This window comes from Balaenoptera acutorostrata, unplaced genomic scaffold (assembly GCF_949987535.1).
Source record: "Balaenoptera acutorostrata unplaced genomic scaffold, mBalAcu1.1 scaffold_701, whole genome shotgun sequence".
Lineage (NCBI taxonomy): Eukaryota > Metazoa > Chordata > Mammalia > Artiodactyla > Balaenopteridae > Balaenoptera > Balaenoptera acutorostrata.
In genome coordinates, this window is record NW_026645568.1 from 51,436 (window position 1) to 157,173 (window position 105,738).

The following is a 105,738-nucleotide window of genomic DNA, read 5'->3' on the forward strand; positions in this document are numbered from 1 at the left end:
AGAGAATGGGAAAATATACAGAGAAGTCCTCACAACCAGGAATATTGACAAAGATGAGAAGGGGAATTTCATAAAAATAAAAGTGTCAATTCTGAATCCCTGTGAACCTAGTACCAGAGATTCATAAATCTATGAAGCAAAAACTGCAAAAAATCTGCAAACAAAATGAGACAAATCCACATTATAGTTGAAATTTCTGCAGAAAATTACTAAGGATATAAAAGATGTGAATAAAATATCAACCAGCAGGACATACCTGAAATTTATAGAATAATTCACTGAACAATGGAACATACAAAGTCTTTTTAAAGAGCACATTCAACAGGTGGAACAAAAAATAAAATTAATTAATGAATAACTGAAAAAAAAGAAACTGAACAGTTGTTTGGGACACCTTCCATCTGATTTCACATTAAATGGAGGCATATTGTGGAAATGAATCCTTAATGGCTATCCAGACTTTAAAAGTGCTCACATCAGTTATTAAAGCTAATAGGAACAATTTCAGTTTAAAAGCAGGACTTCCTGTCCACTTAATACTACAGTAGTATTGACTACATTACTTGGAAATGCCCTATGTCTAATTTTCCATACCTTAACTGGAGGAGAATATTGTCTCGAATGCAGATGCCTCAGATACCTTGTAATTTTATGTAACCAATTTCAATGGACTTTATGCCATTTTTAGCTTGTCACCTATGTGTGATTATCCCAGAAAACAATCTCTTTTCCCCCAAACTCACTATTTATGTACTTCTTATGTTTAATTACTGAACCTTAGTACTTCCCCATTGAAGAATGGGCTTATAAGTATACTTCCTCATGATTATATGATTTTTAGACTAGATGGTTTATTTGGTAGATTTCCTAGCATCATCTCCCTGGGCTCTAAGTTATTTAATACATTAATTTTGGGCAGTTCATCATGATGAACTGATGGTGTTAATTTTTTATTATAGCCTATTTAGTAGTTTCATCCTCTAAGATCACAAAGATTTTCTTTGATATTTTCTTAAACAAATTGTGGTATAGCCAAACAATAAAAAGAAACAAACTACTAGACACACAGCATTGACGAATCTCAAAAAATGTGCTGAGCTACCTAGGACACAAAAGAACACATACCATATGAACCCATGTATATACTATTACAGAAGAGGTAAACCTAATCTATAGTAATCTCTGGCCTAGGCAACAACGGATAACATATCAGTTGTTGCCTAGGCCAGAGGTGAGGGTGGGTAAAATGCAAATGGATACAAGGAAAATTTGGGGGGTGATGGAAATATTCTGTATCCTGATGGGGTTGATGATCATATGGGTGTATACATTTGACAAGCTCATCAAACTGCAAACTTAAAATAGGTGCTTTTTTATTGCATGTAAGTCACACTTCAATAAAGTTAATAAGGAAAAACAAACAGAAAACTATTGTGTAGGGAGAAGAATGGAAGCAGGGAGACTAGCTAAAGTGCTGTGAATAATCTGAGCAATGATGGTTGAAACAGTAGAAATGGAAAACAAGAAGATAAATTTAGGATATGTTTTGAAGGCAAATTTTACGTGATACGTGGATAATTTATATGTGTACATTTGGGAGTGGGGATTCTGATGGACAGTGAGAAATAAGGAAAAATCCCTGAAAGTTTGGCTTAAAAAATTGGATAGTGTTATTTATTCAGAACAGTTAATCTGAGAAAAGAGTTTGGTAATTGAGTTCTATGGAGAATCAAGAGTACTATTTTGGCTGTGTTAATTTTAAGATGCTTTTTAAAAAACCTGTGGACAAATATCCAGCAGGGTGTTGGGTATATGATTCTGGAGTTCTAGGGCATGTTTGAATCTTAAGGTACAGATGTGGAAGTGATAGCGGACAAGTTCTATTTAAAGCCATAGGCTTGAAAAAATGTCACCTAGAGAGCCCAGGACATTTAGTGGTGGAGGAGGAGAAAAGGACCAGCGAAGGAGACTGTGATGAAGCAGCTAACAATGCAGGCACTCAGTTACAAGCACATGGGGTCCTAGACATTAAGAGATGAGAGAGTTTTGTGAAGAAAAGTGAGCAGTTATGTTGAAAGCAATGGAAAGGTCTGGTTAAGGAAAGAACGGTGACCACTGGATAAATTTGTGTGTGTGTGACCCTGACAAGATCTTTTTCTGGAATAGAAGGGGTGGAAACTTGATTGGACTGGATGTAGAAGATCATATTGACATGACTCTATATTTGTCAAGAAAACGTACAATGAATTGGGAAGGAATGGAAGAGTGGTGGGAAGATGATTCAGGTCAAAGTCATGGGAGGTTTTATTTGATTTGATTTGAAAAAAACCAGTATTAGTGCTTGTTTGTATGCTGATGGTAATATTCCATCAAGAACTGAGAATTGGTTGAAGCAGGAGAGGGGGTGTTTGAGGAAAGTCTTTGAGAAAACATGGGATGCAAACCCCAAGTGGAGGAATTCGTATTTAATACCATGCTTCATTTTGGGATACATAGCATTATGCTAAGAGACTGTATTGATGTCATTGCGCTCTATGCTTTAATACTCAATTTAGAACTAAAAAAGAAGACTTAGCAAAATAAGATTTGGTTCAAGTTAAGATTTGGTTAACATTCTGTGATTTCTTTTTTGGTTTGGAACACACAATTTTCCCAGTTTTGCCTATCCTTCAGGAATATCTTGCCTTCATTAGATAACTACTCTAAAGTTAAAATGAAAAGAGAGCATTTTCTAAAGGTTATACTATTTAAGGTTGTATTTATTGAAGGAAAAAAACTTCTAAACAGTTTTATCCTGTTGGAAAAAATAGTTTCACCTGAGCCACAAATGAGACTGGAAACAAAAGACAGAATCTGAGAATTTGTTTGCAGGGTCTTCTGTTCAAAAGAATACCGTCCTTGAAAAACCTGCAGCCATAGTAACAGCCATTCCCAGTCCTGTGATCTACAGAGCATAGAACCCTGTTAGGTGTCACAAAATTATACACCATTGCACGCCAGTCACTAGTGAAAGGTTGAATTTTTTTTTTCTTTTTTGGTTGCTTTGGGTCTTGGTTGCTGTGTGCAGGCTTTTTCTAGTTGTGGCAAGCGGGGGCTACTCTTTGTTGCAGTGCGCGGGCTTCTCATTGTGGTGGCTTCTCTTGTTGCGGAGCACAGGTTCTAAGTGCACAGCCCTCAGTAGTTGCAGCACATGGGCTCAGGAGTTGTGGCTCGTGGGCTCTAGAGAGCAGGCTCAGTAGTTATGGCACATGGGCTTAGTTGCTCCGAGACATGGGGCATCTTCCCGGACCAGGGATTGAACCTGTGTCCCTTGCATTGGCAGGCGGACTCAACCACTGGGCCACCAGGGAAGTCCGAAATGTTGACTTTTTATTGTCAGTTCTTGAACAGCCACTAATAATCATTCGGAGCTAAAGACACTCTTCATCTAATGTGGTGAATGGAGCTAATGAAATACTTAAGGGCCAGAGCAAGAAGTGAGGAAAAAAGCTGTGACTTTAAAATCCCCAGAAACAAAGGATGTCTTACAAATGAGAAGAAAACTTGAGACTGTGAAAGCCTGAGGTCGGGTCTCAGGAAAAAAGAAAGTGAAAAAAGCAGATTATTTTCCCAAATACTGGCATTTAAGCTGCTAGTACTTCCACGGGGGTGACCACCAAGATCGTGAGAGGATCTCCTACTCTTGCTGGTAGATCTGCGGAGCTTGGGCTATCCCCTCACTCCTTCTCCTACCTCCTTCAAACATAGATAATAACACTAAAACAGGTGTATCAGCGAGGATCCTTTAGGTGCAAGTCACTGAATAAATGAAAAGTGGCTTCAACAGCGAGAATAATTCGCTACCTCCCATAACAGGAAGTCCCAAGGTCGGCGCTATCAGAGTTGGTTACCTCCTCAGCTCCATGATGTGAGGGCTCCTGGTCACTCTCTCTGGGAGTGTCTTGACTTTCCCCTTTTGGGCACAAAAAGAATACAAGTAGGTCCTAACATAGAGGCCTCACGTGGCAGTGTCAAAGGCAGGAACAAGCGAGTCCCTATTTTATTTCTCCTTTTTTAATTATGAGGAAAACAATCCCAGAGGCCTCTCACTAGACTTTCCTCTTTGTCTTGTTTTTCTAATACTTGACCATGTGTAACAAATCACTGATAAGGGAAATGAAATTATAATGGCTGGCATAGACTGATGAGCATCTACCCCTGGGGGTAGGGAAGCCCCTTAAAGATACACAAAAAACTAGTTCCTAAATAGAGCTGGCTTTCTGCCAGCAGAGCAGAAAGGATAACTGTGACCGCTGAGAAGAGAGGGCAATGCATGCGCAGTGATGAGCAGAGTGGCTGGTGCCCAAATGCATTTAGTAAATATTAGCTGCTATTGTTGTCCTATCAAGCCGCTCTTCTGGGAAACACAATAGAAGACCCCAGCCTCACACCCCAGACTATGTATTCTGACCTCCATCCAATCTGTCATCAAATAGTACAGTTAACCCCTTAGCTGTAGCTTTACTTTCTTTCCTTGACTGTAAATCCTTTTCCCTTGTCGTCCTGTTTGTCTCAAAAAGTGGTAGCTAATGAGTTGTCTGCCTCCAGCCTCATCGATTTTCAAAATTTTTGCATATTGTAGCCAAACTGATCTGTCTTTTTTAAACTTTTTTTTTAAATTTATTTATTTATTTTTATTTTTGACTGTGTTGGGTCTTCGTTTCTGTGCGAGGGCTTTCTCTAGTTGCGGCAAGTGGGGGCCACTCTTCATCGCGGTGCGCGGGCCTCTCACTATCGCAGCCTCTCTTGTTGCGGAGCACAGGCTCCAGACGCGCAGGCTCAGTAACTGTGGCTCACGGGCCCAGTTGCTCCGCGGCATGTGAGATCTTCCCAGACCAGGGCTCGAACCCGTGTCCCCTGCAGTGGCAGGCAGATTCTCAACCACTGCGCCACCAGGGAAGCCCCAAACTGATCTTTCTAAAGGCAGATCTAATCATGTCACCATCTTCCTTAAGAGCTTATCACAGTTCCTCATTGCATTACATCTGAAGGTTGAACTCTTCAGGATCATGTCCATGTAGTTGTTCTTCAGTGCAGGTGGAGGGAGGCTCTCTGTCCTTCAGCTCTGCCGTATGGAACATGCAGTCCCCTTGGTGCAGGAGGAGAGAAACAGAAGACTCCCAAGTAGGGTCTCCATTGTCCACAAAGAGTGGGGTGCCCAGCCCATCTGTAAGGGGCTGAGAAGCACCATCTGGCATTCACCCGGAAGGGGAGGAGGACATACTTTTAGGGAACACTATTGTAATAGATCCAGAGATGTGCCTCCCGGATCCCCCTTCAAGGAAGGGCTTGCTGCCCAATTTCAGAGAACTTGTCTGTCTCAGTGGCTGAGAGCTGCCTTGTATGAGGTCACGACTTTCCTGGGGTAGCGCACTTGTAACTGAGTGAGGCAGAGGGATAAAGACATGGCCGTTTTGGCCCATGCACATAACTCCGAGAGGCACTGCTCACTTGAGGACTCCCTGCTGGGGTGGCCAGGGCTTCCTTGTGCTTGCTTCACAGTTGACTTCTTCCTCTTCTCTATCCTGTTTCACCATTTCTTTCATAGGTTTTGATCCTTTATGAACATCTTGTACCGCATACTCTACATGGTATCTGCTTCTGGAAATTACAACCTGCAACAACTAGTAATTTCTAGCAGAAAGTCCTTTAACCCTCAACTCTCTTTTCTGCCTCAATGATCATTATCTAAGTTGATAATTTTTCACTCCAGATTTATAGAAATACAGTTACCTGAATGCATCACCAAAATTTTGCAGATAAAATACAATTTATTAAGTAATTACATGCTGCCAAGTGCTTTTTAAAAAATAAGTTTATTTATTTTATTTATTTACTTTTGTTTGTGTTGGGTCTTCGTTGCTGCGCGCGGGCTTTCTCTAGTTGCGGAGAGCGGGGGCTACTGTTCATTGTGGTGTGCGGGCTTTTCATTGTGGTGGCTTCTCTTGTTGCAGAGCACGGGTTGTAGGTGCGTAGGCTTCAGTAGTTGTGGTGCATGGGCTCAGCAGTTGTGGCACGTGGGCTCTAGAGTGCAGGCTCAGTAGTTGTGGCACACAGGCTTAGTTGCTCCGTGGCATGTGGTATCTTCCCAGACCAGGTATCGAACCCATGTCCCCTGCACTGGCAGGCAGATTCTTAACCATTGTGCCACAAGGGCAGTCCCCAAGTACTCTTTTTTGTTTTGTTTTTCTTTTTTACTCTCTCATTCTCTCTAAGGCTCCCTATGAGTAGATAGATGCGTAGAAGAAAAGTCATCTGCCCAGACCCAATAGTTATTAAACCAGGGAGTTCAGACTCTGATCCTCCTTTGCCCTTTATAACTTTACAGCCTGTTTCCTTTATAACTAGTTTAAACCACCACTGCCTGGAGCACCCTTTCCCTCTTCCCTTTGAGGGGCTCACTGCTACTCACTCAGCTCAGCATCAGTAAATCCAAAAAACTTCCAAAGTTGTCCCCTATCCCTGCATGCACTGTCATGCTGTGTTGCGCCGATAGCTAGTACCCAAACATTTATCCCCATCTTGGTACTTATCAATACTGTATGATAGTCGTCGTTGCCTGTCTAGCATCTCTAATGGCTGACTAGTGCCTGGTGCATCCTTCTTTACCTACTTCTCAAAAGGATTTTTAGTGATTTAGTGTCAGCACATCGTAGGTATTGAAAAGTGTTTACTGAGTGAATTTAATAATGCTCTTTTTTTTCTCTAGCTTTGCACTAACTCTATCATCCTAGGAGATTCAGTTAAAAGAGGAAAAAATACTGCCATTCTAGAATGTATGCAACAAACATCTGTGAGTCTAAAGGAATTTGGCTCATTAATGTTTCTTTTCCAGTTCTGATAGTTGACTATGCTCGTGGCTGACTACACAGTGTGACGTAGCGCCGATAACTTGGGAAGGGCAGAGGTGTCTAGTGAATGGAGAACTCTTCCTAGACAGAACTATTTTCTGTTCATTTTTTTTCCCCACAAATCCACGTTCAACATCTATGACATGCAAGACCCCTTCAGGGATGACTATCTCAGTCAGTTTAGATAATCACATTCAAGATGTATGTGTGTAACAGGAATTATGATATGAGTATTCACATTCTGGTTCTCTTCCCTGCCCCCCAATACTATCCCCATTAATTTTATTTGCAATTAAGCAAGATGAGGGGAGAAATATTCTGAGCAAAATGTTTTATTGTCTGATAACAAATGAAAATTATGCAAGTGGAAAAAAACTGAACCACTCTACAAAAGAACCATGTTGGGAGACTATAATATCCTTCATGGAACAGTACTTTATTAAAAGCCAGAAAAAATCTTTTATCAATGGTTGCATCCAAAAATCTGCCATTAATCTATGACAGTGATGCCAAGGAGAGTATCATCTTCCAGGTAGAAAGTTCATTTACTTAACTGAATAAAAAGAGAGTATTTTATAGCATTTTTATTTCACTCCTCATTGCTATGTGCTTTAGATAAGACAATTGCCCTTATTTTTCATAGAAAAATAAAAAAACACATGTACATTGTCTATGCAATTTAAAATAAAAATATGTACATATTTTATTGACTTCATTTTAATTATTATTAAATAGACAAATATAAAGACATAACATGAGAACCCACTTTGTCTTGCACAATATTTAATAACTATGTCCTATAAATGGGTGTGACCAAGAGAGTTCCACGTTGTGACAAGGTGGGCAAGGTGAAGATTACAAATAACATTTAGTCAATTGTGGGCCTGCAGAAACCAGTGCTCAGGTGAATGTCAAAGTCAGGCCACGTTTCCCAGCTGTGACGACAGCCTTTCTACTCCAGTTTTGGACACTCTTCACATTTTTAAAAGTACACCCACCAGGTCCCCCTCGCTCCCTCCTGAATTTTCTCCTTCCCTTTTTTCTTTGTGTCTTTCTACCTTTCCTTCCATCTGGCTTTCCCTCCAATTCTCTCTCCTTTCTTCAAACGAGTAGCCAGCACCTGCTCTGAGTTCAGCCACATTCTGACCCGGAGGGATACAAAGATGAATAAGTCAGCCGATTATTGTTTCCAGGGGCTTTTATTTTTGCCTCTCTTCTCATTTTAGACTTAACATTTGCTTTCCCATCTATCACAACAGGGCTTCAAACTACTGAAGTTTCTGTAACTGTCTCCTTCCAAATCAAAAAGTTACTCCTTTCTTCTTCCATTGGATCACGTCAGAATATGTCCCACTTATGTGCAAGGGATGCTCATGGAATAAGGATGTCCCTCACAGACAAATTTTCATATTTTTAGCATCCTGGGTTGTGTTTATCCTTAAAGGATATATCTACCTGTAAGAATTGTGGGCTCTAGGTAAGACATATTTTTGAGGATGTAGGTCTTGAGAAAAGGATTTGTGAATGTTGTTCAGAGTTGAGCTCATGGAGAGAGAGGGTTTGGGAAGCAGTTAGTCCTCTGGTCCATTCCCAGCTTGGCCATTTACTAGTTATGTGAAGCTGAGACCCTCGGTTTTCTCATCAGAATTCAGTAATGGGAATTAAATCAGCTGCAATTTGTAAGGCGTTATAAATTAATGTCTGTGTTATAATTCTTAAGCTATTCCTACCCTAAACGTCTTCTCTTTATGTACGTGTGTAAAACCTCATTAATGAGGAGTTGGATCCTTAGAATATATTATTATTATTTCCAGTTGCTTCTCGTTTTTTGCCAGTGTGTATGGCTAAAAAGCAGTGTGATGTGGTTGAGTTGGCTGATTCTACCTCTGAAGACCTGATTGTGAGCCTTTCTTCCCAAATTCACATTGCAGTGTCATTAAATTGATAGCTTGAAATAGGTCATCTTGGGAAAATTTATAGCGTGGAAATTAACAAACACTACAAAAAAAGGCTCTGTTTTCTTCTGGAGGGAGAAAAAAAATTGTTAACCCTTTACTAGCACACCACTGCCAAGAGTCCAGGCAGAGACAGAGAAAATCCTCTTTTTTCTTTTCCCAAATAACAGAATAGGACACTACAAGTCCCGAGTTCCCATTTCCCTATGACTGTGCTTCTGCTAGGAGGGGAACATATTTCCGAATTCTCTCCAAACTCAACTCTACCTTCTGATCAAGGTGGCCTTAATGTTCTCTCCTGCCTTTTGTTTCCGGAGTTGAGTTCAATTTCTCTCCGTGATTGCAGTAGTCTTGACCCCTAAGCAATAGTCTTTTTTTTTTTTTTAATTAATTTTTAGTTTTGGCTGCATTGGGTCTTCATTGCTGCACACGGGCTTTCTCTAGTTGTGGCGAGCGGGGGCTACTCTTCACTGTGGTGCGTGGGCTTCTCACTGTGGTGGCTTCTCTTGTTGCGGAGCACGGGCTCTAGGTGCTTGGGCTTCAGTAGTTGTGGCACGTGGGCTCACTAGTTGTGGCTCATGCGCTCTAGAGCATAGGCTCCGTAATTGTGGCGCACAGGCTTAGTTGCTCCGCGGCATGTGGGATCTTCCCGGACCAGGGCTCGAACCTGTGTCCCCTGCATTGGCAGGTGGATTCTTAACCACTGCACCACCAGGCAAGTCCCTAAGCAATAGTCTTGAATGAAGTCTTCCTTGCCTATTTAACCCCATCAATGCAGTTTTTCTTTGACACTGTCCCAGTTTTTTGACACTGACAATTCCATTTTTTTTTTTGCAATATCAATCTCTATTCACACCCCTCTTAAAGCATGTACAATATTTCATGCTCCTAACATGAAGTGCCTCTGAGCTGTCAAATTCTTTGACCATTTATTAGATAGTCTGGCTTATTTTGTCTCTATGATAAAAAAAAAAAAGGACAGGTTGTCTGATATTTACAGAGAATCCCAGGTAAATTTTATTGGCATCATTTGAAAAGTACTTAGTGGATTCTTTTTTAAATATAAAAACTATTTTCAAAGACCAGATTGAAAAATAGAAAGTTGTTCCCTTTTAGTTCCCCAAACTTCTATCTGGTTCTGCAGGGTATTTCACACAGCTGTGCTTTATGAGAGGCAATGAATTGTATTTATTCAGCAGCTTCTCTGGGGCAGTGAACTCTGAGCTCTTGCTCATAATTAGCATAAGTAAGCAACACATTCCTGGTTGTCAGGCTCTTTTGAGCCTCCAAGTCACCCTCAAGGGAGGCATAACACACACCAGCCTAGAGTGCTTCCACCTATTTCAGCTCTGTGCTTGCTGCCCTACCGATCACTTTCAAATGCAAATATCTCCTTTACTATTTGAGGATTCATGCCTGCTTCTCCCTTTCTCATTAAATTATCCCTCCACCCACCCCACACCAAGGTGGGTCTCTGTGGATTGCAGACCAGTTGCCAAGAACCTTAAGAAGAACTGAAAACCTTTCACTTTCTACCCTGTGTCCTCTCCTTTTTTATTTGCTGTGGTCTCTGTAGCTGAGAACTATTTCTGGAGCAGCGCAGGCTAACAGCCAAGCCTTAGTGTGCTTCTTTCTTCAGGTTTCACCTAAGTAGATCTCAATATCATGCTGGCCTCGGGAATAGAGGCTCCTTAGAATACTTTGCTGCCTTCCCACCTGCCTTTAATGGTAACTAGAAATAGATTTAATGATCTCCAGGTGCATCTATCACCATCCTCAAACAATCTGGTTTTCAATTATTCAGCTTACTGTGGCCAGGGAACAGGACTCACCTTTCTTAGGGAACTGTAAGTTCTACTTCCTATTTCCTCTCCATTTGGGCTCTTTACTGCCCTTCCTGTCCCCTGCCTGCCACCATCAAATCAGGAGAATCTTTGGCTGTCATGGTGTCATGGTAGGAAGTCTATCTCTAACTCTCTGTCTTCAAATCTATTCAGACTCAGGATTTTGCCTTTAGAATCCCAAATGGCTTCTTTTTGCTATAAAATTATTTTCTTTATGAATGTCTCACAGTTTAGGTGCGTGAATGGTGAAAAGGCCACGGTCTTACCAAAAAAAAAAAAAAAAAGACTAAAAGAGGAGAACTTCTGCTGATATTTCAAAATATTGTGCCACCACATAAATACCATGCTGACTGAAGAAGGCATTTTAGTGTAGATGCTGTCTTTTAGTATCTTTAAGCAGAAACCCACTTAAAAGATATAAAAGCCCAAGCTCTACTTTTTATGTTCCTTAACCTCAAATAAAAGGGAAGTTGATTTGGGCAGAGATTATACATAACAAATACAAAACTCACTTTCCTACCCATAGATGAGTTCCATTTAAAATAAATATTTTTTATCAAATCATCCCATTGTACACTTGAAATATCTTAGTTTTATTTCTCAATTATACCTCAGTAATGCTAAAAACTAGAATAATTTTTTTTCAGGAGCACTTTTGTATTGGTGACTGTAAATTATGATTTAAATCTGGTACAGTCACTGGTAAGTGTTGCTTGAAATGCAGGCAGGGGATAAGCAAGCACTTCATAGAGTTTACAAAATGCAAGTAGGATACTACCACAAAGTCACAGTTGTCTTTCACAATGTGTATTAATATTTGCCTGCTGAAAATTCCATGCATTTTGCCTGTTAATGAAGACCTTTTAAGTTAAAATTCCCTTTCTGAACAGGAATACTGTCCCTATATACTATATATATACACACACACACACTAATATTACACTACTATTATTATACTATTATATATAATTATATATACTATTATATTTATGTGGTTTTATAGACATAATAGATTTACTATTAAACTAGTTATTTACTATTAAGCTATTTAGCTATCACAATTAGGCAAGTTTTCAGAGATTCTTTCCAAATGTGTGCTTCTTTCCACAATACCCATTATAAATATTTCAACAAGGAAAAGAATATGAAATGTTTGCAGACTTCTTGTCCGCAACACATTTTTGTTCAGCAATAATGACTTCAAGGTGTTTCTATTCAAAAATAAAGCTTTGCAGGAAGTTGAAGAGGAAGCCCTTACTCCTTGCCCCTTCATTTCTTTGTGTCCTGAAATTTGTGACTCAGTGCAATGAAAATAATCAGAATGAAACCTTGCCCAGAGGGAAGTCCTCTCAAATGCTGGCGGGGTTCCACTGCCCTCCTCCAGCATCATCCCTCATTTTCTTTGGAATATTGTAAATTTTAAGACCTGCTAGTAGAATCTATATCAAATATGTTTTATTGGGAAAGAGATTTTGAGGTGGAATAAAAGCATATTTTCTTAACCCTTTCATATTCTGATCGATTTACTTTAATCTGGATTAACTAAAATCCCTGAAGACCCTAAGAAATTACATGAGATTTCACCTCAGAGAACATTCTCCTATGTTAAACTACATTGCAATTAGGAAGCCAGGAATGGAGTTTGAGCTCAGTACTCTTGAAGCTGAGAAAAGAAGTTTATTTGCCTTTACACAATTTTCATTCTTTTTGTGGCTTTTCTTAAGTCTCACTCAGGGCAAGATTCTCTATTGCTAATAAGCATTCCCAGTAATTTAGGGCACTGACCTCCTGTTTTCCCAAATAATATTTGTTGGTGCAAATCAAATCTGTTTTTCTCTTATGTTTTTCCCCCCACATTTGCAGGGGCCTATATTGATGTATTTAATTTTGAAAAGTGTTATGGGATACCTTAAAAGAGAGTCAGTCCTTCTCATGCCGAGAAGTTAAACCTAAGATACATATTGTTGAGTTTTAAAGGTATGTTGGGTGTAGTTTGAATCAAAATATAGGCCATGTGGCACATTTGAAATGCACCTTATGCCCTTGGGAGTGCCCCAGAGAGAGGGGTAGTCATCTTCCAGAGCAGATGGAATGTTGTGATTAGAGACCCCAGTGACTGTTAATGGTAGGTGGCATGGCATATATATCATGACATTTGGATAGTAAAAACAGATGTTTCTAATAAAATTCTCAGATCAAAGCTCTAAAAGCAGACACTCTAATTTGAATAACTTTGTAGCATGTTTCTGGGTGACGAGTAGCAGAAAGTCATTTTGCAATAGTTAACAGTTTTCCTGAGCTACAATCATCAGGCTCCCTACTGATCAATAAAAACATGCCAGGTTCTTTGAGGTTAAGTTACTTGGGTAAGTTACTTAAGTTCCCTCAGCATGAATTTGTTTATTCGTTACATGTACACAGGACCTGGCTCTGTAAGCACATGGTAATCACCTGATTTTCAACAAATGAGTGCACACCTACCTTATTAATAGGTAGGTATTTAAAAGATTAAATGAGATAAAATAATATCAAGTAAGCAAAAGTTTCATCACGCACTTGGCATGCATTAAACACTAACCACTTGAGCGTCTTTATCCCTTTTTCACAAAGTGTCTTCACATCGAATACCTTATTTAGACCAGACAATTTCTAGTTTTTATTTAGGGTACATGTTACCTTCATTTTCAAACAAAAGACTGAGATTCAGACAAACTAATTGGCTTTCCAATGTCCATGTGGCCAGTGCATATCTGAGCCTGGAGTAAATATTCAGATAGTCAAGGTTCTGTTTCAGGGCCTAACTTCCAGCCCTGCCACTACTATCCATCTGCTTCCACTTTGGGGTCTGGTGTTCTCCTCTATAAATTGAAGGAGTTGACGTTGTTGGGTGTGGCATCAACTAATATATGGCACGATCCACCACATAATCTCAGTATCCCACAGCAACATGCATTTACCTAGATCACAAATCCATAGGTCACCTGAGGGTCCCCTGTTCTAGGCTGGGTACATCCCTGGCTGGCTCAGCCCTGTAGGTCTCTAATCCTCCTCCTCAGCTAGCCCAGGCTTACTCTCCTGCTCTGACAGATGTGAAAGAGAGCAGGCACAATAGCACAAACAGTTTTCTGTTAACAGTCCATTAACCCAGGCAGATCATGTGGCAAACCCGAAAGCAAGGGGTAGGGAAGTATCTTCTGTCTCTTTCCTGGGAGAAGGTACTTCCAGGTGGTATGTGAAGGATGTGGATAAGGGCAGGGTAAAGAATTGAGGACATTAATGCCATGTATTTCAACTGCTAAGATTGCTTTTAGCTCCAGCACGTTGTGATTTTCTTCCAATTTACATTTGGTTGGCAGAGTCTCTTTTCCTTATTTCTTTTCTTAATGTTTTTCTTTTTTAAAAAAGTGTTATTTTTTAAAATGAATTCTTATTGGAGTATATTTGCTTTACAATGTTGTGTTAGTTTCTGCTGTACAGCAAAGTGAATCAGTTATGCGTATACATATATCCCCTCTTTTTAAGATTTCCTTCCTGTTTAGGTCACCACAGAGCACTGAGTAGAGTTCCCTAGTGCTATAGTGCTATACAGTAGGCTCTCATTAGTTATCTATTTTGTACACAGCAGTGTATATATGTCAGTCCTAATCTCCAGTTCATCCCACCCCCCCCAAACCCCTTGGTATCCATAAGTTTGTTCTCCACATCTCTGTCTCTATTTCTGCTTTGCAAATAAGTTCATCTGTACCACTTTTCTAGATTCTTCATATAAGAGATATTATACGATATTGTTCTCTTTCTGACTTACCCCACTCTGTATGACGGACTCTAGGTCTATCCACGTCTCTGCAAATGGCACTATTTCATTCCTTTTTATGGCTGAGTAATATTCCAATGTATATATGTACCACATCTTCTTTAACCCATTCCTCTGTTGATGGACATTTAGGTGGCTTCCATGACCTGGCTATTGTAAATAGTGCTGCAGTGAACATTGGGGTGCATGCGTCTTTTTGAATTATGGTTTTCCTTGGGTATATGTCCAGTAGTGGGATTGCTGGGTCATATGGTAATTCTGTTTTTAGTTTTTTGAGGAAACTCCATACTGTCCTCCATAGTGGCTGTACCAATTTACATTCCCACCAACAGTGCAAGAAGGTTCCCTTTTCTCCACATCCTCTCCAGCATTCGTTGTTTATAGATTTTTTGACGATGGCCATTCTGACCAGTGTGAGGTGATACCCCATAACTTCTTCACACTCTTTTCAGATCAAAATCCCTATATTCTGCATCTAGGAAGGACTAATTATTTCCTTCTTTTCTGTTTAAACAAAAAAACCTGCATGTGTGTGAACCCTGAAAGCATATTCACGATGAAGAAAATATAGTGCTCCAACCTCCTATGAGATTGTCCTTTAATATTGCCTTCTGGAACAATATGTTCAGGGAACAGCAAGATCACCATATAAAAAAAACACAGAATGGCAAACTGACATGAGTTTTCTGCCCTTCAGTGAATTCCTGTTTGCCCTAGGCAACTTGAAAAACATTGACACTAATTATTAGAGAAGTGCAAATTGTAATGTTTTTGTGTCTATGTCCATCATTGATATTGACCTATAATTTCCTTTTTTGGTGATATCTTTGTCTGGTTTTTGTATCAGGGTGATGATGGCCTCGTAGAATGAGTTTGGGAGTGTTCCTCCCTCTGCAATTTTTTGGAAGAGTTTGCGAAGGATAGGAGTTAGCTCTTCTCTAAATGTTTGATAGAATTCACCTGTGAAGCCATCTGGTCCTGAACTTTTGTTTGTTGGAAGATTTTTAATTACAGTTTCAATGTCATTACTTGTGATTTGTCTGTTTATATTTTCTAATTCTTCCTGGTTCAGTCTTGGAAAGTTGTACCTTTCCAAGAATTTGTCCATTTCTTCCAGGTTGTCAATTTTATTGGCATATAGTTGCTTGTGGTAGTCTCTTTTGATCCTTTGTATTTCTGTGGTGTCAGTTGTAATTTCTCCTTTTTCATTTCTAATTTTATTGATTTGAGTCCTCTCTCTTTTTTTCTTGATGAGTCTGGCTAAAGGTTTATCAATTTTGTTTATTTTCTCAAAGAACCAGCTCTTAGTTTTACTGACCTTATTTATTTATTGCTATTGTTTTCTTAATTTCTATTTAGTTTATTTCTGCTCTGATCTGTATGATTTCTTTCCTCCTACTAATTTTGGGGCTTTTTTTTTTTGTTCTTCTTTCTCTAGTTGCTTTAGGTGTAAGGTTAGATTGTTTATTTGAGATTTTTCTAGTTTCTTGAGGTGAGATTGAATTGCTATAAACTTCCCTTTTAGAACTGCTTTTGCTGAGTCCCATAGGTTTTTGGTCAATGTGTTTTTGTTGTCATTTGTTTCTAGGTATTTTTTGATTTCCTCTTTGATTTCTTCAGGGATCTCTTGGTTATTTAGTAACATGCTGTTCAGCTATCATGTGTTTGTGTTTTTTACAGTTTTTTTCCTGTAATTGATTTCTAATCTCATAGCGTTGTGGTCAGAAAAGATGCTTGATACGATTTCAATTTTCTTAAATTTACTGAGCCTTGATTTGTGACCCAAGATGTGATCTGTCCTGGAGAATGTTCCCTGTGCACTTGAGAAGAAAGTGTATTCTGCCCCTTCTGGGTGGAATGTCCTATAAATATCAATTAAATCTATCTGGTCTATTGTGTCATTTAAAGCTTGTGTTTCCTTATTTACTTTCTGTCTGGATGATCTGTCCATTGGTGTAAGTGGCGTGTTAATGTCCCCCACTATTATTATTATTATTTTTAAAATATTTATTTATTTATTTTTGGCCGCATTGGGTCTTAGTTGTGGCATGCGGGATCTTTGTTGCGGTGCACGGGCTTCTCTCTAGTTGTGGTGCAGGGCTCCAGAGCATGTGGGCTCAGTAGTTGCGGCACGCAGTCTCTCTAGCTGTGGCACATGGGCTCCAGAGTGTATGGGCTCTGTAGTTGCGGCACATGGGGTTAGTTGCCCCACAACATGTGGGATCTTAGTTCCCTGACCAGGGATCAAACCTGCGTCCCCTGCATTGGAAGGCAGATTCTTAACCACTGGACCACCAGGGAAGTTCCCCCCCAGCTATTATTGTGTTACTGTTGATTTCTGCCTTTACGGCTGTTAGCATTTGCCTTATGTATTGAGGTACTTCTATGTTGGCTGCATAAATATTTACAATTATTATTTCTTCCTCTTGGATTGATCCCTTGATCATTATGTAGTATCCTTCTTTGTCTCTTGTAATAGTCTTTATTTTAAAGTCTATTTTATCTGATATGAGCATTGCTACTCCAGCTTTCTTTTGATTTCCATTTGCATGGAATATCTTTTTCCATCCCCTCACTTTCAGTCTGTATGTGTCTCTGGGTCTGAAGTGGGTCTCTTGTAGACAGCGTATATACAGGTCTTGTTTTTGTATCCATTCAGCCAGTCTGTGTCTTTTGTTTGGAGCATTTAATCTATTTGCACTCAAGGTAATTATTGATATATGTGTTCCTATTACCATTTTCTTAATTGTTTTGGGTTTGTTTTTGTGGGTTTTTTTCTTCTCTTGTGTTTCCCACCTAGAGAAGTTCCTTTAGCATTTGTTGTAAAGCTAGTTTGGTTGTGTTGAATTCTCTTAGCTTTTGCGTGTCTGTAAAGCTTTGGATTTCTCCATTGAATCTGAATGAGATCCTTGCTGGGTAGAGTAATCTTGGTTGTTGGCTTTTCCTTTTCATCACCTTAAATGTATCATGCCACTGCCTTCTGGCCTGCAGAGTTTCTGCTGAAAAATCAACTGATAACCTTAGGGGGATTCCCTTGTAGGTTATTTGTTGCTTTTCCCTTGCTGCATGTAATATTTTTTCTTTGAATTTAATTTTTGTTATTTTGATTAATATGTGTCTTCGTGTGTTTCTCCTTGGGTTTATCCTGTATGGGACTCTCTGTGCTTCCTGGACTTGGGTGGATATTTCCTTTCCCATGTTAGGAAAGTTTTCAACTATAATCTCTTCAAATATTTTCTCAGGGGCTTCCCTGGTGGCGCAGTGGTTGAGAGTCTGCCTGCCAATGCAGGGGACACGGGTTCGAGCCCTGGTCTGGGAAGATCCCACATGCCGTGGAGCAACTGGGCCCGTGAGCCACAATTACTGAGCCTGCGCGTCTGGAGCCTGTGCTCCGCAACGAGAGAGGCCGCGATAGTGAGAGGCCCACGCACCGCGATGAGGAGGGGCCCCCGCTTGCCACAACTAGAGAAAGCCCTCGCACAGAAACAAAGACGCAACACAGCCATAAATAAATAAATAATTAATTAATTAAAAAAAAATTTTTCTCAGACCCTTTCTCTTTCTCTTCTTCTTCTGGGACCCCTATAATTTAAATGTTGGTTCATTTAATGTAGTCCCAGAGGTCTCTGAGACTGTCCTCATTTCTTTTCATTCTTTTTTCTTTATTTTGCCCCTCAGCAGTTATTTCCATCATTCTATCTTCCAGCTCACTTATTCATTCTTCTGTTTCAGTTATTCTGCTATTGATTCCTTCTAGTGTATTTTTCATTTCAGTTATTGTGTTGTTCATCACTGTTTGTTCTTTAGTTCTTCTAGGTCCTTGTTAAACATTTCTTATATTTTCTCAATCCATGCCTCCATTCTATTTCTGAGATTTTGGATCATCTTTACTACTATTACTCTGAATTCTTTTTCAGGTAGATTGCCTATTTCCTCTTCATTTATTTGGTCTTTTAGGTTTTTACCTTGCTTCTTCTTCTGTAACATATTTTTTTGTCATCTCACTTTTTTTGATGAGTGGGGCTGTGTTCCTGTCTTACTGGTTGTTTGGCCTGAGGCGTCCAACACTGGAGTTCGCAGTCCAACGCTGAAAGTTGTGTAGAGCCAGGACTTGGTGCCAGAATGAGGACCTCTGGGAGTCCTCACACCAATTAATATTCCCTGGGGTCTGAAGTTCTTTGTTAGTCCAGCTGTTTGGACTCAGCACTCCCACCACAGGATCTCAGGCCTGACCCTTGTCCTGGGAACCAAGATCCTGCAAGCTGCAGGGTGCAGCAAAAAAAAAAAAAAAAAAAAAAAAAAGAAGGCAACAAACTAAAAGGAGCAGAACAGTAGCAAAGAATAAAAAATAAAATAAAGTTAGAAAAATAAAAAATATATTAGAAAAAATAATAATATAAATGAAACAACAACAAGAAGGCAAAACAGAACCACAACAGCAAAAAAAAAAAAAAAGAAAAAATGCCAGAAAAGGCCTTTGGGGGTTAGATGGGGGTGCGGGGCTTAGGCAGGGGCAGCTGGGCCTAGGCTCAGTGTGGCTGGAGGGGGCCCTGGAGGGTGGAGGTTCAGGCCCGGGACCCAGCAGGCTTGCCGGGGCCCGAGCAGGTCGGGAAAATGCTGGCTGCATTCCCCTCTGATTCCCTGATCCCCCAAAGTTCTCTCCCCATCCCCACTGATCCCTTCACCATGAGTGGGCCCCTCCGAGCATGGGAACCCCTCCCCTCCCCCAGCTGCCCCTTGGGGTACTGGTTCTCTCTCGCATCTACTTCTGCTCCCCCCCCTCCCTCCCATGCCCCCAGGACATGCGTGACTGGAGGGGGCCCCAGAGGGTGGAGGTTCAGGCCTGGGACCCCAGCAGGCTTGCTGGGGCCCGAGCAAGTGGGGGAAATGCTGGCCACATTCCCCTCTGATCCCCCGAAGGTATCTCCCTGTCCCCGCTGATCCCTTAGTGGTGAGTGGGCCCCTCTGGGTGTTGGAACCCCTCCCCTCCCCCAGCCGCCCCTCAGGAGCACCAGTCCCATCCTGCCTCCACTTTTGCTTCCCTCTTCCCAACCCCCACGTCCTACCTGGTTGTGCAGGGGTTCCTCCCGTCCCCTTAGGTGTCCAAGGTCCCCCACCAGAGCCTGGTAGGTGCCCTAATTGTGAGAAGATGTGAACTCTGCATCCTCCTACTCTGCCATCTTGACTTCACCTCCCCCCCCATCCCTGGAATAAAGCTCCTTGACATGGGTCTTGGTAGTAATTTTTTGAATATGATACTTAAAGCACAAGCAACAAAATCAAAAATAAACAAGTGGGACTACATCAAACTAAAAAGCTTCTGCACAGCAAAAGAAACAATCAACGAAGTGAAAAGACAACCTATGGAATGGGAAAAATATATGAAACCCTATAACTGATTAGAGATTAATATCCAAAATATATAAAGAACTTACACAAATCAGCAGCAAAAAAACCAAACAATGAAAAAATGGGCAAAGAACCTGCGTAGACATTTCTTCAAAGAAGATATAAGAAAGACCAACAGGCACATGGAAAAAATGCTCAACATTACTAGTAACTAAGGAAATGCATTAAAACTGCAATGAGACATCACCTCGCACTTGTTAGAATGGCCGTTATAAAAAAGACAAGAGATAACAAATGCTGGTATGGATGAGGAGAATGGGTTTGGTGGGATTGTAAATTGGTACAGCCACTGCAAAACAATATGGAGGATCCTCAAAAAATTAAAAATGGATTACCATATTACCCAGCAATTCTAATACTTCTGGGAATATATACAAAGAAAATGAAAACTCTAACTCAAAAGATATCTGCCCTCCCATATTCATAGCAGCATTATTTACAATAGCCAAGAGATGGAAACAACCTAAGTGTACATTGATAGATAAAATGAGTAAAGAAGTTGTTGTATCTATACACAAAATGGAATATTATTCAGTCAGATAAATGAGGAAATTCTACTATTTCTGACAATGTATGGACCTTAAAGGCATTATGCTAAGTGAAATAAATCAGACAGAGAATGACAAATACTGTGTCATCTCACTTATATGTGGAATCTAAAAAAAAAAAGTCAAACTCATAGAAAAAGAGATCAGACTTGTGGTTACCAGAGGCTGAGGGTGGGGGGAAGGGCAATTGGAGGAAGGTGGTTAAAAGGTACAAACTTCTAGTTATTAGATAAATAAATATTAGGGATGTAATGTACAACTTGATGACTACAGCTAGCACTGCTGTGTGTTGTATAGGTAAGTTGTTAAGAGAGTAAACCCTGAGAGTTCTCGTAACAAGGAGAAACATTTTTTTCCTTTTTCCTTATTTTTTCTTTTTATTGTATCGATATGTGAGCTGAGCCTATTGTGGTAATTGCTTCACAGTATATGCAAATCAAAAAATCAAACCATCCTGCTGTAGACCATAAAGTTATATACTATGATGTTTGTCAATTATTTCTCAATAATTGGAAAACTGGAAAAAATAGAGAAATAAAAAACCAAACATAAATTAAACTTTTGTTCATTTGAACATTTTCTTTCTGGCTACCTAGAAGATTTCATCTTTTCGTCAATATTCTGTAATTTTACCATTATGTAGTCAGGTTTAGTTTTGTTTGTATTTATCTTACCTGAATATTCTAAAATTAGATGCTTTATATATTTTTCATCAGTTTTGGTTAATTGTCAGTCATTATTTACTCAAATATTGCTTTTTCTTCATGTTCTCTCTTCTCTACTTTGGAATTCTTACACATCTCTTTGACCTTTAAGTTTTTCCAGTATTTCATGTTTTTATTTTTTCCATGTGCTTATTTCACGTATTTTATCTGACCTATCTCAGGTCACTGATTCTATCATGTGTAATTTGATAGTAAATACATTTTTGAAATTCTTAATCTAGTCATTATATTTTTATTATTATTTTAAAAAATCCATTAGATCATTTAAAATTTTCCATTCATGGCTTAAATTTTCAATCATTTTTTATTACCTTGAACCAAATAAGAATAATTATTTTGAAATCTATTATCTGGAAGCCCTTGGTGTCTGTTTTATAACCTTTGATTTCTCCTGGATTTTGTTCACATTGTCTTGTTTCTTCAAATGCCTGGCCATTTAAAACTATATGCTGGAATATATATGTGTGTGTATATATATATATATATATATATATACACACACACACACATACACACACACATACACATGCACACATATATATTCATATGTATATTATTTTATATATAATATATTCTAGAGTATACTTAAATATGTATATTCAGCATATGTTAAATATATATGTATATGTGAAAGATAATTTAAAGTTTTTAATATAGTATAATATGCATAATATTCATATTATCTAGCATAATATATAATACGCTAGACTTTATATAACACCAGCTGACATTTTTTAAACAATTTTTAAAAATTGAAGTATAGTTAATTTACAATGTTGTGTTAGTTTCAGATGTACAGCAAAGTGATTCAGTTATACATATGTATATATATCTATTCTTTTTCAGATTCTTTTCCATTATAGGTTGTTACAAGATATTGAATATAGTTCCATGTGCTATACAGTAGGTCCTCATTGTGTATCTATTTTATATATAGTGTTGTGTATAGGTTAATCCCAACCTCCTAATTTATCTTCCCCCCATGCCCCCTGCTATCCCGTTTGGTAACCATAAGTTTGCTTTCTATGTCTGTGAGTCTATTTCTGTTTTGTAAGTAAGTTCATTTGTATCATTTTTTTAGATTCCACATATAAGTCATATCATATGATGATTGTCTTTCTCTGACTGACTTACTTCACTTAATATGATATTCTCTAGGTCCATCCATGTTGCTGCAAATGGCATTATTTCATTCCTCTTTTGGTTGAGTAATATTCCATTGTATATATATATATACCACACCTTCTTTATCCAGTTATCCATTGATGGACATTTGGGTTGTTTCCATGTCTTAGCTATTGTAAATAGTCCTGCTGTGAACATTGGGGTACATGTATATTTTTGAATTAGAGTTTTCTTCAGATATATGCCCAGGAGTAGGATTGCAGGATCATATGGTAACTCAACTTTTATTTTTTTAAGGAATCTCTCTACTGTTTTCCACAGTGGCTGCACCAGTTTACATTCCCACCAACAGTGTAGGAGGGTTCCTTTTTCTCCACACCCACTCCAGTATTTATTATTTGTAGACTTTTTAATGATGGCCATTCTGACCGGTGTAAGGTGATACCTCATTGTAGTTTTGATTTGCATTTCCCTAATAATTATCAATATTGAGCATCTTTTCATATGCCTGTTGGCCATCTGTATGTCGTCTTTGGAGAAATATCTATTTGGGTCTTCTTCCCATTTTTTGTTTGGGTTGTTTGTTTTTTTGATATTGAGCTGTATGAGCTGCTTATATATTTTGGAAATGAATCCTGTGTCAGTAGCATCCTTTGCAAATGTTTTCTCCCAGTCTGTAGGCTGTCTTTTCGTTTTGTTTATGGTTTCCTTTGTTGTGCAAAAACTTTTAAGTGTAATTTGTTTATTTCTGTTTTTGTTTCCATTACTCTAGGAGACAGATCCAAAAAAGTATTGCTGCGATTTATGTCAAAGAGTGTTCTGCCTATGTTTTCCTCTAGGAGTTTTATAGTATCCAGTCTTTCATTTAGGTCTTTGATCCATTTTGAGTTTATTTTTGTATATGGTGTCAGAGAATGTTCTAATTTCATTCTTTTACATGACCGGTTTTCCCAGTACCACTTACTGAAGAGACTGTCTTTTCTCCAATGTGTATTCTTGCCTCCTTTGTCATAGATTAATTGACCATAAATGCATGGGTTTATTTCTGGGCTTTCTATCCTGTTCCATTGATCTGTATGTCTGTTTTTGTGCCAGTACCTTATTGTTTTGATTACTGTAGCTTTGTAGTGTGGTCTGAGGTCAGGGAGGATGATTCCTCCAACTCCATTCTTTCTCAGGATTGTTTTGGCTATTCGGGGTCTTTTGTGTCTCCGTACAAATTGTGAAATGTTTTGTTCTAGTTCTGTGAAAAAATGCCATTGGTAATTTGATAGGGATTGCATTGAACCTATAGATTGTCTTGGGTAGTATGGTCATTTTAACAATATTGATTCTTCCAATTCAAGAACAGAGTATATCTTTCCATCTGTTTGTGGGGTCTTTAATTTCTTTCATCAGCATCTTATAGTTTTCAGAATACAGGTCTTTTGTCTCCTTAGGTTTATTCCTCTGTATTTCTTTTGGATGTGATGGTAAATGGGATTGTTTCCTTAATTTCTCTTTCTGATATTTTGTTGTCAGTGTATAGAAATGCAACAGATTTCAGTGTATTTGTTCTGTGTCCAGCAACTTTACCAAATTCATTGATGAGCTCTAGTAGTTTTCTGGCAGTGTCTTTAGGATGTTCTACATATAGCATCATCCCATCTGCAAACAGTGACAGTTTTACTTCTTCTTTTCCAATTTGGATTCCTTTTATTTCTTTTTCTTCTCTGATTGCTGTAGCTAGGACTCCCAAAACTATGTTCAATAAAAATGGTGAGAATGGTCATACTTGTCTTCTTCCTGATCTTAGAGGAAATGCTTTCAGCTTTTCACCATTGAGTATGATGTTAGCTGTGGGTTTGTCATATATGACCTTTATTATGTTGAGGTATGTTCCCTTTTTTCTCCCTTTGTGAAGTGTTTTTTATCATGATTGGATGTTGAATTTTATCAAAAGATTTTTCTGCTTTTCTGAGATGATCATATAGTTTTTATTCTCCAATTTGTTAATGTGTTGTATCACATTGATTGATTTGAGGATATTGAAAAATCCTTGCATCCCTGGAATAAATCCCACTTGATCATAGTTTATGAGTGACAGTTTTATATACAACTGAATTATCATTTAATACTGAGGGTGAAATGAAGATATTTTCAAGTAAAATAGGAAGAGTTTATCAACAGTAATCTCTGTTGGTGCTGCATTGTGTTCCCTCAAAATTCTTCTGTTGAAACCCTGACCCCTAGGACCAGAAAATGTGAGTGTATTTAGAGATAGGGCCTTTAAAATGAAGATTAAGTTAAAATGAGGCTGTTAGAGTGGGCCCTAATCCAATCTAACTGGTGTCATGTAAGAAGAGGAAATTTGGACGTACAAAGGGACACCAGGGTATCTGCTGCAAGAAAAGACCATGTGAAGACACAGTGAAAGGCAGCCATCTGCAGTCATTAGGAGAGGCCTCAAAAGAAACCAAACCAATCGACACCTTGATCTTTTTTTTTTTTTTTTTTTTTTAAATGTTAACTGTTTTTTTTTTTAAGAGCAGTTTATTTATTTATTTATTTATTTATTTATTTATTTATTCATGGCTGTGTTGGGTCTTCATTTCTGTGCTAGGGCTTTCTCTAGCTGTGGCAAGTGGGGGCCACTCTTCATCGCGGTGCGCGGGCCTCTCACTATCGCGGCCTCTTTTGTTGCAGAGCACAGGCTCCAGACGCACAGGCTCAGTAGTTGTGGCTCACGGGCCTAGTTGCTCCACGGCATGTGGGATCTTCCCAGACCAGGGCTCGAACCCGTGTCCCCTGCATTGGTAGGCAGATTCTCAACCACTGCGCCATCAGGGAAGCCCGACACCTTGATCTTAAACTTCCAACCTCTCCAACTGTGAGAAAATAAATTGCGGTTTTTTAAGCCAGTAGTCTGTGGTGTTTGTTATGGCAGCCCTAGCAAGCTAATGAAGATTCTTATAAGAAGTACTAATACTTTAACTCCTAAATATTTTCAAATCGCATCACACATATAAAATATTCCTGCAGTATTCTGACAGAAGTACACAGGGGTTGGGGCGCTGAACAACACAGGGGTTGAACAACCCCTTGAACAGCACAGGGGTTGGGGCGCTGACCCTCTGTGCAGTTGAAAGTCCTCATATAATTTATAGTTGGTCCTTCATATCCATGGTGCCACACCATGGATTCAACCAACCTCAGATCTTGTAGTACTGTAGCATTTACTATTGAAAAAAAATTCACCCATAAGTGGTCCTGCACAGTTCAAACTCATGTTGTTCAAGGGTCAACTCTAGATAAGAATGGTCCCAGGCCAGAGATCAGCCAGGGGGTTCTAGCCATTCTGTTCTCCACAGCCACACTAAGCGTTGAGGATATCAATATTTCATGCACATCTGTAACCCATTCATGACACCTCATCTGGGAAGCTCTTTTCTAAAGGATAAACTTCAGGAAGAAGTAAAATGATCTCATAAGGAATGTCTGACATTCATGGAGGAAGTTTCTTTCTGTATATCAACTGAACCCCAGGCAGAGTTTCAGGATGGCTATTAAAATTTTTTTTTTTTATAAACAGAAGGACACTAACTGATGACTTCTCAGAGAGCTGAGCCCCAATCTTCTTTATCACCTTTACCTTCCAGGTATATTTTCCTGCTTCTGCACTTCGATTCCAGTAAGTCGTGAGGATAGATCTGTGAGTATAGCCCCATTCTCTGCTTTGGGTTTCTCTCTGGAAATACAAAGATTTTTGTTTGATCCTAGCTTTATAATTCTCTTTTTGTATTTATCATCACTATGTCTTTTTTTAATTTATTATTTTTAAAAATTTATTTTATTTTTGGCTGCGTTGGGTCTTCATTGCTGCACGTGGGCTTTCTCTAGTTGTGGCGAGCGGGGGCTACTCTTTGTTGCAATGCACGGGCTTCTCATTGTGGTGTCTTCTCTTGTTGTGGAACACAGGCTGTAGGTGCCAGGGCTTCAGTAGTTGCGGCACGTGGGCTCAGTAGTTGTGGCTCGTGGGCTCTAGAGCGCAGGATCAGTAGTTGTGGCGCACGGGCCTAGTTACTCCACATCCTGTGGGATCTTCCCGGACCAGGGCTTGAACCCGTGTCCCCTGCATTGGCATGCAGATTCTTAACCACTGCGCCACTAGGGAAGCCCATATCATCACTATGTCTTTTGGACAGAGATAGTATATTGAGAGTGTGAACAAATGGAGACTTAATCGGAAACCAAGCATAGCCATTATTCAGAAAGTTTCAGATTCCTCTTTGCCTAAGATATTGACTTATGAGACACCACATGAGGATTCATATGTTCAACTCAGTTGTGTTAAAGTGCATGACAATACCCAAAATGAAACTTCACGCTTGAAAATTGGACACCACTGAAGCTATTTAGTAACTATTTAGAAAGCATTATTTTCACCTTGGAAAATAAACATTAAAGTTTATTTATTCTAGTAAAATTATGTTTCCAAAAATGTTACTTCTGAGGCTTAGTTTATCTTAGTATAAACTAGTTGTTCTCTTTCAGGGGTTATCCCCACCCCACCCCAACTGAGGACATTTGGCAATGTCTGGAGGCAATTTTGATTTTTGTGACTTTGGGGGGGGGTGCTACTGGCATCTAGTGGGTAGAGGTCAGGGATGTTTCTAGACATCTTAGAATGCACTGAACAACCCCACATAACAAAAAAATTATTGACCCCAAATTTCAATAGTGTCAAAATTGAGAAAACCTACATCATTTGACTGTACTCACCATACAAAAGCAAAAATCATTTAGGAGCACCTGTTGACACTTTTTTGTCCCCTGAGATTCTGTTACCAAGGCTGTTGCCCCAGGATCATACCCCTGCCCCTTCCTCGAATGGAAACCAGTTGTTCTTATCTAAGTTCAGGAGGAAGCTGCAAAGAGAAAAGCAAGGACTGGTTAGAACAACTAGACCCAAGATGACAGAAGATTTGACTTCCAGTAGACCTTGATCCTCATTATACGCTCATTGTAATACGTTAGCATGCTAAAGGGCCCATCCACCGGCACCATGACAGGTGACGATCGCCTTGACAACAACTGGAAAAGCCCATACAAGGACTGAAAAAGAGTGTTGCATCAGTTCTGTGTCCAAACCACAACCCTGTTCTCAGATAAGACGTGAGTATGCCTCCCACTCTTTCCAATTCCCTCCCTTTTACCTCGGCCCTCCTAAACATATGGTGTCTCTGTCCCAATTCGGTTGTGAAGTTGATTTGAGAACTAAATTTGCGCTTCTGCATTCTTTGGCCATTAATGAAAGCTTGTGCTGTTCCAGTCTCAGCATAGGTTTCATTATTGGCTGTGCGAATCTGAGCGGAAAAAGAACCTCCCTGGGTGTCGGCGCCTGGCTAGGACTTTAGTGAGGGTCCAGTTGACCAGTTTGGTAACAGTTCCATTTAGGAGGTCAGCCTGGGGTCCCAGGACTCTGCATTTTTCCAGGTGGTTTCCATCCAAGAGGTCCAACGATTACATTCTAGGAAATCTTTTTTACCCCTTGCTATTTCTGAAAGCTACTTAAGGATAGGGGCTGCATCCTCGCCTAAATCCAGAAAACGCTTGTTGAGTGAATGACAAAACGATGGATGAAAGTATGAATGAAGTTAGGGGAGTCAATCATTTTACTACACAGGTCCCAGCAGCTCCCGTTACTTCCGGCCGCAGAACTGGCCCTTTCAAGCCAAGCCTCTTGGGCAGGCTCTCGCCGCGACTGGAGGCATGCTGGACTACATTTCCCAGAGTTCCAAGGGATCGCTGCGCAGGCGCACTTGGAAAACGGCGGCGTCTTTCTCCTCCGCAGAAACTGGCAGGTCATTGCCGACCTGCCCCAGCCTGTCCTCCTGTCCTCCTTGTCCCGCAGTCTGAACTCCAGTAGTTCTGGTAGTGTATGTGTGTCGCTGCAGGCTGGACTTATGGCGTCGCCGTTGAGGTTCGACGGGCGGGTGGTACTGGTCACCGGCGCGGGGGGAGGTGAGTACGCGAAGGCTATAGGGCCGGCGTCCTCCAGCGGTCCGGGATCCGCACGCAGCTGTAGCTGCGATCTCAGCATCTGGGCTGCGGGCAGCGGTGGCGGGGCGGCTTGGGGAGCGAGCGACTGGACTCGGTGGGGTTGAGGGTGGGAGGACGGACAACGATTGTTCTCCGGGCGCCTAATCGGCTGAGGATGGTGAGGAGGGGCTGGCCAGCCTTGAGTGGGGAGCCAGAAACTCCTGGTGCAGCCCACTTCTCCACCCGCCCCCAACCCTGTGGGAGCTTCTCAAGGCTTCAGGTCTTGAGAGGAGAGAGGCCCGGCTCGGCTGCGGGTTGCAAAACTAGGTAAAATTCATCCCGACGCCCGTCTGTGCGTATGGATTGCGACTCTTCCTGTTAATAGACTCCCTAGGCCTCTGTCAAGTGTTTTAAACGTGGCGGAAAAGCCGTCTCGGGGCTGGAATCACCCCCGCAGTAGTAGAGATGTCAGCCCCTTGCCTTTGAAAAGTCAATCATCTTTCCCTCTGTCGGATGATTTTAAGTTCTTGAGAGGGCCTTCTTTAAAAAAAGGCATCTGATAAGAGTCCTCCTTTTTGGACTTTGTGTGTTTATCAAGCGGATTGCAAACTCCAATGCCTGCAGGACTCAGGCAGGCGATAGAGGAATAAAATGAGAGTGGGGTGGGGGCAGTAGGAACTGGAGAGCAGAGGCCTTTCTGAAGTGGGCCAGATCTTCCTGTATTTCAGAAGCCAAGTGGAGATTGGTTATGTGAAATAACCCTATTTTTATTTCTATTTATTTATTTATGGCTGCATCAGGTCTTTGTTGCGGTGCGCGGGCCTCTCATTGCGGTGGCTTCTCTTGTCGCAGAGCCGGGCTCTAGGCGCGCAGGTTTAGTTGCTCCAGGGCATGTGGGATCTTCCCGGACCAGGGCTCGAACCCGTGTCCCCTGCATTGGCAGGCGGATTCTTAACCACCGCACCACCAGGGAAGTCCCCAAATAACCCTATTTTTAAAGGACAAAATTTAAGACAAAGCACTCATACCCACACGGATGCTTTCCAGTGAGGTTTTACACTATTTCCCACCTGTCCATGATCTCTGTAATCTCCAAGTGCAGGGATCTTGACCTAATGGGCCTTTGATTACCCACTGGTAGTGCCTTATACCTAGAATGGACCTAATGCAGAATTAATTTGAATTATATATTAAAAGTCACAAACAGTGGAATTCTGACAGTTAATTCATACGTATTTTCACGTCTCCATTTATAAAATGGATTCACATGCTTCCTTTCAGAAAATATCTTTAGTATTAATTGGTGGCCAAATGTTTTCTATCCGTAGCTATATTTATTCTAAAATGATTATGTTTTTGGGAAAACATTTTGTTTACACTTTGCTTTTGATGGAAATAATTAAGTAAAGCACTCATGTTTTAAACCTCTTTTGACAGTGAGTGATTCACAGTATGAAATACATTTTATACCAGGACCTGGTATGCACACACACACACACACACACCATATTTGAAACAAGCTCATGACACGGTACATAGTAAATGCAGTGCACTTTGAACGTTTCTATTCTGTTTCATTAAGTAAATGCAGATTACAACCCACTAAATTGATTTTGTGAAGTATTAATGGGTTGTGACTAGACAGTTCTGAATTTAGCACCTCCTGTTCATGAACTGATCCGTATTTTAAAGAGCCTGGATTATGATACAATTACTAGCCATTAGATTTGAATACTGATCTGGGGCAGATATAATTTTGTGGTAAAGTTGAGACTGTCATTAGGTCTACACTGGGCCATCATTATGAAAGAGAGATTGAGATCTAATTCCAGTCCTCTCATGAAGACTGTTGTCCTTGAGGTCTTGGGGTTCTCATTTAAGGATACATATCTGTAGAATTGAGGCACTGCTAAACATCCCAGGAGGGTGTCCGTGAATGCCTGCCAGGCCTGTGTCTGGGAATTAGTCTGACTCCAACCCACGCATGTTCTAGAGATGAATAGAAATATCTTTGCACTATTCAGGTGCTGTTGTTTAGCTTGGAATATTGAATAGTTTAATGGGAGACCTGGAAGGAGAGGTTTAGAATTGTCTAGGATTAAGGGAAACAATTTTGCCGTGATGGGTGGTATAACGGGAATTCGTTATTTATTAGCTGATTGTAGTAGTTGCTGGGGATGTAGTTGTGAGAGTGGTGGAGGTGGGCCGTGGAAGAAGGGAGTCTGGCCATTGTGAATTTGAGATGGTTATAAAATAGCAAGCTGTAGCTCTGGAGATAGTGAGAAGTGTGTGAGTAGTTGGAGATTCTGGAGTCAGGAGAGGTTTCGAAGTCATTTGACTTCCTTTGATTGGTAAAGCTAGAAGGTGAAATAGTCCAGGAAGCTAATCTCAGAGGCTCTGTCAGCTTGAAGCAGAGAGAAGTCTAACCCACTGAAGAGAGCACTGAACAAGCACTGTGAGAAAAGAATCAACTGATATTTGACAGTGCTAAAGAAGTTAAGGTCAGAAGAGAAATGGGGGAGAGAGGACGGTTGACAATGAACTTAGGTGTGGGAGAAAGTTAAGACAGGATTTAAAAGAGGATTAAGAGAAAATAGAGGCTCTTGGCTTTAACTTTTTGTGCATTTTGACTGTAAAGATTTTCTGGGCATTGTGGGAAATGTAAAAGAACGACATAATCTCAACCTACAAGGACCTTCTAGTTTAGTTGGAGAGACAGACTAAGACACATAAAGTATTTAAATAATGTTTATGTAAGCACAGATATAAAAACGTTGGAGGACACTTAACGAACCTGTTAATGGACGAGTGGTATTACAGGGAAACAGGGAGGAGAATGTCACTTTTAACTTTATATACAGATTTGTGTACAGTTTGCATGGGCCTTTATGGTAAAAGTAGATTACTGACACATCTTTTCAGAGAATTGTATGCTTGGTTTTGAGATAATTCTCTGATTAACGTAGATCAATCTCTACGAGAGACATACCCCATTCCTTTCATCTGATGATTTTCTTTGTTACCATTTTTTTTTTTTTTTTGCGTTCTGGTTATGAGTATTTGATTTCTCTGAAAACCTCATGTTTCGAGCAAGTGCTTCAGCCTAGATCTGATAAAATATGAGGAGACTTGAGTTATTATATTGGGTGGGTTCTCTCTCATCCATTCAGAGTGGATTAAATTTTAAAATAAATTATTTGGTGATCTTTTAGTTTTGGAAAACTTTATAGTTTGGGTTCTTTTTAGAAGAGCCTGATAATTTAGCCATCTCAATATTTGTTTACATGTTTATCAATTAATTCAAATTAAATTTAAACTACCAATTAAATTTCTCAATTACATTTTAAAAAACGTGTGCACGGGGCGTCAGGGGCACGAGGCGGCGCCGGCCAGGCGCGGGGCTGCGGCGGCCGCGTGGACCGGCGCCCGGGGCGGCAGAGCGGGGGCGGGGCTGTGGTTCCGGAGCGCAGCCCCGCCGGCCGGGCCGAGGCGCTGGGGCGCCGGGGACGCGTGGTGGGCGCAGGGCAGGGGCGCCGGCCCGGGCAGAGGCTGCCGGAGCGCCTCAGGCCTGGAAGTCCGCGCGGGTCTCCTGGAGACGACGCCTCCGCCAGGCCCTGTTCGAGGCCGCCCCCGCACCGAGGCGCACTTGGCCGCCCGGTGCCCACGGCGCCCTGGGCCTCAAACCATGCCGGTGTCTGACCAGGCGTTTGTCACGCTGGCTACCAATGACGTCTACTGCCAGGGGGCCTTGGTGCTGGGGCAATCATTGCGGGACCACAGGGCCACCAGGAGGCTGGTGGTGCTGGTCACCCCTCAGGTGTCCAACCTGCTCAGGGAAATTCAGATGATCCACATTGACACCAGAAGAAGTGAAACCCTTCTGCTGACCAGTAACAACGGGAGACATGGAGAATGTTATCAAAGGCTTATCTGGGGGGAAGGACCTGGGCCTGGGCAATTGTAAGGGATGTTCTGTAAAACTGGGCACAGTAAATTTCCATGCAAAAAGAAAAAAAACAAAAAAACAAAAAAACGTGTGCATGTTAAAATAATTTAAACAATGCAGAAGTAAGCTTTCCACTCCTTGTTGCTAGTTACACAATTCTGTTCCCCAGAGGTAACCACTAATTGCCAGTCTCTTATATAGTCTTCCTGAGATATTCTCTGCCTATAAAATTTATATGGGCACGTATCCATTTTTGGATGTATAAATTTACACCTCATACCTTTGAGTCTGAATTAAATATTTCCTGTGTGTGGTGATTATGTAGTCAAGGTTCAGAGCAGGATATAGAAACCACTAGATATTTGAAACAGGAAAGGACTTAATTTAAGCAGTTGGGTTTTAGGCAGTTCCTCTTGGAATTCCTTATGGAACAGTATAAAACTGGTCCATTAGGGGAGCCACTACCTCTGAGGCTACCATTGGAACTGCCACAGCCCAAATAGCCACTGGCCCCAGGGATCTAGAGAATGGAAGCCGCCATCCAGAAATTAGGGAGCTGGATCTAGAAGCTGCCACTATACCTGCTTAATACCTAGAAAGCCTCAAGAAATCAGCTTCTTAACCAACAGTAACATCCAAAAGTCACAGTAAGGTGGCTTCTGCCTCATTCCCTCCTTCCACATTTCATGCAAATGTGTTTAATGGTGGAACCCAATTCACATCTAGCATCCATCCTAGAGCTAGGTAGAATGATAGGAAATGGTTGGTAGAATAGGTGGAAAATACAGTTTGAAGCTTTCCAACCCCTGAAAGTAGAAGTAGGTGAAGTAGAGGCTGAGAGTACCAATGAAAGCTCTACCCTTGTAATGTAATTAATTGTTCACCAGTTACTTTGCAATAGGGATTGAGTTGAGTGGACCAGAAAAATTATGCTAACATTTGCTCAACCTTCTGATTTTTTTCTTTTGTTTTCAATAGGATTGGGCCGAGCCTATGCCCTGGCTTTTGCAGAAAGAGGTGCATCAGTTGTTGGTAAGTTGATACATTTTTCTTTTCATTCAGTAGCTGGGAACTAAAATACAGTCTTCACAAGCCAGAGGCCTTTGTATTCACATCAAATAATTTGTCAAGGTCAAATTTCATCACTAATTTTTTCTTCTGCCAGCAAAATTTTTTTCCCCATTGAGGCTAACTTTGTAACTTACTTTTTAAAGTGAACTAGTTTCACAGAATTTGCAACTTAATAGAACTGAGAAAGATGAGCTGACATTCATTATATAAAAGGAAATTCTTGAATTTGGTCTATTGTGGGCTGTAATTTTTCGATGTAGAAGACTGGTGCAAGATGAATCCTTGTAAGTGTAAATATATTGATAAGGTAAGAAATAAGTGCATTTTCATAACTAAATGTTTGGAATCAGGGAATCCAAAGTGTTTTCTTTTTAATCTCTTTCATAAAAATTTTTCAAATGGAAGCTTTTATAACAGTTAAAAAGTTTTTAAATTAAAGGGGCACTTGCATGAGTTTTATTATGGGGGGATCAGTTGGAAGATGGTGTATTGAAGAATACACCAAAAGTGGGAGGTTTTAGTAATCTCAGTGGTTTGCCTGATGTACTTGGCAGTTGGTATGGACCTAGGAGTGGATTTGTCTACAGCCAAGTCTTTGTGGGGAATATCTAAATGAGTGCCAGGTAGGTACATAGGGCAGATGTATGGCCCAATATTTATTAATATCTTTCCTGGGCTAAAATTGTTGGCCCACATCATTGTCCTCCCAATCCCAGTTTTCCTACATCTTATCAGGGAATACAGAGAGCCAAATTTATCCCAATTTGTTTACGGAGATGTGTAATAAAAGACTGAAGAAGCAGCCATGTTTTCTAAACAAAGAAGACCTAAGCAGGATATTGAATATACTTTGCTTCCTCAGCATATATCTTTTTTTTTTTTTCATTCATGAGATATTTAATAAAATAACACATTTCGGGAAAAATATCAATACAGTTGTATACATCATTACTGAAAACTGTATACCATCATACAAAAAAGGATTTTATTTTGGGAAATCAATTCCTAATTTATGGCAAGTTTTACTTTCAGAAATAAAACCACAAAACAGCACAATCTAATTCAATCTTAAAGGCTGGCATGCTGAGCAAGGAATGTTCTTATTCTTTGTAGGAGCTCCTTCTTTACACTGTCAGGTACCAGGGCTCTGCCTTTTGGTGTGATTTCAGCCACCAAGTCATCAACAGTAACTGTTCTAGTCCTTTTTCTTTAATTACCTTTACAGTGTGCCTTCAACTGATCCTTCCAGCCACATTCAATTAATTTAGCTCTCAGCAACTCTTTGAGGCCTTCTCTTTCTCCAGTTTCTATCAACTTTTGGTTAATTGCTGCTCTTATCTGCGCATCTTTGTTCATCTTGCTAACCACACTCTTCGGCTGCCCGGACCTAGCATATATCTTTATGAAAGGGACACAGCGACTTTGGATGTTCCTTGTTTAAGGTCATAGCCACTGTCTGTTAATCCAGTCTACTTCTTGGGGCAAGGACAAATTTTGTATTGTGGTATTTGGTCAGGGCATGTATAGTTCAGGCCTTTTTTGCCAGATTTTCCCCAAAATATTTCATGTCAGGGCCTAAAGGCACATGTTGTTACTTTTTTTTTTTCTTTAAAAAAAATATATTGTTATTTATTTATTAATACTTAAAACTTTTTATTTATTTACATCTTTTCCACTCAATTCGGTAAGTGCCAGTATCTCATTTTATCTTTTGTATCTCTTAAAGTTCCGAGAATGTTGCCTTTTGTAAAGAAGGGACTTTGTTCATTCCTTCCTTTATTGTTTGCTGTAGCCCTTTTCTGGGGGTGGGGCGGGCTGGGGAGTGGTTGGTGTGTCTTTGAGATTGGTTGAATAAATTTCTGCTTTTTTTTTTGTGACTAAGTTATAATCTTAGTTTATAAACTTGTTTTGTAAAACCTTTTGCAGCAGTATGTGTTTATGTGGATCAGTTTTCCTATATTTATTTATTACCTTTGAATTTGTTGAACTCAGATTGGAGTTTTTCAGTTCTAAGAAAAAGGTAAACAGGGACAGTGTATCTGTTTATTTTGTCATTGCCTCAGGGATGGTATCGCAGCAAGTGCTTGTGAGTGTCCAAAAAGGCAGAAAATTAGTGTTTTGGGAAAAATATTTACCAAACTAGGCTGGAGAGCCAGATTTAGTTTAGTTTAGTTTCTGTGAAAATGTAGAACTTTTCACTGATATTTTCTACCACTTTTTAGCCTGTGACCTAGCTGTGAACTTTCTGGGCTACCAATGGGTTTTGTTCTTCCCTAACCACCACTACCCTCTGCTTTAACTTTTTTAAAACACAGATGCCCTGAGTCCAGGTTGTATCATGTGCGCTAACATTTCTCCTGTGTTAATTTTGTTCTGCTCAGAATATTTTTACCTGGGTAAGCAAAACATAGTAAAGAGGAGTAAGCAAACCTAGGATTTATGACATCAGAGTATCTTGTTTGTGGAAAAATTACTAATCAGTTAATCCTATGACTAGCTCAGAGGCCAGTAAGAAGTAAGACCTTAAGAAATGGAGTACCTTGTTTCTCATATAAGTCAACTTTTGCTAGGTTATGCTGAGTTAACAGACAAATCTCAATGGTTTATAATAATAAAGGATAATTTCAGGACTTCCCTGGTGGTGCAGAGGTTAAGAATCCACCTGCCAATGCAGGGGTTACAGGTTCGAGCCCTGGTCCGGGAAGATCCCACATGCCGCGGAGCGACTGAGCCCGTGCGCCACAACTACTGAGCCTATGCTCTAGAGCCCACGAGCCACAACTACTGAGCCCGTGTGCCGCAACTACTGAAGCCCACTTGCCTAGAGTCCGTGCTCCGCAACAAGAGAAGCCACTGCAATGAGAAGCCCACACACCTCAACAAAGAGTAGCCCCCGCTCGCCGCAACTAGAGGAAGCCAACGCATAGGAAGGAAGACCCAACACAGCCAAAAATAAAAATAAATAAATAAAATAAATAAATTTATTTTTTAAAAAAAGGGTAATTTCATACCTATCTGACCTTTCAGCTTCTGGTCAGCTGTGTCTCTGCTTTATGTCTCGTACTAATTTCAGGATCCCAGCTGAAGGAGCAACTTTCATCATGGCTGTTCTTCCAGCAGAGGGAAAATAAAAATGGATCCCCTTGGTGTCTCATAAAGCTTCTGTTTAGAAGTGGCATGTCATTTCTACTCACCTTTCATTGGCCAAAGGAAATCACCTGGCCAAGCCCAAAGTTAAGGGTATCACTTAAGATATTCTCTTCATGTAAATATGATTGCTATGTTTTATATTCCGTAATATAAAGCATTATGGGAGATTTAAATCTGGGTATCAGAACTGCTAAGCCTGTGGCTGATAATTACAACAAGGGACATTTGGTTTCGTACACGTTACATCTTTCAAGAAATGTTCGCACATATCTGAAGGAAATGTTGGGAATGGAATAGGTTTGAGATTTCCTCAGTAGGGGAGCTGTATCGAGTTCTCTGAATATTAAGTTTTGTCTTGAGGGCGTGAACACAAAGAAGATGGAAGTGTTCCAGCAAGGAGAACCTCTTTTTGGACAGTAAGAAAGGCAGAATGCTTTCTATTCTTGAACTGGAGGAGTAGCATTTTTGGGTAATTGAAACTGCAATCTTTTGAAGTAAGATCGACATGATTTCTTTTCTGTACTGCAGTTGCATAATCACTGGTAAAGATGAGTTACAAGTTCCTGTGGTCTGATGCCAGAGCCTGTGTTTTTAACCGCTGTGTGATCCTGATAGCCAGAAGGTGAACTGCAGTGGGGAAAGTGAATTGTCTTTGAAGTTAGGTCAGGCTATAAATCCTGTTTCTGCTGTCTAATTACATGACCTCTCTGAATGTTAGTAGCCACCTTACCTAATAACTTCCAGGATTATGATGGGGATTAAATGACATCAAGAATTAAAACCTTTTGTAAAGGGGGTAAAAAGCCAGTAATAGTGACTGCCTACCGGGCAGTGTGCTGGGCACTGTGCTCAAGATTATGTCAAAGTGAGCTTAGGGGGCATCCCAGGCTGGAGTGAAGTCATCTAGAGGAACAAAGTGAGAGATGAGAGATCACAGGAGGTCAGGTCATGTAGGACCATTTAGTTCAGAGTAAGGACTGGCTTTTACCCTGATTGAGATGGGAAGCCATTGGAGAGCGTGGAGGAGCAACATGACCTCATTTAAGGTTTAAGTGGATCATTCTGAGTGCTGTGTGAGGAATAGGTTCTAGGGGAGCAGGCATGGAAGTGGAGAAGTACGTTGGGCATATTGGGGTCTATTATCCTATTAACAATTCTTGTCCACACTTGTGATTTTTCGTTAAAAAAAAGAAGAGGAAGCAGAGAGATCTGTCAGGTTATTGCAGTAATCTACATAAGAGATGGGGGTGATTCAGACAGGTGGTAGGGATGGAGGTGGTGCAAAGAAGTTAAATTCTGGATATATTTTGAAGGTAGGTATGGCAGGATTTGCTTATTTGCTGATGTGGGTTGAAAGGGAGAGAGAAGGATAAAGTGGTGGTTTACCGAGATAGGAAAGACTGGAGGAGGGCCGGATTCGCAGAGAGGGGACATTCTCAGTAGACTTTCAGATGGGGATAGTAGGTAGGCAGTGGGACATAGGACTCTGTAGTTGGGGGGACAGGTTGAAGCTGTGTAAATCTATTTTCAGTTTCTAGGTGGTATTCAAAGCCAGGAGACTGGATTAGATTACCCAGGTGGTGAGTGCATATAAACAGGAGATAGGGTCCCAGATCTGAACTCTGGAGGGGACTCAGTCTCTCATTTTCAGTTTCTTCTCCCTTTAAGGAGACCTTTGATGCCTTCTTGTTGAGACAGATTAAGTCCCTTAAATTAAAGAGACCTAATTTAAGACGTTGCTTTCTAAACTGTCATAACATTTTGGAGGTCTTCAAATATTTAGATACATTTAGCGCCATTCTGGAAAAGACTCTGATGAACTAGGGCGATTCCATCTTTCTACCAAACGTGAAAATAGTATGGCAGCTCTGTGTTTTCCGCCTTTTCTTTGGCTGTCAAGAAGCTTGAGGGTAAACCTGACACTGTCCCCAAATAGAGTAACTACCATTAGCATATGCTTTGAGTAGGCTTCTCTTTCTCTGATGTAACGTTTTCTTAATTTTTCCGTTTTTTAATAGCCCTTGCACATTTAAGCCACCTTAAATACTTTTTGGTAGCAGTCAGGACATGAACAGAATACAGGAAGAAATCCCCATTGGGCCCACAGCTCTAAAATCAGTGAAATGATTCTTAATGCTATTGTTTGCTATCGGAAACTTTATCAAAATAGGAGGAAAGGCATCAAGCATAGAAAACAGAAATGTCTGGAAGAACATCCAAGAGATGGTTAATAGCAGTTACCTCTGGGGTAAGACAAGGATTAAAACGACTTTTTGAATCTGCAGGGTTTGAATTTCTTGAAAGCATTAAAAAAAAAAAAAAGTAAATAACCTCTCCAAAAAATAAGTACACTTGTAGTATAATATTGCCCATGTCATCTTTTTATATGCTTCTCAGATTACTCATTGTAAAGGATGTCACTCACAGAATCAATACATATGCAAGTTATTTTGATTTTGTAAATTTGGAAGCACCATTTTACTTTGGAAATAAAAGTCGTTTATAGATATGTCATTGGTAGTGGATATGACTCAGCTGGTGTCAAACCCTTGGATTGAATAAATATATGAACACGAATATGTGTAAGCACAGTGATAAAGCACTCTTCAAATACAAAGCATTATAACATTATTACTCTTGATAATTAAGGGGCAAGTTAGAAACTGCTATATAAGCAATTTCCCGCACTGAGCTACAGCAAAAAGGACGAACTACTTATAGTAAAGTGAAACAGTAAAGTGAGGGCAGACTTTAAGGGATCTTGAAAGTTAGGCAGTGAATAATTAGGGTTCCACTGCAGATTTTGAGCAAGGGGATGACGTAGTATAAAGGCTGCCTTTGGGCCATTACCCAGCAACAGTCTGCTGATTGCCTGGAAAGATTAAGATTGGAGGCAGAAGACCACCGGGAAGGCAACTGTAGTAATCTGGGCATGAAATTATAGAATAGGAAAGAAATGGCAGTAAACGATTCCTCGAAAGAACTGGAAACTCCTCAGTGCACAAACTGTCTACCTTGCGAGCTTAAAGCACCTAGCACAGTGCTGGATACAGAGTGGGAACAGAGTGAACATTTGAAGAATCATAATGAAATTGATGTCAAGCCTTGATGACTCAGTGACATGTGCTGTTCAGAAATGGGAGAAAGGAAAGAGTACCTGGGAAATAACTCACCCAGCAAACTGATGTTGAGAAGGTGGGACAGTTTGAGGAAGATGATAATCAATTTGATTTGCTTTTTTTTTTTTTCCTATCAAACTATAAGTGACGTATATTCCCTCAGCTGGTTTAGCAGCCCTGATATCAGGAGACCCAAAGCATGTTTCTTGCTCTAGTCTTTGGAGCCAATAGTCAGGGCTGAAGGATAGCAAGAAAGAACAAGAAAACCAACTTCTGAGAGCAAAGTCCTGTACACAAATAGGATTGCTAAAGACGAATCCAGATTTGTCAATCTGGTTTATGTAACAAAACACTGAAAAACAATGTATGTAATGCTCATCAAATAATATTAATGCTCCAATGTTACCTCTGTTTCTCTTTCAACATTTCAATAAAGGAACTTATGATCTGCAACACATATGATAAAGAATTAAAATCTTTTATAAGTAAGGGACACGTACACATCTGTAAGAAAGAAAAACACCCCAAATGAAACGTGATTTAAGCACGCAAAACAATAAGAAGTATAAATGACCAATAAGCCCATGAAAATAATGTTACCTTACTAGTGCTCAAAGAAATGTAAATTAAATAATGAGCTACATCTTGTAATCATTTAATTGTTATACTGAAAAGAATGATGATGTCCAGTGTTGGGAGGATATGGGAAAACAGGCATTGTCACAAACATGGTTCTGTTTTCAGCCTTGGATAGCTGATAACTTGATACTTTGTATTTAGGTATCTATTTACCTATTAATAGAGTACTTTTACAGGCTCCAAGTGTGTTTTAGAATTCTCTGGATTCTTATATCCCTGCTCTAGTGGTTAGCATATTGCAGGTATTTAGTAAAATCTTGGGGTGGATTTTTAGTAAAAAACCTTATGTAGTCTTTAGTAGACTATCCAAGTCATTGATTTATTTAAAATGACAGAAATAGGAAAAAGATTTTACATCTTAAAAAAAAAAACAACAAAACTCTTCAGAGCTATAAACTGGATTTTATATGGAGGATTTACAAATATATCACTTTGGGGGATATTTTGATGGTTTTAGCTGAAAAGACTCTGTCCTTAACTATCATAATCTTAACCATTTTTACTCCCTAATTTAAAGCTATTTGTTTGACTGGGGTGGCTGATTTACTGTTCCTTCTATATTCTCCCCAAGCACATGTGATTTTTTTTTTTTTTTTTTTAGTGGAAATAATTAGGATAAAAGAAACTTGTTTACAGCATTAGAGGAGCAGAGTGGTATTGTGGTAGGTCCAGGTTCTAGTCTGAATTTTGCCATTTCATACAGCCTTGGAGCCTGGACAAGCTTTGGAGCCTGGAACAAGTTACATAACCTTTCCTAAACTTTGCTCTTCTGTGAAAATAGGAACAACTGTTCCTGCCAGACTCCTAAAAAGCTGTATGGAGAGCAAATGCAGCAATGTACATAGATGGGTCTTTGAAAATGTAAAGTATATACATACCAGTATAAGGCGGTAATGGTATTTTAAAATATTATTGTGATTAGAATTTTAGTCATATATTTAAGCTGAACAGTGTCACATAGTGTGGATGCATTTCTCTTTCTATACAATCTGTTAAGATTGTTGCTATCCAAGCCCTTCAGCGTGTAACCAGTGCTTTTCTAGTTAAGCCTGAAATCCCTGTGATTTAGCTCTGGTGATAGTGGGATAACTGAGTGGGGTCAGTGTTAAGTTTGTACTCTCTAAGGTAGAGACTTGTCTTGAATAAATCTATTCTGAAACTGTTTCACTGCACATCATTGATCTCAATAATTATTTATACAGTCTTCAGTTCTCACCTTTGCTTGCACTTGGTTGCACTTTGAACAGTTTCCACTTGGGGGTAGTGTTTCATTTCACAATTGAACAATTCTTTCTTTACTTAAGTATGGCCTTTGCCAGTTTGCTCTTGAACTTTCCCTTGCTTAGTTAAAAAGGGTCTTAATAGACTGTTAGCCGCATGTTTTAAAATCTTGATTTTTAAAAACTGTTTCCTGTCATTTGAGTAATTGTACAGAAATGAATAATTAATAGGAATTTAGTCTTGAGAAGCTTAACACTTTTTTTTTTAATCTCTTGAGGGATAATGTAAGCCTTTTCCCCATTATTTTGTGTCTTTGTGGCATTTTTTATTTGCAGTAAGGCTGTTAAGACTATATTGTTAGAAAAAATATATCCCAGTCCACATTTTGAAAAACTCATTTCCTTTAAGAGTAAAAGCACATTAGGCTAGCTTTGCTCGGTATCATCCCTGTATCTCCCTTTACCACCCAACCCCACTTGCAGCCCTCACTCCAGCCCCCACCAAAAGAGAACCATTCTTGAAAAGAAAAAAAGATCTTGTGGGTTTTTCTTTTTTCCCCAGGTATGGTAATTATCCATTTGGTAATATTAAGAGACTTTAAATTTTAGTATATACCTCTATGCCATTTATTAATTAGTAATTTTTAAATTGTTATATTCTGCACAGTGTGCAATAACCCTACAAAAATGATCACTTTGCAATGCAAATTAATTCTTTGTCCCAGGTATTTGTTTGAAATTCTGTTTTTGCCAAGTTATTTGGCATTGATCTATATATCTTTTCATTTGTTTTTGCATGTTATTTTGTAAATAATTAAATTATTGTATAAATTACCTTCGTTATCATATTATTTAGTTATGTTGGCTTTTATAAACTTTATGATGCAATTAGTGCATTAGTGTAGTTACCACATACTTAACTTTCAGTAGATTATAAACTCTGAGGATAGGCACCATTCTTATACATCTGTAGATTTCTGTAGATTTCCTTGCAAATAGTAAATGTGCAATTAATGTTTGTATCTATATAATTGGATATAGGGAGATGTTATGTGGTAAGTGTGGTCAGTTGTTAAACATATAAATTACATATATGCTATAATTAGTGACTGAACACATATTAGTTGTGTATGTAATTTTTGACCTCTTTCAATAAATAGTTTTTATTTCTTTTTTTGGTAGACCATGACACACTATGTTTTATAAAAATTCACGTGTGCTTCTCCAAGAGTTTAATATTGTGCTTGTTCTTTTTTTTTTTTTTTTATATAAATTTATTTATTTATTTATTTTTGGCTGTGTTGGGTCTTCGTTTCTGTGCGAGGGCTTTCTCCAGTTGCGGCGAGTGGGGGCCACTCTTCATCGCGGTGCGCGGGCCTGTCACTGTCACGGCCTCTCGTTGCGGAGCACAGGCTCCAGACGCGCAGGCTCAGTAGCTGTGGCTCACGGGCCCAGTTGCTCCACGGCATGTGGGATCTTCCCGGACCAGGGTTCGAACCCGTGTCCCCTGCATTGGCAGGCAGGTTCTCAACCACTGTGCCACCAGGGAAGCCCCGTGCTTGTTCTTTATCACCATTCCTGTAAACAAAGACCTTCTTGACGTGGAGAAGATATTTCACATTGTGTATTTAACCTTTCTTTCTTTCTTTCTTTCTTTTTAATTATGGTAAGAACATTTAATATGAACATTTAACAAATTTTTAAGTGTACAATACAGTATTATGCACTGCAGGCACTATGTTGTATGGCAGATAAGATCTATAGAACTTATTCATCTTGCATTATTGAAACTTTATGCCCACCGATTAGCAACTCCCCATTTTCTCCTCCCCCTAATCTTTGCAACCACCATTCTACTCTCTGATTCTATGAGTTTGACTATTTTAGGTACTTTGATGTAAGTGGAATCATGCAGCATTTGGCCTTCTGTGACTGGGTTACCATATTATCTTCAAAGCTCATCCATGTCATTACATATTGCAAAATTTCCTTCTTTTTTTAAAGGCTGAATAAATACATTGTATTTATGTACCACATTTTCTTTATCCATTTTTATCTGTCAGTTGATATTTAGATTATTTCTACATCTTGGCTATTGTGAATAGTGCTGCATTGAACATTTGGACTGCTGTTGTCTCTTTGGTTCCTGATTTCAATTCTTTTGAATAAATACCTGGAAGTGGGATTGCTGGATCGTGTGGCACTTCTAGTTGTAATTTTTTGAAGAATGTCCATACTGTTTTCCTGTGTATTTAATCTTTAAAGTGATCTTTAGGTTTTTTTCTTTTCTTTCTTTTTGCTAAAAGTGGTTTGAATCATGGTCTTTTTCTTTCTAAAAAAGGAGAAGCATTGCACAGTTAAAAATTTCATGACATGAACCTGTGTTTAAATATTTTTCTGCTTCATATCTATATATATATATATTTTTTCATATCTATATTTAAAAACAAAGAGGCATGTTTTGAAAGTACGTATCTCATGGTGTGTTCAGTAAGATGGGAATATAGTAGTAGGGAATTAGGAAGTTGACTGAAGAAATACACTAATAATATAATTTCATTTCCAACTCATATTTCTAAGGTCTAGAACTGAATTCTTATTTGTTTATTTTTGCATTGCAGTGAATGATCTAGGAGGGGACTTCATGGGAGTTGGTAAAGGCTCCTTAGCTGCTGATAAGGTTGTTGAAGAAATAAGAAGGAAAGGCGGAAGAGCAGTGGCCAACTATGGTACAATATTTGAGAGAACTATACTGCTTGTTTTATATTTCCTCCACTGATGCTGTTTCTCATGTTAATAAGTATTGAGCAAATATCTTGGCATTCCAGTATAATTATGAAATTAGATTTTACCTAAGTCTGCCAAAGATGTTTAGTGACGTATTTTTTAAACTTTTGATGTAGATTATTTCATGAGTCTAACTTTTATTCAGTTGTCTATTTAATATTTTTAATAATGAGCGCATGATATAATCAGTACATTACTGTAGATGTGAATATGAATATGGTCTTTTCTTAAAAGACCTGCCTTAGCTAAAAGGTCTTATGTATTTCTACAGAGTAACATTAAATTCTTCGTTTTAAAATTGCTTTTAAAAAACATTTCTTAAAGTAATATAGTGTAAGAAGTGAAGTGCCCCCTTTCTGCACCCAGCCTTCATATTACATTCTGCACAGGTGATCATTGCTGTATGCAACTTTCTTATCTCTATGAAAACGTAAGAGTCAAAGTTAGGCATTAGAAATAAAGACAGCAAATACAACCTTTATGTTTGATGTATTGATTCTAATAGTATTTGTAAGGAATCCTCTTGAGTAGATTTACTTGAAAAAGCTAGTGCTTACTGACTTTTCTGCAAATTAGATTGTTTTTATGGACCAGGGAGAAAATTAGATTGCCAGTGACTTTATTCTGAAATTTTAGAGGAAAGGAAATAGGATATGATTTGTTTTGAGAGTTCAAGGGAATAATGAGACAGACATTTTAGTATCTTATTTCCACATTGAGAGTCTAGAAAAATGTTTTCAACTTAAAAAAATTTCTGGGGTTTTAAAACCTATTTTGTAAAGATAAAGATTTCAGACTCTCTTCCCTGCCCCTCAGTTTTGATATTCAACCTGTATCAATCAGGATTCAGTCAAGAAAACAGAAGCCCCTCTCGGTTTTCCAAGTGTGAAGGGTTTTATACGAAGAATTAGAGACTTACCATTGGAAGGTCTGGGCAGGTGCATGTCAGGGAAACTGTCGATGACCATCTCAGCCTGTGGCAGGTGGTTTTCAAGAGCTCACCTGGATGTGCTGTCAGTCTCACATCTGCAGCCTGCTCACAAGGTTGCCTGCGTTTACAGTCTCTTCCTACTTTTCCTCCCTTTAAGCGAGTATCTCCTTTTGGCAGATCTAACTCAGGAGCTTATGGGTCCCAGGGAAGGGACCTGGCTCCGCCTGTGATTGCAGAGGAAGTAGAAAGAGGCAATGGTGATGTTGAGTTGACAGCTGACCATTTGACACACAGCTCTGGGGATATGAGCCCTTCTCCTGGGCTGATTAGCAGAAAATAACAAATCCATAATATTTCATTGAGCTTTACTTTTTTAGTTAGTATTACAAAAACAGTAGGTTTGTTTTCCAAATGTAGTGATACAGAATTGAACATGCTTTTTTCAAATTAAACACGCTTCTCCTTCCCTCCCTCTCAAAGTCTCATTTGCATCCTTAAGGGGAAGTGCTTATGTGGCTATTTAAAATTCAACAGAAATGAAATAAAATAGATTATTCCATTTGTCGTACTAGCCACATTTCAGGAGCCACATGTGGTTTGTGGTTACCATGTTAGTGCAGAAATAGAGCATTTCCATCTTCACAGAATGTTCTGTTGGACCATGGTGTCTTGGATATTATTGGTCAAATACTTCTCATTTACCCCCTCTCTCTTTTTTTTTGGTAGGTTAAAGGATTGCCTTAGGGACTAAATTTCTTTTGTAACATGTTATCATTTATATTTTAGTTTGTTACGTGCCTGCAATATAAATGTATTTTCCTTGGAAATGAGTTCTGTTGAATGAATAGTATCTGTCATGTGCTCTGAGCCACAGAATTTAGAAGTCCTTTGTAAGGGATATTACTGAAGTTTTGTCCTAATTTCCCTTTCCCTCAGATTCAGTGGAAGCAGGAGAGAAGGTTGTGAAGACAGCACTGGATGCTTTTGGAAGAATAGGTAATATTTCTTTGCATTTATGGTACTAACAGAGCAGCTTCTACCTTTCTAATGAAATATTTTTTATTTCACTTTTGTTTATTAAAAACTCTTTTTTGGTAATCAAATTTTTAGATTTGTTTTAAATTTTAATTTTTTTACATACCCTAATCTTATTCCACAAAGGGCTTGAGGTGACAGTTTTTATGCATGTATGTGTTGAGTTTGTTTTATATTTTTTTGTACTTTAAGAGCCTTTAAAGAGGCTTGTAAGTATTCTCTAAGTTTCCTTTTTATAATAATTTAATCATACCCCAAATATATTTAGAAAATAAAAAATAAATCAGTATTTTGGCAATAGAGGACCCAGTGGAATATTTTAGATAATTATAATGATTCAGATGAAAATGATTCAGTATCTTGCAAATTAATTAAGATGAATTATATAAAATAAAAATCTTCATTTTTAAGAAGCATTTCAAGCATTTCAAATATATTGTTTAATTTTCCTGACTTAGTCCCATACATTGTTAGTAAAAGGTTATTGAATTACTAGAGGGAAACTACTGCAGATAAGCCCAACATGTTTATAATATGAAAAATGTTAATTTTTGTAGTTTGAATGTGTTTCCCCCCCCCCCCCTTTTTTTGGTCTAGCATATATATTTTTCTAGCTATATTTGGTTGAGCTTGTGAGAGACATGTTCACATAGTGTCTGACACAGGGATAGAGACCACAAAGTTCTGAAGTCATAAGGTGAAAATAGCCACAAGATGGTGGTTGAACCTTAAGAAACAATCCCTTCTATTTTATAGTGAGAATGCAATTATGTATGAAGACAGGCCATCAGTTTCTGACTCTAATGGTTTCCTTTCTGGGCTTTTGACTTTTGAGTGGCAAGGAAAAATCTTTTAAACTTTTAACTTTCCCAGTGAATTTTGAAGTTAATTGAGGGATGGTTTACGATTACCACTGAATTCTAAGAACCTAAGAGTTGTGTGACTGCTAATTCTGTAAATAAGCTCACAGAATTTTGGCAGGAGGTAGAGGTGGAAACATTTAGGTATGTAGACTTGAGAGGAAAGCACTGATATAATGGGGTACTTATTGTGCTTTTGTGAATCCGATTTTTTTTTACTATAGGTATAAAATTGTGTTCTGCTAGCACTTGTTACCTATTATATCTACTTTTCCATGGGTGGGGGGGAGGCAGGGAACACTTTTGAAAGAAATGTGTTGTAAGCAAAGGCAAATTAATATGCTTGCTTTTATATTTGTGACTTGAATATTTTTATATTGTAGATGTTGTGATCAACAATGCTGGGTGAGTATTTCTTTTTAAATTTCCAATAAAGTAATGTACATGCAAACTTTTTTTAAGTGTTGACTTTCTCTTCTCAACATACATAATATCAATTTTTTAGAATTTTGAGGGACCGTTCCTTTGGTAGAATAAGTGATGAAGACTGGGGTAAGTTATTTAAAATATACGTTCTCTGGAACATACTTATCCATTTAGCCTTCTAATATTTGATACATTTCCACACTTAAGGAAAAACTTGCTTCTACCTATTTTTGCTTCTGCTAATATAAGTGATGAGTAAGCTTTACAACTGAAAATGAACAGTTGGAAGAAAAGGCTTTTGTGACTTTCGTTCGTTTCCCTTTTTCTCTTTGAGAGATTGTCAGCGTTTTCTTGCAGTATTAGTTGTTTCTAACAGCCTTTTGCATGCTTGTCTGGCTGTGTGATTCTTATTTCAAGAGCAAGAGTAGGCTATGGAAGAGAGTCTGAGGCACTAAAAACGATGGAGATCTGAGAACTGGGTGGGAAAAACCTAGATATAATTTTGAAACTTCTAATAAGTAGGAAAAATTTCCATTAGGAATGTCATGTTGGAAAGATTGAGTTTAGATGATGAACAGTCACAGTTATAAAATTTTTTTATCCTGTTTGCTCTTTTTTGCCCTTACTTTCATTGGCTATCAGAACTAAAACAAGCATTGGTGGCTGAGACGGTGGCAGGCATGGTAACTGAGATGAATTACATCATTGTTTATAGAGTGTGTTTCTGGGAAATATTGCCAGAAGTTCTTTTGGAAGAAGCAAGATATCTTTCTGACTTAGAATTAAGCAAAGACGGCTTTTAGCTTCCAATTCCCTTGTAATAACTGGAGAAAAAAAGGAGCTGAGAAAGATAGAATTTGTTGGCAGAGGGGACTTAAGTCGGTGCTTTGCTTTGAGCTCTGATGGGGTTGGAGTGTGTCCTCTGGTTTCATCAGAGTAAGATTAAATCTGGAATTGTTTGTTTATCTGCATCATCCCCCAAGTTGTCTGTTCATTAGATTGACATTTCAGAAAGCAGGCTTCTCTGTCTCTCTTTTTCCCTCTTTCCCTCCCCCTCTTTCCTATACCTCCACGCCCTGACCCCCAGCTCTCTCTAACTCATTTGCAAATCCTGTTAAAAATAGGGATTTAGGGATATACTGAACATTTTATAAACATTTCTTGATGAAGAACTGAGTGGTTTTTGATTATGCTTTAACGTTTGTGTTGAGTCCCAATTATATATGTAAAATTCTTGGTTATTTGTATTAATGAATTTTTATATAAAATAGGCAAAAATTAAAGATGGCATTGCACTTAGATGTGCATAGGCATTGTATTTAGGTGGCATTATATTTATGATAAAGTTAGATATATTAGATAATCTAATCATAAATTATAGGCAAAATAGGTATGAATTATTGATTGGTTATGTAACTGGAACTAAAGCAAAAATGATTAGAGTGCAATGTGACAATAGCTGATTTTGAATGCTAGGTATAAAATGAACATCTTTGTATAAGTAAGTCTTTGCTTATGTTGATTCTGAGATAGGTCTGTCTAAATTTGACAATATTCCTGAAAAAAATTTCTTGTTTTAGATATCATCCAGAGAGTTCATTTGCGGGGCTCATTCCTGGTGACCCGGGCAGCGTGGGATCACATGAAGAAACAGAAATTTGGAAGGTAGAGTTGTATGTGGCTGTCAAGGGGGATTGGAGATGCCGTGTGTGGGTTCTTATGTACAGAGGAAAAGAATTGCTTTGACGTTGAAAAATACACCTTCTGATATGCACAGGCTTTTTAAATGTAGTTTTGGAAGATGCCTCCCCGTTACATTGGTGTCAGTCATAGATTAGCTAGCTGGACAACTTAGTATTTCTTTTCACCTCCTACTTTTCATTATTAATGATTCTCCTGCTATTCTCTGATATTTTAGCAGTACAAACATTGAGGATTCAGCAGTACTTTATTCTCTAACCAAAATATCATTTTTTGTGCCCAGTGACCAACTGGGGAGAGATGAGTGGCTGTTTTCTACTGGCTGACACTGGTCAGACATGAGTTAGTCTTTGTAAGCTAAGAACGGTAAGACTCTTATAGTTGCGTCTGTGTGACTCAGACGTGGCAGACCTAGTAAGTGGCCCCATGCTCTCTAACATAAAAGTTATTCCTGTTAACTCAGGGTTCACACACATCTACTAGAAGTAAATTGCGTGTGATATCTGTTCTTATTGGAGAGTTCTAGTATATCCTGATACTAGCAGTTTCTGAAAGTCAATGATAGGATTTACTTGTTCTACTAAGTAGAGTAAGTGAGATTAGGTCAGATTATGAGATGGTATTGTTTAATATGAGGCATTTAATATTATCCAGAAAGGGAAAGGAGCAAAGTTCTGAGGACTAAAGAATTAGAACTTCATGATCTAATATTTCTTACTAAAATTTTAACTTGTAAATTGGCAGTTTATTTTATGTTTATAAATACTTATTGTTTTCAGTACATAATGAATATACATTCTTACACTTGAATTCATTTGATCCTGACCAGGGATTCTTTCTAAAACAATAAAATCTCGCAGTTGAATTTTGAGAGATTACTTTTATTATTTATATTAATTTAGATATATGAATCATGACTTTAAGAACCTAATGGCAGTATACAGAGTTGCTTTTGACAGGTGTAATAGTAATGAAAAAGAAAAAAAAATGCTTAGAGTTGCAACATTATCAAAATATAGAAAAGATGATGTTGAGAGATTGATTTTCCTTTTAGGATCATCATGACTTCATCGGCTTCAGGAATATATGGCAACTTTGGCCAGGCAAATTATTGTGCTGCAAAGCTGGGTCTTCTGGGCCTTTCAAATTGTCTTGCAGTTGAAGGCGAGAAAAGCAACATTCATTGTAACACTATTGCCCCTACTGCTGGATCACGGTTGACCCAGAACATTTTGCCTGATGGTAAGTAGTTTAGATTTTTTTTAATGCTGTTCCTCACATACCTGTGTGGTGTGAGCTTTGTAAAAGTATTTAATTTTTTGAGTAGCTAAAAAAATTTCCTTACAATTTAAAAAAGCATTATGTGTAGTTTATGTTCATTATAGAAAATTTAGGAAAGCACAAACAAACAAAATATGACCCATAATTCTACCACACTGAGATAAACTTTCTCTTTGTGTAGGTAGACATACATACATTTTTTCTTTACAGAATGAGGTAATAGCATTCTTACTGGTTTATAATAATAATTATTTAAAACAATTAATAGATTATGTTTTTTAGGGCAGTTTTAGGTTTACAGAAGAATTGAGCAGGTAGTAAAGAGAGTGCCCATATACTCCTCCTCCCACACAGTTTTACATCAGTGTGCTACATTTATTACAGTTGATGAACCGGTATTGATCAATTTTTATTTATTTATTTATTTATTTATTTGGCTGCATCGGGTCGTTGAGGCATGTTTCTTTACAGAATGAGGTAATAGCATTCTTACTGGTTTAGAATAATAATTATTTAAAACAATTAATAGATTATGTTTTTTAGGGCAGTTTTAGGTTTATAGAAGAATTGAGCAGGTAGTAAAGAGAGTGCCCATATACTCCTCCTCCCACACAGTTTTACATCAGTGTGCTACATTTATTACAATTGATGAACCAGTATTGATCAATTTTTATTTATTTATTTATTTATTTATTTGGCTGCATCGGGTCGTTGAGGCATGTGGGATCTTTCGTTGTGGTGCGTGGGCTTTTCTCAAGTTGTGGCACGTGGGTGTTCTCTCTCTAGTTGCGGCGCCTGGGCTTCAGGGTGCGTGGGCTCTATATTTTGTGGCACGCTGGCTCTCTTGTTGAGGCACGTGAGCTCGGTAGTTGTGGCACCCGGGCTTAGTTGACCCTCGGCATGTGGAATCGTAGTTCCCTGACCAGGGATCGAACCCGCATCCCTGCATTGGAAGGCAGATTCTTTACCATTGGACCACCAGAGAAGTCCCTGATTGATTATCATTAACTATAGTTAATAGTTTACTTTAGGGCTCACTCTTTAGGTTGTATGATTTTATGCGTTTTCACAAATGCATGATGTTATGTACCCACGATTTTAGATCATACAGAATGGTTTCACTCTAAAAATCCCCTGTGTTCCATCTCTTCATCCTCTCCCTTTTTTCCCAAATGTCTGGGAGGATTGAAGCTCATTTCTTTTTATCACTACATAATATTACATGGTATGTAGGTGCCACAATTTGTTTTTTCATTCACCTATCGTGGAACATTTTGATTGTTTCCAGTTTTTGACAGTTGTGAGTGAAGCTGCTATAAACATTCATGTGCAGGTTTTTGTGTGGACGTAAGTTTTCAACTCATTTGGGTAAATATTAAAGAGGATAATTGCTGGATTGTATGGTAAGAGTGTCTTTAGCTTTGTAAAAATTTCCAAACTGTCTTCAAAAATGGCTGTATTGTTTTTCATTCCTACTAGCAGTGAGTGAGAGTTCTTGTTGCTCCACATCTTTGCCAGCATTTATTATTGTTAGTCTTTTGCATTTTAGTTCTTTTAATAGGTGTATAGGGTATTTCATTGTTTTAATTTGCAGTTCCCTAATGACTTATGATGTTGCGCATTTTTTTCCTGTGCTTATTTGCCATTTATTTGTCTTCCTTGGTGATGTGTCTGTTCTTATTTTTTGCTCATTTTTAAATTGGGTTCTTTGTTTTCTTCTTCTTTTTTGGGGGGGGTTCTTTGTTTTCTTGTTGTTGAGTTTTAAGAGTTCCATGAATATTTTGGAAACAAGTTCTTTTTCAGATATGTGTTTTGCAAATATTTTTTCCCAGTCTTTAGCTTGTTTTTTAATTCTCTTTAGTCTCTTTCACTTTTGAAGGATAATTTCACTGGGTACAGAATTCTGGGTTGGTAATTTTTTTCTTTCAACACCTGAAATCTTTCACTCCACTCTTCTTTTGCTTACATGGTTTCTGAAGGAAAGTCTGACATAATTCTTTCCTTGTTTCTTTATGCATAAGGTATTTTTTCCCCTCTGTGTTCCTCCAAGATTTTCTCCTTGTTTTTTCTGCAGTTTGAATATAGTATGCATAATAATAGGTGTAGATTTTTGGCAATATTCTACTTGATGTCTTCTGAGCTTCCTGGATCTGCGGTTGGTATCTGTGATTAACTTTGGAAAATTCTCAGCCATCACTGCTTAAAATATTTCTTCTGTTGTTTTCTTTTTTTCTTCTACTTCTGGTATTCCCATTATGTGCCTGTTCTATCTTTTTATTTTAATTAATTAATCGATTAATTTATTTGATTGGGCCGGGTCTTAGTTGCAGCAGGTGGGCCCCTTTAGTTGCAGCTTGCAGGCTCCTTAGTTGTGGCTTGCAAGCTCCTTAGTTGCAGCACGTGGGCTCCTTAGTTGTGGCATGCAAACTCTTAGTTGCGGGATGTAGTTCCCTGGCCAGGGATTGAACCCGGGCCTCCTGCATTGGGAGCGTGGAGTCTTAACCGCTGCGCCACCAGGGAAGTCTCAATGTATCTTTTGTAATTATACCACAGTTCTTGGATATTCTATTCCCTTTTATTTTTTTGTCCTTTTTTCTCTTTGCATTTCATTTCAGTTTGGGAAGTTTCTATTGACATATATTCAAATCAAGCTTACTGATTTTTCTTTTTTCATTTCAAAATGTTATATTGTTTTTGTTTTTTAGCATTTCCTTTTGAATTTTTTAGCATTTCCTTCTGTCTGCTTACAGTAGTCATCTGTTCATGTAAGTTGTCCATTTTTCTCCATTAGAGCCCTTAGCATGTTAATCACAGTTATTTTAAACTCCTAGTTTGAAAATTCCAAAATCTCTGCTATATTTCAAGCTGGTTCGGAGGCTTGCTTTGTCTCCTCAGCCTGTACTTTTCTTGTCTTTTAGCATGCCTTGAAATTTTTGTTGAAAACTGAACATGATGTATTGGGGTAGTAGAAAGTGTGGTATACAGAGCTTTATTGTGAGGTTTCATGTTTATCTGGCTAGGAGTTAGGTTGCGTTTATTGGTTCCTGTAGCTGTTGGTGTCAGAGGCTACATTTTCCTCTTTGTCGTTGTTTTTGTGTCCCCTGTTGTCTTTGGGTTTCCCTAGGTACTCTTTGTGTTTGCAGCTCTCTCAGTTGTAATCCACTGTTGTTATACTGGAGGCCTGTTGAAGTGGCTGTAAATTATGGCGAGGGGAAGTGTTCTATAATCTTATGATTAAATCCGCAAGTTTTTTAGCAGGTCAAAGTCTCTGGACTCTGAGCTTCAGTACAGTTTTTTAGCCTTTTTTTTTTTTCTCCCCTTATTTGAGACAGGAAGGCTAGAGGAGTTCCACTAGTCTAATTGCTCTTCCCTTAGGTCAAATAAGGCTCTGGTAGCTTCCCTTGAGGATAGGCCTTTGTTAAGGAGAACAGAATGCTCTGGGCATATTTCAAAATGATTTTGTCTTATTGATTTATTTATTTTGTTACCCTCTCCCTTTTTCTCTGTAACATTTCAAAGCAAATCTTAGATGTTGCATTTCACCTAATAAATACTTGGAAATGTGTCTCTAACAGATATGGACATTATAACCACAATGCCAATATCACACCAAATAAAATAATTCATTACCATTGTCTAATACCAAATTTATATGAAAACTTCCTCGTTATCTAAAAAATATCGTTTTAGAGTTAGTTTATTCCACAATGATCTAAACAAGGTTCACAGTCGTTTTGTTACTGTATCTCTTAAGTTTTATTTAACATATGATAGTTCATTCTCCTTTTTGAAAAAGTGCCAATTATTTGTTGAAGAAACCGCGAGTTCATTTGTCCTGAAGACTATTCCTCATTCTTGATTTGGATTGCCTTTGCACTTTTGTGGAAAATCAGTTGACCATGTATGTATGTGTGGGTCTGTTTCTGGATTGTTTGTTCTGTTGTATTGATCTATGGGCCTGTCCTTTTACCAATACCATGATGTTTTGATTACTATATTTTTATAGTAAGTCTTGAAATCAGGTAATGTGAGTCTTCCAACTTTGTTCTTTGAAAACATGAAATATAAAGTTTTAAATTTAAAAATTTAAATGTATGATTGAGAGCCAATGCTTATTTATTTAGTTATATAAGAAATAGAATACTTGACTGGTGGAAAACTGTATGGTTTTTGATACTCCTGGTTTTAACATATATCTAAAAAGAAAATATCTGTAATACTTTAAAAGTAGTTTCTGTGAAACAGTACAAAACAATTGATGAGTGAAATTACTTTAGAATTAGCTGCTTCATGGCATACAAATGCTTATTCACAGTACCATTTTACTTTCCACGTTTGAGCTAACATTCATTTTAGAACTTGGGATTTGTAATACCAAGTATGTACTTGCTAGCTTTTCCTAAGAGCTGTGCCTAACCAGTTTGCTTTAGTGTAGAATAGCTATTTGTACGTGAGATCTATTTTTTTTTTCCTTTTCTTTTGTCAACAGGGCCATTTAAAAAAGTCCCTTATTTTAAAAAAACTTGATACTCTCATATCTTATTGAAGGAATTCTTGTTAAAGAACTGGATTATTTAAGTATAATGCTACATATATATGCACAACAGTGTAGGTTACTGGCAAGAAGTAAAGTATCAAAATGTAATGCATAGTCATGAACTCACTGCTCAACCCAAGAATTGGAACATTACTTGCATCTAACTTTATACCTTCTATTCTGTTCCTCTGCTTCATGCCAAGAGATAACCACTATTTAGAATTTTATGCTTATCATTTCTGTGCTAGACTCCTACCTGAGTCACTTTTTGCCATTGGCTGTAGACTTTCTTGGGGAAGCAGCAAGTTTCCAAGAAAATATTGAAAACTTGAGCTTTTAAATTTGCTTTCCTTTGGGAATGTAGCTTCCATTAATTTTGACCTCTAGAGATGTTAGGTCACTGTTTAATGTAGTATCTTTTATGCCCACCAAACCCTAGTGAAAGATGTTTGGAGAATAAGATCTACTTTAGACAAATAATTTAAGTTTCTGGACCTGCTTTCTCTTCTGTAAAGGAAGAGAGTTGTTACAGATCATTTTTAAAAGCCCTTCAGATTCTGAATTCCTGTTATTTTAAATTTTGGTATTTATTACTTTTTTATAGTTTAGAAAAAGCCGAAAATTTATTTTGCCTCAGCGTTTTTCCTCTTTTCCTCTGAAATATTAACTTACAGGCTGTCAAAGGAATTATTTGTTAAAGAACCAGGTGCTATGAGTAATGTGCGGAGACATTTGCAATTTCATTTCCCCCTTTGAAATATATTTGAAAAATGGAAAGTCATGTATGTGACTTACATGTTTCTTACATGAAATGAAACATAATCTTAGGATGAATACCCATGAACTAACTTCCCAAGCTGTATTAGTTATTTACTGCTGTGTAATAGATTACATCAAATTTTGTGGATTAAAACAACAAGTATATATTATCTCACAGTTTCTGGGGTCAGGAATACTGTAAAGTGAAAGGTTCTTAGAGCTGCTCTTTAATTTACAGGGACTGTAAATGTCATCTTTGTCACTTTAAAATATAAAACTGTATTTTGTCCCTTCACAGTTAAAATTTACATTTATTTGATTCTTTAAAGATTATAAGATGTATTTACAAATCGTGTCTCCTTTGAGCCTTGCAACAACTTAGTAGAATAGGCAGGTAACGCATTTTAATCACCATCTTACAGATGCAGACACACGTCCAAGAGAGTTGAGCGCTGTGCTCAATGCCCTAAATTGCCTACATGGCAGGGCCAGCAGTAAAATCTAGGTGTTCATGCTCCTTGTGTAGTACCTTTCTGCTCTGTTAAGTTGCTCACAGAAGGTATGCAGCAGGAAAATATTTCTTACACTTTGTGACTCATCAGTAACGGTTGCAAGGTCCATTTTCCATCATCTTACTGCCATTACAGTTGTCAAGGCTGTTTTGTAGTTTTCTAGCTTCTGGGAGAGCAAAATAGTTTTGGGAATGAATGGTACCTAAGTTCATTATGCTATGTATGCCTTTGCTCACCAGTCTTTGCCAAGGCAGCTTTAACTTGTCTTCTAAACAGTATGTTACCCATCTTGGAAAGGTATATCTGATGCCTTCTATGTTAGAAGCCTGAATATATCCATTGGGATGAAAAGATTCTTCTAAAAGCCTTGGATGTTAATACTAATTATTTATGTATATCTAATTTTTTTCTTATTTATTTAAAAAGTCTCTGAACCTATAATTTTATGTGAGGAATTTTCAGAAAGTAAAATGATTGATTGAATATGTATATATTCTTATTGATAGTTTTTTTTTTCTTTTTTTGGCTATTTATTTCAGATCTTCTGGAAGCTCTGAAGCCAGATTACGTGGCACCCCTGGTCCTTTGGCTTTGCCATGAGAGTTGTGAGGAAAATGGTGGCTTGTTTGAGGTATTCTGCACCTTTGCACTTTCTCCCAAAGCAATATTTGTGTAATTAAATATAAAAAATGATTCAAAAATCAGTATTTTCCAGTTGTTCACATTTGTAAAAATCTGCATCAGTTGGTACCACTTGTATATTTTTTAATATTATGTATTTGTTATAATTAAGGAACAAGTATGACTAATGTCCTTTTTTGAGAAAGTAACAGCAACTTTGTAAATTGTTCTTCCCTAGTTCTTCATTTCTGATATTCTTGTCAAATGAAAATGTGACTGGCTGGTTTGATGTGTTTAGTCAGATATAGAAAGTCTCATTTGGTTAGAGATGCTGAGTAGTAAAGTGAAGGGACAGAGGTGATGGTTTAAAGTCAGCCAGGCCAGGTTTTGATTTCTTGCTCTGGTAATTGCTGGCTCGCTGGAATATTGTACAGATTAACCTCCCTGAGTTTTAGTTTTCTTGGGGTTTTGTTGTGAGAACTGGAGATCATATTTTTAAACTCTTACCATACCTAGCAGTCACCCCTCAATTTTAACTATTATATCAGTATAGCAGGAATTCAGTCTGGGTATGATAGATCAGTAAACACAAATTATTTGTATTAACTTTAAAAATAAACTTTGCTATGTTTCCCTATCGCAAAGCTTTACAAGTTTACTATAAAAATAAAAACCACACATAATCCTACTATCCAGTGAGGTTCAGTTTTCACTCTATAATCAAAGTCCCTTTAGATTTCCTTATGCTGATTTATATATTTTTTGGTCCTCATTTGAGTTTGATCTCTTTTTTGTTTTCTAGCATAAACTGTTATATTTTAGACCACCCCCCTTTATTTGATTCTCTGTGGTAATATAATAATAAACCTGTTGCATGCGGAATACATGACATCCAAAGATATTTCTTGGTAGCAAAATTACCTGGCTCAGTTTGAAGTGAATGATATATTAGCCTGATTTATTTGAATAAAAAGCTGTTTAGTAAATGAAAAACAGTCTACACCTGTCTATGCAGAGATAGGCACCTCTGCTTTCTTAATCACAGTCGTTGATTGTGAATTGTGGAAAATTAGAGGTGGAAAGAACTTTACAACTCTAGATTTACAGAAGAGAAATTTAATAATATCAAGCCATGTGGAGCTCCAAATTTGGTCTGCCTGTCTTTTATCTCATTAAGGAATTAAACAAAAATTCTTTGTCTTTTACATTTATATTTGTTATTAATTCTGTGAACAAAAATAATATATGCTTTTTGTAGAAAACTTCAAATATATAGGGGAGTTTATAGAGGAAAATAAAAATCACCCACATTACCACTATCGAGAGATAACTCCTATTAATATTTTTATGGATATTCTTTTCCAGTCTTTTATTAGGTGTGCATTTTACACGAGTAGTCTTTTTTTTTAAGTATACAATTTACACACATACCCAGACATGCACAGATAACTAGGATAATGCTGTAGATGAAGTTTTGTATGTTGTTCTTTTAGTTTACTATATTGTGAACAGTTTTAGTAAGGGACATTTGCTGTGTGAGATTGAGTGCAAAATACAGTAAGAGCGGTGTGTAATATCCTGACTTAAACCTTGAATGTAAATTGACACTTTGTTTGCCAAGTTTTGATAGATATCTAGAGTGGCAGATAGAGATTTTTTGGATCGACTGGAGCTGTCGTTTCTAGCACCTGCGAGGAGTTTGCAGCTTGTTGCTTCACTCCCCAAATATGATAAAAGATGATATTTTTCTTTCCTGTTATCAGTACCACTGCCACTTTAACTACTCTGACAGCATCAAGGCCGATTGTCCTGTTAATATATGTAAAGGAATGAGTGATTAAAAAGCCATACCCTTGAGCGTAGAGCCACTGAGAAGTGTGCTGTCTGCTGGTACAGTTTCTTCTGTTATATGCATGTGGAACACTGTAGTTGTGGTGTTTGAAGATATGACAAACAGATTTTCTTACATCAGACATTTTCTTCTGAGGATTTCCTTGAATGGCTTCTAGAAAAAATACCATCTTTCTGTACGGTGATTAATGTATTTGGTCATTTGCCATATTTCTATATAAAGGTGTTTCATTAAAATGAGTATATGTAGTTCATTAAGTCAAATCCTGGCTTTATTTTTCTTTGCTTTTTATTTTTTTTGATTCATTAAGTCTTTCTAGAAGGACATGTATTTCAAGTGATGTGCTGGGCAAATTTGGTATTTATATTGTTTAACCTTCATGGTTACTTCATGAAGAGTGTATTATTATCCTGATTTTATATAAGGGGAATCTTGAGTTTAGGGAAGTCAAATTATTTGACCAGGAATCAGACAGCTAGTCTGTAGAAGAACTGGTATCGCACCTTGGTTTCTGTGCAAAGTCATGCTTTTCTACTACATGCATTTCTGCTATATTGTGTTGCTTTATTTTTCTACTCTGATAACATGAATAGTGCAAAGTCATGCCGGCCAACGGAGTTTTGTAGAGCTGCATTATTTTCATCCGTTGTCATCTAGCATTCTGATACTCTTAAAAAGATAGCTGCCTGTTTTGTTAATTTCATGAAAATTCTATTAGTAATTTCACATTAGATGGTATAACTTCTTCCTCCTCTTTTTGGTAGGTTGGAGCAGGATGGATTGGAAAATGTAAGTCTCTTTTGGTTTTTGGTTTGCCATACATTATTTCCATATCTTTAAACCTGCATATCCAGGTAGAGCTGGGTAAAGACCTTGTCAAATGCCGAACCATTGGATTTAGTGCACGCATAATCAAACTCAAACATTGTAATAGCAACAGGTCTTCTAAAACATGGAAGTTGTCCTGCAGGCCTGTGGTATTTTCAAGGATCTTTTCAGTTTTTTTCCTATTAGCAGTGCTTATTCAATATTTGTCCTGTCCTATTCAGAACTGGCTGTTTTTTCAGACAGCACAGTCTCTCTTTATATTGATGTTTGTCTTCCCATGTCTCCGGCACCCCACATGCTTGTTCAGCAGAGTAGTGAGTGGGAGGGAGGGCGTTTTTTGAAGATGGGAAGAGCTCTGTCCTGGGCAAGTTCTCCAATTCTCTCAGTGATTCTTTTCTTCCTTGGAGCATGAGACATCAGAAGGAGACAGTGGGGAATCACACTGGACAGCTTTCTAGAAGAGAAATTGCAGCTGATCTATAGAAATTATTCTCCTTCAGCCCAACAGTAAATTCATCTGGCTTAAGTCCTCTTTTCCCCCAGTTCTTAAACCTTGTGAGCTCCAGATTGGATAATTACTTTATGGTGTTTAAAAAAAATTGTGAACATTCCAATATCCCAATTCAAGTTTTCAGTTGGATGCTGGTATCAAAATTAATTGAATTATTTAAAAGGCTGCCATTGCTGGATGACATTGTTACAACATATTGTAGACTATTGTTAATGACTGTTCTCTAAGTTATGAAGTAACTTATTCAAACATTTTTAAGTGTCTTATGACATCTTTTAAGAAAGGAAGATCAGTTGTTGCAATAAAAGCTGTATATGGGACTTTATCAATAAGAAATCTCTAGAAGCTTCTGTCATTCCCCAGGACAAATCTTCAATTTAGTAATCATCAAAGTCTGACCATTCTGTTTAAATAAGGTTCTGTTTATTCCTCAGGCTTTTTAAAAAAGACACAGTGTTAAAAATTATCTTCATGGAACTTATGCAGCAATGATGATTTTTGTGAATCTGGGCAATCTAGTTGACTTCCCATGGACAAGGAGGAAGAGCAAAGGGAGGAAACGGGAGAATTATGTGGGGTTGTCTGATATATTAATTTGATTATCTGGAGTCTTTGGCCTGTTATCACCACTAGTTTTCAGTTTGCTATTCAACAAAGCTCTACTCTGTTCTGTTACCTTAAAGTGTATTATCTAAGTGATCTGTGGTGATGAAGACAGTCTTTTGGTGTGATTATATATAATTTAACTTTCTGATTCAGCATTTCATCCTACCTTTAGTAGTATCTGGCATAGTCAGAGGAGGGAGAGGTTTTCCCTTCAGCTTCAAATATTAGAAAAAGAAATTTGACATCCTAATGGGTTTGTTATTCTTTTAAAAAAAATTTGTAGTAAAAATCTTTAGAAGTTAGAATCTTTTTTCCAAATTCCATTTTTCTTGAAGTTAAAAAAAAAAAATTCAGGGGACTCATGAATTCTGCTTTCTGTCTCGCTCTTAAACTGTGTGTTCAGTATCTTAGTTTTGTTTCTATAACCAGTACGATGGGAGCGGACCCTTGGAGCCATTGTAAGACAGAGGACTCAGCCAATGACTCCTGAGGCGGTGAAGGCTAACTGGACGAAGATCTGTGACTTTGATAATGCCACCAAGCCTCAGAGAATTCAAGGTAAAGAGTCCCAAGTCAGTTCAGTCCTGGTTGGGGAATCAGAGGCAACAAAGCATTCTCTTCTCTTATGGAATTGTCTTCTTAATTGTGATAACTTAGATGCTCAAATCATCTAGAGCACATTTTCTGCTCCAGTAGGTATTAGAACTCTCCAATTTAAGGTATGTATGTTACTCCCACTGTCGGTTTTTCAGTTTTCTTATGATCCTGATTTTTTGGTATATGTGTGATTGAGAGGACGGTAGGAGGTGTTTACCCATTTGTGCTCAATGCATCTATTCCCCATCTGGTGGTTGGTTTCAAAGTCTTGCCTTATCTAATCACATGCTCCTTGTCTGACCTGATTTTTCTTTATTTCCCCAAAAGTTTATTTAAGTCTTATATTATTTAGGCTTAGGTCTTTTCTCTCTAGTGAATAGATTTTGCTTTGTTTTAGCACTTTGTCTTTGCTACTGTTTCTCTGCCTTTCTAAGATGCCTCTTATTCCTTTTATCACCTCTGCTAATCTCGGTGCTTCTTTAGAAAAACTCAAGCCCCAGATGTTCAACAAAACCTCCCCAGATATTCTGGGCTTCATTGATGTGTTTCTTAGCTGAACTCTTACAACTTGAGCGTCTAATCATGACTGCTTTCCACTGCTTTTGTTTCATAACTGTGTGGTTTCTTAGCTGCATAGTAAGTTCCTTTGGAGGCAGAGAATGTATCTTGTATGTCCTTTTGTATTTGGTGCTAGTATAGTGCTGAACTCATAGAAAGGATTTAGTAAATGCTTGTTACCTTGAATTATTGAATCATCTATGATATGCCACAGGAAGAGATGGCCAATAAAAGTCACATTATTTTTTCTAGTATAACTCACATATGTATATAATATATGAAATTTAAAGGACCTTTCTGGGAAGGATCATGAATTAGGATTATTTTATAGAAAAATCTTTTTTTCCCTTCCTAGTATTATATTTAATGTTTGATAGAAGAATATATCTGAAAAATGACTGTTCTTTTTTTTTTTTTTAATCCCAATGTTACTTTCCTGTCTGCTGGTACACTCACTGAAATATTCATTGTACTTTTCTCAATCAGAGGATAACATGATTGTTATGTCATTAGCGGTAGCATTTTCTGTATTCTTTTTTTTTGATATTTGAGATAAATTTAGTCTCTGAATAGCAGTCACCTATCAATGAAAATTAGGAAAAGGAAAAAGAAGAAGTGTCTTAAAAACTCTTCTCTGAGGTCAGAATTCCATTTTATTGCCTTAGAAGTATTAGACTAATATAAAGAAAAAGCTAACAATGAATTATATAGTTATAAATGAAAAGATACCCCTAGTATTTGAAGTACAGTTAGAAAAAAAATCTTACACTTTCTGTAGAATCACGACTTTCCAAGCACCCATTTCATCATTCTCATTTTACAGATGATGGAACTAAATCCCAGAAAAGCTGAGTAAGTGGCCCAAGCTTTCTCAGTGTTTGAGCCAAGAGTTAACTCAGGTGGTCTGTCTTTGAGTGCAGTACCGCCAGCCTGTACCGAGGTTACTTTCAGTTAAATAGCCTCCCATCTAGGCAGCAGCCTAAATGGGGTGGTAAGAGGGGGATTGGTAGGCAAGAAACCTACCTAGTGTCACCAGGAATGGCAGAGAGCCCTGGTCATCTCACATTCTGTAGTTTAGTTATAGTTTTTGTCTGAGTTTAGAAGGAAGTTTGTTAGAAAGCTCCCAGAGCTTTTGGAACCTTATGGCATATGTGGATACTCTGTGAATCTCCTTTATTAACCTTTTAGACCCCAGAATAGCAGCTTCTGAATTCTGTCCAGAGTCACTGGTCATAATGGTGGTTTTCTCTGGAAGAATTTTCAGTAATATTTTCTGAGCAGTTACCTGTACAGAGACCTGGGGGTAATCTTGACATTGTTGCATCCTGGAGGAGGGGTGATGGTGGGGAGAGAAGGAAAATTAGTTGTCCCTCCACCAGATGGAAATTGCACATCTGTGGACAAGGATCCGACTTTACAGAGTTGTAAAAATCACTCAAAGACTGCAAAGCTCAGAGCCTCTTTGGAATCATAACGTGGGGAGAGTATGTTGGAAACACCCAGTTATCTTTGGTCTGTTCAGAGTCTCACGATTTTTTCCTGCAATAGCCTGACATCATACAGTCAGTTCATGAATGCCAGCGAAGGTTCTGCAGCAGGCTTGCTGGATGTTATAGGAATGATTGTCTAAAGCATTGTAGCTTTTCTTAGTCACGTCTGTAACAAAAGCTTTTTTTTTTTGGAAATAGCTTACATTTATTTGGATTTCACCAGGAGAATGTTAGCTCTTTAGGATATTTGAAAGATGATGCTTTTATGATCTTTATGTAATAGGTTTACCAAAGCACTCTGTCTTATTTAAATTCCAGTGATCCTAAAGAGAAAATTCAGTTCGTTCATCCTTATTTATCCTGAAGTTGATTGACTTGAATCATTCATGATTTAAATTTTTTTTCAGTACAAATGAAATATAGTTCAACTATATAGGAAAAATCTGGAAGTTTGTCCTGTGGGTCACTATTTAAATAGCACTGTTAAATAACTGGCTAGATATTTCACATATGCAAATGCTCTTCCCACACCATAGTGGGACTGATTTTTCTTTTAATTAATTTTTATTGGAGTATAGTTGATTTACAATGTTGTGTTAGTTCCTGCTGTATAGCAAAGTGAATCCATTATACATATACATATATCCACTGTTTTTTAGATTCTTTTCCCATATAGGTCATTATAGAGTATTGAGTAGAGTTCCCTGTGCTATACAGTAGGTTCTTATTAGTTATCTATTTTATATATAGTAGTGTGTATATGTCAATCCCAGTCTCCCAATTTATCCCTCCCTGTCTCCCTCTCACTTGGTAACCATAAGTATGTTTTCTACATCTATAACTCTGTTTCTGTTATGTAAATAAGTTCATTTGTACCATTTTTTTAGATTCTACATATAAGTGATATCATAGATATTTGTCTTTCTCCTTCTGACTTAACTTCACTCAGTATGACAGTCTCTAGGTCCATCCATGTCACTGCAAATGGCATTATTTCATTCTTTTTTTATGGCTGAGTAATATTCTATTGTATATATGTAGCACATCTTTATCCATTCGTCTGTTGATGGAAAAAAGCATTATTATTGTTATTTATTCCTTTTTTTAGAATCAGTTGGCGGTATAATTGAAGCTCTAAATAAAATAGATTCAGATGGAGGAGTTTCGGCAAATCATACCAGTAATGTGACATCAACAGCTACATCAGGATTTGTAAGTGGAAGAGAAAGCCTAACGCTTTGCCTTCTCTGGAGACTTTTTTCTTTTCTTTCCTTTTTTTCTTTTTTCTTTTCTTTTATGCAAAAAATGCTTTTCCAAGCTATTAATTTATTGTTAAATAGGAAAGGTGAGTGACCATAAAATTTTATAGAACATGTACTGAATGTTTATAAAATTTGAATGAACATAAAGCTAAAATATTAAATGTAACTTTTAATTTCTCTTCTTCAGTGTAATAGTGGTTTTTTTTTGTTTTTTGGAGCATTTTTGATAATTGTCCTTCAGTCACTTTCTAACTCTTTAGAAAAGGATATTTAACTTAGTGCCTCTTTTGAGTCATTTCTTTTAAGGAAAAGCATTGATAGGTTGTATTTTGGAACTATTTCAACATGGCTGCAAGTAAAAAGTCTCCCATTGTGTCAGAAATTCTAAGAGAGCTGTGGTTATAGCTCTTGTGAAGTTTGCTGATTAACTATCTCCAGTACTTCTTTTTAAAAAAAAAAAATTATAGTGCATAAATAATAAGAAATAAGTCATTTGACACATTCAGTTGTGGTGTTTTGTGACTTAGGGGAGACATAGTGATGAAATAAACAATCTAATTGTAACCCTGAGAATATTATCAGTTTATAAATGTGATTTTACTTTAGAGCAGGGGTTGGCAAACTTTTTTGGTAAAGGGCCAGATGGTACGTATTTTAGGCTTTATGGACCACGTACTGTTTCTGACACATAATCTTCTTTTTCTTTTTTTAGACCACTCTTAAAAAAATGTAAAAACCATTCTTAATTCTCAGCTGTTGTTTGCTGACTCTTGCTTTAGAATGAAAGTGATCAAAAATTGGACATGATTCTTTTATAACCTAACATATGCTTCACAAATTAGCTAGGCATGTCATCACTAAATAGAAAAATACAATATCCAATTAGATAAAGGACAGTCCTGGGTAGGAGCTTATGGTAAAATCTAATTATAACCAAAACCATTATGAGGGAGTCTGATTTACAAGCATTAAGCAGTGTTTTGCTCATCTGTTTCTACTGACTTTTATAAAATAGATCTTATAGAGCCATTCATTATCCCTGTTTATAATAAGTTTTTTATTTTTTGTAATTTTGAGTAGCTAACAGTCACTGTATTAATAGGCTTTTCCATCAGCAGAGACAGGAAAGTTGAAAATGAGATGTACTATCTGTTAGCAAGAAGCGGGCAAGAAAAAAGTACTTATTTGTAAATGAGGTCTTTTTCCATACATTATAATTGATTTTATTTAAAAAATATAGTGAAACAATTATGATACCCTATCAGATTTACTAAAATGACATTCTATTCACAAAGCTAAGTATGTAGCAGTTAATAGTTTTGAAAAGTCAGAAATTTAAAGATTTGACAAGAATATCAGTGAAAAAAATAACTTTCTACAATTGTTCCATAGGCTGGAGCTATTGGCCATAAACTTCCTCCATTTTCTTCTTCTTATACGGAACTGGACACTATTATGTATGCCCTTGGAGTGGGAGCATCTATCAAGGAACCGAAAGATTTGAAATTTATTTATGAAGGGAGTTCTGATTTCTCCTGTTTGCCTACCTTCGGAGTTATTCTGGCTCAGAAATCTATAATGGGTGGAGGATTAGCAGAGATTCCTGGGCTCTCAGTCAACTTGGCAAAGGTATGCATAATAAGAAACCTTTATTTTGCTCTTCTTCTCTTTCTTTAAATATGATTGGTAAATGTCACATGCTGTGTGTGTGTGTGTGTGTGTGTGTGTGTGTGTGTGTGTATGGTGTCTTAATACAATAGTTTATAGTGGTTGATTCAAGGATAAAGATTTAGCATGTCTTTTGATTTTTCTTAAAAAGAAAAAAAGGGTAGAGAGTTAGTTGAAAAGGCAAGCAAAAAGAAGACAACAATAATTATGTACAGTCCATAACCCTGGCATAATGTTATTAATTCTCTCTCTGCCATTACATGCTATTTGACCAAGGGTAAATAACTTCTCTAAGCTTCAGTTTCCTTATGTATAAAGTGGGTATGATAATCCTCACCTGACGATAGTGATGAAGGAGCAAGAGTGAAGAATATTTGAAGCAGAGAGAACAGGTGTAAAAGGCCCTGAGGCAGGTGCATACTTACCTTGTTTTTGGAACAGCAAGGGGGTTGATACAGCTATAGAATGAGCAAGGGGGCAGTGGTAGGAGAAGAGGGCCTTGTAGTCATCGTAAGAATTTTACCTCATACTCTGATTAACATGGGAGGCCATTTGTAGTGCTTTGAACTGAGGAGTGGTATGATCTGGCTATGTTCACTCACAGGCTCATTTTTGCTCCTCTGTGGAGAATAGATTTATGGGAGCCAAGCATGGAAGCAGGGAAACCAATTTGGAGTTGATTATGGTAATTCCAGCACTAGTCTGGATATGCATGGAAAGAAAGAGGAGTCAAGGAGGAAGGTTTTTGGTCTGGTTAACTGGGATGATATATATGCATATATACCCATATATTTAGAATTAATTATGTACAATGTATTTAACATGTATAGTAGTTACATATGGTATATTACTATGTATAATAAAATAGATATATACAGTTACTTTAAGGTGGGGATGATCAGGAGTTGGTTTTGGACAGATTTGAGATGCCTAGTACACATTCAAGTGGAGGTATACAGTGGGCAGTTAAATATGTGAGTTTAGAGTTTGTGGGGGAGGCCCTACTGGGATTCGTAGCATTTAAGTGAGATTTAAAGACATGAGGCTGGGTGAAATCACCCCTGTGTGAATGTAAGTAGAGAAAAGCCTGAGTTTGGTGAGAGGTGAGAGGTGGAAGTGATGAGGAGGAGTGAGCAAGAGAGACTGGGAAGGAGTGGCTGGTGAGGTATGAGGCGTATCAGGAGAGTGTGGTATTTGAGAAGCAAAGTGAATAAATGATTTCAAGAAGGGAGGAGCAAACAATTGTGAGAAGGCTTTGGGGTTATTTTATTTCTTGAAGTGAGGGTCAGGCCATGAGTCCAGTTGATAACTGTTGAATCGTAGACTTTTGAACTGATTTCTGTGATTTTGACTGATTGGAGAACCCATTTACTGGAGGATCGATTAGCTCATTGCTGCTCTGAATCTATGAGAATCTATGGTTATTTTATTAAAGTATTCGATGAAGTTGGGAGGGAGGCAAGAAATAGATGCCAGGCAGTTTGTAGTTTTAATCACTCTCTCATTGTATTTGTTGCATATAGTTCTTCTGTTTGGGTAATGTCAGTACAAACAATTGAAGTAAATGTTTCAGAATTCTTCCTCAGACTTGGAAGGAGTTGGAAATCATGAATAGTGTTCAAAATCTGTCACTGGGAATGATAGCCGTCTTGGGATTTGAATCCCAGTCTTCCTAACCTTGAGCTTCCAGGTCGTATGATAGTGAGGCAGTCCTTCATTTGTCCTCCCATCACTACCCTCACCCCTTTTCTTTTTCCCTTCTGGGTTCTGAGGAAGACTGGGAATTAAACTGTCCCATAGCAGTTGAGTGTGGTCATTCGGATATATGAGTCAGGTTTTGTTTTTACTGTCCTATTGTATTCCTACATATATTTTTATATTCTTGCTTTGATACGTTGAAGTTAAGTGGCTCTGAAGTTGCACAGGGTCTTTAGTATTTACTCTTACACTAAGGAAATGTTGACATTGGCAGTGCTTTTACTTGAATGTGGTTGTAAGATTTTTATTAATGTTTTGGTTGTGTCATTTGTATTTGGCAGGTGTGACCTGAAATTACTTTACTAGTACTGACCTATTTGTTCATTTTTATTCAATAGATATTTATTGGATACCTGCTGTGTGCTAGGCGCAGTGACGAGCACTGGAAATACGCCTAGTTTAGTGTCTCCATTGGCAAATAATCCACAGTTATCAGTCAACAAAAATTTATGAATGTCAAGAAAGAACACAAATGTATCTTTTCTATTCTAGAGAGCTGACAGTCTTTAGATTGGGGGACTGATTATTTCTGAATCATATAATTAAGAAGTGGGAGCCATATAGTTTGAGACAGATAGTTTGGGGGAAGTAGTCGCGTGAACGTGTGGACAGTGAAATGCCACTTGTGATTAGCGGTATCCACAGAAGAAGCTGTGGAAAAAGAAAGTCTACTAATAAAATTTTGCTTACCCTAACGTAGGTTCTTCATGGGGAGCAGTACTTGGAGTTATATAAACCACTTCCCAGAGCAGGTGAGTTCTTGATCGTTTTATTTTCTGACTAACCTTCCAAACTGTGTCAATGTGTTAAACTGGCATAGAGCAACCTAAATAAACTATATTATAAGTTATTCATGTGCATGTCAGCCATTAGAGTAGATTGATGTTAACTAGTACCTATTTTGGTTGCCTTAAACTTTGTCCTATTTGAATAGTCTTATTTAATAAATTACTTCAAAATACTAAACATCTGGTCAACAGTTGAAAGGAGCATATTCTGTGTGTGTCCTAAACTTAGTGATTGTGTATAATCAGTTATGATTCCCATGAATATGATTCTTCATTCTTTTGTCAGGTATTTGTGTTGGTACTGACTTTCATAACGCAAACAATGTTAAAAGATACAGAATGTCTTGTAATTAACTTTTTTCTATTTTCTTTTAGAGTAAGTAAAACCAAGGCTGTCTTAATAATCAGTTTATTTTTCTCAATAATATCTTACTTGTTCAGTAAATCTTCTCATTATCTTTTCACTTTACTTTGATATGTTTGTTTTATGTTGCTACTCTGATGTCAGAATATTAATTATATACTGACCATGTAAGGTGGTAAAATAAAAAAAAAGTCTTTTTCATTTCACATTATATAATGTAGAGGTCAGCAAATAGCTAGAATTGTACTTTAATTTTTTTTGAGATTTTAATTAAAAAAAATTCGTATTGCTTAATGCTGAATAGTTCTGTTTCAGTGTTAGTGTTACTTGTTTCTGGTTGTTTTTGTAGTTCTTCGCTGTTTTTTTCTTCTTCTTTTAGTTTTTTCCTTTGTGGTTTCATGCTTTTCTTTTGCTTGTGTTCCTTTCTCTTTTGTTTTTGGGTATCTGTTGTAGATTTTTGATTTGTGGTTACCATGGGGCTCATAGATGTTGATTTATGACTGTGTTTATTTGTTTTAAACCAGGTAGTCCCTTAAGTTCAAACACATTTTAAAAGCTCTACATTTTTTACTCGCTTCCCCCATACTTTGTGTTTTTTGGTTTTTTTTTAATTAATTAATTTTTATGGCTGTGTTGGGTCTTTGTTTATGTGCAAGGGCTTTCTCTAGTTGTGGCAAGCGGGGGCCACTCTTCATCGTGGTGCGCAGGCCTCTCTTGTTGCGGAGCACAGGCTCCAGACGCGCAGGCTCAGTAACTGTGGCTCATGGGCCCAGCTGCTCCGCGGCATGTGGGATCTTCCCAGACCAGGCCTTGAACCCGTGTCCCCTGCATTGGCAGGCAGATTCTCAACCACTGCGCCACCAGGGAAGCCCCCATACTTTGTGTTTTTGATGTCATAGTTTACATCTTCATGTTTATCCCTTTACTGATTATTGTAGTTATACTTGGTTTTACAATTTTTTTTGTTTTAGTCGTTGTACTAGCTTATTTAAGTGGTTGAGCCTCAGCCTTCCCTATATATTTGCCTTTACTAATGGGATTTTTTCTTTTCTGTATACTTAATTCTTGTTATAGCTTTTTCTTTTCCACTTAGAGAAGACCCTTTAACATTTCTTTTAGGGTTGCTTTAGTATTGATGCCTATCCAAGAAGTTCTTTATCTCCCCTTCAATTCTGAAGGATAATCTTGCTGGGCAGAGTATCCTAAGTTGTAGGTTTTTCCCTTTCAGCACTTTAAATATACCATGCCACTCCCTTCTGGCCTGCAAAGTTTCTGCAGAACAATCAGCTGATAGCCTTATGGGCATTCCCTTGTATATGCTCTTTGTTTTTCTTTTGCTGCCTCTAGAATTCTCTCTTTAAGTTTTGCCATTTTTATTAGGATATGTCTTGGTGCGGGTCTGTTTGGATTCATCTTGTTTGGGACCCTCTGTGTTTCTTGTACCTGGCTATCTGTTTCCTTCTTCAGACTTGGGAAATTTTCAGCCATAATTTCATTAAATATATTTTTACCCCCTTCTCCCTTTCTTCTCCTTCTGGGATCCCTATAATGGAAAGTTGGTATGCATGATGTTACCCCAAAGATCCTTTAAAATGTTCTCATCTTTTTTCTTTTTGCTGTTCTGATTGGGTGATTTCCATTTTCTATCTTCCAGATCACTTATGTGTTCTTCTGTATCACCTAGTGTGCTGTTAATTCCTTTTAGTGTGTTTTTCTTTTCAGTTGTTGTATTCTTCAGTTCTGATTGGTTCTTTTTAGAATTTTCTAGCTCCTTGTTAAAACTCTCACTGTATTCAGCTATTCTTTTCCATAATTCAGTTAGCATTCTTATTACTAATGCTTTGAATTCTTTATCTGGTAAATTGTTTATTTCTATTTCATTAGTTGTTTTTTTCAGGAGTTTTCTCTTGCTCTTTCAGTGGAAACAGATTCCTCTGTCTTTTCATTTTGCTTATCTATTTCTTTATCTATTGAAATTTGGTGAAATAGTTACCTATGGTGGTCTTGAAGGGGTGTTCTTTTGTGGGCATGTCCCTATACAGTCGGCATGTGCCCAGTGGCATTGATGGGGGAGCTGGATTTGATGTGAGCACAACTTATGTGTTTTCTCAAGGTGTGCTGGCAGCTGTCATCTTGGTAGGGGGTGGGGCTGGAGATGGAGGGGTAGGGCCAAGCCAGATGTTAGGTAGAGCTTCCCCTCTGCTTAGTGGCTGTTACCCCACTATTTGGTGCGGGGGCAGGTCCCAAGTTGCTGGAGCAGAAGCCCTGAGGGTCGGGTCTGAGCTGGCTAAGTTTCCTTTAAGTGTGTGCTTCCCCCCCACCACAGCACTGGCACCCTTACTCCAGAGGGGAGCAGTGGTGGAGCAAGAGGGGCAGGTGTGGGTAATCAGTGACGGTCAGAGCATGGTTTTGTTTTGTTTGTTTGTTTTTTTTAACATCTTTATTGGAGTATAATTGCTTTACAATGGTGTGTTAGTTTCTGCTTTATAACAAAGTGAATCAGTTACACATATACATATGTTCCCATATCTCTTCCCTCTTGCATCTCCCTCCCTCCCACCCTCCCTATCCCACCTCTCTAGGTGGTCACAAAACACAGAGCTGATCTCCCTGTGCTATGCGGTTACTTCCCACTAGCTATGTATTTTACGTTTGGTAGTGTATATATGTCCATGCCACTCTCTCACTTTGTCACATCTTACCCTTCCCCCTCCCCATATCCTCAAGTCCATTCTCTAGTAGGTCTGTGTCTTTATTCTCGTCTTGCCACTAGGTTCTTCATGACCCTTTTTTTTACCCCCTTAGATTCCATATATATGTGTTAGCATACAGTATTTGTTTTTCTCTTTCTGACTTACTTCACTCTGTATGACAGACTGTAACTCCATCCACCTCACTACAAATAACTCCATTTCGTTTCTTTTTATGGCTGAGTAATATTCCCGGAGCATGGGTTTCGTTTGGCATGGCCACCATCAGAGATCTGGGGCCCCTGTGCAGCCACCAGTAATTGCTGCCCCCTTGCTGCTCAGTTGCCACGTAGAGTTTGAACCTCCTCAGTGTCTCATGGCTGAGCATTTTCCTCAATCATGGCAGCCCAGAGTGTGAAGCTGCGACATGAGGCACATGGTGCTGGCGTGTTCTCTCAGCTCAGGCTGGGGACCAGGGCAGTCGTAGGAAACCAGTCAGCTACCCAAGTGGTTTCAGTCTGGCCTCTCTGCCCTGCCTCGGGGGCACGTAAGTGTTCACGTGCTCCCGGAGTCCAGGCTTCCCACAGCCCTCCTGTTAATCCCACTGGCCCTCCAACCAGCCAAGGGGACTCGTGTTCCCCTTGTTGGACACCAGGGCTGGGGCGCCCAATGTGTGACTTGAACTGCTCACTCCCCAGGGAAGGTCTCTTCCCGTGTAATCTCCTTTTTCCTCTGAGTCCCCTCTCAGGGACACAGGTCCTGACCTGATCGCTTTTCTTCCCTTTCTACCCAATTACCGGTGGGTCTTTCTTATAGTCTTGGTTGTACAGGTCTTTCTGTTAGTCTGCACTTAGTTTTCGGTGAGAATTGTTCCACATGTAGATGTATTTTTGATGTGTTTGTTGGTGGGGAGGTGAGTTCCGTGTCCTCCTGCTCCACTGTCTCAGTTTGAGTCTTCAGTTTAGTGTTACAGCCTAAGTTTTCACACAGCCCTTTTTTTAATCTGAGGCAGTGTGCAGTGCGTGGTCAGGTGAAGAAGTTTGGCTTTTATTTTAAAGACAATAGATAACCACTGAAGGACTGAAAGGAGAGAATTATATGATCAAACATGGATTTTAGAAAGCATCAACTCTGGCTCATGTTTGTAATGCTTGGATTTTAAGGGAATGAGATAGAGAGAAGGAGATTTTCTAAGAGACTGTTGTAATAATCTAGGTTAGAGACTGTGGTTGATTGAATAGGATTGTGGGCATGGGGATGGATATAAGTGGAGAAATTATAGAGATATGTAGGGAGTGGGCTTGGTGTTTGATTGGATGTGGAGTTGATCACCTGAGGAGATCATCAGCAATTTGACAATTATTTTTTGATTACTTCCTAACTTCTAGGCTTTCTGCTAGGGTTGTGAATAAATGGAGAATGGAAACAAATCTGGACTCTGCCCTCATGGATCCTATAACCTAGTTGGTGGGGAGGGCAGCCAGTAATCAAAAAGCCACACAAATAAATGTACACTTGCAACTATATGTGATGAACATTACAGATGAAACATACATGATACCATTAGAACTTAAAATAGAAGGATTTGGCATAATCAGGTTGGTAATCAGGTTGACTTTGGGAAAAAATAACTTCAGACGTAATAGGAGAGCATGTTTTAAAGTTGGTCAGAGTGGACATGTAGGTACCTAGTTAGAAGTCTGTTGTGGTAGTTCAAATGAAATGATGGTAGCTTAGGCTAAGGTGGTGGTGGAGAGATGGAGAGAAGTGGGAGAAGCAGAGAGAGATTTAGGAGGTGAAAGTGACAGCAATCTAGTTATCCTTAGCGTTTCTTTTACCATCTTTCACACCCAGGCAGGTACCAAGTTCTTTGATTCTCTCCCTTCAATACATTTAGAATCCTATTTCTGTCCCCCTCACTTTGACCACCATCATCTCTCACTTTCTAAGTGTTCTCTCTGCCTCCATTCTTTTTTTTTTTTTTTTTAAAGAGATTGGAGTTTATTTATTTATTTATTTTTGGCTGTGTTGGGTCTTCGTTTCTGTGCAAGGGCTTTCTCTAGTTGCGGCGAGCGGGGGCCACTCTTCATCGCGGTGTGCGGGCCTCTCACTATCGCGGCCTCTCTTGTTGCAGAGTACAGGCTCCAGACGTGCAGGCTCAGTAATTGTGGCTCACGGGCCCAGCTGCTCCGCGGCATGTGGGATCTTCCCAGACCAGGGCTCGAACCCGTGTCCCCTGCATTAGCAGGCAGATTCTCAACCACTGCGCCACCAGGGAAGCCCTCTGCCTCCATTCTTGCTCCCTTCAGGTCTGCTCATCTCACTGCAGCCAGAATATTATTTCCAAAATGCAAGTGTATTTGTCACTTCCCTGTTAAAAACCCCAGATGGCTGTTCATAGACTTCAGGATGAAGTCAGAAACTTTTCATATAATCTAGCTTCTCCCAGTCTCTGCATACTCCAGTCTTGCCACATACTTAGACACTATTTTATGAGGCAGGGGTCATGCTGAAGTTTCTGGCTTGGCAGTTGGGTGGATAGTACCATTCATTCGTATAGGGAACAAAAGAGAAAAACAGGTTGGAGAAAAAGATTATGAGTTCACTCCCAAATAATTGTTAATCCATCAAGACATTACCAGTTAAATAATGGAACAGTCCCTAAAAGAACAGAGTAGTTAGAAAGAAACACTGTCTAACTGAAGCCCATAGAGTAGAGATTTGAGAAGGAATGGGGTAGATGGTGTTGGCTGTATGCTTAACAAGTGTTCATTGAATGATTGAAAATTGTTACTTTTTACAACCTAATGTATCAGAATTATTGATGTTTCAAATTTGGTGACTCAGGTATTCTGATTGCTTTTAATGTTTATGATTCAACATTATATTGAAAATTATTCTAAATCATGATTTTTTAGTTTTACCGAACTTACAGTGGAAGTTATGTTAATTTCTCTCATGTCTTCATATAACTTATGGTCTTTAAAACAGTCTCCTTATTTATTTATTATTTATTTATTTATTATTTTACTTTCCATTTTTAGGAAAATTAAAATGTGAAGCAATTGTTGCTGACGTCCTGGATAAAGGATCCGGTTTAATAATGCTTATGGATGGTAACTCATTTCTAGTTCTTATAATAATATTGTTAGATTCATAGGCTTTGTATGTAACATAATACTTTATCACAGAAGTTGATTAATAAGTTTCTATTTATCTTCCAATTGTGAGAAAGCAAGATTAGTGTTCTAAAAATTCATAAGCTTTTTTAGAAAATAAGGGAGGAGGGGGTGGAGTAGATTGGGGTAGAGGTCCAGAGAGTGGGACATTTCAGGGGATTTGTAACAACATAACCAAAGCACAGAGGTGAGAAATGTGGCTGGTATAGCAAACATAGAGGAGAATTATGCTTCCTAGAGTATGTTTTTTGGCAGGAATGAATACATAGACTGCCCTCAGTTGATAATTAGGCTATGTTGTAGATACTCTTTTCTGTGTTAGCTCTTTGGAACTTCAAACGTATTTGACCCCTGAATCATTCTTATAAATGGTAGTTAGGTTCTTAACCTTGCACATTCAAACCTATTGAACTTAAAATGGGGTTTAAACACCATAACCACATTTTATTTGCAGTGGAAAAAAAGATGATAGTAGTTTAATGAATGTTGAAATACTAGTAACTAAACATAAGCCAAAGATACATTGCTTAGAATTTATTTGTTTTAAAGTTTAAGAACAATAGAAATAGATAAACATTATAAAAAATTTTGGAAATAGCAGTGGAAAGTTTTTGTCTGGTATTTGGAATATAGGCTTTATCATTTTTGTTCTAAATACATAGGAGGTTATACTGAATATATTGTTTTGGAACTTGCCTTGTTTTTACTTAATAATATATTGAGAACATTTTTAATGCTCTTAAATATTTTTCTACCACATTGTTTTTGTTAACTCATAGTTTACAAAGTAAACTATGTATTTCATCATAGACACATAGAACATGTGTCTGTTCTCTCTCTTTCCCTCTTCCTCCTTACCCCTCTTCTTTCTTTTTTAAGGTTTTGGTATTTTCTTACCATTCCAAATATTGGCTAACATTTGGCTGGAACTCTCCTGGTTTTCTTTTAGTCTTCTCACCATTCTACCAAACGTCTACCACAAAAAAGTTTTGCAGTAACCTTAGCTTTAATTTTTACTATTCTTTCTTGATCTACTCCGTTTATTTAGCTATAGCTTGGTAATGGGTAATAATGTATTAGAAGTTGTAGATAAAATATAGATGAAATTAGATATCCAATTTTCTGTGTAATAAGGATAAAAGTCTTATTTTAAATGCAAATCACCATGACTTCCCTTATTTTTTGTTATAATTATATTTTTCCTTATTATACAATTCAAAATCATATTCCTAGTTTTATAGTGCTGGTGATTTAGGTGATGCTCAAACTGTCACCAGGAAAGTAGTCAGTAGAAAGAGGGACAGCTGTCTTTCATTCATTACTTGCTTACTTATTCACTAACTTGCTCAGTCACATCATTTGTTCATTGATTTACTAATTAATTTAATACATATTTATTAGGTGCCTTTTCTGTCCCAGTTACTATTCTAATTGCTGGGAATATGATGGTGAGCAAAAAAGCCGTGATCCTGCCCTCCTGAAGCTTATACCTTCATTCTCACTTATTTCTTCTTTTACATTCCAGGCTCTATTGAGGACTTCAGCAGAATGTTTGAAAATTTGGGAGTGTGGTTATCTGTATTTTATTTTAATTTTTAATTTTTATTGAATTATTGAATTTTAGTGGATTTACAATGTTGTGTTAAATTCTGCTGTACAGCCAAGTGATTTAGTTATATATATATACATTCTTTTTCATATTCTTTTCCATTATGGCTTATCACAGGATATTGAATATAGTTCCCTGTGCAATACAGTAGGACCTTGTTGTTTATCCATCCTATATATAATAGTTTCCATCTGCTAATCCCAAACTCCCAATCCATCCCTCCACCACCTTCCCTTCCCCTAGGCAACCACAAGTCTGTTCTCTATATCTCTGAGTCTGTTTCTGTTTCGTAGATACATTCATTTGTGTCATATTTTAGATTCCACATATAAGTGATATCATATGGTATGTGTCTGTCTCTTTCTGACTTCTCTTGGTATGATAATCTCTAGGTGCATCCATGTTGCTCCAAATGGCATTATTTCAGTCTTTTTTATGGCTGAGTAATATTCCAGTGTGTGTGTGTTTGTGTATCACATCTTCTTTATCCATTCATCTGTTGATGGACTTTTAGGTTGTTTCCATGTCTTGGCTATTGTAAATAGTGTTGCTATGAACATAGGGGTGCATGCATCTTTTTGAATTATAGTTTTGTCTGGATATATGCCTAGGAGTGGGATTGCTGGATCATATGGCAATTCTATTTTTCGTTTTTTGAGGAACCTCCATACTGTTTTCCATAGTGGCTGCACCAATTTACATTCCTACCAACAGTGTAGGAGGGTTCCCTTTTCTCCACACCCTCTCCAGCATTTGTTATTTGTAGACTTTTTAATGATGGTCATTCTGACCAGTGTGAGGTGGTACCTCGTTGTAGTTTTGATTTGCATTTCTCTAATAATTAGCGATGATGAGCATCTTTTCATGTGTGTTAGTCTGCATTTTATAGTGGAATTGTTTGAAAGGTTTGAGAAGGAGAGATTTGAAATATGAAAGGCAGTTGGGGCACTTTAAGAAGAGGTGAGATGAACTGCTGTTTCATAGTCCAGAAAGGATTTGTCAAGATCCTCTTCTCTCTGCCTTCCAGAGACTGGTAGTGAATGATTAAAATGAGTGCTCTGTATCCCAAACTTGGGTGTCTTTAAATTGCAAAGCCTTTTAGTAATTGGATTTTGTTTCTGAAACTTTTAAAAGGATTGTTGATCACATATTGGGTAACTAGTTATGTCTTTTGGTAATAACCTCTTTTTTGTTTTCATTTGCTTTTCAGTCTACTCTTATTCTGGGGAGGAACTTATATGTTATAATCAGTTCTCCATCTTTGTTGTTGGCGCTGGAGGTTTTGGTGGAAAACGGACGTCAGACAAAGCTAAGGTAGGCTATGACTTCATAAGTGAGATAGATGTGTCGTTAAGGATCCTTATCTGTATTTTGAACTTACCATATATGTAATTTCATAGAGTAGGATTTCAGTAATCCACACTTCTTTGAATCAGAATGTGTTCCTTGGATTTGAAATGCTGTTTATAGTTGTATATTTTAATATATAACATATGTTATATATAGAAAAGTCTGGCTGACGTAAGTGTAATGTAGCTGAGGTAACTGTGGGAATATCTTTACTTTCTTATGCAAACTTTGCCTGCATCCAAAACTCTTTAGAAAAACCTAACACTTACAAGTGATCCTTGTATAAATGCAAATCATCATTCATTAAATGACTTGAGCATTTCTCTTGTATAAAACAATTCTAGTTACTCTTTAGTTCTCAAATTCTATCCAAAAACATATTTTTTTCCTAAAAATATTTTGTAAATTGGATTTTACATCAATTTAACCTAGCTTTTACCTCTGCCCTCAGTTCCCAGAATAGGGCTGCACTGTCTTCCTAGGAGGAGCAGCTCACTCATTTTTCCTATTACCCCCACCCCGGCTCCCCAGCCCCAGCTTGTGTTGCAGAAGCTCAATTCCAGGTAAAAGTGGCTGAGAGTTACGGGGCTGTCTTCCTCCACCCCATCCCCACTTGTAGGGTGGAGACTGTGTTCCACCGTGGCAGGCTGAGAACACTAGGGCCCTGATAACTCTTGCCCAGGCTGCTCATAGCGTGGGGGTCCCCTGCTGCTAGAGGCAAGCTGAGAAGACCAGGAGCTCCGACCTCTGCCTAGGACTCTTCTTGTAAAGTGAGGATGTCACTTGGAGAGAAGTGGGCCACTATCCTTGCCCTCATGTCCGTGGCAGTGGTGCAGAGGTTTTGCCTGGGGGGCAAGGCAGGCTGTAATAATAGAGAGCTCTGAAGCCCTTCCCATGGAAACTGACTCATTTTGGTACCAAGTATTTGGAAGCTCAAAAGTAAGGATGGTTTCAAAATCAAGGTTACTTTAGTGATAATCAAGAGGAGGCTGGTAGCTCCATGGAAGCAGTAAACTAAACTAGTCCAACTAGAAGTTTGCCAGAGAGAACCATGGAAAGAGACAGCTAAGAAGAGTCGTCATGGGATCATAACAAGCCTCAAAGACTGGCCTCAAAGACTACACCTCCAAAAAGGCCTGACTTTAATTGGATCACACTGTGGAACAATTTATGCCCCAGGGCACTGTTGAAAATAATAGAACAGTCATCTGGCAATTTGTGAAGCCGAACAGCTGGACAGACAGTTTAACAGAGAGATCAGGGAGAGACAGTCACAGAGCGCCCTGCTAAAACCACTGTCATCCCAGGCTGACTGTGCTCGCCCAAGGCTGTACCCTCTGAGGAGCAACATCAGAGTCTGCACACTGGGGGGGAAATATACTTAACTAAAATCGTCTAGCCAAGTCACTAAACAAATGAACAAGTTAACAATAACAACAAGCCCTGGAAGGGGAAAGGGGTCTCAGTATCCAGAGTTGCTGCAATATATTATCTAAAGTATCCAGTTATCAACAAAAAATTACAAGATCTGAAAGAAATAAAAGAGTATGACCCATAGATAGGAAAAAACAAAACAAAACAGAACAGGCAACAGAGATTGCTTTGGAGACGACTTAATAGGAAAAGACTTCAAAGCATTTATTGTAAATATAGTCAAAGAAGTAAAGGAAACCATGCTTAAAGAAGTAAAGTGTGTAAAGAAGTAAAGTATGAGGACAATGTCTCATCAAATAGAGAAGAATTGGGGAATTCCCCGGTGGTCCAGTGGTTAGCATTCCGCACTTCCACTGCAGGGAACATGGGTTCAGTCCCTGGTCGGGGAACTAAGATCCTGCAAGCTGCGTGGTGTGGCTAAAAAAAAAAAAAAAAAAAAAAAAGAGAAAGAAATCAATAAGTAGATATTATATAAAAAAAGAACCAAATAGAAGTAGTTCTGGAACTGAAAGTACAATAACTGAAATGAAGAATTTACCAGAGGGTCTCAACAGTAGATTTGAAGTGGCAGAATTAAAATCAAAAAGCTTGAAGATCGATCAATCTATCTCTGTCTGAAGAACAGAAAGAAAAAAAGGTGAAGAAAAAGAATGAAGAGGCTCAGAGAAATGTGAAATACCATTAAGTACACCAGCTTTTACGTAATGGGCATACCAGAAAGAGAGGAGAGAGAAAGAAGCAGAAAAAATAATTGAAGGAACAATGGCATAGATGAAAAACATTGATCTACACATCCAAGAAGCTCAACTGCTCCAGTTAGGATATAAATGCAAAGAGGAAGATCTAGACAGACGTTTCTCCAAAGAAGACATACAGATGGCCAAAAAGCACATGAAAACATGCTCAACATCACTAATTATTAGAGAAATGCAAATCAAAACTATGAGTTATCACCTCACACTGGTTAGAATGGCCATCATCAAAAAATCTACAAACAGTAAATGCTGGAGAGGGTGTGGAGAAAAGGGAACCCTTTTGCACTGTTGGTGGGAATGTAAATTGATACAGCCACTACGGAGAACAGTATGGAAGTTCCTTAAGAAATGAAAAATAGAGTTAGCATATGATCCAGCAATCCCACTACTGGGCATACATCTGGAGAAAAGCACGCACCCCAATGTTCATAGCAGCACTGTTCACAATAGCCAGGACATGGAGGCAACCTAAATGTGCATCAGCAGAGGAATGGGGGCTTCCCTGGTGGTGCAGTGGTTAAGAATCCGCCTGCCAATTCAGGGGACACAGGTTCAAGTCCCAGTCCGGGAAGATCCCACATGCCGTGGAGCAACTAAGCCCGTGCGGCACAACTACTGAGTCTGTGCTGTAGCACCCACGAGCCGCAACGACCGAGTCCACGTGCTACAACTACTGAAGCCTGCGTGCCTAGAGCCTGTGCTCCGCAACAAGAAAAGACACCACAATGAGAACCCTGCGCACTGCAATGAAGAGAGCCCCCGCTCACTGCAACTAGAGAAAGCCCGCACACAGCAACAAAGATCCAACACAGCCAAAAAAAATAAATAAATTTATTAAAAAATAAAAAGATTTATGCACTTAAAAAAAAAAAGAGGAATGGATAAAGAAGAAGTGGTACATATATACAATGGACTATTACTCAGCCATAAAGAAGAATGAAATAATGCCATTTGCAGGAACATGGATGGACCTAGAGACTGCCATACTGAGTGAAGTAAGTCAGATAAAGACAAATATCATATGATATCACTTATATGCAGAATCAGAAAAAAAAACATACAAATGAACTTCTTTACAAAACAGAAATAGAGTCACGGATGTAGAAAACAAACTTATAGTGACAAGGGGGGAAATGGTGGGGGAGTGATAATTTGGGAGATTGGGATAGCACAGGGAACTCTACTCAATACTCTGTAAGGACCTATATGGGAAAAGAATCTAAAAAAGAGTGGAGATATAGATATAGATATAGATATAGATATGTATAACTGATTCACTTTGCTGTACACCTGAAATTAACACAACATTGTAAATCAACTATACTCCAATAAAAATTAAAAAGAAAATAAATGCAAAGAGATCCACACCCTTAGTAAAGTGCATTTAAAGATTAAATCAATATAGATGGGAATTGTTGGTCTAATTCTTACAGTTATTGTCATCTTTTGCATTGGGAAAAGAGTCTTTACCTTTTTCTCCTTTGTGGCCTAGAGAATGGATCTGGTTATATAATTCCTTACGTTACACAAGGTCATTTCAGGGAAATCATAATGTAGATGAAGCTAGCAGTTATGAAATTTTAAATGTCATTATGTGCTGAAAATAAAATATTAAAATAAACTTTTTATCCAGCTTGCAGATTTTGTTACAGTCAGCCCTCCATATCTGTGTGTTCTGTATCCACAGGTTTGGCATCTGCAGATTGCACCAACCGTGGATCAAAAATATTCAGAAAAAAAAAATTCCAGAAAGTTCCCAAACTATTTACACAGCATTTACATTGTATTAGGTATTATAAGTATATGGGAGGATGTGCATAGATTATATACAAATACTACACCGTTTTATATAAGGGATTTGAGCATCTGCAGATCATGGTATCCATGAAGGGGTCCTGGAACCAATCACCCTTGGAAACTGAGGGATGACTGTATATTGAAACATGGTTGTTTATCAAATATCAGTTTGGGTAAAGAGAATAACAATTATTTTGTTATTATTTAACGTGTAGTGTTTTTTGATCTTAGGTAGCTGTAGCCATACCTAATAGACCTCCTGATGCTGTACTTACAGATACCACCTCACTTAATCAGGTAAGAATGTATTTTTGAAAAGTGATAAAGCCACCTGACTCCTGACACTTTTTGATTTATAACTCTGATACCCTGTAATTTTGTGAGTCCAAAAGTAGTGGCTGTGTTCTTCTACGTAATAAAAATAACGGCATATTTCTGTAGTTGAAATTTGTTCTTTCTGAATTTTTACTTAGCAGTTTTTTTCTCCACTAGGTATCAAAAGAAAATGTAAAATGGCTTTTCATTAGTCAATTGAAAAAGCATCATGCTTTGTTGGCAATGGATTGCTTGCCTTAAGGAGACTGCCTAGCTTAGTAGTGAAGAATTTCATTAAAGCCTTAGAGAGCAGGATAAAATAAAAGGCAAATTTCAGTTATCCTTTCTTCTATTGGAAAAGAAAACTGAGCTACATTGCTTCGAGAGAGATTATTTTATGCTAACTTTAGTGGACAGGTACAATAAAGCATCTGAGAAGGAGTAGATGATTTAATCTCATTTGTTTGGCATAAATAATATGTTTTCTGATGGAGGAGTTAAAATGCCCTGTCAGTTAACAAATTCTGTAAGCATGCAAAGATTTATCTAAGAAGCAAAAGGTGACCATAAAGTTGAGAAAAGCAACTTTGTTTTTGAGAGACCTGACGATTCTTCCCTAAGATGGCCAGAATAGTAACCATGCAAATATAGAGCAGAATATGTAAAGCTCTGAAGTTATGCTGTGAATAAGCAGGTGATGACAGCACATTATTTGTAAAATTCACTTATTTTTTGATACTAATTTTGATATACTTGATATGAGAACTTCTGCAGGATTTATGTGTGCTGGCAAATAGGAATATAATTTCATGAGCCAGAAAGAATTAAGTTTGGAACATATTAATTGTATTTTTTTATACACTATATAATTGGGTGATAGAACAATACTTTCTACCTCAGATTAGTTTTTGCCTTTAATTGTTCTTCCCATCCCTATTTCTTATCAGTTTCTTAAGAGAGCACTCATATTTATGTTTAATTAAAGCTTCATAGTGAAATTAATTTTATTAGCACACTGAAGAACAGAAGACTTCATGGTTTCATGGTTCAGAAAACCCAGAAATGCTCCATTATTATTCTTGTGTTACTGAAATAATAAAATATATCTGCTGTAGATAAGAAAAGCTGAATAGTTTCCATGGCTTGAATTTCTTTATACAGTAAGCAGAAAGATTTTCTTTTTTTCTTTTTTCAGATGAATAGAACTTTTTGTTAGCTTTTAGCAGACTTGAGTATTTTGCTGTGTGACAAAGGACAGTTTATAAGTTAACAAATCTTTTTTGTATAAATAATGGGCACCCATCATTTGACAGAGGTTCCTGACCATTTGTATCATATAGTCACTCGAGAATATGATAAAAACTACCGACTGTTTCTTCAAAAACATTTTGCATAAAACTTTGCATAAATTTCAGGGGATTTGTGGGCTGTTTTAAATTGGATCTGTGCTATAGGAGATACAAATCAAGTAGAAGAAGTGTGATCTACTGACAAGGAACTGAAAGGACACTTAGATTTAAGGCGTAGATGTCTTAATTTCCAGGGCACCTATTCTAAGCAACGAATGATTAAATACAAGGCTTTGAATTATAGACTAAGTGCTGTAGACATTCTGAGATGGGCTACTCATTAGAGAATGACATACAGAAGAGTTTGGTAGGAAAGATGGGACTTCTGAACTAAAATGGTGTATAGATCTTCTCTCTTGCCAGGGGTATAAGGCTTGCAGTATGGCCTGGAAGGGGATAAGAACTTAGTAATGATAGCAGAAAAGAGCATGATGTATGTACAAGGAGTAAGAATTAGAGCATTCACACCGGAGAGTGGTGGGAGATGATTGTGGACGAACAGACCTTTAAGGAGAAGTGGAAATGGAACAGATTATGTTGTTATAGCATAAACTTTGTGCCAGGTATTTAAATTAAATAAGTAACTTTTCAATCAGTAGGGAAACTGGCAACCATAGCTCTACCAATATCACTTCTGGAATATTTTGTTTTTCATGTCTTTAGGAAAATTTCTTCATCTTCAAACTGGTATATATTACAAGTATACTTCATGGTTTTGCATAATTAATAAAGAGAAAATTCTTCCCCAATAATCTAGAAAGACCAAAGAATAAATAGGTAACAGGTGTCAGGCTTTGTATTTGAGGAGAATGAAAACAAGTATCTTTAGTTTCCCTAGATACATATCTCCTACTACTTATTCTAACAATTAGGACCTTAGCTACCATCATTGTTAAATAAAGTTAATCTTTGGAATATTGGTTATACTATCCATTAAAATATAATTCTTTATTATATTACCATGTGTATTGTAAGTACTTTTAAAATTTTGTTTTGAAACAATGATTTATCATTTTGCATGACTCTGGGTCGCCTGGGTGGTCCTTGTGCTACAAACGGTGTTGGCTGTCACTCATGTGGCTGTTCTCAGACGGCGGCTGGGTGGGGCAGGAAAGTCCCGGATGGCTCTTTCACAAGTGCAGGGTCTTAGTGCTCCCTGTTGGCTGGCGTGCCTCTCATCTCCACCCGGCTTCTTCTCCGGGTGGTGTCTCATCTTCCAGGGCCTTTCTCTGTGGCCCTCAAGGGGATTTCTATTTCAATTTCTGGAGCTGCTTCCTGTGTAGCTTCCTCCCTTTCAGTACGTCTGCATTCCAGCTGCCCATTCTCCCAGAACTCTGATCTTTATCTCTTTAACTCTTTGAGACTGTTTTGCTATGTTTCGGTTTCCCTTTTTGCACTGCAGTCTAGAAAGTGCTGTCAGGCAGAGCACTGTGGCCATTGTAGAGTGCATCTTGTTTGTTTCTTTTCTGTCAAGAATCATAATCCTGTCCTGCCTACTGTCCAATGTCTAAGAACGGTATCTCCCTCACCCACTTAAAAAAAATTTTTTTTTCCTAATTGTTTACAGTGGAAGAGTAAGTTCATTCCACTTATTCCATCTAGGCCGGAAGTGGAAGTCCTCTACCTTTTTATATGCCCATAGTGCCCAATTTTCTCATTTATTACTATTTGTTTTCTCAGTTTTTATTGCTGTGCTTTGTTTCCTACTTGTTTCTAACAATTAAAGAGCCTATTTTATTTTCTTGTTTCTCTTTCCCTTACAGTTCCCATTTTGGGGAATGCATTAATTTTACTTTTTCAGAACAATTTAACATTTATATATTATTCTTCCCTCTTCCCCACCTTTGTTTTAGTCTTAGATTTGCAATTGAATATATATCAATCCTTTTGCCAAAGGTTCTCCCATATCTCCTGGTTGGATAAAGCTCCTCCTGTGGTAGGTTTCCCAAGAAGGCCTCGTGTATAGTATTCCTTTGGTTCCTATGTATTTATTTATTACATAAATTTATTTATTTATTTTTGGCTGCATTGGGTTGTCGTCGCTGCGCGTGGGCTTTCTCTAGTTGCAGCAATCGGGGGCTACTCTTCGTTGTGGTGCGCGGGCTTCTCGTTGTGGTGGTTTCTCTTTGTTTCGGAGCATGGGCTCTAGTCGTGCGGGCTTCAGTAGTTGTGGCACGTGGGCTCAGTAGTTGTGGCTCATGGGCTCTAGAGCACAGGCTCAGTAGTTGTGGCGCATGGGCTTAGTTGCTCTGCGGCATGTGGGATCTTCCTGGACCAGGGCTTGAACCCATGTCCCCTGCACTGGCAGGCGGATTCTTAACCACTGCGCCACCAGGGAAGTCCGGTTCCTATGTATTTAAAACTATTTTTCTATACCCTGGATACTCAAAGGACAGCTTGGCTGGATATGAAATCCTGAGTTTCTTAAAATGGTGTTCCATTGTTGCCTGGCTTTCTATATTGCTGTTTAGAAGTCTGATGCCAGTCATTATCTTCCTTTAAGTTACTTGATCTTTATCCTCAAGGGCTTTAGGATTTTTTTTTCCTTCATCTTTAAAAATCTCATAGTTTTACTAGTATAAGTCTCAGTGTTGCTCATTCCAGGTCAGTTTTCCCATGTACCTGGTGGGCCTTTTTAATATGTGTGTTCAGATCTTTTATTTTCAAAAAGTTTTCTAGGGTTATAATTTTAAATATTAGTTCTTATTCATTGTTTTATTTTTATTTCTTCAGGTACTCTTTATGTACATTGGATCTTTTTCTATCTTTCTTCCAACCATTTTCTGTCCTTTTTTAGTTCTTTATTAATCTCATTTCCATTCTCTTGGTTTTTTTCTTCTTTTTCTTCTATGCCCCTTATTAAAATTTTGTTTGAATATGTTCTCCTTTGGGAACATTATAATTTAGTCTTCAATTTCTGGTATGATTTTGATTTTTCTTTTATTTCTTTCCCAAGTTTAATCATCTCTTACTTCATTTCTTCATGTTTGTTGTCCATTTATATTTTTGGTTTTTGAATTTCAGATTCAAGATGTTTATTTCCTATCCCCAAATGCTTGAGTATTGTGTTATCGTTTTCTTCTGTTTGCTAGTTGTTTTGTTTGGGAAAATTTTATTTATTATAATGTTTCGGTTCTTATTTTCTTTTTTAGTCTTATTGTAGCTTTGTACAGGTGAAGATTACTTACCTATATGCATTTTGTAGGTAAAGTTAGTAGTTTGGGACAGTTTACAAGTTTCTTTCTTAAAGAAATTCAAGATTGTCATCTGTCAGTATAGCAAAATGCCTTTTCTTTAATGGATGGCTTTTTGGAGTAGGGCATAGTGGGGAAGTGTTTTATTAAATTTTTTTTTAGTTCTCTTTATCCTGCAGGATCATAAATTTCCCCTCTTGCTTCTCTTTCTTCACCATTCGTCTTCGAAGGAGACATCTTTGTTTTATCCTCTTCTTCCTCAGAAGTATTGCCTTTCTAGGACTGCCGTTTGGAGGCCCATGCACTTTTAATTCTTTTCTCAGTAGTCAGTATTCTAATCTTCCAGGATTCTTCTCAGTATTTTTGTCCTCGAGGTAGACTGTCTGTGTCTCGAAGTGATTTTTCTTTGTTTCCTTTTTTCTCTTCCATGAGCTTCTGCTATACTCCCCCTCCCCACCCCTACCACTCTCTCTAGTAGTTTTGAGAGGGTGCTCAGAAGACAGTGCTGCTGGATATAGGTGTTTTTTTTCTACTTATAGGAATTTGAAGTTTGTGGTTTTTCTCTTCTAGTTACACTGTAGGCCTGGGATCTGTGTAGTTTTACTTGTTTTTCTTGTCGATCTGTTTGCTTTTTTAGGGGATGTGAGGATTTGGGAAGAACTAATTCCTGACCCTTTTTATTTAGCATTTAGTTTAACTTAATGGTACACTTAAAAAAAAAAATTACTTATTTATTTGGCTGCATTGGGTCTTAGTTGTGGCACACAGGGTCTTCGTTGCGGCATGCGGACTCTTTCACTGAGGCACGTGGGCCCTCTAGTTCTGGTGCGCAGGCTCCAGGGTGTGTGGGATCAGTAGTTACGGCACGTGGGCTCTCTAGTTGTGGTGCGTGGGCTCTAGAGGGTGTGCGCTCAGTAGTTGTGGTGCAAGGGCCTAGTTGCCCCTTGGCATGTGGGGTATTAGTTCCCTGACCAGGGATCAAACCCATGTCCCCTGCACTGGAAGGTGGATTCTTAACCACTGGATGACTAGGGAAGTCCCTAATGGTACACTTTAAATAAATAAAACTAGGAACTAATTTACTCATATATGGAAGATCCTCCCACTTACATTTAATACTCAAGTAAGACAATATAGAGCTATTTTTCTTAGTTTGTATGTGTGAATTTTAGTGATTTTTACATCTAGGCAGAAATGAAACAACAAAACACGAAGCTTTTTGCCCTTCTTCTGAAATACGAAAGTCCTTCAAGATATTCAGAAAATAAACCTTGATAGTGTCCTTTATTGTTTAGAGAATGGTTATTTTGCATTATGATTGAATTTAGTTAAACATCTGATCAGTTGACTTTAGTCACTTCTCATCATAGATCTTTTATGTCTTTGCTAATTCTGCCTTCTGTTGGAAGTAATGCTGTCATTGAAATAATATGAAAATTTTCATATTCCTTTAATATGATTTCTCTAAAAGAGTTGTTTCTTTTCATTTATAGGAATGATATCTGTGGGGTAAGAACACTGGCACTAATCTTAAAAACTTGATTGTCTTATACCGTTGCTGAAATCTTTTAAAATAATCATAATAGTTCACATTTATTGAGGTATTAATACTTATCAAGGATAATGCTCTGTAAGAGTTTGATTAGCCTCTCAGTTTTTTAAACGAGAAGATTGAGGCTTAGGGTGATAAAGAAAATTGCCCACTAATGGCAGAGCTGGATTTGAACCTAGGTCTGTCTGGTGCCAAAGCCCATGATCTATTATGTGTTTGACACCTTCCTCTTTGGGCCCTGAAATTCGTCATTCTTTAACCATTTGTATGCAACATGATGATGTATATTTGCCTAGTGTTTTATTTTTTTTTAAAGTGCTTTCTAAAATTTATCATTTAATCCTCTACCATCTTATACAGAATCTTAAGTCACATCTTTTTGATAATTGTTGATTTGATTTAATTATTTTTAGAAGCCATATAAAGGGAAAGAATACTGAGTCATTAAAAAAGTGAATAATTTAGAAAACTATCATATAGAATGATGGGAAAGAGAAAGAGCTTATTAAAATTGTACAAAACATATTAAAAAGTAAACAACATTTTCCTATGAGTTATAGGAGATGTTATTTAATATAAATAAAATTTGTTAAAAAAATAATCAATAATTAAAAACAACAAAAACTCATTAAGAAAGTCAGGTATGCTGACTTGGCTAGTCTCTACACAACATTTTAATAGTCTTGGAAAGCTTAACCTAGCAATTGATAAGAAAGAGATGTCTAGAGGCAGACCCAAAGTTAATACACAGATACATTAAATACTTACTGTTAGCTCTTTTGTGAATTTCTTCCCTTCAGTACTGAAAAGTACTCTCTCAATTGACCAATGCACAATTTAAATGCTGGGAAGTATGGTGACTTTTTTCCTATTGTTATCTATATCTTTCTGCTAATTCTGCCTTATCTAAGTACAGAAGTGATGTGAGGATCTGGAGTAAGCAGGAATATAATCTTAATGGCAAGTTATTAGTCTTTTTTTTGCAGGATGAGCTGATCTCAGGATTTAGTGTACCCAGTAGAATGAAAGTTTGTGAGAAGTGTGTGATGTTTATATGTCTAGTATTAGGTTACAGGCTTCAATTTAAAACACCCCATTAAGAAAGTTGGCATAAATTTTGCTTGGTTAGAAGAGGCTATAAACATTTACACCTTATCTTCATTGTGTTTTTTTAAAAAAATGTTTATTTTATTTTTAAATAATTAATTAATTAATTAATTAATTTTTGGCTGCATTGGGTCTTTGTTGCTGTGCGCGGGCTTTCTCTAGTTGCGGCGAGCGGGGGCTACTGTTCGTTGTGGTGCACAGACTTCTCATTGTGGTGGCTTCCCTTTGTTGAGGAGCGTGGGCTCTAGGGCATGTGGCCTTCAGTAGTTGGGGTGCTTGGGCTTCAGTAGTTGTGGCTCGCGGGCTCTAGAGCTCAAGCTCAGTAGTTGTGGCGCACGGGCTTAGTTGCTCCACGGCATGTGAGATCTTCCCGGACCAAGGATCAAACCCGTGTCCCCTGCATTGGCAGGCGGATTCTTAACCAGTGCGCCACTAGGGAAGCCCTTCATTGTGTTTTAACGAGAGTAGATTGATGGATTCCTTTTTGTGAATTTCTCCTTAGGCAGTGGTAACCAGTGTTGTTCCCAGATGTAGTTCTTGGTTCCCCTTCCTATTATTTGACAGTCCTCACGCCTTATGATCTCAGTGGCAGGTGTTACAAAAAGCATTTGATTTACACTTAATCTTTTTTTGTTAGAAATAGTTATTTTTTAATCAAAGCTACTATGAGGTACATTATAATGCATTTCTTATGCAATAATCAGCCATATTTCCTGTTTTTATTTTAATGTATTCTAAGAAGGCACTGGGTGCTAGTTTCTTTTATAATTCTTTCTCCACAGGCTGCTTTGTACCGCCTCAGTGGAGACTGGAATCCCTTACACATTGATCCTGACTTTGCTAACTTAGCAGGTGAGTTGCTAATAATGTGAGCCAATGAAAATATTAGCTCAGTTATCTAAATAATACTTAAAGCCGTCGCTACTTATGACTGGAAGTTTGAGTAACATTTTAAAAATAGCCCTCTCCTAATATGTTTATGCAAAAGACATGGAAAGGTGGGAAGTAGTGTTCAGAAAATGGTGTACGTGAAATTCAGATTATGGTGGAAGGTAGCTCCTGCTAGTGCAAGGTGTAGGATAGGACCATGGGGATGGGTGTCTGAGTTATCATGAAGGTCAAGGCCATTGGAGGGGAGAGCAAAGAACTGAAAGGTTGAAGAAGGATCATCTACATACATGGATATTGAAATCACTGTGGATGATTTCATGGTTACAACCAAAGCGAAACAAAATAATTATTTGTGTCCCCAGAGCTCTGACATTCCTCCCTTTTTTTTTTCTTTTTTTGTTTATTTCATAATTTTTTTCCCAGGAAGTATTATTTATAAAATATTTTCCATGTTTCTTAACACATTATTGACTGGAGATGTATTAACGCCATAGGCGTTAGTTTCTGCAAAAATCCCCCTGGTCAATAATGTGTTAAAATAGGTGGTATGAGTCAGGCTAATGCAGTTTAAAAATGTATTTTTGAAGTCCTGAATGAACTGTTCTTGGTTTTTAAACATGAAATGTGCCTTTATCTAACTAAATTCTCTCTCTCATTTTTAGGTTTTGACAAGCCCATATTACATGGATTATGTACATTTGGATTTTCTGCCAGGCATGTTTTACAGCAGTTTGCAGATAATGATGTGTCAAGATTCAAAGCAATTAAGGTATGTGTAAATTATTAATAATTTAACTACTTGTTCCTTTTTAGTTTTAGAGGAATCTTAGTGACTTCACTTAAAAATAGGTACTATACCGAAGTTATTATTTTTATTATTTCATTGACTTGGCAATCCGCAAGTTTTCTTTTTGTAGCTCTAAATGCCTCTATTACACTTGCATCATGAAGGATATTATATACAGTTATACTTTTAACAGATTGATTTGATTGTTTTGTAAATTAATTAGGAGCATACATATATCAGCATATATGCCTTAACAAACTCAAGATTTACCTTTAAAAATTTATTTATTCATGTTTTACTGTTTTATAATTTGCCTTAATTCAATTGAAAATGTTAAGTGGCTGCATTTGAACTCTAATAAACATGCACCTATATCAGTATGTTGGTTGCATATTGATTTTAGTTTTGCACTTTTTTTTTTGTGGTCACTGTAAATTTATTTATTTTTTGGTTGTATTGAGTCTTCCTTGCTGCGCTCAGGCTTTCTCTAGTTGTGGCGAGTCGGGGCTACTCTTCATTGTGGTGTGCGGGCTTCTCATTGCGGTGGCTTCTCTTGCTGCGGAGCACAGGCTCTAGGTGTGCGTGCTTCAGTAGTTATAGCACGAGGGCTCGGTAGTTGTGGCTCGTGGGCTCTAGAGCACAGGCTCAGTAGTTGTGGCACACGGGCTTAGTTGCTCCGCAGCATGTGAGATCTTCCTGGACCAGGGCTCGAACCCGTGTCCCCTGCATTGGCAGGCGGATTCTTAACCACTGCACCACCAGGGAAGCCCTAGTTTTGCACTTTTAAGTTAGCTTCAAGTTTTCATCCATTATAAATTGCAAAGAAAACTGACTCTGCACAGTTTTGCATAAATCGAAAGACATACACTTAAAACAAAACAAAACAAAACTTTAAGGCAGTGTCAAATAGCTCCAAAAGCTCTTATCAGTTTGTACTCCATGCAGCAGTGGAAATTTATTTTCTGATGTCTTCCCTTTGATAACACTGATTATTCTCATTATTATAACTATTTTATAGTTATTATTATAATGATTTTAAAAACCAGCGAATAATATATACACAGAGCAAATAAAATACTATAGAAAATTAAGAAATAAAAAATGTAATTATTCTGTCCTATACAACAACCCCAGGTCTTATTCCTCAGACTTAATTAGTGCTACTTTTTTTTTTTAAATTAATTAATTAATTAATTAATTTATTTATGGCTGTGTTGGGTCTTCGTTTCTGTGCGAGGGCTTTCTCCAGTTACGGCAAGTGGGGGCCACTCCTCATCGCGGTGCGCGGGCCTCTCACTGTCGCGGCCTCTCCCGCTGCGGAGCACAGGCTCCAGACGCACAGGCTCAGCAGTTGTGGCTCACAGGCCCAGTTGCTCCACGGCATGTGGGATCCTCCCAGACCAAGGCTCGAACCCGTGTACCCTGCATTAGCAGGCAGACTCTCAACCACTGCGCCACCAGGGAAGCCCCTAGTGCTACTTTTTTTTTTTTTTTTTTTTTAAATTTATTTATTTATTTATTTATTATTTATTTTTGGCTGTGTTGGGTCTTCGCTTCTGTGCGAGAGCTCTCTCCAGTCGTGGCAAGCGGGGGTCACTCTTCATCACGGTGCGCGGGCCTCTCACTGTCGCGGCCTCTCCCGTTGCGGAGCACAGGCTCCAGACGCACAGGCTCAGCAGCTGTGGCACACGGGCTCAGTTGCTCCGTGGCATGTGGGATCCTCCCAGACCAGGGCTCGAACCCGTGTCCCCTGCATTGGCAGGCGGACTCCCAACCACTGTGCCACCAGGGAAGCCCCCTAGTGCTACTTTTAACTGCTTCTCTTAAGTTGTTCTGGTGGTTACCTATATAACTCTACTTAATATGATTATTCTTCTGTGTTTTGATTTGTCAAGATTAAACTATTTATTGATTCTATATTTTGAAAGACAAAGAATTAACTTTTACTAACTATATCTCTACTAATTTTATCATACTACTATTTTTATGAATTTAAGTATAGTCCAGTCTCTGTTTCTTCCTTTTATGCTCTCCAACCTTCCCCCCAAATACCACCCCCCAGCAAAGTGGAAAAGCTTCATATTAAAACATTCTTAACCCTAAAACACATTTTTTTGAAAGGTTCGTTTTGCAAAACCAGTATATCCAGGACAAACTCTACAAACTGAGATGTGGAAGGAAGGAAATAGAATCCATTTCCAAACCAAGGTATGGATAATGTAGTTAGAGGTACATTGTTTCGTTACCCTCTTCACTGTATCCTATAATTATGTTCCATCCTAGCATTGTTTTGGTTAATATTATGGATATGAGATAAAACTTAGAAAGTTTTTTTTAAAAAATCAGTCGTAACTTTTAATCGAAAATAAGATGCCTCCATACCTTGTTTTTTATTTTCTGTTTTTTTTTTTTTTTTTTACAGTCCAGGTCTTTTATTTTCTTTACCCCCATCATGCCATGAATTCATAGGGAATGGGCTCCAGCAGTTCAGGCTTCTTTCCATTGGTTCTCACGAAGTGTGCTTCCCTGGGGGAGCAGGCTGGCGCTTCAGCTGAACCCAAGTACCTTTCTCTTTGGCTTCCTTCTTTTTCTGATCATTTTCCTTCACTCGTTTCAGGAAGCTATCTCAGCTCTTAGAGTGCGTAACATGCTCAATACGCACATTAATTCTCTTGGCAAGAATCTTGCCCTTAGCTTGTATGTTTACAATGATGCCAACAGCATGCTGGGTAACATTGTAGACTCTCCCAGTTTTGCCATGGCAACATTTGTGGGGCATTCCTTTTTGAACAGTGCCCGTTCCCTTGATATCTACAATATCACCTTTCTTGTAGATTTGCATGTGTGTGGCCAAAGGAGCAGCTCCATGTTTTCTAAAAGGCCTAGAGAACATGTAGCGGGTGCCCCTCCTCTTTCTCTTTGTGTTGGTCATTTTGGCGAATTACTGGAAGATGGAGGTTCTGGCCGAAAAGAAGCTATTTTCTGTTTTTTATTCTCAGCTAAATTGGTGCCTGTCTACATAACATTTCTGAAAACCCAACCAACCATATCTTTTTGGCTCAACCCATCATTCAAGTTGTTGTCAGAATATAATCTTCAGAAAATTAAAGGCATGACTCTCAGACAGATATAAAATGAAAATGTGACACAAATTAACATCTTATGTCACAGAGTCTGGGCTTAATTAATAGTAAGTAACAAGACAGAGTATATCTCCCTATAGAGTTAAGTAATTTTGGGGTGAGGCTGTTAGCAGTGCTCCAGTAAAATACTAAAAGGACATGCAATCAGCCTTTTATAAGTTTTTTACAGATTATTTTTGTTAATACAGTTGACCAGGGTGACACTTTTTGGCCTGATCATTTGTACTACATTGATGGTTTGTGTCGAGCAGTTTAAATACCACCACCAACAATAATAACAGCTTAAAGTTGTCGAGTACCTATAAGCAGGCTATCCCATTATTTCTACTATGCGTAACAGCTCTACATTTAATTTAGGAAAATCTAGGTTCAGGTCTCCTAAATAACTTGCTCATGGTCACATAGAAAGTGGTGGAGCTGGGATAGACACCCAGGTCTGCCTGGCTCAAGGCTTCCTTCCTAGGCCCTAACTTTTTTTTTTTTTTTTTTTTACTGTATCATGATTTCTTTCATAAATATAAATAACTTTGCAGAACTCTTCTTTGTATGGCTGCCTTCTCCTTATTACTTCCTGCTGCTTGCAGTATCATTTTCCTGCTTCATGTATGCACACTATTTCACTTTGCAAATTTCTTTTGTCTTTTCGGCTTCAGAGGAAGCTCTACCTTGTCCTCAGAGGCAGTCCCTTACTACTCCCCTTTCCCTCATCCATACAAAAACACATACTGGCTTTCTCTGAAATCCTCCTACAATTAATGTTGGTGCCACATATTCTGGGACCCTCTTATTTTCTAATTATTTCACCTACGTTTATTTTATTTATTTATTTATTTTTAACATCTTTATTGGAGTATAATTGCTTTACAATAGTGTGTTAGTTTCTGCTGTATAACAAAGTGAATCAGCTATACATAAATATATATCCCCATATACCCTCCCTCTTGCGTCTCCCTCCCACCCTCCCTATCCCACCCCTCTAGGTGGACACAAAGCACCAAGCTGATCTCCCTGTGCTATGTGGCTGCTTCCCACTAGCTATCTATTTTACATTTGGTAGTGTATATGTGTCCATGCCACTCTCTCACTTCATCCCAGCTTACCCTTCCCTCTCCCCGTGTCCTCAAGTCCATTCTCTACATCTGCATCTTTATCCCTGTCCTGCCCCTACATTCTTCAGAACCTTTTTTTTTTTTTTTAGATTCCATATATATGTGTCAGCATACAGTATTTGTTTTTCTCTGACATACTTCACTCTGTATGACAATCTCTAGGTCCATCCACCTCACTACAAATAACTCAATTTCATTTCTTTTTATGGCTGAGTAATATTCCATTGTATATATGTGGTATATCTTCTTTATCCATTCATCTGTCAATGGACACTTAGGTTGCTTCCATGTCCTGGCTATTGTAAATAGTGCTGCAGTGAACATTGTGGTACATGACTCTTTTTGAATTATGGTTTTCTCAGGGTATATGCCCAGTAGTGGGATCACTGGGTCGTATGGTAGTTCTATTTTTAGTTTTTTAAGGAACCTCCATACTGTTCTCCATAGTGGCTGTATCAATTTACATTCCCACCAACAGGGCAAGAGGGTTCCCTTTTCTCCACACCCTCTCCAGCATTTATTGTTTGTAGATTTTTTGATGATAGCCATTCTGACCAGTGTGAGGGGATACCTCATTGTAGTTTTGATTAGCATTTCTCTAATGATTAGTGATGTTGAGTATCCTTTCATGTGCTTGTTGGCAATCTGTATATATTATTTAGAGAAATGTCTATTTAGGTCTTCTGCCCATTTTTGGATTGGGTTGTTTGTTTTTTTGATGTTGAGCTGCAGGAGCTGCCTGTATATTTTGGAGATTAATCCTTTGTCAGTTGCTTCGTTTGCAAATATTTTCTCCCATTCTGAGGTTTGTCTTTTCGTCTTGTTTATGGTTTCCTTTGCTGTGCAAAAGCTTTTAAGTTTCATTAGGTCCCATTTGTTTATTTCTGTTTTTATTTCCATTACTCTAGGAGGTGGGTCAAAAAGGATCTTGCTGTGATGTATGTCATAGAGTGGTCTGCCTATGTTTGCCTCTAAGAGTTGTATAGTGTCTGACCTTACATTTAGGTCTTTAATCCATTTTGAGTTTCTTTTTGTGTATGGTGTTAGGGAGTGTTCTAATTTCCTTCTTTTACATGTAGCTGTCCAGTTTTCCCAGCACCACTTATTGAAGAGGCTGTCTTTTCTCCATTGTATATTCTTGCCTCCTTTATCAAAGATAAGGTGACCATATGTGTGTGGGTTTGTCTCTGGGCTTTCTATCCTGTTCCATTGATCTATATTTCTCTTTTTGTGCCAGTACCATACTGTCTTGATTACTGTAGCTTTGTAGTATAGTCTGAAGTCAGGGAGCCTTATTCCTCCAGCTCAGTTTTTCTTTCTCAAGATTGCCTTGGCTATTCAGGGTCTTTTGTGTTTCCATATAAATTGTGAAATTTTTTGTTCTAGTTCTGTGAAAAATGCCATTGGCAGTTTGATAGGGATTGCACTGAATCTGTAGATTGCTTTGGGTAGTAGAGTCATTTTCCCAGTATTGATTCTTCCAATCCAAGAACATGTTATATCTCTCCATCTGTTTGTATTATCTTTAATTTCTTTCATCAGTATACTGTAGTTTTCTGCATGCAGGTCTTGTGTCTCCTGAGGTAGGTTTATTCCTAGGTATTTTATTCTTTTTGTTGCAATGGTAGATGGGAGTGTTTCCTTAATTTCTCTTTCAGATTTTTCATCATTAGTGTATAGGAATGCAAGAGATTTCTGTGCGTTAATTTTATATCCTGCTACTTTACCAAATTCATTGATTAGCTCTAGTAGTTTTCTGGTAGCATCTTTGGGATTCTCTGTGTATAGTATCATGTCATCTGCAAACAGTGACAGTTTTACTTCTTCTTTTCCGATTTGGATTCCTTTTATTTCTTTTTCTTCTCTGATTGCTGTGGCTGAAACTTGCAAAACTATGTTGGAAAATAGTGGTGAGAGAAGGCAACCTTGTCTTGTTCCTGATCTTAGTGGAAATGGTTTCAGTTTTCCACCATTGAGAATGATGTTGGCTGTGGGTTTGTGATATATGGCCTTTATTATGTTGAGGTAAGTTCCCTCTATGCCTAGTTTCTGGAGAGCTTTTTTCATAAATGGGTGTTGAATTTTGTCACAAGCTTTTTCTGCATCTATTTAGATGATCATATGGTTTTTCTCCTTCAATTTGTTAATATGGTTTATCACATTGATTGATTTGCGTATATTGAAGAATCCTTGCATTACTGGGATAAACCCCACTTGATCGTGGTGTATTATCCTTTTAATGTGCTGTTGGATTCTGTTTGCCACTATTTTGTTGAGGATTTTTGCATCTGTGTTCATCAGTGATATTGGTCTGTTGTTTTCTTTGTGACATCTTTGTCTGGTTTTGGTATCAGGGTGATGGTGGCCTCATAGAATGAGTTTGGGAGTGTTCCTACCTCTGCTATATTTTGGAAGAGTTTGAGAAGGATAGGTATTAGCTCTTCTCTAAATGTTTGATAGAATTCGCCTGTGAATCCATCTGGTCCTGGACTTTTGTTTGTTGGAAGATTTTTAGTCACAGTTTCAATTTCAGTGCTTGTGATTGGTCTGTTTATGTTTTCTATTCCTTCATGGTTCAGTCTCAGGAGGTTGTGCTTTTCTAAGAATTTGTCCCTTTCTTCCAGGTTGTCCATTTTATTGGCATAGAATTGCTTGTACTAATTTCTCATGATCCTTTGTATTTCTGCAGTGTCAGTTGTTACGTCTCCTTTTTCATTTCTAATTCTATTGATTTGAGTCTTCTCCCTTTTTTTCTTGATGAGTGTGGCTAGTGGTTTATCAATTTTGTTTATCTTCTCAAAGAACCAGCTTTTAGTTTTATTGATCTTTGCTATCATTTACTTCATTTCTTTTTCATTTATTTCTGATCTGATCTTTATGATTTCTTTCCTTCTGCTAACTTTGGGGCTTTTCTGTTCTTCTTTTTCTAAGTGCTTTAGGGTAATGTTAGGCTGTTTATTTGAGATTTTTCTTGTTTCTTGAGGTAGGATTGTTTGAAAGATCTTTTTTTCTGACGTATAATGGGAAGTAGTCAAGGGAGAATGATCTTCCTGATTGTTAAAAGTCAGTTTTAATAAATGCTGCCTTAAGTTTTAGGCATTGTCCTATACATTTGTAGCAATACCATAATTTTATGAAAGAATACCACTGGAATAATTTTAGCTGAAGTATTGGGAATTAGAGTTCCTTTAATATTTTATAGAAAGGCTATTTACATATTACTTTATACTGTGTACACTTCCTTTTTGAAATAAGAGCTAGAATTATTTCTTTTAAAAGACTGTGGTCTGTTCCTACCCAATTTTATTCTATGTTAACTGAACAAATACAGTTTACGTACCCCTACCTCATGTGGATTTTTTGCCATGCCTTTTACTATTTATAAGAATTAAGCAATTCTCACCCTGGCTCCCCATTAGACATACTTATATTGGAAAAAAAAAAATCCCCCAAATACCAGTGCTCAGGGTCCACCCCAGACCATTTAAATTGGAATATTTGGAGATGGGACCTGGTCATAAATATTTTTTAAAAGGGCTCCAGTTGATTCTACAGTTAGGGTTATTAACACTTGTATTAAATCAGTAAGCCTTCATGTATATTTCTCTTGATATTTAATTTATGAACTGTTTATTTAATTTGGATTATTTTCTTTTTCATGTGAAGAAAAATGTAAATTTCTTTTAAAAGAGTTTTCACAATGAAATTGTATTTTCATTGGAATCATCAGAGTGAACTGGTTGTTTTTTTTTCCTCTTGTACCTTTATAAGATCCAAGGAACTGGAGACATCGTCATTTCAAATGCATATGTGGATCTTGTGCCAACAGCTGATGTTGTAGCTAAGACACCATCTGAGGTGGGTTATAACCACTGACATCCAAGTCATACCCTGACTTATGAATTTCAATTAAGATCACTTTAAGAATATTCAGTCTACTTTAGAAAATTAAGAGCTATGAAAGATTCTTAATTCTTGAACTGGAGAACATTAAAACTGCTTGGAGAAAAAGGAATATTTTGACAACTTATGAATTTTTTGAAAAACTTTTTTGTGGGGATACTAGGGTATCTTTCAAGAGAATATAAGTAATTTTCTAGTTTTATAGTAACTAACTCAGTTGTTTAATGAGAAATCTTAAACAGTATTTGGGAAAAAAATATATTAAAAATTTAAATATCCTATACCTTTTTCTTGATTTAAAGATTTGTATAATGCTTTCAATGCAGATACAAACACAGTAGCATGTATTATTTATTAAAACATTTGTGTTATTCTGTATTAACATGCTGAGACTTTTAATAAAAATATTTATATTTTCTTTCTCCAAAATATTAACTTTGTAATGTCGAGGTTTTTAAACCCATGATGTTTGTCTTTCATTCGCCATATTATCATATAACTGAATGAAAATTAAAATCTCTTTAAAAAGAATCTAAGATCAAAAACTTAAGAAATTTTAGAGCTAGAAAGAAATTCAGGCTCTATGTAATTTAGTCCTATTTTACAAACAAAGAAATGAGACCACAGTAGTTGATTGATTTGCCCAGTTTCTTCCTGCTGAAGTTAGTTAGGATATAAGTTATCCAGTTAGTTCCTAGTCTACTTGTAAAATATTATTTCTGAATTTTGATAAAAGTAAAATTCTTTTATTAAGAGGACTGAGGTTCTGGATGACATAAATTAATATAAGGAAAGGTATGAAAGAAACCTAGTGAGAAAAAACTAGTTTGCCTTATTTATGTGCAGGTTTTTAAAGAAAATCATGTTGTTGCACTTTTATTTTGTAATAGTTTTATCCCCTTGAGTCATTTTTACAGAACTTCTAAAATTAAATTAACTTTTCTCTTTTTGCTAGGGTAGGGAGCTTCAGAGTACCCTTGTGTTTGAAGAAATAGGTCGCCGCCTTCAGCATATAGGGGGAGAGGTGGTGAAGAAAGTAAATGCTGTGTTTGAGTGGCATATCACTAAAGGTGAAAATACTGCAGCTAAGTGGAGTAAGTCATGTCCCTGGCTCTATAATATTCTAAGATAACTCTTAGTCAATAGAGATAAAGTATCCTTGTTATAACTAAAGCCTGTCTCTTTGAAGGTAGGTAAATCTTTTCTTCTTCGGTAAGTTGTTTTTTTATGGGAAATAACGGGTTTCATGGCACCCAAAGCCATGCATGTTTTTTAGAGATGAAGGGAATCAATTAAAATGAAAATATCTGTTTTAAAGATTTCATTGTAACACCTGAAATTAGTACTTTAAACAGTCACCTTAGCCGTATGCTTCTTTAACTAATCTTCAAATTCCTCTTAAATGTGAAGAAAGTACATCAGGTTAAGTGAAATATTTTAAAGTTTTGAGTAATTCTCATTACATTTTAACAGCTTTAAAAATATTTTCTTCATTCCCCCCAAATTAACATTTTGGATTATCACCTTAACTATCAGTATATAATCATAATGATTTTCTTCATCTATACAGATGGCAATCAAAGGTACTAATTTTATCTAATCTAGGGAAGTTATCTACTAGAGTGCCATGTTAGCAACCTGGCAAGGCATCCGATATAAGCCAAGTTGCTGCAGAGAGAAAGCAGTCACATTTCCATTCGCTTCTGTGGAGCTCCAAAAGGACTCTGGTACCATTTTAAGAAGAAAGAGAAGATAAAAAGGGAAAGGGGTAAAACAAATTCTACCATGTCTTTTGTATCTGTTGTGTAACTACATTCTTAATCATGGCACAAACTTTTCTGTGCTGTGGTCTCTTAAAAGATTGCAGTGTCCAATTTTAATTTAATTCTTAAAGTAAAATTGGGGAAGGTAAGATGAAATTACTAAAGATGAGTAAAAAAAATTTTCTAGATCAGAGAATTTTCTTCTTTTTCTGTCTGCATAATAAAAGCACTAGCACTTTTGTGGGCTCACTTTGCTAATCAGCCAGATCTGTTAGCAAGTTTTTAAGTATCCAGTGTCTATATATCATGACAGAAAAATATGTGGCTTTATCAGATTTCACTGTGCTGTTTCTATATAGGTTAAAGGACAGGGAAGTGAGTATATGTCCATTCGCTTTCTTCAGCATCAGTCAATTATAGATTGAGAGGCCACTGCTTCTAACAATGAGAGTATCTTAGTTCAGTTTGCTATAACAAATATACTACAGACTGGGTAGGTTAAACAACAGAAATTTGTTTTCTCATAGTGCGGAGGCTGGAAGGTCCAGTGTGAGGGTGTCAGCATGTTTGGGCTCTAGTGAGAACCCTCTTTCTGGTTTGCAGATGGCCGCCTCCTTACTGTTTCCCCACAAGGCAGAGAGAAAGATCATCTCTCTCTCATGTCTCTTCTTCTAAGGACACTAACCCCATTATGGAGGCTCTACTCTCACGATCTCACCTAAACCTAATTACCTCCCAAAGGCCCCATTTCCAAATACCATCATTATTTGGAGATTAGGGCTTCAACGTATGGATTTTGGAGGGACACAAACATTTATTCCATAGCTGACCGCTATTCATATTTTGAATCATGAAGCATGCTATTAATGAACGCTGACCATCACTTCTTTACCTTTATATTATAAAGTGTTCTAGCCTTACTTTGATTGGTAGAATATTCTTTCTTTATATTCTAACCTTAGGTTTATGTTATAGAGTATTACGATCTCTAGAGCTGTTGGAGAAAAAGGGTGTATCAGTGAATGTTCACTGAAACTTCTTGATTTTTCATGTTTTTTGTCTTGAGGTTCCAAGGGACAGGATGCTTTCATTTGTAGTCAAGCAGCTGTGGTCCCTTGAATCTGTCTACTAATGTGGTACAGAGAGCATCCAGAATAGTTTTTAGCTCAAGGATTTTTCCCGTCCTTCATAACTGTGAAGTACAATGGGATCCTGTGTAGTTAAGGTTGGCCAAGAGCCCCTGGAATGCTGAGGGACTCCTGGAAGTGACCTGTGATTGGCTTACACTCCAGGACCATGTTAACTTTTAGGCCCATCTCAAACCTGGTTGTAATCCTTCTCTGGGGACTGTAGGCTAGTGTATGAGATGTAGTATACCATGGTGGTACCTGAAAGCAAGGGTTGTAGGCTGTGCTTCTGCAAGTCCCACAACTGATGGTATGAACCATCTTCACTCATTATTTGTATACCACATATCATGCAGATAATCTGTCTATACAAACTTTTTTTTAAAGGAAAAAATCTTTAGGTTTGGGATTTTACTTCCACAGTAGAAACTACTGTTTTGTAGATTTTCATTATTTTTATTCTGAGATTACTATTTTAGAGTGCCTAAATACCTTGTAAATCAGACTGTTTTATTTCTCATTACAATTAAAGATCACTGTAAATGCTTACTGAGACCAAAAAAATTAAAATGTATCTCTAAGTCAACTAAAACTTTTTGAGACCATCTTCTATTACATATTCCTAGGAAATATTTTGAAGTTTTGTTCAATTGATTTTGGTTTAATGTAAGTTTCTTGTTAACATAACAATTGCTATTCCTTTTAGGGAGTATATTTTCATTATATAAAATGTGGTATATAAAAGTATAGAGCAGAAAATAATGATGTATAATCCCACTACCTACAGTTAACATTTTGATGTTTGTCCTTCTGGAAGACATTTGTGCTTATAGGAGGTTAATTCAGAAGGGGGTAAAGGAAGCCAAACATGTAATACGTATTTAGTTACCCAAAGTTCAAAGTCTCTATTTTTTTTTTCTAAAAAACTTCATAGATTAACAGTGATATGTAGGTAGCATCACTTTCTTTCTACTTTCTGTCCTTCCTCCTTTCTATCTATTCATGATGGAATTCAACCTTTTCCCCTATAGATGAAACTATATTAGAAGTTGAGTTATAAATATAAAACACAGGATTTTTGAAGGTACTGGTGAAGGAAAGGAATGCGATCTATAAGAGAGAAAATGTGCTGGAATTATGTGTCTCACAGTTGGCAGAAGAGAACTCTGTAGAGATTTGTAAAGTATACAAGTGATTCACTCTGGCAAATAGCATAATTTCCTTCAATATAGTGTCAATAACCAACTAAGATTTTCTCCTTATCTTAGTATCACTTTCCTTGTAGAAAGTATTAGAAAATGTGCTTACATTTAATAATTACCTTTAATTAACCTAGGCAAAAGGTTTTTTCTTGTATTTTCACCGGAAAAATAGGAATATTAGAAACCTGTTAATAACTACTTGTAATTGATGCTTGTGGCTTTTGTTTGTTTTATCATCTCTTCTTCAGGTCCAAATTTATCACAGCTAACAGTCAAATTGGATCTTGAAGCTTTCTCTGAAAGGGTTCATCATTATCTTTGGTTATCTGCCTGTCTTTTATTTGATCTGATTCTCAGCTGTGTAACTTCTTTCAATTCTGGTTGTTTTCTCACCATCTTTGTGTCACTGAGCTAAATCAGAGTAGCTGGCAGCAGTAGAAAGTATCTAGGTGTTTTGGCTTATGATATTTTAGAAGATGATTCCATGTTGGTATCTCTCTTTTGCATCTTGGTGCTTAATGGCATAAAATAGATGATTGAATGCTCTGACTTAGGGAATACCTATTTTTTTTTTTTTTTTTACAAGCAGTTTTAAAAATGTTTTGCTAAACAGTTAATCACCAAATTCTTGGTATTTTAAATTGCTGTTAGTTGTCCCAGTCATGTTTGCATTATGGCAGATCCAAACCTGTGTACAGAGAACAGGCTCAGCTCCTTAGTTCACCTACGGAACTGGAGTTACACAAGTGACAGGCCTTGAGCAAGTCTAGGAACCAAGGGGTTTGGGCTCAGTGGCCTGGAAGATGCATGCCAAACCAAGGATCCTGGACCGTGCCCATCTTCCCTGCTCCTTCCCCTATCTTGCCATCCAAACAACACCAACAATGAATCTCTGGGCAGAATGTGTGTCTATGTCGGGATTTTTAAAAACTAAATTAGTGTGAGTCTAGAGAGAATGGGGAGAGTTCTGGTATCAGTGTTGGTTTAGGCTGTGGAGGAGGAGGAGTCTTAGCTATGTCTTTCGAGGTTAGGCCTCTCTGAGGCCTGTCGTGCTTGATCATCTAGGAGCAGGAGGACTGCCTGGGCGAGGGCCCTTCCTCTTCTCTGGGGAACAGGAGTGTGTAATGGAGAGATGTAGGCCCTTGACATGCATAAGAAACCAGAGGGTGGGCCTCAGTGAGGTGCTTTTGGGAAGGAAGCCCAGATCTTGGAATGCTCACTTGCACCTTCTTATCCATACTGATGTGCAAAATATGAATGAAATAAAAAAGAATCAGAAAGAGAGACATTGTAGACTTCTTCAGCTGTTTTGGGAGCTGAAATCAGAATATTGTAGCAAGGTCATCCTGTTGAGTAAAATCTATAACACTATCTATTATTTATTATAAAATAAAAATTTTTAATTGAGGTATAGTTGATGTACAATATTGTATAAATTTCAGGTGTACCACATAGTGATTCACAATTTTTAAAGGTTATATTTCATTTATAGTTATTATAAAATATATTTCCTGTGTTGTACAATCTATACAATAGATATATAGCTTATCGGTTTATCTATTTATTTATTTATTTAACACATGACATCCCTAGGTTAGTTTGTTTATTGGATCTATACTTTTTTTTTTAATTGACATACAGTTAATTTACAATGTTGTGTTAGTTTCTGGTGTACAGCAAAGTGATTCAGTTATATATATGCGTATATACATATGTATATACACATATATATATTCTTTTCATATTCTTTTTCATTATAGCTTATTACAAGATACAGAATACAGTTCCCTGTGCAAAAGAGTAGGACTTGTTGTTTACCTATTTTATATATATTAGTTTGTATCTGGTAATCCCAAGCTCCTAATTTATCCCCTCCCCTCTTCCCCCTCTGGTAACTATAAGTTTGTTTTCTGTCTGTGAGTCTGTTTCTGTTTTGTAAATAAGTTCATATTTTGGATTCCACATATAAGTGATATCATATGATATTTGTCTTTCTCTGTTTGACTTACTTCAATTAGTATGATATTCTCTAGGTCCATCTATGTTGCTGCAAATGGCATTATTTCATTCTTATGGCTGAGTAGTAGTCTGGTGTGTGTGTGTGTGTGTGTGTGTGTGTGTGTGTGTGTGTATGTGTGTATATACACACACATACACACACCAAATCTTCTTTATCCATTCATCTGTTGATGGACATTTAGGTTGCTTCCATGTCTTGGCTACTGTAAATAGTGCTGCTATGAATATTGGGGGTGCATGTATCTTTTCCAGTTA

General features: G+C 37.8%; 1 protein-coding gene and 1 pseudogene across 1 annotated transcript; one reads left to right on the forward strand and one right to left on the reverse strand.

Moving 5' to 3' along the window:
- Nucleotides 1–27,940: 27,940 nt before the first annotated feature.
- Nucleotides 27,941–100,706, forward strand: LOC103013794 (peroxisomal multifunctional enzyme type 2-like). The gene is made up of 22 exons (XM_057539320.1): nucleotides 27,941–28,313; nucleotides 33,256–33,309; nucleotides 44,098–44,205; nucleotides 46,131–46,190; nucleotides 47,473–47,494; nucleotides 47,595–47,641; nucleotides 49,096–49,180; nucleotides 50,271–50,458; nucleotides 56,845–56,936; nucleotides 59,543–59,567; nucleotides 61,153–61,281; nucleotides 64,477–64,580; nucleotides 66,023–66,259; nucleotides 68,757–68,808; nucleotides 74,943–75,014; nucleotides 77,897–78,000; nucleotides 82,254–82,319; nucleotides 90,322–90,391; nucleotides 91,093–91,199; nucleotides 93,339–93,425; nucleotides 99,241–99,327; nucleotides 100,328–100,706. Exons 1-22 carry the CDS (start codon nucleotides 27,941–27,943, stop codon nucleotides 100,502–100,504), a joined length of 2,346 nt encoding a protein of 781 aa, XP_057395303.1. The 3' UTR covers nucleotides 100,505–100,706.
- On the reverse strand, nucleotides 34,338–34,710 carry LOC130706624 (transcription and mRNA export factor ENY2-like; annotated as a pseudogene).
- Nucleotides 100,707–105,738: the final 5,032 nt, after the last annotated feature.

What these genes read in the sequence shown, in the direction of transcription:
- LOC103013794 (XM_057539320.1), top strand. Translation starts at nt 27,941, where the DNA reads ATGAAGTTAGGGGAGTCAATCATTTTACTACACAGGTCCCAGCAGCTC. An exon ending in AAGAAACAGAAATTTGGAAG is followed by an intron (nt 49,181 to 50,270) that starts GTAGAGTTGTAT and finishes TTTTCCTTTTAG; the next exon opens with GATCATCATGACTTCATCGG. An exon ending in CAAGCCTCAGAGAATTCAAG is followed by an intron (nt 61,282 to 64,476) that starts GTAAAGAGTCCC and finishes TCCTTTTTTTAG; the next exon opens with AATCAGTTGGCGGTATAATT.